The sequence below is a fragment of the Pelobates fuscus genome, chromosome 1 (genome assembly GCF_036172605.1).
Source record: "Pelobates fuscus isolate aPelFus1 chromosome 1, aPelFus1.pri, whole genome shotgun sequence".
Taxonomy (NCBI): Eukaryota; Metazoa; Chordata; class Amphibia; order Anura; family Pelobatidae; genus Pelobates; species Pelobates fuscus.
Genome location: NC_086317.1, coordinates 392,254,910 through 392,399,088, shown reverse-complemented (window position 1 = coordinate 392,399,088; position 144,179 = coordinate 392,254,910). Strand labels below are relative to the sequence as shown.

General features: G+C 41.5%; 2 protein-coding genes and 2 non-coding genes across 6 annotated transcripts; all 4 read left to right on the top strand.

The window, feature by feature from the left end:
• The first annotated feature begins 7,955 nt into the window (after positions 1 to 7,955).
• Positions 7,956 to 13,437, top strand: ATP5F1B (ATP synthase F1 subunit beta). Its single transcript, XM_063427117.1, has 10 exons — positions 7,956 to 8,139; positions 9,062 to 9,244; positions 9,456 to 9,630; positions 11,009 to 11,130; positions 11,397 to 11,581; positions 11,705 to 11,863; positions 12,142 to 12,264; positions 12,529 to 12,741; positions 12,825 to 13,026; positions 13,198 to 13,437. The coding sequence occupies exons 1-10, from the start codon at positions 8,022 to 8,024 to the stop codon at positions 13,293 to 13,295; spliced, it is 1,578 nt and encodes a 525-aa protein (XP_063283187.1). The 5' UTR covers positions 7,956 to 8,021; the 3' UTR covers positions 13,296 to 13,437.
• LOC134576802 (small nucleolar RNA SNORD59) lies at positions 9,315 to 9,386 on the top strand. Its single transcript, XR_010085875.1, has one exon. It is a non-coding gene; the product is annotated as a small nucleolar RNA SNORD59 (small nucleolar RNA).
• On the top strand, positions 12,380 to 12,449 carry LOC134576808 (small nucleolar RNA SNORD59). Its single transcript, XR_010085876.1, has one exon. It is a non-coding gene; the product is annotated as a small nucleolar RNA SNORD59 (small nucleolar RNA).
• Positions 13,438 to 58,994: 45,557 nt separating the features above from the next.
• BAZ2A (bromodomain adjacent to zinc finger domain 2A) lies at positions 58,995 to 133,170 on the top strand. Of its 3 annotated transcripts, none has more exons than XM_063427027.1 (31): positions 58,995 to 59,060; positions 76,298 to 76,466; positions 79,220 to 79,357; positions 80,389 to 80,916; positions 81,784 to 81,966; positions 85,291 to 85,500; positions 88,204 to 88,272; positions 89,600 to 89,758; positions 98,436 to 98,496; positions 101,282 to 101,390; positions 102,044 to 102,145; positions 104,008 to 104,215; positions 105,576 to 105,637; positions 105,774 to 105,818; positions 106,936 to 107,172; positions 108,571 to 108,825; positions 109,076 to 109,290; positions 109,636 to 109,710; positions 110,439 to 110,601; positions 110,706 to 110,765; positions 111,023 to 111,167; positions 114,900 to 115,408; positions 115,658 to 115,871; positions 116,271 to 116,426; positions 116,517 to 116,677; positions 117,030 to 117,307; positions 117,414 to 117,546; positions 117,729 to 117,875; positions 119,908 to 120,110; positions 129,874 to 130,017; positions 131,402 to 133,170. In XM_063427027.1, exons 3-31 carry the CDS (start codon positions 79,222 to 79,224, stop codon positions 131,568 to 131,570), a joined length of 5,136 nt encoding a protein of 1,711 aa, XP_063283097.1. In that variant the 5' UTR covers positions 58,995 to 59,060; positions 76,298 to 76,466; positions 79,220 to 79,221; the 3' UTR covers positions 131,571 to 133,170. The 3 variants fall into 3 exon arrangements, with proteins under 3 accessions (XP_063283097.1, XP_063283083.1, XP_063283090.1); XM_063427013.1 differs by having other exon boundaries at positions 89,600 to 89,770; XM_063427020.1 differs by lacking the exon at positions 58,995 to 59,060 and having other exon boundaries at positions 76,288 to 76,466; positions 89,600 to 89,770.
• Positions 133,171 to 144,179: the final 11,009 nt, after the last annotated feature.

Genomic DNA, 144,179 nt, shown 5'->3' with positions numbered 1-144,179 from the left:
GCAGTGACCGCATTCACCATCCGAGCGGCGAAAGGATCAAAGCAGGACCGCACGGCAAAATCCAAAATGGCCACCGCGCCCATTACAAACCAGAGAAAGAGCTCCCATCCAGCAGAAGCTACAACTCCCTGTGCAATCGGCAAACCAAGGGGTTCTTACCTGGACTCTCACTCTGCTCACACAGAGCTGGCACAGCACGCAGGCTCCCTCAGGTACCCAAGGCTGATGCTGGCAAAGCATAAACGCGAACACACCCAAGGCCAGCAAGTACCGAAACAATCTAGCAACCAGCGGGAAACACAAGCGACCTAGAGATGGCCGAGAAGCCAGCCGACCCAGCGCAGCTGCAGCAGTAATTAAGCGGATGCTAACCATGCAGACTGAATATCCTGCAGAGTACTGTATATACTTTTGTTTTGCATTGACTTTTTAATATCATTTATGCGTGTAATACAGTCAAATTTATCACCGCAGGGAAATCATTTACACCTGTCTATGCATTACCCAGCAAGCTTAGCGGCTCGCTGCCCCCTGGTGGTTAATTTAAAAAGTGCTGAGACATTTACACCTAACGAGGTTTAATATAACCTGCAACTTACTAATCCATGTTATTAAGCATGCCATTAGTTTAACTACTGCTACTATCTTGTGTATTAACCCTTAGTAGTTTATCAAACTCGTTCTGTTTTCTTTTTACTTTGTTTCAACGCACTAAGCCATGTGTCCTCGACTCAATTCTATAAAGCGATGTCTTAGCATGACTTCTACTCCTACCTTTCCCTAAACAACGTTACCAGTCGGTGGGCAAAGCGACGGTTCCTTCTAGGTGGTTAGAAAGAATACAATGTACACCCGTCTGTTTTTTCATTGGAAAAAAAAAAAAAGTGCACTGTTTCTGATGCCATGTAAACATATGTGAATACCAAATCGATCTGCACCAGCTATTGTGGCAGTGCAAATTGTATGTCTTATCCCTGCACGAACAAAATAAAGAATTAAAAAAAAAAAAAAAAAAAAATGATATTAAAACTGACAAGGTGTTAGAAATGGAACATATTGTTTTTCATAACTGTTTCTTTAAGCAATAACCCCAGGTCATTATATGTTTGCGCCATTTTGCCCCAGACGAATTACAGAAACAAGCTTCAAGGCTATCCTATAACTCTTGCAGTACCCAATATACTGTGGTAACCTTAATAGATAAGGATGTCCAGACTTTAAGATGCCATCTTGAACTAAGTCAGGAAAATTTCCATGACGTATACACCCTTTAGTTATGGACTTGTATTTTTGCCAAGTTAAGGGAGGTCCTAAAATGAATAAAGTAAAAAAGTAACTTTTTCATATATGAACGACAGTAGCCCTAAAATGACGACACCTAAGGTATAGGTGTACTTTTAAATGTTAAGAGACAGAGGAGAGACTTGGAGACAGACGCTGCTCCATCTTAAAATGACAGAGAGGCTGACATGATGACATGTTCAGAAGGGTATGTTTACCTATTAATGATATTTGCAAGCATTTAATTTCATCTTATAAACTCTGCTATAATGGATTTTATGTCTATATTTATATTTTTATATAATAAATATCTAAAAGACAAAATCTATTGCTTCCAAGACAATCCTTATTTTATATTGTATTCTCAATTATTTATATATGTTAAATAGAGGATCTCTTACTAACCATATAAAATTATGGCCAAGATATCTGTATGGTTAGCCCTACCAAGTTCTTTGCTTTAAGACATTATAGTGGTAAATAAGGGAACCGCCTGCGGTTACAGTGTAATTCAGGGGTTGGAAATACCTTCCTCTACGGGGTAAGGCCTGGCCTCTTTTCTTACCCCTAAGGCCTCTGTAATACCTTGGAACTTCGTTTGTAAGCCCTGCCCGCATGTCATGTGGCTGCACAGTGAGGTTATGCTTAAGCGGCAACCTTCTGGAGGCAGTCAGTGCATAACAGTTTTCCTTCCACTGTTTTCCCCTCATAACCAGAACCTGGTGTAAATAATAAATAAATAGAAAATAAATATTACCTGTGGCAAAGTACTAAAGTAAAAAAGTGCACTGTTAAATTCTATTAAGAAACCAGTGAAACAGATTTAAAACTAGCTGAAGAAAGCACTTATCCAAGTCTGGAGATACTTACCATGTTTACTGTAAATTTTCCCTTTCTTTTAGGTACTTTCTGGCAATTGCCCTTATCCAAGATGGCTACCACAACGTGTATTCCCACAATGCAAGTCATCTGTATTAGGCCCTTTAAGGCACAAACTGCACACGCGTGGGCCTTTTCCGAGTGTGTTTGCTGTTTAGAGACCTGGGAGAGAACTCTATCTGAAGCATACATGGTCCATGAACACCCAGAGAACCGGGAATAAATCAATGGGACCGAGGGGAAGCAAAATAGATGACGTAAAAGTGCATGCAAGGAAGTTTAAAAGGCATCCAGGAGCAAAAAAGTCAGTCTAAAGGCCTCATAGTATAAAAGGCAACACAGCCTTAAAGGGACTCTATAGTCAACATATAAAAGTAAGAGAGACAGGTCCCCCAGCCTTCCTTCTTGCTTTTATATGAACTTTCATTTATTAAAAATAATTTTCGGAGCGTTTTTATATTAAAAACACAGCTGCATAATGTATCAGTTTTCAAATGCACTGCAGTTTTCAAATGTATCAGTTTTCAGATGCACTGCAGTTTTCAAATGCATCGCGGTTTTACATGCAACAGTTTTAAATGCAACACAGCTTAAATGCTTCCCAGTATAAAAGCACAACTGCATAATGTACCACAATTTAAAGATATTACAGCATAAGGTATAGCTGTATAATGCACTAGTTTAAAGACATCAAAGCTTAAATGCATCTGAGCATAAAAGCACAACTGCATAATGTACCACAGTATAAAGGCAAATAAAGTAATGCAGAGGAAAAAAAAACATACATGTCCGTAAGTAAAGGGAGCAAATTGCTCACATCCTAAGGGCTGTAGGACAGGAAAAAGACTGAGGACCTTAGGAATGGAGCCTCCTTTGGTGTTTTTCCTGTCCTATCGGCTGTAAGGGGCGGAGCTAACTCATGTGCATATGCTGCCATGATTAGCCAGGAAACTTCAATATAAAGTTGACAGAGCAGGTGATTCCTGTTGTACAAAGTAACAGTCTTTTAACTTGAAGAAATAAACTTAATAACGAACAATGTCCTGGTATGAGAGTGGTTGTAGTCAGTTAACTCAAAGAATAATAAATAACATTTGAGTAATTTGGCAAATGACATTCAAAAGAGATAGCAAGGAGAATCCCAGAAGGCAGACTTTAGTATTCCTTATCCTTCTCATATAACTTATGGTAAGAACCAATTAATAATTGCAATCACTTGAGAACTTCTCTTTCCTTTCATGAATGATGGGAGCTGAAGTCCTTTCCAGAGTAGAATGGTTCCCTGTAGTAAGTGAAGAGAGGCAGGAATCCAAAGTGAAGTCTTTTCCTTGGGAGGGAGAGTACAGTAGAGCGAAGTCAGAATCAAAGCCAGAGGTTTGGTACACAGGAAATCAGGTTAGCAGAGCTCTGTAGCAAAGCGGAAACAATGTAGTTGTAGAGAGAGCACATCAAACCACAAAGATTGATTGAGCACTTTAGATGCGGTCGCGGCTCCCTTTTGAAGGGAAGCGCGTGACGTCAGACGCATGGGCGGAGACTGAGCGTGGAAACCCGGAAGCCATATGATTAATGCCGATCGGGAGGAATTCAACATGGAGGAAACCTGACATCACCTGAAAAGTTTCAAAATAACCTTGGGTAAATAGCCTGTGTGTCTTTAACTTTATATAAATATATACTTTTGTGTGGCAATTTTGTTTTCTGTGATGGCTAAACCGACAAGACAAACATGCCAACTTCTAAAATATTTTCACATTAAAAATGTATTTTAGTCCTTGTATTGTGTGACCTGTAACTTTCAAAATAAGCTGAAATCCTATACATATAATGTATTCTATAAATCAAGATACATAAATGAATTTATTTTGAATTACATTTCCTAAGCTGGACATATTATGCACACACTATTATTGCCCAAACTGTTCCCCTCCCCCCCCCCCCCCCATTTTTGGGGCATTTTTTTTACATTTAATGAGAATTTATCTATGTATATGTGACATCGAATTAAAGCCATTTTTTCCCTCTTAAAAAAACGTATATAATATGTGTTGGTGCAATAAATGACAGAGATGCAAATTGCATTTGAACACAAACAGCAAAAAATGCAACTATGGGTTGTGTCCGTCCTTAAGGGTAAGACAAGCTTTTGAAGTCCTGTGTCCTTAACGGGTTAATGTCCAGCCCTGCCCCAATGGGCGGCTGTTGGAGGTTACTAATAAATATACAAAGGATGTGAACATATTCCAAGCCCCTAGCCACACCTCGTTAAAATAAAGTAACTACCAACCACCCTCATCCTAATAATAGTGATGGAGGTGCAATAAAACATATACCTGTAAAAAAACTAAATGATACTTACAGTGAGGGAAAAAAAGTATTTGATCCCCTGCTGATTTTTAACGTTTGTCCACTGACAAAGAAATGATCAGTCCATAGTTTTAATTGTAGGTGTTTTTTTTTGTTTTTTTACAGTGAGAGACAGAATAACAAAAAAAAAATCCAGAAAAATGCATGTCAAAAATTTTATAAATTGATTTGAATGTGTTATGGTACCAGGTCTACGCGTTTCGTCCAAAAGGACTTCCTTAGGGACCTCTGTCCAAAAGGACTACCTCAGGGACCACTGTCTATCAAGATAAGTGTTATATGTTCACCTTTTGTTTTATGGGCAAAGAGTGATTGTTCTTTTGTACTATATACATACCAATGTAAACATTGCCTTTTCCCAGAAAACTTAGCATTTCATAAGGTCACCTTTACTGGCTCTCACTCAAACAGTTTGTAGAGACCCTTCTTAGTGTAGTCATTACTTACATGAAGACAGCAAACACTCCCCACAGAGATGCATAGAGTCTATTCATTTCTATAAAGAGATGCTAATTGATGGCGTGTGGCGATTGCTGTGTATGTGTGATAGCCCCCGCAATGCTTCCCTATGTAGAAGCATTGGTTTGGCTGAGATCACCTGTAATGATGATCTTGGCCTGGGGATTAGTGGCAACTGTGGGGAAACCAATGATCCTGGGAGATAAAATGTAAGTACATTTTCTTTATTTTAGTATTTGAGTGGACCCAATAATCTAAGTAACACTTGAAATAGAGAAATACATGCTTGAGTGTTCAAGTACAAAATAGCCCCATATGAAAAAATGGAGTTACACTATAACACATTCAATAGATGGTGTGGTCTTCCTCGGGAGGTAAAATGGACCATGTAAGATCCCACTAGGTGGGCCTACTCAGCCTATCTGCACAATGCCCCACTCTTTTCTGTGGTGCTGAGAATGCAAATTTGTAATGCAATTATAACACACCAAAAGAATGAGACCTGCGAGACCCTAGAATTAAAGGGACACTATAGTCACCAAAACAATTCAAGCTTAATGAATCTATATTGGTGTATAGACCATGCCCCTACAGTCTCACTTCTTAATTTCTCCCCATATATAGGAGTTAAATCACATTGTTTATGCAGCCCTAGCCACACCTCCCTGAACTTACAGTCTTCTTATCTTCTTAAACACTTCCTGGAAAGAGTCAACTAATGTTTATTGCAAATTTTGTTTACTTTAGCATTTCTTATCTTCTGCACAATTAATAGCTAGACTTTGCAGGAGCCCCCCTGTATGCAATTAAAGTATAACTTACAGAGCAGGAGATACAAACTTTTAAAGTAAGTTACAACTGATTGAAAATGAAACCAGTTTGCTTCAATGCAGGCTGTGTGAATCACAGCCAGGTGAGGTGTGGCTAGTGCTGCATAGACATAAACAAAAATAATATAACTTCTAAATGGCAGTGAATTGAGCAGTATAATTTCAGATGCATAATCTATACACAAAACTACTTCATTAAATGGACACTCTAGGCACCCAGACCACTTCTGCTCATTGGAGTGGTCTGGGTGCCAACTCCCACTACTCTTAACCCTGCAACTGTAATTATTACAGTTTTTTATAAACTGCAATAATTACATTGCAGGGTTAACTCCACCTCTAGTGGCTGTCTATTAGACAGCCACTAGAGGTCACTTCCTGGGTTCTAGCACAGGAAACCTGTGCTAGAGCGTCGCTGGACGTCCTCACGCTGTGTGAGGACCTCCAGCGTCGCTCAAAACCCCATAGGAAAGCATTGAAATGATTTTTCAATGCTTTCCTATGGGGAGACGTAATGCGCATGCGCAGCATTGCCGCGCATGCGCATTAGGTCCCCTCGGCCGGTGGGCGAGATCAGTCTCTCCCACCGGCCGACGCAATGAAGAGGAAGAGCGTCGCGGAGACAGCGACGAGGGACATCGCCGCTGCCTCAGGTGAGTCATTGAAGGGGTTTTCACCCCTTCAGTAACTGGGGATTGGGGGGTGGGAGGGAGAGGGACCCTCCAGTGCCAGGAAAACGGATCGTTTTCCTGGCACTGGAGTTTCCCTTTAAGCTAAAGTTGTTTTAGTGACTATAGTGTTCCTTTAACTCTCACAGAGACAAGCAACTATATCTTCCTCACCAAATAAGAAAGGTGCACATCCCTTGGAAATTAAACAGGGGGCTCTGCCACGGTATCCTTCTCCCTCCATCCTGTATTTGTGGGGTTGGAGGGAAGAAAATCACGAGTAGTGGCCCAGTGAATTGCTCCTTTATTTACCCTTTCCTCAGTTTTTTTTAGGGTTAAAGTCAAAGCACATAATAATTCATTATTTGTGATAACAACTCAGTGAGTTACATTGCTTTCTACAGTGGCAAGTAAATCTATAGTCACATCTCTCTATATATGTAAATGGTAAAAAAACAAAAAAAAACCTTTTTAAAGCATTTTTAAGCTTGCCATATCTGAATATTAAACAACATATCTCTACATAAACAGATGGATATTAGTACGAGAATTAGCAATATGTGAATCTCATAGCTGGATTGCCTATGACATTGAAAAAGTCAAAGGGTCAGTGTGCACTTGTAGCATGAAAAGGAAATTGCAAAGCAAGATGTTAGAGGAGTAAAACTTCAGTCATATATAAATGAACACTGGAAATATATCAAAACAATTGTAAAGCGCTGCGTTACACCTATTCCACCTTGGTGAAATAAACATGGTGAATTAATCAGGGGAGTTCATATTTTAGCCCAAAACTGCTGAATTGCAAAAATAAAATAAAAAAAATCCAGCTCAGTTCAACTTCTGCCTCAGCTGATTTGGTCTGATTTTTTTCAATACCCAATAATCCACAATTTTAGTTGTTATTATTGTGAATTATTCACTAAACAGTTGACTGGTAAACTGGCAAATAAATTGGGAAAGTTTAGGCTAAACTGCAGTTCTGAGAATATTTTCCAAATCAGTTATTTCCCCAAGCTGGCTTTATTTGGTCTATAAAATATGTGTGTCCTTGTGAATGAAACTCACAGGTCACCAGTCCATTTATTGTGAAGCTGAATTCCATGCAGTATTTGATGTATGGGTATATTTAATGTATTATCTATCTATACAGTATAGAGTTCAGTTAGTCTCCATAATGGATCCTATAGCAGTCAGTGATGGCCCATGGTGAGCCTCTTATCACTTCCTGCTGCCAGCATTGCCTGGAAGACAGTGAAGGACATGACCGCACAGGTCACACCGCCTTCCAAGCCACGCCCCTAATGTGACTGACATGGCGACATGTCCCGCTCCCCCCTGTCGTGGTTGACATTAACTCTCGTCGAATCAGATGAAGGCAAATCGTGGAGCGGCGTCAACTTCACCCAATCGCGCTTCGGCCCCGGCCCCGTGACGTCACGCTGCGGGAAGCCTTCTACCCTTCTTGTACCCGCCCCCCAGAGCTGCAGCCTTTGAGAGCTCGCTCTGTGCCGTCTGTCTACTGCTCACCGGCGCCATGTTAGGAGCTGTAGGACGCTGCTCCGCTGGGGCTATCAGGGCCCTGAAACCGGCCTCCAGCCCGATCCAGCTCGGCCAGAACCTGCTCAGGAGCTCCCCGGCGGCACTGCACTCCCGTAAGTGAGCGGACGGCGCGCGCGGTTGCCTGGAGAGCTCGTGACCTATCCATGTCATTGAATGGCGGCTAGGCCGCTGCATGCGCCCGCCAGGCCCCAGCCTGCCTCTTCTATGCCCTCCTTCCCCACACTGCGCCCTGCCTCGCCCCTCACTCCCCGGATAATACACTGTGTGTTATAGGCCGGCAGGGCCAGCCGCCCTACCAGCATGCCGAGCTGGGAGTCTGCGACCTTGTGCTGCCCCAGGGCCATTCTCTGGACAGAGCCTGTCACACTGCTCGAACCCCCTGCTTCCTCTCACCTCAGATATAGGGGTCTACTGCTCACCCTCCACATTATAGACGCTTATTCCTTTATTACCATTACCATGTCCTTTATTACCATGCCAGCAGGAGAGCTGTCTCCTTAATGGGAATCTAATGCTCGCTGCTCAGCCTTAAATTTGTGTACCTTATACCTCCCTCCCCATGTAGGTCAAACACACAGGAAGCTACATAGTAAGCATGTCGACCATTCCTTGCACACGAAGTAGATGCAAGGATGACCTTTCTTTTGAAGGACCAGGTTTTTCTTATGTTAGAACAGCTTGATCACCGTAAAAGCTGTCTAAATAAATATTTTTACAATGTTATATCTCACGTTATCTTCTCAACTTACCTTGACCATTAATATCTGTTTGACTTTTATGTTTAAGTGTCAAATAGAATAAGCCCTCTAGTTCCCATGTCTGCTAAAAATGGGTGGTTTCTGAATTGCATAAATGGTCACATATCGGCAGTTGCATTTTTACTTTACCAGTACTTTGGCATGTAGAAAGTTGAGTGTAACTGCCCTTCTTACACTGTGCTAATTTTTTTTTTTTTGTGCATTTCAAAACCAGAATTGACTATTCACTTTTTCATATTTGACTTTTTATTTTTAGGGAGAGACTATGCAGCACAGACAGCCACAGCAGCCAAACCCGGCGTTGCCACAGGACGCATTGTGGCAGTTATTGGTGCTGTTGTGGACGTTCAGTTTGACGAAGGGCTACCACCCATCCTAAATGCTCTTGAGGTTCAGGGAAGGGACACCAGGCTGGTATTGGAAGTTGCTCAACATTTGGGTAAGCTGCAGTCTCTTAAAAAAAAAAAGTGTTCTGAGACTAGGGAGTGGAATAGTTCTTGTACTCTTTTCCTTCAATGATGATTTAAATCTTGACTTTCGTTCTTCTGAGTATTCTGAAGCCACATATTTGACTGAGAAGGATCTGTCTGCATCAACTAGAGTAGATAATGGTTATTTGCCAGCTTTACCATACCACTTACTAATTTCAGGTGAGAATACTGTACGTACCATTGCTATGGATGGTACAGAAGGCTTGGTGAGAGGGCAGAAGGTCCTTGATGCTGGCACACCAATCAGAATTCCTGTTGGTCCTGAAACACTGGGAAGAATCATGAATGTCATTGGTGAACCAATTGACGAAAGAGGCCCTATTACAACAAAACAGTGAGTATTTGCTGTAACACAAACTGTGTGGTAGGCTTGAGTAATTAGGCATGTCTTTTTGATTTTTTTTGCAATGGTTCCTTTGTCTTGGCAAGGGATAAATTTAGTTCTTAAAGTGACACTCCAGGGTCCTGGAAAATGTTTGGTGGCTCTGTCTCCTTCTGGAGTCTCTGCATATTTTGTAAAGACCCCCAATGGTAACATTGCCGATTGTGATCCAGTGACCCAGGAGTGCACTATGGTGAGTTACAGCTGATGTCTTACATGGGCAATGCCTCCTTCTTTCTTGAGTTCCTGGTGCTTCATCAAAACCGAATCCCACATCAGTGCTGTACTCTAGCACGTGTGCTAGTATAACACTGTCTACAGAGCATCCCAGTGCACAAGCCTTGAACAATATTATCTTGTCATGGGAGAAATAATGTCTTCTTACCACAGCTGCTGTTATTGATGGCTGGGGAAAGTGATCAATTTATGGCGGTAGCTCTGCCTTTTGTCAAGCAGAGGATTGTACCTTAAGACAAAGTAGTCCATAATTTATCTTGTATCTTTTGGCTACATTGGAATTTCCATGAAATGTGTTTGAGCATTACATAAAGACTTTAATTTGTATAACCTGCTCAAATATCTTGTGTCAGAACTGCTTTAATGCACATAAAAGTATACCTTTGTCAGCAAGTGTAATAGATTAAACATTATTCCAGAAATGCAAATTGGTCATTCTTGTATATTTGAATGTAGAATGCATGCAGCACTGCATGTGTGACGTGGTCATATGGTAGTTGCTGAGATCTACTGTGTTTTGGATACGTTTTATTCTTGTGAAATTATACCCCATCCCCTTTAGAACCTGCAGGAACATTCTCACATGTTAGAGACATTATAACTACCAGAACAACTAATTTTTTAATGTTCTGATGTCTATAGCTTGTGCAGTCTTTTCACTGAAAAGGCAGTGTGTAGCTGCCTACTACCAACTCTAGTGGCAGTCATTCAGATGACAACTTGAGGTTGTTCCTAGTCCACTACTGCACTGGCATTTAGCGGCTCCACTCTACATGGAGGTGCTTAACATTCCCCATAGAGATGTATTGATTCAGTGCATCTGAGATGCTGATTGGTGCCGTGTAGCCTATTGCCTACAATGCGCAAAGTTTTCCGATGCTTTCCTATCGAAAAAGCATTGGATTGGCCAAGATTAGAAACATTGGTCTCCACCAGGAAGGTGGCATGGCAGAACAGGTAACGGATTGCATATTTTATTTTGTAAAAAATTTGATCTTTTTGTTCTGAGGAGCTAAACAGTTTAACTCAATTAGAAATACATGTTTCTTTTCTATAGTGTTCCTTTTCACCCAGATAAATCTTGTTTTTACAGATTTGCTGCAATCCACGCAGAGGCACCAGAGTTTGTGGAAATGAGTGTTGAGCAGGAAATTCTGGTTACTGGCATCAAAGTGGTAGACCTGTTGGCTCCATATGCTAAAGGAGGAAAAATTGGTATGCAATTATATTTATTCTCTTACCAGTCAAATGTAATCTTATTTCTGAGCACCATTTACACTTCGTATATACCCTATGCTACTGCATAATCACTGTCTGTATGACAAACATTAAAATGTATATTTATCACTTCTGTTTCAGTGATTTCACTTGACTTTCTTTCGAGCAATCTGAAGCGACTTGTAAAACTTGAGGAAACCGCTTGTAACTTGAAAATGACGTAGTCTGTTGGGGCTGACCTTAAACTAATTCCTTTTTTTCAGGCCTGTTTGGTGGTGCTGGTGTGGGTAAAACTGTACTCATCATGGAACTGATCAACAATGTAGCCAAAGCCCATGGTGGTTATTCTGTGTTTGCTGGAGTGGGAGAACGAACCCGTGAAGGAAATGACTTGTATCATGAAATGATTGAGTCAGGTGTCATCAACCTGAAGGACACAACTTCAAAGGTGCAGTTCTCCTAAATGTTTATAATTTTGAAGGCCTGTCAGTGTCTCAAGATGTGCTAGTAAGATATTTAAAGGTCATGGACTCACTATATGTTCTAAAGTGGTGTTTGCATCCATCTTTAGGTAGCACTGGTATATGGACAGATGAATGAGCCACCAGGTGCCAGAGCCCGTGTAGCTTTGACTGGACTGACTGTTGCTGAATACTTCAGAGACCAAGAGGGACAAGATGTGCTGCTATTCATTGATAACATTTTCAGGTTCACCCAGGCTGGCTCAGAGGTAAGACCAAATGCCTAACCTTTTCCATACAAAGCTCTGGTCTTTAAAGGAACACTTTACTGTTATTCCCAACACTAAAGTGTCCCTCTGCCACTTTTCCACCACCTATGAAAGAATCGTTCAACTTAACACGTAAATACGCATGTTTGTGTTCTTCCTATGCCAATGACATATGTCTTAAACAGCCCTTTTTTAATAAAAATGTAAATGGTTTACAATCATGTATATTGCAATTTATCCTGCATAAAACATGTCACTTTTTTTTTTTTTTTTAACAGGTGTCTGCCTTGCTTGGTCGTATCCCTTCAGCTGTCGGTTATCAACCAACCCTGGCTACTGATATGGGTACCATGCAGGAGAGAATTACTACCACAAAGAAAGGATCTATCACTTCTGTGCAGGTGTGTTACTGGACATATCTTGTATATCCTTGTTCTAATGTGTAATTTTTTTGATACCCACTGGGGTGTTTAATAGAGATGAGGATGTAGGAATACTACTAAAGTTAATTTCTTGCCTACCATGATGAGTAAATTTACTTTCGTTCTTCTGAACTTGCTGAAGCCATTTATTGTTTCTGAGAAGGCAATTCATGAAGCATGCTTAGGTTTGGTTTAGTTTTTATTTAATTTTCTAACGCTATATTTTTTTTTTTTTTTTCATAGGCTATTTATGTGCCTGCTGATGACTTGACTGACCCTGCTCCTGCAACCACCTTTGCTCACTTGGATGCCACTACTGTGTTGTCTCGTGCCATTGCGGAGTTGGGTATCTACCCTGCTGTCGATCCCCTGGATTCTACCTCCCGTATCATGGATCCAAACATTGTAGGAAATGAACATTATGATGTTGCTCGTGGAGTACAAAAGATTCTGCAGGTAGATATGACTAGACAAGCAAAACCGCCCAAGCGTCATACTTTTTAATGAAGTATAACTGGTGTCTTAAAACTTTGTTTCAGGATTACAAGTCCTTACAAGATATTATTGCTATCTTGGGTATGGATGAATTGTCAGAAGAAGACAAATTGACTGTGGCAAGAGCCCGTAAGATTCAACGTTTCCTGTCTCAGCCATTCCAGGTTGCTGAAGTGTTTACAGGGCATGCTGGTAAACTGGTCCCACTGAAGGATACCATCAAGGGATTCCAACAGATTCTTCACGGTAAATTATCTCTGCAAGGAGAGCATGCTGGAGACTTCTGCTTTTTAATGTGAAGTAATAATGTTGATTAGCATATTTAGGTTTTAAAACCTGACTTTGTATTTTATTTGTGTAGTAACTTGCTTGGTTTTGGTTAAGAATAAATGACCTTCAAATTATTCTGTCCTACAGGAGAGTATGATCACCTTCCAGAACAGGCATTCTACATGGTTGGACCTATCGAAGAAGCTGTAATAAAGGCTGAGAAACTTGCAGAAGAGCACTCTTAAAGACTCATTTCCCTGTTCCAAAAGCACTCGCAACACCTCACCTTCGTCATAAAAGTAACGCTTGAAGCCTGCTTCTGTAATGGATCATGATGGCTAAGTGTATTTAAAGTTTTCAATAAAACATCTCTGTAAAAAGACCTGACACATGGTGCGCTTTGTAGTCTCTTTACCATCTCAATTGCTGTACTATTGGTCTCGCTCTAAATACTAAAGGTTATTTGAGATTTTGCGCAGTATTAACTGTTATGCCCAGACAAACTTGGTGTCTCCTGTTTTCTCTGTAGATGGGCACTTAAAATCCTGCACATTTTGGTTTAGTATAAATATGTAAGGGGAAACCTGTTTTGTGTAAAAACTTAGCACAATAAAAAAGGAATGCTGGGATTGTAATGTTGTAAATATTTTGACTGGTTTCGACACATCTCTTGCAGCACTCTACACTTGACTTTTTTTAGGTTGGTTTCAAAACCCTACTCTAATGTGAATTTCATATGCCTTATCAATGCTTTTGTTTGGAAAGTTGTATTTAGCTCTCCCCCTGTAAACAAACATCCCTCTTACACTTGCCAAGTAGAATGAGGCCATCTTTAAATCTAGAACTGAATGCCTGTTTGCTGGAATCATTGGAAGAGCTGAAATAATCCCACCCATTAAACTTTCACTTGTGGGGGTATTCAAACTAGTTTCAAGTGACCACCAACAGCACTGTCATTGCAGGGTTCACTTCTCTTGACAGCCACTAGAGGCACTTTTACAGCTAGAATAGGCAAAGAATACTCTAGTGCCCTTAAGAGCAAAAAAAGCTGAACACTGTTTAGTAGATATTCTCCTTAAGTCCTCCCTCTTTCCCCAAAATGAGGCTTTTAGTCTCTTGACGGGGGAAATAACAGGTTTCTCATTGAATAGGTGCACTTGTGTTTGCGCAAATCTGAACTAGAAATGTAACTAAAGTAGATAAAGATTAGACAATTAAAATTATACACAAAATGGAAACAGCATGAAGGACTGAGTGGTAGAAAGGAAAAATAAAACCAATGGTAAATATTGTACAAAAGACCGTATAGGGCAAATAACACGTTTAAACTTTTTATTAGTGAGCATTCACAATTATTGATGCCTCTTTCTACAGTAGAATCATGGGTGCCACTTTCTCCTGCATTCTACTTCTAAACTATATTGAACTTTTAGCTAGCAGAGTAATGCACAAATGGGCAGCTGTTTTAGCAATCAAATGGTCAAAAATATGCATGGGCTTTGAGTTTTACAAATCCATTCATCCTGAGATTGTATGCTAAATTGGGAGTCGTTTTGCCACACTTATCATCCATGGAGGTATAGCCAGAGACCATCACTGTGGGAGAAATGGTGAGTAAAAGCACCTTTATTGGGTTCAGTTTTGGGCAAATTACCTAAGTTGTTAAACACTAGTGTCAGAAATACATGTTTCTTGTGCAGACACTAGTGTTCCTTTTTAGGAAACTGTCTAGATACCTCCTAACATTTGTACGGTGGGATCGCTGTTTTTAAGGATACCACATTAGGGAGTTCTCTACTAAAACCAAAAGCTCCCTAATTTAATAGCTATAAATGCAGTTGCTATATTAAAGAATACCAGATTAGAGTGCTGTTTAGGTGGCTCGCTCCCTAATTTGGTTCATCTTTGTGGGATTATTTAAGGATTTTCAAATCAGGGCATTTTTTTTAGCAGAACTCCCTTATTTGATATATGTAAATATAGCAAGCAGGCTTTAGGATGGCAAATTAGGGAGTTGTCTACTAAACAGCTCAAAATTAAGGAGAAAAGCCCTTGTATTCATTTTTACTCTGCATATCTTGTTTTAAAGGATCACTACAGTGTCAGGAAAACAAAGCGGTTTTCCTGACACTGTAGATCCCTGAGGTAACCCCCACCCTCAGGGTCCCCCTCCCGTGGCGCTGAAGAGGTTAAAACCCCTTCAGCAGCTTACCTTCCAGCGCCAGGCTCCCTCTCCCGCTGCGTCAGCTCCCTCTGCCGACATCAGCAGAGCCGAATGCGCATGCACAGTAAGTGCCACGCATGCATTCAAAGTGTCCATAGGAAAGCATTTCTCAATGTTTTCCTATGGACGCTCTGCGCGATGGAGGCATAATATGCGGAAGACTGCCACTAGAGGCTGGATTAACCCCAAATGTAAACACAGCAGTTTCTGAAAAACTGCTATGTTTGCATCTGAAGGGGTAAAACCTGAGGGACCTGGCACCCTGACCACTTCATTGAGCTGAAGTGGTCTGGGTGACTATAGTGTCCCTTTAAATTAGATCTTTCAGCTGTGTATAGTATTTTACTATGTGGGTTTGCCGTATTTAAGGAAAATGGGAGGATTATTATGTCTGTTGCCAGCATGCAGTGCGTGCTTACGACAGATGTATTTTATGCACAGAATTGACATTCGGAAGCCTGGAACAGAGACTTCCTAAGTCACGTGTGCTGGGGTGCAACTATGTGCAGTGGTCCAACTTGAAACAGACTGCTACAACCATGACCACTTCAAATAACTGAAGTAGTGGTTGGAGTAACCCTTTAAGAAAAAGTTTAGAAATGTTGATGTTTCAGCAGTGTTTTATCAGCTTCCTAATTTATTACTCTAATGTGCGATACCATTTTCAAAGGTACCACATTAGGTAGCTATCTGCTGAACAGTGCTCTAATTTGGTATCCATGGGCACACACTTTTTTTCTTTCCAAAATTTTTCCCAATTTCATTTAATTTTTTAATCAATCTTTTCTAAATTTCAGACAAATTTAAAAATTTGGTATCCATTGGAATAATGGCTCTCCAATTTTGTTTTGATCATTTCCAAATTTCAGATGAACAGAAATTAAAAAAGCAAATGAAACGAACCAAAACTAATTTTATGCCGGTGCACATCTCTAATTATGATATTCCATTCACCAGCTGCTTTTATAGTAAGGACTAAGCAACAAGTTGAGGTGGACTGAAAACTGAATTGCAAATTTTTGTCTGAAATAACCAAGAGCAAGCTATAGCCAAGTTGGACAATTGTTTTCAAATCCGCAATGGCAGCCAAAATTTTTTATTTTTATAAATTAGTTTTGTTTTTAAATAGATTTATCAGTCATAGCATAGTACAAGTTATGCGTTTTCCATCATGCTAGAGCATAACCTTTGTAGGTGAATATGGAGAACAAGCAATAGTACAAAACATCTGCATAAAATGAAAACATGGCACCGCGTAGAATAGTGAAGGTAAAATTAAATAAGGCCTATTACATGAAGCCCCTCTCTTGGGCACTGATGGCAGAAAGACTAGTGCCCTCAAGGACTTTGATTCTAGTACGTGTGGCCGGGCATGGTAAATTGCCAAAAGAGAGAATAAAATAAACATACTCCCTAAAAAGGCATATGTAACTGTGGAACATTGGTAAAACAGTAAATGCAGTAAGAATATCTGGAGGTATAAGTAGTAGGCCCTCCTAGGCACCAGTCACCCCTCACCCCAGATTCCCAGGTTTTCTCATGCCTCTCCATGGTAGCATAGTGGGCACTCAGAGTTCATGAAACCCTCTCTAATGATGAATATCTAAGGAGAACACGGTGAGAGGAACACAAGAAAAAATAGACTTGGTCCGAGTAACGAGACGCCCAACATCCCTGCCCCTGTCTTCAAGATTGAGGGAGAGCTGTGGGGGACCTGGAGGTGAAGTGAGAAGGTAGTTTAAGGAAGAGAAATGTGAGAGGGACGCAAAGACGGGAGTGATTGAAAGTGGGTGATGGAGAAGTTTATGACAAGACAAAAGGCACTAAAGTAAGCGAAAACCTAATAACTGGAAAAAGAAAATTGAAGGGAACCGTTGAATGTAAAAGCAGTGAGTGGGGGAAAAAAAAAAATCAATTTGTATATAGGATCAGAAAGTTGTGTTTGCCAGACTACATTCATTCTCACTTTAAATCTGTATCGAAGTTTGGTATATCTGTGTTAATTTAAAAAAAAAAACAACAACATTAAGTGAGTTATCCTCTGGGGTGGGGGGAATATATGAAACTCAAATGAAGGTGGTTGCCAGAAAATGTAATAGGAGAAAAAAAAGAAGTAAGGTAAAAAAAAGGGGGTGAACTGCAAAGGGAATGCAACTAACTACGAGTGATAAATAAAAAAAAATTAAAAATTTGTGTCTTGGAAAAAAACAATCTGTATATAAGTCCAGAAAGACTCTGTAATTAGATTATTTCCAATTCCACTTTAAGAGAAGTATCAAAATCCATTGAGAAAGAGGAGATACTGATGCAATTTTTTTGTTTTGTTTTGTAAAAGACCCTTTGGGATATAAGGAAGGGGAGAACCTTGGAAGGTAAACACTAGAGAGAACCACTGAAGAATTAAAATAAATACAAAATACTAAAAAAAACAACCCTGTACATACATACAAAATAGAAGGGGAGAGAAAAGAAAGAACAAGCAAATAATAATAAGTAAATGTTCTACCGGTGATGAAAGTAAAAAGTTATCAAGGAGTCGTAAGATCTTGAAAAAAATGACACAGAAGAAGGGAAGTGATCCCAAAAACTCAAAAAAAAAAAAAAAAAAGTAGAGAGGAGAAAGAGCAGGGATTGAATAAATCTCTGTTATCATATTATCCCTCTCCAAGTTCAGAAGAAAGTTCAATCTCAAGAAGAAGATTAAGCTCTCCGCCGAAGCAAAATAAAAATACCAAAAGAGAAACATTAAAGGACCACTCTAGTGCCAGGCAAACATACTCGTTTTCCTGGCACTAGAGTGCCCTGAGGGTGCCCCCACCCTCAGGGTCCCCCTCCCGCCCAGCTCTGGAAAGGGGAAAAGGGGTAAAACTTACCTTTTTCCAGCGCTGGGCGGGGAGCTCTCCTCTCCGCCTCCGTTCCGCCCCATCGGCTGAATGCGCACGCGCGGCAAGAGCTGCGTGCGCATTCAGCTGGTCGCATAGGAAAGCATTTACAATGCATTTACATTTGCTTTCCTATGGACGCTTGCGTGCTCTCACTGTGATTTTCACAGTGAGAATCACGCAAGCACCTCTAGCGGCTGTCAATGAGACAGCCACTAGAGGATTAGGGGGAAGGCTTAACCAATTTATAAACATAGCAGTTTCTCTGAAACTGCTATGTTTATAAAAAAAAAAATGGGTTAACCCTAGCCGGACCTGGCACCCAGACCACTTCATTAAGCTGAAGTGGTCTGGGTGCCTAGAGTGGTCCTTTAATCCCAAGATGAAACAGAAACATTATACCATGTAAAAGATAGGCAAGAAAAATCCCTAGTTAATGTACAAGAAGAGCAAGTAGAAATTACCAAGGAGTTTTTAACCAATTTCTTAGAAGAAATGGTAACTGTCATAAAAGAAGTAAAAGAGAAATGAAAGAATTTGAATCAAAAAGTCCAAGAGAATACTGAAAAACTAGAGTCCATGAAATTTGATATGGAAAAACAACAAGAACAAAATGAGAACCTATTTAAGAAGGTATCTGAGCTACAAAACAAAATAGCCGAGTTGGAAGACCGTTCAAGAAAAAATAATCTCAGGATAAGAGGTGTCTAAGAAGATGTAAAAAATGAAAGATTACCTCTGAGTTCTTTAAATAAATAGCAGGAGAAGTAGGAGAAAAATAACTACTCCTAGTTAGAGCCCATAGGCTCCCAAAACCATCACAGGCACCAACATATGCCCATAGGGAAATCATAGTCTGTTTTCATAACTACTTATACAAAGAAAAGTCTGGAAAGCGACATACAAAACAGAGATTAAAATTGGAAAATTCAAAGAACTAAGAATCATGACTGATCTATCTATTTTCACACGGCAACAAAGGTTAAAACTAAGACCTATTACGAAAGTCTTATCAAGAGAAAACATAACATTCTCATGGATATATCCAGCAAAAATTCTTCTAACCCATACTGAAGAAATAATTATTATTTCATCTAAAGATCAAAAGATCAAGATCTAAAATTTTGAAAGAACTGGAAAATAGGGGAGAGGGAGAGGAAAGAAGAAAAAAAGGAAAGAGGTAGAGAGAAAAAGAGGAGGGAAAAAAAAGGGGAAACAATTTTGTTAGAGAAACCATCTTTTTTTTTTCCCTGCTCCCCCTCTTTTCTCTTTTTGTTTCTGCCTATCTGCCTTTACTCGTCATGCTGCAATTAGCTTCCTAGTGGAGCTAAATAACCAAAAAAAAAAAATTAAAGCAAAACATAAGCCTCAACATATTTAGGTTGGAGGTTTCATGTTTTTGTTTTGGTATTACTGTGTCGTATGGAAGTGTAAATTAGCAGTAAGATATACAAATGGGGAAAGAAGAGAAAAAGAGAGGATTAGAATTAAAACTAATAATTCTATATGGGTCTACATTTTGTTCTATAAATGCACAGGGTTTAAATTCACCCTTTAAAAAGGCACAAATTAATGGATATGTTAAATACAGAAAACATAGACATTGCACTTATTCAAGAGACACACTAATTCATTAATTTCTGATAAAAAAATATTCAATGCAAATAATGTCGTTATTCTAAAAAAAGTCGAGGCACTTGAGTGGTAATAAGTGATTTGATATCTTTTGAGATAATAAACAAAGAGATTGACAAAGAGGTAAGATACATTATTCTGAAATGTAAAATAGATAATGCACTTTTCACAATCGGAAATGTTTATGCACCTAGTACAAATACAATTTCTTCTTTAAACCTTTTAATGGAAAAGGTAGAAAGATTTGCACAAGGTCAATTAATAATAGGGGTGATTTCAATTTGATTGGTGACACAAATTTGGATAAAAAAATTACAAGAATGGAAAAGTATAAATAAGAAATTGCTATCAGAAGCAAAAATATTTAAAAACTGGTTAAAAAAATATTAATTGGGGGAGGAGCCTAACCTCGAGCCGGAGCGGTCGCCATCTCCCAACGCTCCGTTCCCGACACGGAAAAACTGCCGATTCTCGGGGGAATCACCCCACATTGGAGCATAGAAACACCGGCTCTACCAGAGGAGCCCACCAAGAGGCGTCCTATGCCATTCCTACAAGCCGCCAAACCGAAACGCCAGAAGCGGAGATCTGGGGCCTACAGACCGCACACAGGCCTAGACCTATCGGCGCTGCTCCAGGGCCTTGAACCCCTGGCCGACTCAGACTCTGAAGCTCACCTGCCCTCCCCGCCACCTACCCAGACACCGACTATGGGGCGTCGGACGCAGAGGCAGAATCCGGAGGCACCCACGGGGTCCAGAGACATTGGGTCAATGCTCCAACGGCAGCCACTGACAAAAATGGCGGCAAGGGAGCCTGAAGTCGAGCAGGCCGTAACGGATGGGATACAGGCCGACCTGGCCCCATACCAGGTACTTCACCCAGCAGGGGACGGAGAAGGATCAGCCGCGGTCACACAACGCGACTTTCGTAACCTGGTCGCAGAGATAAAAGGCCTATTAGCAGCCGATGTGGCAGGAATAAAGACCGACTTACAAGCGGTAAATGACAGGGTGGCAGTGTCAGAGGACGACATCACCGACCTCCGTAGGGATTTGTCGGCCCTATCGGACACGGTTTCCAGCATGCACGCGACTCAACAAGCCCTGGCACTCCATTTCACAGCACTAGATGATAGGTCAAGGCGCAATCATCTTAAAATTCGGGGCATACCCGACCCAATCACGCCCGACGAACTCCCACATTATCTCCGGAGGCTGGTGGCCTCGGTGCTTCCACCAAGCCAGGCAAAGAAGTTTTCCCTGGACGGAACCTACCGCCTGACGTTACCGAGCAACGCACGCTTGCCAGGGACGAGAGATGTCATAGTCCGCTGTTCAACCACGCAAGATAAGCAAAGCCTGCTGACAGCACTACGAGGAAAGACACCGCTAGCATTTGAAGGCGCCACACTCTCCTTTTATCAAGACCTTACCAGGTCAACTCTGCAGTGGAGAAGATCTCTGAATCCTGTTACCAGCCAGCTGCGAACAGCCGGGATGGACTATCACTGGAGATCACCTAGGTTCCTGGTGGTATCTCACGAAGGCACGGTACATAAAATATCTACTCTGGCAGAAGCACCACAATTTCTGCGGAAACTGCGCCTAATGGCCCCGAAGACAAATCCTGCTCAACGATCAATCATTCAAGCACGAGACCCACAGAACACCGACCCCTCCACCTCAAGGAGGCCTCAGACCCCCTCATCGGGGACTTGAATACAGTGGACAATGGCAATCACGAAGATGTAGTCTGAACTCTTTGTGATTAGTGCCACAGCGCACACAGTATGTTTCTCATGTTTTTCTAGCAAGTTTTATTGGACTATAGTTTGACCAGAAATAGCTCCATTGGCCACCCCAGTCCAGAACGCTCATAGGAGCCTAACCACCCACCCACCCATAGTGAGAAGCTCCGGCTCCCTGAAGCTAGAGTGCCCACCCGTATGGTGGAGTGCACTCCCACACTAAAAAATCCCCCGCTCTCCCCCCCACTGCCCCCTAGGTTAGGGGTACATTTAGAAGGCAGCTGAACCACTCATTTGATCCTTAATCACAAAACCGTAGACACGGATTATGCCGCTGCTCTCCCTAAGCTATATTACTCTCATGTCAAAATGTCAATGTATGGTTGTTGTTTATTACTCTTTCCACCCAATTGTCTTTTCATGACATATGTTGTCTCATGTAACGTATTATGCACCCTACCCTTCTTTTATTTTTGTATCCAACCAAACGCTGACATAACAAAAAGAAAACCTTCAATAAAAATTGATTGACAAAAAAAAAAATATTAATTAATTCATATATGGAGAACCATAAACCCATAAAAAATGTTTTTTGGTGTTTTATTCTATACCCTTTAATATCTACTCATATATAGATTTATTCTTATCCACAACCTCTATCTTCTATGAAAACTTAAAATGTGAAATTTCAATTCCCACTTGGTCAGCTCATTCGCCATTATTTCTTGAATTAAAACCGAGTAAAAATAAACTTAGACAAGAATGATGACTTAAGGACAACGGGCGTGCTACGTCGTCCTTGGGGACCCCGCTAAACGCCAACGGGCAGCATAGCATGTGGACACCATCCAGGGTACTTACCCGCTGGCAGGGCCGGACTGGGAAAAAAATTAGGCCCGGGCATTTTTCAATCAGAGCGGCCCCCTAAGGGGGCGGGGCCAGAGAGGGTGTGTTTTGTCATCACTAATGACAAGCACGCCCCCTCTCAAAGTGAGCATGTTGGTTCAATGCGCAGAGCCCCGCTGAAGAGCTCTGGCATTAGAAAAAGGCCCTGAATTTGTTCTGCGCAGCGCAAGCAAATTTAATAACATGCTTGCGCTATGTTTGCTTTTAAATTGTCTCTGGTGTCTCCACAAGTGGGATACCAGAGGACAAAAGGGCCAGGAAAGTGTATGGTGCATATGTTTAGAGCGTGCTTGTGGGATTGCGTGTGTGTAGAGTGTGGTGTGGTATTGTGTAAATAGGTACATTTCATTTGTGTTTGTGGTGTAATATGTGTGGCTAGGGGCTGTAGAGAGTGTGTATATAGGGGGCATAGTGTTATAGGGGATGTAGCGAGTGTGTGCATACGGGCTGTAGTGTGTGTGTATAGGTGACGTAGTGTGTGTAGGGGTTGTAGAGAGGGTGTGTTTAGAGAATGTTGTATGTGTTTGCTGACAAGGAATGTAGTGTGTGTGTAGGAGATCTAGTGTGTAAAGGACCCAGTGTGTATAAGAGAGTGTGTGTGTGTGTGTGTGTAGAGGATTAAGAGTGCATATAGGGTAAGGGATCTAGCGTGTATCTGGAGCGTAATGTGTGTAGTGGTGCAGTGTGAGGGGTGCTGTAGTGTGTGTGTGTGTGTGTGTGTGTGTGTGTATATATATATATATATATATATATATTTGGACGTATTGTATGTGTGAGGGGCGCAGTGTGTGTATGTAAGAGGGGTGCCGTCACATTCTAGGTTTCTAATTTTCTTTGTCTGTTAACTCACTGAGGGTTATTTTATATATTATATATATAATATATAAAATAACCCTCAGTGAGTTACAGACAAAGAAAATTAGAAACCTAGAATGTGACGGCACATAAAAACACCCTCAGACACACACAGCACCCTCAGACACACACAGCACCCTCTGACACACACAGCACCCAAACACACACAGCACCCAAACACACACAGCACCCAAACACACACAGCACCCAAACACACACAGCACCCAAACACACACACAGAACCCTGGGGGTGCTTTGTGTGTTTGGGTGCTGTGTGTGTTTGGGTGCTGTGTGTGTCTGGGGGTGCTGTGTGTGTTTGGGGGCTGTGTGTGTTTGTGGGGGCTGTGTGTGTTTGTGGGGGCTGTGTGTGTTTGTGGGGGCTGTGTGTGTCTGGGTGCTGTGTGTGTCTGAGGGTGCTGTGTGTGTCTGAGGGTGCTGTGTGTGTCTGAGGGTGCTGTGTATGTTTGGGTGCTGTGTGTGTCTGAGGGTGCTTTGTATGTCTGGGGGTGCTGTGTGTGTCTGGGGGTGCTGTGTGTGTCTGGGGGTATTGTGTGTGTCTGGGGGTGCTGTGTGTGTCTGGGGGTGCTGTGTGTGTTTGGGTGCTGTGTGTGTGTGTGTGTTGTTTGTGTTTGGGTGCTGTGTGTGTCTGGGGGTGCTGTGTGTGCGAGTGTGAATGTATATTTTATTTAAATATATTTTTGTATTAAGAAAAAAAAAAAAGTTATATCCCCCCCCCTTCTTACCTTTATCCTGGGAGGTCCATTCTGCCTGGGGGGAGGAGGGGGGGTCCATTCTGCCTGGGGGGAGGAGGGGGGGTCCATTCTGCCTGGGGGGAGGAGTGGTGCCGTGCTGCCATTCTTCCCTGGTGGTCCTGTGGTGAGAGTGAACTCTAGCCCCCTGCAGGCTAGAGTTCACTCTCGCGAGATCTGAGCGTTGCCGCGGTTACCGCGGCAACGCTCAGACCTCGCGAGAGGACCCGGCGGAGCTGCTGGCTAGAGCTCCGCCGGTCCTCTCTCCTGCCTCCCTCCCTCCCACACTCCCCAGCCGGCGGCCGCACCTGAGTGTCTCTGGGCCGGTGAGGGAGATCTTTGATCTCCCCACCGGCCCATGGAGGCACTATGCAGGGCTGGCGCTCGGGTAGAGCTGGCCCTGCAGGGGCTGGCAGGGGAGATCCTGTGATCTCCCCTGCCGGCCTCGGCCCCACGGTCATCGCGGCCCACCGGGCATTTGCCCGGTGTGCCCGATGGCTAGTCCGGGCCTGCCCGCTGGCGATCGTGATGGGGAGACCTACCTGGCATCCCAGGGATTCCCCCTGCTGCCGATCCGGCCCTCCTGGGCCATGTGATCGCAAGGTCCTTGTGAGGGCCTCACGATCACATGGACGGAATAGCTGTCCATAGCAGCGCCAGCAGGGGGAGTGCCTGGAATGACAAGTAGTCCCCCTGCTGCCTGTAATAAAGTTTAATAAAGTAAAAAACAATGTAAAATTAAATAATATATACTTAGATCATATATATATATATTATATATATAATCTAAGTGTATATATATAAATATATATATATATATATATATATATATATATATACACTTACACATACATACACATACACTGTCTAGGTGTATTTTTTTTTTTTTAATTCTTTATTTTTATTGTGCACAAGAATTAACAAACAGCCTTGGTTCGCCACAACAGCGGTGTCAAGGTATGAGAAATTACAATTTGCAGTACATGTTGCGACCATATTAATCAGGCACATTTTAAATTTTTGGTAGCTAACAATCGGCAGATACAACCGAGGAGTAAGCATCACATAGTAACAGAGCAAGCCATATGTCTAGTGTTCAACATTTACATTTGCATTACAATGTGTGGCATTATTGAGACTGGCACATTTTTGTTATATAAGAAAGATTAACTGTGTAGTTGACATTAAAAGAGAGGAAAAAGGAACAAGAAATAAAAACAGCTAGGTTATACACAGTAGGCTTTTTTCAGTAAATAATGAAGCAACAGGCGGATCATGTGAGTGATCAGCCAAGGTGAGTATTTTGAAATGTGTATGCAGATTAGGTAGCTTAAAGTCTCACTTTGTGAAGTAGCAAGCATAACAGGCAAAAAGAGCATAGTAAGATACCCTGCTTGGGGGCAGTGTTTTGCGTGCTGGAACCGGGTAGTCTGATAAGGAGGTAAATGTGAATACCATTATGTGGACGTCCAACAGTGTCGGCATACACCCGAAATGAGTCCCGCTCCATCTGCCGGCAGAGGGGTTGGTGAAATAAAATATCAATTTCAGCCGATGCCCAGGGATGGGAGGCCGTTGGCAGGTGATTGCTTGAGGCTATCCGCAGCTCTGATGAGCAGCAGCAGGTACTGGCCCCTCCACCGCCCGCCGATCTGTCTGCCCTCGGCTCGCCTGTGTGTATCTCCAAATGTGGCGTTGTGTAAGCCTTTCTGCAGGAGTGGGAGCCGGCCAGGCCGTGAGTGGTCGAGGTCTGTGAGTGGTCTGTTTGGGTCTGCGGGGTGTCGCAGCTGGGCGCTCAGCGCCGTGAAGTACCCCACGGCCCTTGTGGCTCTGCCGTGGTTTTCTTGAGAGGGCCTTCTCCTGGGTTGTGGTTGCTTGGTGGTGTTAGCGGTTCTCTTTGGGAGCATACCTCTCGGTTCTGTCGCGTGTCGGGCTCTCAGCCGCGGGGAACAGTAGCCGGCGGCGGGCGACACCGGGCCGGCTGCGGCCCCCAGGCCGTCACTCATCTTTCCCTGTTTCTTTAGTTTGGGGGCCGGTCGGGTTCTCCCTGGCTCTCCCGCCTCGTGTATCTCTCCACCATGGTGCAAGTGCCGTCGCTTGTTGGTCGACTCCTTGGGTTCAGCCCCTCCATGCCACAGTTTTCGCCATAGGTCCGCAAACAGTGCGTCCAGCCGCTGCTCATAGTTTTCCAGCAGGCCTCCTGTGGTCGGCATGGCAGTCGCCATTTTGGCTTTGATGCGGTGCGGATCGGGAAGGTTTTGCTTGCCGTCTCAAGGCAAAGCCTGTCAGCTTGTCTGTCGCTAGATTGATTGTGCCGGGATATCCCTCACCGGCGAGGGGGGGTGAACGGGGTCTTAGGCGTTGCAGCATTTTCCCATAGGGTCATTGGCGGGGAGGTCGGCCGCCTCTCCCCCACCTGCACCCGCTGGTAGGCCGCAGCTTCTGTCTTCGCTTCTGATTGCCTCTCCGAACCCGGCGATCCAGCCCTTTGGGTCTCAGGGTAAACTCGTTGCTCTGTTGTGCCAAGCTAGTAATTTTGCTTTGTAATTTTGAGTAAAAGTTTTTTTTTTGCCGGTTCTCGCACGGAGCTCTGGTTTAGTGCGACCAGACTGCTCGGCGGTCAGGCCCCGCCCCCGTCTAGGTGTATTTTAATATTAATATATATATAATTATATATATATATATAAATATAAATATACACGTAGAATGATATTAATTCAATATATATATATATATAAGTATAATCATATATATATATATATATATAATATAAAATAAATAAATATATAAATAAATAAAAAAATTAAAAAATATATATGTGTAATTTCATTCTAATTGTATTTTGATATTAATATATATATTGATATCAAAATACACTTAGAACGAAATAATATATATATTTATATACATAAATATATATGTATATATCACTATATAGATATATACCTATAAATAAAAATAATTTTAAAAAATTATATATATATATATATATATATATATATATATATCCTTTTTTTAAAATTCTTTATTTTTGTTGTGCGTAAGCTTATAACATTCGCTTGTGAGGTACCCCAAAGGCAATCCTCTAGCTCATTAAAACGGTTAAACATAGAGGTACACAATAGAACAAGCACATTTTTGGGTTATAAACAGTATGGCTTTACGTTGCTTAGGTATTGTCACGATATGACATGACATTATTATAAGGTTGACCATCAGATTTGACAACTTGTTGATGTTTGTACAGGTTTACACACTTCAAGGATAAGTTGAGAGTTAAACCAGCTTACACTTGCATTACGTTAGGTGCGCCATCATAGATAATATATAAAATGTATTAATCCAAGCTAACGCTTATATTGTCGCTTAACAAAAAGAATAACCCTTAAGGCTGGCCAAGACATTCTGTATGGATGGACCCTAACTTAGTCGATTATAAAGGTACAAAATAAAGTGACACGCTAAACTGTGATTAAAGTACATGCTAGGCAGATTGTGTGTACAACATAACTATGTGCAGACTTGGCTAGTACATCTTTTATAGAGCGTGTTAGGCAGGGTAGCAATGATTAAGGTTCATGAGGGTTCGTGTGGGGAATGTATGGCTAGTGACAGTGGTTACTATGCCTGGTAATAGGTCTAAGTAACCCGCCAAGTAATCCGACTCCTTTTCGTGACAGAGCGTGTGCCCCTCGTGTGGGTCGATGCTTAAGATGGCTGCTCATTGGTAATACATTTTAAAGGGTCATGAGTATTGCATGAACGAGCAGAGCATTGCATATAAAGGAGTTAAACAAGCTAGGCATGTCACATACAGTCGTCTGAGTATGAGTGAGACATCTACGTTTCTTTAATGGCTTAGCCTTCAGACAGTACTATATGGAGATATGTAAAAGATGCAATGAACAGGATTAATAAACTAGCTTAATCTCACTGATAAATGTGTTTCATGTGTTTGTGCTAGGTAATAAGTGAGACAGAGTGATGATGATATCATATTGTTAAGGTGAGGTCTGGGTGTGAGTTATGTGATGTCGGTTGGTGTTGGTTTGCATAATGTATAGTGATGCATAGGTAGTTCATGGAAAAGGTGATTACCACCAGGAACTAGCTGTGACTAGTGGAGTGTCCATAGAGGTTCAGCCAATGTCCATCGGGTGTAGGTTGCTGTCCAGGTATGAGTGATGGGCAGTGGGAGAGGCCCACAATCCATTTCGCTCATTAGGCGCAGGTCCCCTGGGCATAGTCTCTCCATGATGGGTGCCCGCTCCGATGCCACTCAGAGGGGTATGCAACCGCTCGGTCTCTTGCTTTGTAGCTTTGGCCGCAGAGCGCTGGGTCGTGCTGATCCGGGTGCTGGGAAGTTGGCTTGGTGTGGCTTTTTTCGGTGCCGCTTGTGTGGAGGGCTTACTTTTGCGTGGTCGCCGGCGGGTACCTCCTGTTAGAAAACATGGCGCTTTTTCCCGCCTTAAAGACTGCAGGTATCTGCGCCGTCGGACTGCCGCTTTTGAGTCTCTTGGTGTGTGCCTGTAGTGGCTGCGTCTTTTCGCTGGTCGGATCCACGATGCCACCAGGGTTTCTGCCTGGCGTTAGGTAGCTCCTCTGCTATGCAGTGCGTCCCAGAAACTCTTGCAGAGCCAGTCGAAGGTCTCCTGTGTTGGTGGGGACGGCTTGCTATGGGCGCTCCGCTCTTGAGTTCTGTTTTGGGCTGCCATCTTGGTTGTGCTTTTTAGGCCTGTAGCCCCTGGTTGTTGTGTGGCAGGTTTGTCCGCTGTTCGTCCTGGCCGGCTTGCACAGTGGGGACCGGGATATCCCCCACCGGTCCAGGGGGGGTTAGGCTGAAGTTGCATCGCTGGAGGGCCTCGGCGCCGAGCAGAGCGGCCGTCTCCCCCCTGCCCCAGTAGGTGGCGCCCGGATCTCCGTGCTCCCGGGCCCCAGGGTAATGTCTGTCGGCTTAACGGTGCACCCCCAATGTGGGTGGCGCTCCCGTAAGGAACTTTGGGCCATGTTGCCCCGCTTTTAGCCCCGTTTTTGCCCGTTCGGGCGGAGCTTGTGTTACACACGTCTGCTCCGTTTGGTGTCCAGGCTCCGCACCCATATATATCATCTTTTAATTCTACATATATATTTATGTAATATTATTACATAATTAAGTAATTTTATTCAGTACAATTTGCAGGACCTGCCTGATAACCCAGGCAGAAAGTCCAGAGGATTTAATTTTCTAGCACTATATTTAACCCTGTAACTTTCCAAGACACCATAAAACCTGTACATGGGGGGTACTGTTTTACTCAGGGAAACTTCACTAAACACAAATATTAGTGTTTCAAAACAGTAAAATGTATTACAACGATGATATCATCAGTGAAAGTGATGTTTTGCATTTTTCACACACAAACGGCACTTACACTGACGATATAATTGTTGTGATATATTTTACGGTTTTGAAACACTAATATTTGTGTGCAGCGATGTCCCCTGAGTATAACAGTACCCCGCATGTAAACTTTTTTTTTTTTTTAAATTCTTTATTTTATTTGTACATGAATTGACATTGAGCATGAAGAGCCACGACAGCCGCTGCAAGCAGTTTCATAGTATCACATAACGTGGCAGGTTAAACAGTACAGGTTTTTTTTTTTTCCATCATGAAATTAACAAGCTAAAATACATTTGTGATAAACATGCTAGGCTACTTGTGTACATAGTAAAGTTGGTCTTGCTTGATGTTGCAGTGGGGTATGTTTCTTGGTAGACCTATGCGTCAGGTTGGATTGTAAATGCAAGTGCAAATGTGAAGTTCTAACTGACATGACATAAAATGGTACGGTTGGTTACAAGTTTAGCTAGATCAAGTGTGTATATAAAGTGATGTAACGTAATGTAATGTACCACCAGGCACAGTGTGGCATACTATGTTATCGTCAGCATTGGGCATCTAAACAGGCTAGTAAGTCCTATATTGGTAATTATAACATTAGTGACATTACAGTATGTTTAATTATGAAGGCAGCCGCTGTAATCGCTTTTAAAGGCTGCCGGCAGGTTCCGCGGTGTGTACCTTAGATACTACTCAACGTGGGATTTTAAGATCGCCTCCGGCTCTGGCAGTGTGAGAGATGTAGGCAGGCAGTTTTCCCCATGCGTGGGGATAGTCCCTATAGAGAGGTCCTCTGAGTCCCAAAGTCCAGCTATATGGCACTGTGGTGGCAGATCGCCGTTAACGGGTCTCCTGGTCATCGGGTGGGTATAAACGCAGTGCTATTCAGGTGCGGGCTGTGTAGTATAGGGGTCAAGGCTTAGGTATGCCCTCTCAGGGTACTCCTTCTTGTTGGTGGTAGGGAGCGCCGAGTAAGCATGCCATGTTGAAGCAGGCGCTGAGCTGTCATCTCGAGATTGCCTCTGTCGTGTGAGTAAAGGTACGTAATGCAGGCTGCCATTTTCTTTCCTGTCTGCAGTCGTTGGTCGGGAGTGGTCCCTGCTCTGGCTATATGGCTCACTAGCTCTGCTTCCGAGTGCCTTAGGAGGTCCTCCATGTTTGCGCCATTGGTGTTGGTAGGCCGCCGTCTGCCATTTTAATGAGGCCGCTTGGGAGCTGTTTACTTTCAGCGTTTAGTCGCCCTGTAGAGGTGTATTGATGCCTGGTGGGGACCGGGATAACCCCCGCCGGTCCAGAGGGGGGGTAAACGAGACCGGGAGGGCGCCAGCTATCTTGTCATATTAGCCGGGTTGGATTGCCAGGCAGCGGCCGTCCGCCCCGCTCTCCTCCCGGGTAGGCCTCAGGTCCCAAGCCCCAGAATGTCTCTCCAGGACCCAGATTCACCTGCTATCAGGTGCTCCAGCTACACCGGGACACTCCAGGACTCTGTACCCCGGATTCCTAGGGTTTTCAAGCAGCCTAAGGTGGGTATTTTCGCCTAAGTCACCGAGAATCCTCAGGAGCTCCAGTGACCTGCGGCCTGTCAGCATGGCTGCTCGGCCCCGCCCCATGTAAACTTTTTAAAAAGCTATAGAGTCAAATATAAGGCTTGTGTTTAAGTTTTTTCACATTGAAATTTGTCAGATTGGTTACATTGCCTTTGAGACCATATGGTAGCCAAGGAATGAGATTTACCCCCATGATGGCATACTATTTCCAAAAGTAGACAACCCAAGGTATTGCAAATGGGGTATGTCCAGTCTTTTTTAGTAGCCACTTAGTCAAAAACACTGGCCAAAATTGGCGTTCAAATTAGTTTTTTGCATTTTTCACATACAAAAAAACATTAACGCTAACTTTTGCCAGTGTTTGTTACTAAGTGGCTACCAAAAAAGACTGGACATACCCCATTTGCAATACCTTGGGTTGTCTACTATTGCAAATGGCATGCCATCATGGAGGTAATTCTCATTCCTGGGCTACCATACAGTCTCAAAGGCAACGTAACCAATCTGGTGAATTTCAATGTGAAAAAACTGAAGTGTAACATGCTATATTTGACCCTGTAACTTCCCAAAACAACATAAGACCTGTACATAGGGGGTACTGTTTTACACATGAGACATTGCTGAATACAAATATGTGTATTTTATTGCAGTAAAATCAAACAGTATTATGACATTCACAGTTAAAATGTCATGCAGAACTAAGAAAAATAACATTTCTTAATTTCTACCATTTGTTTTACATTTTATTCGTATTGAATTATGTTTCATAACTAAATATTTGATGTTAAATGAAAGCCATATTTCTCCTGAATAAAATTATATGTAATAAGGGTGGGTGCACTTAATATAAAATAGGTAAATTATGGTTGAACAGACATATAGTCACATGCCAAGTTTTGTTTACGTTTTATTTTGATCAAAACGTGTACATTTGGCTCAGTCCTTAAGGGATTAATGAATCCCTTCTTAAACAAAACTATATCGTGGAAAGCTTGCAAAAAGAAATAAAAAATGATTTCCAAGAAAATGAATCCCTCCAAATTTCAAAGGGAACTACTTGGTGTGCAGAAAATAAAGGGGACATAATCAAATTTGGTTCAAATGAGAAAAAAATAAGTTTTGCCTCTTCAACAATTATATATCCATCGATCGTAATTAGAAAAAACAACAAAGAAAGCCCATCTCCTGAAATTTTTGAAGAAATGTATATAATTAGAGATCAAATAAAACATAAAGGGGGCGGGGCCGGACCACCGAGCTGGACGGTCGCAAGACAGACCAGCTTCAGCAAAAACTAAGACATTCAGCCATTAAACTACGGCTCTTACTAAAAATTCCGGCCAGCAACGGCGGCCCTCGACGGGCAAAGTGCACAGGACCCAGGGTGAGGCTTGCTCGCCGAGTATTAGTCCCCTGGGGGAGAAATCTTCAACGCTGAAGTTTGAGGCCTGTTCCGGCGGTGGGTGGAACGGACGGCCGCCACTCCGCTATCCTGCCGAGCAGTGTCTAACCTGGGGTTTATGCCCTCGAGGAACCGGCTCCGTTCCCCCCCCTCTGGACCGGGGGGGTGATCCCGGTCCCCACCCTGAAGCCTTGACCGCTACCACGACCACGCACCTAACCTCATGACCTAAGCGGGAGATGCTTATCCCACAAACGCTGCATCCAACGTGGCTCAACAGCTCTAACGGATCAGACACCCATACGATCCAGCCGCATAATCGCACTCTGGAACCCTACCAGGACACTTACCCCGGGTGACTCTCTTTAAGCTCTCAGCTCCGGTAAGGGGATGGAACAGCAACCAGCGGCGGGAAAAGGGGCGCAGCGCGCCAAACCTGCACATACCTGACCGGCAGGGAACATCAGCCCCTACTCCACATCACATCACCTTTTGGGATCCTTTTTTTTGGTTCAAGTCCAGCGAGCCGGATGCCGTACATCACCCCAAGCAGCACCTGTTAAACAGCCCACAACAGCCGCAACACGGGCAGACAACCGGACAACAGCGGGAACAAGTGGAATCCACAGAGGGCAGGACTTTACCAGACACAAGGGGACTTTTTAAATGTGACCTAACCAGTCTTTACTCTCCCCAGTATAACAATGTCGAAATTATACCTGTCTTACTGTGCTAATTGCATTAATGCATAGCTGTAGGGGACTAAGGGGTTAAGCTGTATCTCCCATACCTTAATAACTGCATCCATGTATGGCTATAGGGGCCTAAGGGGTGATGTTATCTATCATACCTAAGCATGTACCTAGCTAAACTAAATATACTGCCTGCATCATGTAACCTTATCTTGCAACTAACTACTAGAAAATGTGCAATGCCTAGCAACTACTATGTGTTATATGAAAAGTCTACTTAACCAAAAATGTGCAAGTTACTCTTATGCCACAAACATGTTCACCACGCTACGAATACTGCGCTTGATAGAGCTGTTGTGGCTATTCAGGCAATGTTGTACCTAGCTAAACTAAATATACTGCCTGCATCATGTAACCTTATCTTGCAACTAACTACTAGAAAATGTGCAATGCCTAGCAACTACTATGTGTTATATGAAAAGTCTACTTAACCAAAAATGTGCAAGTTACTCTTATGCCACAAACATGTTCACCACGCTACGAATACTGCGCTTGATAGAGCTGTTGTGGCTATTCAGGCAATGTTGTAATCTCATATGCACAACAAAAATAAAGAATTGAAAAAAACAAAAAAACATAAAGATGTAGAAAGAATACATTTAAATCTCCTTCGTTAAATCTCCTTCGTTAAAATAAAACATAAAGATGTAGAAAGAATACATTTAAATCTCCTTCGTTAAAATAAAAATGGTATAGCAAAGGAAACAGGGCTAATAGAATGATGTCAAACAAGGTAAAACAAATAAAAAAATAAAAATATAAAACAGACAAAGTAATAGAAAACAGGAAGAATATACTAGACCCATCAAAAATAGGTGTTTCTTTTTCAATTTTTTTACAAAAATGATATCACTTAGGGAAAGATTGTTATTTAATAGAAAAATATTTAGAGAAATGTAATCATTTTAATAAATACTCCAAAAAAAATGATCCCCCTACCTACCCCCCTCACCCTAAAAATAATGAGGGGGGGGGGGAACTTTAACTAAGAACCTGTAAAAAAAATAATAACTTACAATTCAATGTTTTCTTTCTTCTAAAATCTTCTTTTTTCAGCCCCCCAAAAAAAGCCAAATAAAAAAACCATAATAACCGACGCAATAAAAAAAAAAAAAAAATCCTTCCTCACCCATGGAGGGCTCCGCGCAGACTGAGCTCTGCATAGCGGGGGAAGGCTTATAAAGCCTTGCCCCGCCCTGCAATTACGCCCAGAGCACTCTGATTTGGTGGGTTTAAGCCATCCAATCAGAGTGCTCTGACAGGTAAATGAAGAGACTGACAGATAAGTCTCTACATTTACCTGTCACAGCACTCTGATTGGTTGGTTTGAAATCCACCAATCAGAGTGCTCTGTGTCATTTTACACAGCGTGGGAAAGTTCTTTGGAATTTTCCCACGCTGTGTAATTTGACTCATAACTCTCTGATTGGTGGATTAAGTAACCAATCAGAGAGTTATGAGTCAAATTACACAGTGTGGGAAAATTCCCATGGGGGCCAGGGGGAAGGACATTAGGTCCCCCCCCTTATTTTACTGTAGGGCCCCCACCCACCGCTCAGGGGTGGGGGACAGGGGGGAGGACATTAGGTCCCCCCCCTTATTAGTATTTAGGGCCCCCACCCACCGCTCAGGGGTGGGGGCCATGGGGGAGGACATTAGGTACCCCCCCTTATTATAATTTAGGGCCCCCACCCACCGCTCAGGGGTCGGGGCCAGGGGGGAGGACATTAGGTCCCCCCCTTATTATAATTTAGGGCCCCCACCCGCCGCTCAGGGGTGGGGGCGCGGGGGGGGGCAATTGGTCTCCCCTTTAGTTTAGAAGCGCGGGTGGGGGCTCGGGAAGGGGAACCTTTTTTTTTTTTTAACAGTAGACATGCCCCTACTCGCGGTATAGCGAGTAGGGGCATAATTTACCAATACTAAGTAATCTTTACTTAGTATTAGTAAATTTGGCTGAAAGACCGATTTAGGTCTTTCAGCCTTTTAGTAGATAACTCCCTAATACCGTGGGAATTAGGGAGTTATCTACTTATTCATTCCTGTCATTACACTGACTGGCTAAGTAACTTACATTATATATGAATGTATGTTACTTGATTGTTGTGTGATTGTAAGTGTTGCAAATGCTTACAGCTGAATCCAGGCAATGTTTGTATACTTTTTATTTAAAATTGTATACAATGTAACATTCTTCTTCTTTCACTGACTCCAGTTAGGCAATACTGTGCTTCAGAACTTCGGCACTTCAGCACTTTGACACTTCGGAACTTCGGCAACTTCGGAACTTCGGCACTTCAGCACTTCGGAACTTCGGCATTTCGACACTTCGGAAATTCGGTAATTTCGGAACTTCGGGACCTCGGCAATTCGGAACTTTGGCAATTCGGCAGTTCGGACATTCGGAAGTACCCGAATGTCCAAATTGCCTGAAATTCGTCCGAATTCATATTCGGACCGAAACGAATTGCACATGTCTATTGTGCTCCTTAAAACAACCCCACTGTCTTTTTCAAAGAGCAGCCTGTATTTCTCCTGAGGTTACCTGTGGGTTTTTCTTTGTAGCCCGAACAATTCTTCTGGCATTTGTGGCTGAAATCTTTCTTGGTCTACCTGACCTTGGCTTGGTACCAAGAGATCCCCGAATTCTCCCCGTCTTTGAAAGTGGAATTATCTAAAAATTTTGTTCTTTGAAAATTGTAATAAAATATTTTATTGCTATGTGAGCTATTTTTTTCCAGAATGTATTGGACTATTTGTAGCATAATGTTTTATTGAAAAAAAAATTTTTTAACCCCTCAAGGACCAAACTTGTGGAATATAAGGGAATCATGACATGTCACACATGTCATGTGTCCTTAACCCCTTAAGGACACATGACGTGTGTGACACGTCATGATTCCCTTTTATTCCAGAAGTTTGGTCCTTAAGGGGTTAAGGGGTTAAATGCCTACATTGAGCAGCCAAGTCATCAAACAATTACAGTATGTTAAATAACAAAACAAGAAAGACAGCATTGTCTAAAAAGATAAGCGATTGAATAGTACTGACTGGCATTTTCAAGGCCATTATCTTGTGACGCAGGTCTTTTGACAGGTTTTTTCTGCTCCCCGTAGTTCAGGGGTGGGGGCCAGGGGGGAGGACATTAGGTCCCCCCCCTTATTAGTATTTAGGGCCCCCACCCACCGCTCAGGGGTGGGGGCCAGGGGGGAGGACATTAGGTACCCCCCCTTATTATAATTTAGGGCCCCCACCCACCGCTCAGGGGTCGGGGCCAGGGGGGAGGACATTAGGTCCCCCCCTTATTATAATTTAGGGCCCCCACCCGCCGCTCAGGGGTGGGGGCGCGGGGGGGCAATTGGTCCCCCCTTTAGTTTAGAAGCGCGGGTGGGGGCTCGGGAAGGGGGACCTTTTTTTTTTTTTTTTTAACAGTGAGCAGCCACAGGCCACAGGCTGCTCACTATTTAATAGACATGCCCCTACTCGCGGTATAGTGAGTAGGGGCATAATTTACTAATACTAAGTAATCTTTACTTAGTATTAGTAAATTTGGCTGAAAGACCGATTTAGGTCTTTCAGCCTTTTAGTAGATAGCTCCCTAATACCGTGGGAATTAGGGATTTATCTACTTATTCATTCTTGTCATTACACTGACTGGCTAAGTAACTTACATTTTATATGAATGTATATTACTTGATTGTTGTAAGTGTTGCAAATGCTTACAGCTGAATCCTGGCTATGTTTGTATACTTTTTATTTAAAATTGTATACAATGTAGCATTCTTCTTCTTTCACTGGGTAGATATATTAGTAGTTAGGCAATACTTCAATACTTTTGACAGTTTTTTTCTGCTCCCCATAGTTCAGTTTCTAGCCTGCTCAGTGCATCCACGTGAGAGCTAACAAATTCATTGACTATTTATACAGATACTAATTGCAATTTAAAAAGCCACAGGTGTGGGAAATTAACCTTTAATTGCCCTTTGAACCTGTTTGTGTCACCTTGTGTGTCTGTAACAAGGCCAAACATTCAATGGTATGTAAACTTTTAATCAGGGCCATTTGGTTGATTTCTTTTATTATTATGATTTAAAAAGGAGCCAAACAACTATGTGATAATAATTGCCTTCATATGATCACTATCCTTTAACCGCTTAAGGACCAAACTTCTGGAACAAAAGGGAATCGTGACATGTCACACATGTCATGTGTCCTTAAGGGGTTAATAAATACATTTTTTTTGCATGATCACTCATATTTTCAAAATCAATGCCAAAATTTCACAATTTCGGCCAGGGTATGCAAACTTTTGAGCACAACTGTACATCTACCATTTCATAAGGAATAATGAATTAAATGTTAACTTCATATTTTTGCTGATAGTCAATATATTACTGAACCAGGCATATCTAATACAATATAAAGAAATTAATGTGAGCATCTAAATAGTAAATTGAGTTTGAGAAAATGTTTACATTAAAATCAGACTCACATGACGGTGTCTGGCATGATCTGAGTAATCATTTTGTATAGGAAAATGTTTAATCTCCGATTCTGTCAGATCTCTTACTGATGAGCAAATTTGCAATTCAGATTTGCTGAAAAGACATTAAAGACATAATGTTCGAGATATGCTTGAAAAGAGGGGGGGGGGGGGGGGGAATCCAAGCACAGACAGACAAGAATTATAATATACAGTATAGGCATAAAGGTCAGAGGATCTGCTCAGCCAATGAATAGTGTTAAAACATGATGGAGGAAATTGAAATTGCTAATGAATGTCAAGGTACAACCCCAACATGCAAGCTAGAGGCAACTAATAAAAAGACATAGTATGTATTACTGGACCTTAGAGTAGCCGGGCTTAACTTAAGGAGCAAAGAAAAAGCTTACAAGAGGAACTTCATGAAATCACCTGTCTTCCCCTCCAATCAATAGTTGGGCTATGATTAAATAACCAAGGAAAACCAACAGCCAGAGAACAAGATGGAGAGGAAATAATCTGGAAATGCAGTTTCCTCTGTATGCAACATGCCTACCGCTAGAATAACTGCTTGAGTTTGTTGGGTTACAAGCAGAACAGTTAATGGTCTAGCATCTATGGCCTTAACGCCAAGGGTGTTTCTTTCTCTTCTAGGGGAAGAGAAATTGATGTAGCATAAGACTGGTCCATAAAGCGGACGGAGAATCAATGACAGCCATAGTTTGATGACTTGAGGTGCCCCAAAATAGAGTTATAGAAAGAAGGGACCAATAAGAAGGTGGTTTAGGTGACAAAGACATTACATCCAAGGCCTGTTCCCTGAACAAACGTAGGTATGGGAATTTTCTGTATAGGTAGTGCAGGCGCAAATGTCCTTTCTTGCCACAATATAAGCATAAGCCCTCCCTCTGCTATAGGTCTTTTCAGCGTTACACTGTTTGGTTGTGTCTAACTGCATATGTTTTGGTGCTGGAGCAGGAAGTTCAATAGTAGAAGAACGAGGGGTAAGTCGTGCTAGGGCCCATCTGTGTCTGTCTAAAGTTGTTTATATGAGACATGTATTTGATTAAATCCTTTAAGGAGTTTAGGGAGTTCCCTAGTGGCTACTTCATCTTGCAAGGATTCAATTAGACTTTCAAAGAGGGTCACTATTGTTCCAGGTTCCTTTGGAATCTAGGGTTCGGAGCTCAATAGCATAGTTAGCAACAGCACTTGAACCTTGTTTACTTCTTAACAAGGCCCTGACAGCAAGTCTCTTTCAACCAACTTTTTTAAAGTCTCATTGAAGCATGTGTAATCAAAAACAAGAGCATCATTACTCTTCCATAATTGATTCATTCATGCCAATGCCTTGCAGTTATTCTAGACCTATCTGTTGGAAAGGAGTTTGGAGCCATCTCAAGGAGCACTCCCACCTGATTCATAGGCATGTGCATTGGGGAAAATTTTTGGTTCGGATCGGCATTCCGAAATTCGGGTCTTCGGCAATTCGGCACATCAACACTTCGGAACTTTGGCAATTTCGGAACTTCGGCACTTTAGCACTTTGGCACTTCGACACTTAGGAACTTCGGCATTTCGGAATTTAGGGACTTTGGCAATTCGTAACTTCTCTTGCAGCCGCTTAGTAGATAACTCCCTAATTCCCAAGGTATTAGGGAGTTATCTACCAAAAGGCTGAAAGACCTAAATTGGTCTTTCAGCCAAATTTACTAATACTAAGTAAAAATTAGCATGTCTATTAAACAGTGAGCAGCCTGTGGCCACCCTCCTGAGCCCCCACCCGCGACGCGTGAGTGGGGGCTTTTAAACTAAAGGTGGGACCTATTGCCCCCCCTGCCCCCATCCCTGAGCGGTGGGTGGGGGCCCTAAATTATAATAAGGGGGGACCTAATGTCCTCTCCCCTGGACCCCACACCTGAGCGGTGGGTGGGGGCCCTAAATACCAATTAGGGAGGACCTAATGTCCTCTCCCCTCGGCCCCCACCACGGAGCGGTGGGTGGGGGCCCTAAATTAGAATAAGGGGGGGGACCTATTGTCCTCCCACCCCGGCCCCCACCCCTGAGTGGTGGGTGGGGGCCCTAATTAAGAATAAGGGCCCACACCTGAGTGGTCACTTCCTCCCAGCTCACTCCGCGCGGGAGGAGCGCCCGCCCGACAATGAAGAGGGAGAGCCAGCCGACTGCCAGTCCCATCAGCCCCAGCCAGCCACCCTCTTGCAAAGACAAGGTAAGAAACAGGAGGGTGGCTGGAAAATGAGCTGTGTGTGTGTGTGTGTGTGTATGTCTGTCTGTCTGTTTGTGTGTATGTATGTCTGTTTGTCTGTCTGTCTGTATGTATGTCTGTGTGTATGTCTGTCTGTGTGTATGTCTGTATGTTTGTGTGTCTGTATGTGTGTATGTATGTCTGTATGTCTGTCTGTGCGTATGTGTGTATGTATGTCTGTCTGTCTGTGTGTATGTCTGCCTGTTTGTGTGTCTGTCTGTATGTGTGTCTGTCTGTCTGTCTGTATGTGTGTATGTATGTCTGTATGTCTGTCTGTGTATGTGTGTATGTATGTCTGTCTGTGTGTATGTCTGTTTGTGTGTATGTATGTCTGTGTATGTATGTCTGTCTGTTTGTGTGTGTATGTCTGTCTGTCTGTGTTTATGTATGTCTGTCTGTCTGTGTGTATGTATGTCTGTATGTATGTCTGTGTATGTGTGTTTGTGTGTCTGTCTGTTTGTGTGTATGTATGTGTGTATGTATGTCTGTATGTCTGTCTGTGTATGTCTGTCTGTGTATGTCTGTCTGTGTATGTCTGTCTGTGTATGTCTGTCTGTATGTCTGCCTGTGTGTGTGTATGTCTGTCTGTCAGTTTGTGTGTGTTTATGTCTGTCTGTCTGTATGAATGTATGTCTGTCTGCATATATGTCTATCTGTATGCATGTCATTATGTGTGTATGAATGTCAGTGTATGTATGTCTGCATGTCATTATGAATGTGTGTATGTCTGTCTGTCTGTATGAATATATGTCTGTATGCATGTATGTCTATCTGTATGCATGTCATTATGTGTGTATGAATGTCAGTGTATGTATGTCTGCATGTCAGTATGAATGTGTGTATGTCAGTATGAATGTCTGTATGTCATTATGAATGTGTCTGTGTCTGTATGTCCTTATGCATGTTAGTATGTGTCTGTCACTATGTACGCCTGTGTGTCTGTATATGTGTGTATGTCTCAGTATGTGTGTGTCAGTATGTATGCCTATATGCGTATCAGTATGTGTGTCTGTTAGTATGTATCAGTGTGTGTGTGTGTGTGTATATCTGTGTCCTTTTGTATCAGTGAATCTGTTTGTGTCTGTGTGTGTTCCTGTGGGCGGGATTTGGAGGCGGTCTCTGTGGGTGGTTTTGGGGCCCAGACCCTGAGCTCAGTTAGGGGCCCCAAAATTTCTGGTGGCGGCCCTGCTCGCGCGGCACGAGTGGGGGCTCGGGAAGGGGGGAAACTGTGTTTTATTTTTGCTAACTGTTTACTAGACATGCCCCTACTCGCGGTATAGCTAGTAGGAACAGAATTTACTAATACTAAGTAATCTTTACTTAGTAATAGTAAATTTGCCTGAAAGACCAATTTAGGTCCTTCAGCCTTTTAGTAAATAACTCCCTAATACCGTGGGAATTAGGGAGTTATCTACTTACTCATTACCATCCATTGACTGGCTAAGTAACTTACATTTTATATGCTTACAGCTGAATCCTGGCTATGTTTGTATACTTTTTTTTTTTTTTAAACGTCTTCATTCTTCCACCTTCAGAACGAAACAAATTGCACATGTCTAATAATCAAGATGAAACACAACACAAATGCATCAAATGCAGTGAGGATGTAATTGCTGTCTTGTGGAATATTGGATGCAACCAAGAAGAGGGGAAAGCCCTCTTGCAATGCATCATGAGGCCCATGGGAACTGTTTTGGGTCTTAAAACCTTAAAAATGGCTGCAACAATTCATCAGTTCAATGTAGAGAAAGATGTTACTTGGTCTTTCTGACAAACTGTAAGAATGAAGAAGAGATGTCAAGATTTCCTCAAGGAACTTTCATAGTACATTGTACATTGTAGATAAACAAAAAATACCTGACAACATCTAGGACAAGGGTAGGCACGTGTGCCATGCACGGCACTCGAGGTGCCTTTACACGGCACTCGAGGTGTCTTTGCACAGCACTCAAAGTTGCCAGAATCAAACAGGGTCTGGCTTATCAGGAGTCCCAGTGAAACTTCAGATATCTGCTAATATGAAAAGGTAGTGAAGGAAAATCCTCAATTTATGCATTGCAGCACGTAGAGGAAGTGATCTCAGAACACTTCCTCCCAGCACTTGTGAATGGGAATCCACACTGGAGTGGAGCAGCCAGCAGCTGCTGTTACAGCTCCTGTCCTCAACCTGTACCTGGCCAGCCTGGTCCCCACCGGACCCCAGGGAAGCCACCAACACTGCCAGATATACACAGAAATGCATAATAACCCTCCCCTCATACAAATAATAACAGCACACATACAAACATACACACAATCTGCACAAACGCAACACCACTAATAAACCACACACATGCACACAACCCCACATGTAGGCTCTTACATACAATACCCCAAACAGCCCCACACATACACACTTTACCAAACACACTTTGTGACATATCTCTCCACACACACAATTCCACAAGCAGCCCCCATACACAGCCCACATTCAAAGGTACACGATAACACAAACTACTCATAAACATATACAATATAATAGCACATATATGCACAAATACAATGATACAAAGCAACTGCAGTATAAAAAACACAAGCAGAATACGGCAACACACACACCTCAATAGAAATTGGACCGGCACGCTACGGGCCATCACAATCTTATTTCGGCACAGTGCTGCTAAAAGTTTACCTACCCCTGATCTAGGACATGCCAGGTCTCAGGAACCAGTTAGAAAGCAGGCTATATTGTTTTTGGCTAAGGTGGAAATCCAAAATTACTAAAAATGACCTGAAGTTGTACTGTATGTAGGAAGAAGACTGTTGGAGTAAGCAGTTCAGATATCCTTACTATTGGAGGAATTTCTAACAGTACCAGAACCAGAAGTAAGCAGAACCATTTTTAAGTTAAGCAGATAGTCAGTTTATTCTTGTAATAGTTCAAAAGGAGAGGAAGTCAAAGCCTTTAGGGCCAGAGGCAAGTGCCTTGGAGGTGACCAAACATCGACCAGAGGATAGATATTAAAGGACCACTATAGTGACAGGAAAACAAACTCTCTGAAACTGCTATGTTTACAGCTGCAGGGTTAACCCTAAATGGACCTGGCACCCAGACCACTTCATTGAGCTGAAGTGGTCTGGGTGCCTATAGTGGTCCTTTAAAGCCTGCAGTCAAAAATGTAGCCAGGTCCAGGTCTGTAAGGGCAAATAAAGCTGAGCCCAAACCATTCTAATGTGCAATCCCTTATCTATGTTACTTTGCAAAAATTCCAGGACGTTGGCTCTAGATAGGGATAAACTCTAAACCCTCCAAGATTTAGAAAAAGGTCAACCATATTCTGTGATGCAAGACTCAGGTTGATTTCTTTATTGTTGCAGCCGAGCAGAGAAAACCTCTTCTGAAACACTCAGGCTGGCTAGAAGTGCTGCTCAATTGTCAAGCCATCAAAAAGAGTTGAGCTAGAACAGCAGGCAAGTACACAGACCCTAGAAGGGTGCTCACCCGTGGCACTGCCCTCCTGCTCTACCCAGAGAAGCTTACCCTGCCCGATGAAGCAGACTTACCAAAGGCGCCACAGACTACGCCGCCACCCACCCGCAAGCAAACGCACGCGTCCATGCAAGGAGACGGCTGGCATCTGACTGAAGCCAACGAAACCCCAGTCCAACCTACAGACACAGCTCCATGTGGGGATCCTGAAGAACCAACACCCCTACCTACACTGGCTTATACAGGCAGCCTGGCCCGGACTGGCCATCGGGCACATCGGGCAAATGCCCGGTGGGCCGCGGTGGCCATGGGCCGAGGCCGGCAGGGGAAGTCCCAGGATCTCCCCTGCCGGTCTATGCGGGGCCGGCACTATCCGAGCGCCGGCCCCGCTGTTTTCAATGAAGGGCCGGGGCCGGTGAGGAGATCAAAGATCTCCCTCACCGGCCCACTTGGACAGACCTGCGGCACATGCGGCTGGGGAGGGAGGTAGAGGACCCGGCGGAGCTCTATCTTGCAGCTCCGCCGGGTTCCTCTCGCGAGATCCGGCGCGTTGCCATGGCAACGACCGGATCTCGCGAGAGTGAACTCTAGCCCGCAGGCTAGAGTTCACTCACCACTGGACCACCAGGGATGCTGTCGGAGTGCGAGTTCCGGTCCCCCCCCTCACTCTCCCAGGTTCCAGCGTGCCGGTCCCCCCCTCCCAGGCTAAAGGTAAGAAGGGAGAGGGGACATTATAACTGCTTAATTTTTATTTTTTTACCCCACACACACACAATCCATTCAAACATTCACACACAGCACTATCACACACAGCACTCTCACTCCCATCACACACAGCACTCTCACTCCCATCACACACAGCACTCTCACACCCATCACAGCACTTTCACACACAGCACTCTCACACCCATCACACACAGCACTCTCACACCCATCACAGCACTTTCACACACAGCACTCTCACACCCATCACACACAGCACTCTCACACCCATCACAGCACTTTCACACACAGCACTCTCACTCCCATCACACACAGCACTCTCACACCCATCACAGTACTTTCACACACAGCACTCTCACACCCATCACACACAGAACTCTCACACACATCACACTCAGCACTCACACACATCATCCACAGCACTATCACACTCGGCACTCTCACACACATCACATTTAGGACTCACACACACATCACACTCAGCACTATCACAAAACACATCATACACAGCACTCTCACACACATCACACTCAGCACTCACGCACATCATCCACAGCACTATCACACTCGGCACTCTCACACACAGCACTCTCACACACATCACATTTAGGACTCACACACACATCACACTCAGCACTATCACAAAACACATCATACACAGCACTCTCACACACATCACACACAGCACTCTCACACATCATCCACAGCACTATCACACTCGGCACCCTCACACACAGCACCCTCAGCACTCACACACATCATCCACAGCACTATCACACTCAGCACTCTCACACACATCACACTCAGCACTATCACAAAACACATCATACACAGCACTCACACACATCATACACAGCACCCTCATACACAGCACCCTCACACACATCACCCATCATACACACATACTGCACCCCTCACATACACACCGAACCTCCCCAACACACTGCACCACACACACACACAATACTTCCAAACATATATATATACACACGCACACACACTACATTCCTGACATACACACTCTGGATACCCTATACACACTAGATTCCTTGTAAGCAAACACATACTACACCCCTAAACACACACTCTCTAAAACACTACATCACATACACACACACACACACACACACACACACTATAGCCTGTATGCACACACTTGCTACATCCCCTATACACACATTCTCTACAGACCCTAGCCACATATGCATTACATTACACCACAAACACAACACGACTAAAACCGACCTTATTACACAATACCAAACCACAATCAGCTCACTCTATACACACACACACACACAATCCCACAAGCAGGCTCCAAACACAGCACAATACTCTTTCCTGGCATTTTTGTCTCCTGGTATCCATTTATAGAGACACCAGAGACAAGTTGCAAGGAAACACAGTGCAAGCATGTTATTAAATTTGCTTGCACTGTGCAGAACAAATACAGGGCTTTTTTGTCATGCTAGAGCTCTTTAGCAGAGCTCTGCGCATGGTCTGCCCTGGCCTGCACTTTGAGAAGGGGGCGTGTTTGTCGTTAGTGACGACAAAACACACCCTCTCTGCCCCGCCCCTTCTTAGTGGGCCGCTGTGATAAAAAAATGCCCGGGCCGAATTTTTATCCCAGTCCGGCCCTGCAGGCAGCGAGAGGGATCCATCAGGCCCCGTCGGGAGGGCACACCTACGATCACTCTTCACAAGCCGGTGAGCAGACAGGTCTAATACCGGAACTCTCTGCACTGCCCACCCGGGGTATTGGCTGAACTTAGCAATGACTGGTATAGGCTATACTCCTGCTATGTTTTTAGCACCTTCTCAGCCCTCCACTTTCCTTCTCCCCTTGTTCGCTTTAAATATTGTGGGGCTTAAGCCTGTCTAATATAGATTCGAATATTACATAGCCTACCACATAAGCCCCCATCGTCAAACTGTGAACAGACCGTAATTCGCCTATGTGGACTGTAAACCCCAATCCATAGCTGCTCACATCCCACTATTGCCTTTAACTTGTCCACGAGAGCGTGGTGGGGCCACCATGATAACATCAATAATGATATATATATATCAACTAAGCTATGCATGTCTACATATTGTCAGTCCAACACAAATTTCCTGTTATGCTTTTCAAGACAATAATGTTCACACTCTTGTTATCTTCTCTACTACAGAAAAAAAAGTGCAGCATATCTTGTCATTTACATGTATACCAACTGTCATGTTATTCACCAATTTTGCCTTGTATCATTAACTCTGCACTTTGAAAATAAAGAATAATAAAAAAAAAAAAAGAGTTGAGCTGAAAACTAATGATAAACTGAAACATGCGATAACAGTGTTAGAGACAGAGGTATCTCCAAGAGAGGATTCCATACTATATGGTAGAAGACGACGGAACCAAGGCCTCTTTGGCATTACAGGATGATTGCTATCACTTCCACTTTTCAAATCTTTTTTTTTTTTTTTGTCAATCTTTCTTTTATTGAAGCATATTAGGTGGGATACAGAAACAAAGAGAGGGAAATGCAAAAACGAATTACATTAAAGGGTACGTACATCGGTAGCTTAAGAAATTACATTTCCTGAGTGATGATGCTTCTTTTTTAATTATGTTAACGTGTCGTGTAACAAAAGCGTGTTGTAGCCAGTATCAGTGTCTATCCTGATAGGCTATAGGAGAGTAACATTAGGCTATGCAAAACTTAGGCACAAAGTAAATAAGGAGTGTGTAAGGTCACAGCAGAAAAAATAATGAGTGGTATTCGCCGGGTACGTGCTAGCATTCCTTGTACTGTGTTATGAGGGATTGCACCATTCCGTACAGTTGTAATAATCCTCAGCCTGGCTAAACAGTGAGGGCTTTCATAAAAAATTAAACATGCTTAATGATAAAACTGACAGCATAAAAGTGTAGTTCAGGCATAGGCAACCTTTGGCACTCCAGATGTTTTGGACTACACCTCCCATGATGCTTTGACAGCATTATGGGTGTAAGAGCATTATGGGGGATGTAGTCCACAACATCTGGAGTGCCGAAGGTTGCCTATCCCTGGTGTAGTTGCTGCACATTCTTAAGTGATTATGGTCAAGCTAAATAAGATATCAGCTTGTAAGAATATAGGTCACCTGCAGTATGGCTGCTCGTTATGTGATACGGTTGCCTATTGCCATATCTGTATAGTGCTCTAGGTGAGATAGCTTATAAAATAAAATAAACAAAAGCAGAACAAAGGAACACAACAAAACAAGCTTAACTGAGGCCCCTAGGGTCTCTCAAGGCGATGCACTCTGCCCCCTCGGCCCTTCTCTCCGCTTGAATTTGGGAAGGCGTTTAAATCAGGATTGCAATGGACTAGTAACATTTAGACATAACGCTCATAACCACAAACGGTAAAAAAGGAGTGCTGGGTCAGATACATTACCCCATATGGGTCAAAGGGTCTAGGGAGAGGAAGGCCTGGATTGAGGGGGGTACATACAGTGTTGGAGAGTTAAACACCTCAGTCCATAAGGCCAAGAGCTGATATGGCCAACCCCCGATATTGGTCGGAGTGTAGAGCAGCTGCAAAAGTTTGGGGGTGTCACGGTCTGGTAGCGTGTCGTCAGTCCTAGATCTGAGGTTCCCTTTTCAGCCCACACCGAGGCTTGGGAGTGGGCGGGGGCAGTACAGAGATGGTGGTGTGTGAGGGTATTGTGTAGCTACCCTGGGGGGATGATCGTAGTAGTGCCGTGGGCCCGGGTCGCATTGGTGAGTAGGCCCGTCCATGCGGTGTGTATAGCTGCTTCGGCCCTTAGTCGGCACTTGAGTTGGGTCTGTCCAGTTATGTACGTAGTGACCGCCTAGCTGGGGATGCATACCGGAATTACAGTCCAATCGTGATGAGACGTGGCGTCTGGGTATCGGGTCTCCTCTCCTGCCCCGGAGCCTTGTGAGAGCTGGTGCCCTCCTGCCACGAGCCTGGGACCCATCTCGGTCCAGGTTCGTCCCTTTCGGGAGGTTGCGGTGAGCCTTGGTAGTGAGGCTGGGGCGTCGTTGTGCTGCTCGCCGCCTGTGTGGCCGGCACCTTTGGGCCTTGTGCCCTGTTGCTCTCGGCCCGGGAAGGCGCGTGGTATAGGGTACATTTGCTTGGGACTTATTGGTGCCCTGAAGAGGAGTTCCAAACCCCCGTTTGCCATCGGTCACATCCCGTTCGGGTAGTACGCGGCGGGGTGTCCTCGGCTGTAAGCATGCCAGCAGCTTGGCCCAGAAGCGGTCGAAGGCTGCTTCCAGGGGGTCCCTTGGATGTCCATCAATACATGTCGTGTCCCTTTGCTGCAGCCGCTTGTTTCGCATCTCCGCGTGTGAGTCCGCCATCTTGGAGGCCCTCAGTTTCCCTTCGTACAGTACAGGCGTTGTGCCCGTCATGAAGCATGGTGTTTGGGGCACTCCGTCTGGCGGAGACCGGGATAACCCCCACCTGTCCACAGGGGGAGGTGAGTCGCAGTCGCTTGAGACGTTCAGCCTCGGGTAGGAAGGCGGCCGCCCTTCCTCTCTGTCTCCTCCGTTAGGCCGCATTCTGCCGCTGCGGTTCCCGGTCATGCCGGTTGTCGAGAGGTATCAGCAGGTTCGTGCCCTCTTCCCCAGTCCAGGGGGTTGATTGGTAGGCAGCTGTCGTTGCTGTATTCCCAGTTTTTGGCAGAATTTGATCCCTGACAGCAGGAGCTCGTGCTGAGTGCGTCTTGTTAGTTTGGCAGTCAGGCCCCGCCCCCCCACTTTTCAAATCTTGAGAAGATGCCAAGTTAGAAGATTTGGAGACAAAAACATAATCTAGGGAGAATCTCTGCGTTAGTTACAAGCCGGGTCTGGTACACAGGAACTACTGAACAATTGTAATGCAGAGTCACGAACAAGCAGGGTCTGGTACGCTGAATTACTGGAATAGCAAACAGGACTAGAATAATACTCTTAAACACTCTTTAATTTTTTAGTATGTCATAAAGATATATTTTTAATGAAATACTGATCAAGACCGAGTTGGAATTAAGTTGAAATACCAGAAAAATCCAAGCATATTATATTAAAAAGTATGGACTACTTTGTCTTCTAGACAAGCCTGGGGTTGACAAAAGGCCAGCTGTCCACTTCTGTCCAATCCCAGCATGCTGTCACAAATGACGGCTGTGGGATTAAATCATGGATATAAGGAGAACCCTGCGGGATCATCCATAAACCTCAGTGTTGTATTAATGCAGCTTCTGGCAACTGAAGCACTAGAAGCTGAAGAGAACCTGTAGGACGATGATGGTGGTGGCCGTGAGAAACAGCCTGAGGTAAGTAAAAATTACATTTACCTACACCCCACGGCCACTGGCACAAACCTGATCTGTTAGATTGTAGGGATGTGCATGGGAAAAATATTCGCTTTGGTTCGGCATTCCGAAATTCAGGACTTCAGTTCGGTTTGACTCTTTGGAACTTTGGGACAGTGTAGGGTTAGGGGTAGGGTAGGGTTAAAGGTAGGGTGAGGGGTAGGGATAGGAGTAGGGTTGGTTTAGGAGTAGGGTTATGGGTAGATTTAGGGGTAGGGTAGGGTTAGATGTAGGGTTAGGTTAGGGTTGGTTTAGGAGTAGGGTTAGGGGTAGGTTTAGGGTAGGGATACCCTACCTCAACCCTGTCCTGTTTTGCCACATTTCAGAAATCCGAAGTACTTCAGCACTTCGGTTCAGTTCGGCATTCCGAAATTCGGCACTTCGGAAGCATCCAAATGCCTGAATTTGCATTCGGAACGAAACGAATTGCACAGGTCTATTTGATTGTGACAGGTACATTTAAGGGCCTAGAGACCACAAAAGGGCACTGTCTATAGGTCTGTGGCATTGTGTGTATATGGCCTGAATGTTGTGTTATGTATGTGTATGGGCCGTCTGGGATTGTGTGTGTGCATGTGGGTTGCTTATAGTATTTTTGTGTGGTAGAGTGCTGTTGTGCAGGCTTGGAAAAGGCTCTATTGTCGAGCTGAAACATTGCCACTTTTAAACCATTGAACCCCTACTGAAGTAAGTTACTAACTGTATACTGCATGTCTGGTCACTAAAGGGTTAAAAACAGTGCCCAAATTATCAGTGCCCAAATTCTGAATGGCAAGGAGTTGACAATTCTTGTTGGAAGTATATATTCAGTGTGTACACAAAAATATATTTTTTAATTCAGTAACGATGCAGACTGCATTTTTGCTTTTTAGGTTCAAATGTTTAGAACTATGCCTAGATTTGTTTAAAAGACAAAACTGATTTGGCTTTCAACATGGCCCCTTCTTCATATTATCTCCTCATAACTTCCCCTAATGCCCAATCATGCCAACAGGTACTATCCATTTATGGATTCTACTATATCATGGTGCCTGTTTGGTCATTATTAGAAGCAGAGCTGCCCAATAAACAATTGTTGGAAGCAGATAGTTGAAAGCTATTGTATATATAAATAATAGATAACAGCAAAAAAGAACACATGCAGCCTTAGGATACATAACAAGAAATATATGGAGTCCAGAATCCACATCTGGTTGCTATAAGATATCACAGAGCCTTGGTTGTATCACTATCTTTATTTCATCCATCCAGCGTTGTCAAGATGTCATCTTTTTAGAGCAGAAGAAAGAAGAGACATGCACAAGTGATTTATACATACTATGGCAGTCTTCAAATGAATACTCTATAGGAAAGCTTGCATTCCCCATTGCACATACTCTGAACAAGACGAAATGCAAAACATCTCCAGAGGCCGAAGTGAGAAGTACATGATAGAATAAGAGGTGTACGTGTTGTACATTTTAAAATGATGTTTCTCAAATATTCATCAGCTTATTAAGAGAAATAGATAGATACATACGTTATATATCCATCAATCCATGGATATGAATCATTATGTCAAATGGTAGATCGTGTTTTTAAACCCCATACAGCATGATGCAGATGCACTATGTGAATAACACTACTGTTCTGTCCAAGATTAGTGGGAGTTATGCTTCTAGACAGCAGCTGCTACTACCATCATCATCTGCTGCCATTTCAATGATATTGCGGGAGTGGAGCAGAGTAAAAACCATGCAATCCTGTCTCTCCAACCCATACCAGTATTGTGAGATAAACTAAATTATTGGTAGTTGCTGCAAATAACAGCAGTTCTACGGAAGTGTAACTTTCACCAACCTTGTGTATGTATGTCCTTGAAGAACCTCAACCTTAACCCTACACCTAACAAATGAAGGGATCTAAAAACACATTGAAGTCAAGCAAGAGACAATAAAGCCATTTCAGCATTCTGGAGACATTTAGAAACCTCTTGACATTCAGTTTTGTAGTTTATTATGTTTACAGAACCCTGTAATGGCATTATTTATCCCATAATACCTTTATCTATGAAGTGAGTTAAAAAGTGGAAGTAAAATATAAGCTCCAAGCACGAGTCATGGATAAATGGCCACAATGTATAAAGAACCGACGTTAGGGTTAAAGGAACACCCCAAACATAGAGGTGTTTTGTGGAATTGCAGTGATGCCCCCAGGGCCGCCACCAGAAATTTTGGGACCCCTAACTCAGCTCAGGGTCTGGGCCCCCTGGGGCCGGCCTCCAATCCCGCCCACAGGGTCCGCCTCCAAATCCCGCCCACAGACACAAACACAAACGACACACAGACACAAACACACACACTGATACAAAAGGACACAGATACACACACACAGATACATACTAACAGACACACATACTGAAACAGACGTACATGCATATAGACATACCTACTGACACACACATACTGAGACATACACACATATACAGACACACAGGCATACATAGTGACAGACAGACACATACTAACATACATACAGACACACATGCATGAGGACATACAGACACATACATTCATACACACTGACATACATACAGACATACATACATACATTCATACAGACATACAGACACTGACATCCATACACACATACATACATTCATAATGGCATACAGACATACGTACATACATTCATACTGACATACATGCATACTGACATCCATACGTTCATAATGACATGCAGACATACATTCATACTGACATACAGACATACATAATGGCATACTGACATTCATTGATACTGGAATACATACATATAGACATACATGCATACATTCATAATGACATACTGACATACATACATACGGATATACATGCATACAGACACTGACATCCATAAACACACACACATATACGTACATACACAGACATACATTCATAATGGCATACAGACATACATACATACATTCATACTGACATCCATCCATACATACATACACACAGACATATGTTCATAATGACATACAGACATACATAATGACATACAGACATACATTGCTACTGGCATACATACATATAGACAGACATACATACTGACAGACATACAGACATAATGACATACAGACATACATTGATACTGGCATACATATATATAGACAAACAAATACTGACAGACATACAGACATAATGACATACAGACATACATTGATACTGGCATACATACATATAGACAGACATACATACTGACAGACATACATACTGACAGACATACAGACATAATGACATACAGACATACATTGATACTGGCATACATATATAGACAGACATACATACTGACAGACATACAGACATAATGACATACAGACATACATTGATACTGGCATACATATATATAGACAGACATACATACTGACAGACATACAGACATAATGACATACATTGATACTGGCATACATATATACATACATACAGACATACACAGTTCATTTTTCAGCCACCCTCCACAAAGAACTACAGTGAGTACCTGAGTACAGGAAGAAGAAGTTCTATAGATTCACTTCCAATTATAAGATGGAGAACTCCAGCTTGCAGTGTTCCTCCTGGGGTCGGTCCATGTCCTCCACCCACTGTGACTGTATGTCTGAGACCATAGGCATGGCAGGAGTCAGGGAGCTCAAGTGATCGCTAGGGAATCCAGGCACAGAATCAACTCTCATAGCTCCTGCAAGGTAACATCCAGAGCAGGTATATGACCAAGGGTTTTAACCCCTTCCATGCCGACAGCCTGGTAAACCTACTGGACAATCTAACAGGCCAACCATCTCCCCCTAGGAGTGTCTCATAAAATAAAAAGGTGTTCAGAGGTTTAAGTGAGGTTAATGCGTGGGTTTGTGGTCACTAATTGTGCATTAACCCTGAGTGTTACTCAGCTTGTCAGAATTTCAGAAGGCATTTAAAAGCTTAATGATTTATCTTTACTATTTAAAATACATTAACCCATGAGTGCCAATGTAGGGGTGGGGGGGGGGGGGGGGATTTCAGAAGGCATATACAGAGTTAATGGTTTAACTTTTCCATAGGAGGAATTATTGCAATTCTAAGCACTGGTTAACTACTAAATAAAGTACTGGCACCTTACATGGGTATTAGAATAGGAAGGGATTACAAACAAGGCATGGACAACTTTTTATCCCATTTTTTTCCAGAAAGCCCAGCATATGGATGTACTTAGAAATGGAGGTTCCAGTTCAGCCCAGAGACTCTGTACAGTGAACATTGAATGCATGTGGCTCCATATAACACCCTTATTCTGATACAGATGGCTCCAAACAACATCATTGTCCTGATTCAGGTGAAGTAGTAGAGTACTTACAGTAACATAGTAACTGCTATTCTGTGTCTGTATGCAGAGAGTGAGGGGTACGGCTCTCCCTCCCTGCCGGGCGCGCGCTCCTCCCCTCCCACGCGGAGTGATCTGGGAGGAAGTGACCACTTCCTCCCAGCAGCACTTGCTGCGGCTGCAATTTATTTTATTTTTTTTAAAGGGGCCCTGTCGCGCTATACCACGGCCACAGCGCTGACCGGGCCCCTGAAGATATAGGGCCCATTTGGTGGCCCTAAGTGTGTGGGCCACCCGATGGGCCCCCTAAGGACCGCCGGGCCCGTGACAACCGTCATGGTTGTCACCCCCTGATGGCGGCCCTGGATGCCCCCATCAAATGTTTTTTTCATAGAGAAGCATTAATTGAATGTTTGATGTCCTCATGCAATGTGTGAGGATGTCTAATGTCATAAACAAAGTCTGACTTGGTTCTCACTGTGAAAGCACCATCTAGTGGCTGTCAGTGCAACAGTCACTAGAGGTGTGTCTATCCCACAATTTAAACATTGCCCTCCGAAATGGCAATGTTTTACACTGTGGGAACAAAAATACCAGGTGGTCTGAGTGTTTAGAGTGGTCTGTTAGAAACAAAAAACACCAATATCTTCATGCCCTCTCCACCAACTGTAGAGATCCTGGGGTAAATAGTTCCACGGTGCTTGGAGTGTTTTGGTAAGAGTTCTTGGTCTAAAAAGTCTCGGAGCCATAGGGGAGGGGGACGAAGCAAGTCCAAATTTGACGCAATTCGCATCCCATAATCGAAGAGAGTTAAGGATGGCCGGGCATGTCGCCCTTATCATGGGCCTATGTTCTTTTGGTACCCATAACGTGAATTGAGGGACATCGAGACCCACCATCAAGGATTCAATTTCCACCCACCTCCGTTCCCCAACAGGGAATGCCACATGGCCACCTGAGACAGTTGGGCCGCTAAGTAGTAATAATACAGGTTTGGTAGACCCAGACCCCCTCTATCTTTACGCCTATACAGAATTTGTCTGGCTATTCTATGTCTCTTATTGTGCCACACAAAGTCACAGATCACTCTCTGTAACGGCATCAGTTGAGATTTCGTGACACGGGCAGGGAGAGCCTGAAATAGAAATAATATGCACGGGAGGATATTCATTTTCACAGAGTGAATACGTCCTAGCCAAGAGATAGGTTTGTCCGACCATTTTTCCAAGTCACCTATCAGGGTCCGCAGCATGGGGTCGTAGTTGCTAGAGTATAATCGACCTGGATCTGCCGTGAGGTGGACGCCTAAGTATTTTAAGGAGTTCGATTCCATCCGTATTTGGTACGTTTCCTTTATCAGAGCTTCATCAGCCGCCGTTAAGCCTATAGGCATCGCGCTGGATTTCTGGATATTTGCCTTGTATCCGGACAGACCCCCGTATTCTTGTATGACTCCCTGCAATGCCGCTATCGACTCAATCGGGTTCGTTACGATGAGGAGGACATCGTCCGCATAGGCAGAGACAGTGAATTCTCCCCCCCCAATCCTAACCCCACTAATGTTTGGATGCCTGCGTATCGCCTGTAGTAAGGGTTCCATAGCCAGTACGAAAACGAGGGGGGCAGAGAGGGCACCCCTGTCTGGTTCCGTTGTGCAGTCTGAAAGGATTCAGTGGGGCCCCTGTTATCTGTATCTGTGCCCTCACATCGTGATACATTGCTCTCGTGACTTGCATGAAGTCTTCCGGAAATCCGAGGTGTTTCAATACCGAGAACAAGAATTGCCACCTAACCCTATCGAAGGGCTTCTCCGCGTCGATAGAGATCACTAGAGAAGGTGTTCCGGTTGCCACTTGTTTCCAGATGAGGTCGACATTCCGTCTGGTGTTTTTGAATAATTGCCGTCCTTGTATGAATCCGACTTGATCAGCGTGGATAAGTGAAGGCAGAAGCGGGTTCAGTCTAACTGCCTGTATCTTAGCCAAGATCTTTAAGTCATGATTAATCAACGATATGGGCCTGTAGTTTTCAGGGTGGAGCAAGTCGTTCTCTGGTTTGGGCAACAGTACGATCGTGGCCAATGCCATCTCTGGGCCTAGGCGTCCCCCTTGCCTTAAGTAGTTGAAGAGTGCCACCAGTTGGGGCGTGAGCTCTTCTCTAAAGGTCTTGTAGTACGTCCCATCGAATCCGTCCGGGTCCGATGTTTTGTTACCCTTCAGATTCAAAATTGCTCTGTCGACCTCTTCCTCACTGATTTTCGCGGCTAGGCTTTCCGCTGCCTCCCCTGTTAGTTTGTTCATACCCAAACCGTCCAGGTACTTCAAGATGTCGTCTTCCCCTTGCCCCTCCCGGGCTTGCCCGTCCGGTGTGTGATTGTACAGTTGTTTGTAGAAATCCTCAAAGACCTTTGCGATATCCGTCGGCTTAGTTTTTTTTGTGTGTTTGGTTATGTCATGTATGTTTGTTTTTTTGGGTTTTTTCACACATTAACTTTGCCGTCCCAGGCCCTCCCCCCGAGTAACGATGGCTCTATGGGTTGGGTTTTTCGTGGTAGCCGTACAGTGGTTACCTTCCTAAACTCACAGGGGAAAGCAGAACACCAACATCAATAGTGGCGTAACAAACTTAATGACTAAAATACACTTACAAGAAGACAGTGGATTCAGGCATATCTCCACCATAAGTGGACCACAGTTCCAATTGGGCAGAAGGTGGAAAAGGACAAAAAAAAACTAAATAGATAAAACCAAGAAATGTATAAAAACAATAACAATAACAAATAAATACCCAAATAAAGTTCATAAAATGCATTTCTTCCACAGAAAGGACTTCTTCAGGGATCATCTTATAATTGGAGATTATAAATTGCATTTTCAGTTAGATTTAGAGAAACAAATTGAAGCATTCATTGTGTTGAGATATTTCAATTGGTTTTATTTCATGTGTTAATTGCAAACAGCTGAACGTCTGTAGATTTTGACAATAAACCTGATTTGCAGTGGGGGTTGAATAATTTTGATTACAACTGTACTATACAGTTGTCCTCCAAAGTTTGTATATCCTTGGACAATTGGTACTACATGTACCAATTTTTTATTTAAAATTCTTTATTTTTCATTCCACATATGAAAAATACATAGACATATATCATAACCATCATATGTGCTTGCACAGGGTCGTCATCTTCAACAAAGTATAAGCGTGTGGAACGTTTTTATGTATTTAAGGTTGTAACGTAATGCAATGCATGTAAGACACTTTAGGGTTTCCCCGTAGGAGAGTCGAGTCACATATATTAATATTTCCTAACAGAGGATACTACTCCCCTGGAGGGATATACTTCTCTCCCAGATTTTCCTGTGTAAGTGGAGGGTACATTGATAATTACTGGGTGAGAGGGGGGGGGCTATATTAAGACAACAGAATTATCGTTAAGTGGCAACTAACTGTATGGAGCTCTAGTTAGAGGTATGTGTAAATCTCTCTGGGCGGTGTGTTAAAGACAGACAACTCCTAACAGTGTAGTTGGGTAGATAGCATAAAATATAAAAAATAAAAACCAAACATAAACATTCTGTAACTTTGCCGCTATGAATAACTGCTATTGAGGGAACTGCAGTCTGAGGTCTTGGTGGCCCCTTGTATGACAGGTAAGTCCTGGGACACTCTCAGCTTGTCAGGTCTTCTCCTGTGGATATGTTGGACGTCGGGATAGTCGAGGAATGAACTCTGGTACCACAGAGGGATCCAGTCGGAAGAGACCCGATGCCGCCATCTGGGGAGATTCTGCAAGTCCCAGTTTGCTTAAGTGCGTCTCCAGCTCGGAGAAGCAGCGAGCTCACTGCTTCACAGTGGGGATGGTATTTTTTTGACTAAAGGCCTTGTTGACCCCTCTCTAAACATAGCGCTTATGGTTATGACCATAAAGCTCTATTTTGGTCTTGTCACTCCAAATTACAGTGTGCCAGAAGCTGTGAGGTGTGTCAAGGTGTTGTTGGGCATATTGTAACTGGACTTTCTTGTGGCATTGGCGCAGTAAAGGCTTCTTTCTGGCAACTCGACCATGCAGCTAATTTTTCTTCAAGTATCCTCTTATTGTGCTCCTTGAAACAACCACACCGTCTTTTTCCAGAGCAGCCTGTATTTCTCCTGAGGTTACCTGTGGGTTTTTCTTTGTAACCCGAACAATTCTTCTGGCATTTGTGGCTGAAATCTTTCTTGGTCTTCCTGACCTTGGCTTGGTATTAACAGATCCCCGACTTATCCACTTCTTAATAAGTGTTTGAACAGTACTGACTGGCATTTTCAAGGCTTTGGATATATTTTTATATCTTTTCCCATCTTTATAAAGTCCCATTATCTTGTTACACAGGTCTTTTGACAGTTCTTTTCTTCTCCCCATGTCTTAGTATCTAGCCTGCTCAGTGCATCTATGTGAGAGCTAACAAAATCATTGACTATTTATACACAGACACTAATTGCAATTTAAAACGCCACAGGTGTGGGAAATTAACCTTTAATTGCCATTTTAACCTGTTTGTGTCACCTTGTGTATCTGTAACAAGGCCAAACATTCAAGGGTATGTAAACTTTTGACAGGGCCATTTGGGTGATTTCTGTTATCATTATGATTTAAAAAGGAGCCAAACAACTATGAGATAATAAATGGCTTCATATGATCACTATCGTTCAATAATATAATATTTTCAGCATGATCACTCATATTTTCAAAATCAATGCCACCATTTCACAATTTTTGCCAGGGTATGCAAACTTTTGAGCACAACTGTATTCTGTGATTTCCTACTAAACAATTGCCCACTACCATGCTGATGGATTGTCCTTTAACTTTATTCTCTCTTTAGATATAAAACTGTTTTGTAACATGATTATTCCTCTACGACCATTACTTGGTTTCATTTTTGTCCCGCTGCAGAATAAAAATAACAAAAAATAAATAAAAAATATTCCAAGTGAGTTCCTTGACAGTAAAAAAGGAGTTAAACACCACACCCCCCTTACACTTAGCTCAAGCTATACTAGCAAATAAATAGCCCTTCTCCCAGCTCTCTAACCCCTCTCTCTAATCATGAAAATAGATCCTGCATCTTTAAATAATTCATGTTAATCTAGCTGCAAGATGGAAATGACGGGCTGTGAATACAGTGACATCAGCAGCAAAGCAATAACAGCCACCTGCTTCCACTGAGACACATCCACAGAGAGAGAGAGAGAGAGAGAGAGAGAGGGAGGGAGGAAGCGACCGAGCAACACTCCTACCTAACCCTTCATTACACTTCTGCTACAGACAGGCTCTCCAGGTGAGTTACCTGCCCCCCATTACACCTCTGCGTCCTCATTCACCCTCCTCCCCCTCTGCTCTCATCCGCCCCCCTCCTCGCCCTTCTAACACAGCACTTTGGAAGCAGCTCCTGTCTATTTCCTGCAGCTGCTCGGCAGTAGTGTTTGTCTGCTGGGTCCTAGAAATATCATCGTGCTTTTCACTACTGCTGAGCATGGCAGGTCCTACGTGTAGTCTTTAAGGGCACCTGGGGAGAGTAGTAAGGGGCATTCAGCAACCATTGGCCAAATCTGAGGCAACTATAGCACACTGTGGGTTAGGTTACCAGCGGAACTTCTGAGTGTTCCAATGGAACCCTCTGCTATGTATTTATAAAATATTTTACCAGAAAGAATACATTGAGATTACTCTCGTTTTCAAGTATGTCCTGGGCCCACAGGGTTATCCAGCAAATAATTAGTCATCAATCTGCTGTCTTAGTCACTAGACTAGGCAGTGATGGGGGTCAATTTGATTATGGAGGGGGGTATAAAACTTAAAGTACATTGTTTACGCACAGCATAGACCTCCTAGAAACAGCCATGGTTAAAAATAAAACAATTTCGTTAAAAGAGCCCAAGATTGTCCATATTTGAGTGAATATTTGACCACCTAACATTTGGAGAAGGCAGGACCAGCTCCTCCATAATCAGTATGCCACTTTGGAATGGTCACAAGGATGACTCTGGATCTGAGATCCCTTTGGCTACCCTAAACGCATCATTAGCTGTAAGAATAACTCCCCTTACAGTAATAGGACTGCCATGTTTCACAGAGTGCAGCAGTTTAGATATTTCATTGTTTAGACATCACTGTGTGCAATAATTAAAATGTCAAAATCATACTAGCTTCCTGTATTTTGAGCTGGTTAGGGTGCTGGTGCCTCAGGGCTGTAAGATAATGATAATGGGCCCAGCCCACTTAGTCTGAGATCTGGCTGTATGGGATTTATCATGACGGGTTTAAAGAAACAGAAATAACAAAACACTGGCAGCTTCTGAATGAAAACAGGCTTGGCCAATTTGAGCTGTTGCCTGAGCTTGTGAGCTTTGCTAAAAAAAAAAAAAAAAGAGGAGGGGGAAGTGGGGGTGTCTGCAAGGAGCCAGGACTGATTCGTGATCCTCTTTGACTGCATGTGATGTAGCGGTGTGTGGGAGGTTTGTGTATTTGTATGTTGTAGAGGGGTGTTAGCAGAATTGCAGTGTGAATGTGTGTGTAGGTGATACCTCTCCATGTGTCCCATCTGCTGAGGTGCGCTATTCCTTTCAGAGTTTACTGTATCTGTCTGTCTCTGATCCTGGAATTGGAAATATAATATATAAGAATATAATAGCAGCTGCAGGGCTGGGCAACATCCTGTGTCCCAGCTGCTATACTCTAAAATCCTCATCTTCCCAAACCTTCTCCATTCCGGAAGTTGACTGTCCTGATCTGGAGGGGATTTTTTAATTTTATTTTTTATTTTTTTGTGGTAAGGATATGACAATTTCATTTCCAATGTTCTTTTTGTTTTGTGCATAGCCTCAAAAGGGTAATTTTGTGGATTATACTATACTGTTTTAACCCCTTAAGGACCAAACTTCTGGAATAAAAGGGAATCATGACATGTCACACATGTCATGTGTCCTTAAGGGGTTAAAGGTATCTTTTTAAATTGTGAATTTAAATTGACATTATTTATAACACACTCTAGGGTAAGTTTAAGGGGTCATTATGGTGAAGTGATGGGTTGGGTTTAGAATTAAGGGGGGCTTGGTCTCAAGGGAGTTATTGCTTTCAAAATGCTGTGGACTGTTACTCCCATGATTCTCAGCTAAACTAACAAATTATAGTTAATTGCTAGAGCTGAGCACCCTTCACATAAAAATAAAATCCACATAAATTACTCATCTCTAAATAGCCATCCATCATGGTTGTGCGGGAGTTTATGGGACAATAGTGTCTTCCTTTGTATTTTTTTATCTTCTGCTAACCATATTAGGTAACCATGGATTATAATGCAGGCAGATTGGAGATCAGTATCATTTTAAAAAGTACATTTAAACTGGGAAAAAAATCCTAGAGTTGCTTAGGGATTGTAGAGAAAAAAAAGTGACATATATTTTGAGCCAATCCACGTCATTCCACTGTTTTCAGAGAAAGCAATGATAGTATATCATAAACATGTTCCCATCATTACTACTGTAATTGTTATCCTGTGGTTCAGATACTGTAAAAACATATTCTGGTGCAACAAGCGCACTGGTCCCATATTCTATTAGTTTTTCTGAGATTAGCAAGAATCCCTAATTATATGATTTTTCACTCTTACTCTTGGCACTTAAAGGGTTAAACCTGTATTACCAATGCCCAATTCAATTTTATAGCACGTAAATACCAGCTGGGCAAGATCTGACTTGGCATGTAGGTTTGAATTTTTATTGAATAAAATGTAGTCTGAAAGTTAGGTCGCCCCCAAGAACTTTGAACCCCAGGGATAACTGGCTGTGGTGCTCTGACGGTGCATTTCTGGGTATGAAAATCCTACCTATACCTACTCCAATGTTCAGTAACGTGACTGGCAGCGATTCTAAAGACTCCCCAACTTATGCTGCTGGAGATTCCATATTCCTTGGCAGCCTGCGAAACATGTTGTGTCAAGGGAGAAATGTTTGGTAATGCTGTTGGAATTTGCAGATACCAAATTTGCTTCAAGATCCAGTACAATCTGACTTCTCCTTGAGGTCATTGATGACTCTACGCTCTAGAATTCAGCAGGGTTTATACTTAACATGACAAAGAGTGAAATTAGCAGAAGAACAGCTGTACGTTCTGTGCCATTTTAGAATTCGGTCTGGGGTGCCTTGCACAACCATTACAATGTGCTGTAGTGGTTATGGTGCTTCAGTGTCCCTTTAATCTCCCAACAAAGCTGAAAGACATACTGTGTATACTTTCGTACTTTTTTTCAGTATAAGCAGCTATTATAGTTATACTGTTCCCCATGAGTTATATCAAATACCCAGTATTCATGCACTAGCCGTTCAGCTATTTGAATTCTATTGTTTCACTGCACTAAACCCGAATCAGACAAATAACCAATATTGGTATTTTATTACCTACTTGTAATGAACAATCTAACATTAAAAATAAGTATATTTATTTTTTTATGTGTTCTTCAGTGTAATAAAACAAAAGATTTAAAAGGATGAAGTGCTGATCCATAAAAAAATAGGTATGTTAAATATTAAATAAGGGAGAAAAAATACAAACGTACATTTAGACACAAGACGCTTAATCTCATATATGTACGTGTGTGTAATTTATACAGTCAGGTCCATAAATATTGGGACATCGACACAATTCTAATCTTTTTGGCTCTATACACCAACACAAAGGGTTTGAAATGAAACAAACAAGATGTGCTTTAACTGCAGACTTTCAGCTTTAATTTGAGGGTATTTACATCCAAATCAGGTGAACGGTGTAGGAATTACAACAGTTTGTATATGTCCAATATTTATGGACCTGACTGTATATATATATATATATATATATATATATATAGCACAAATTCAACGGTAAGCCAGCTCCGGGCAGTATCCTCCCAGCAGTCACCTGTCCTCTTCTGAGATCATCCTTAGAGGTGTTCTCTGATCCAATCAAATTCTTCTCAGAGAGAAGCATACCTATTGAACATGTGCGGCAATCGCCACACTCCACCAATCAGATGCTTCTCAAAACTGTTATACAAACAGGTGAAAAAATATCCAAGCTTCATTGATCAAAGTGGGTTCTGGCTAATGGTATTTTTTTCATAATTCAACTGTGGACAATGCCTTTTATTTAGCTAGATTCATACACTGATGAGCCACAACATTAAAACAACTGACAGGTGAAGTTTATAACATATATTATAACGTTACAATGGCAATTGTCAGGGGGTGGGATGTATTAGGCAGCAAGTGAACAGTCAGTTCTTGAATTTGATGTTTTGTAAGCAGGAAAAAGTGAGAAAGTGAAAAGATCTAAATGACTTTGACAAGGGCCAAATAGTGATGGCTAAACAACATGGTCAGAGCATCTCCAAAATAGCAATTCTTATGGGGTGATTCCGGTATGCAGTGGTTAGTACTTTCCAAAAGTGATGCAAAGAAGGGCAACCGGTTAACCGCCATCAGGGTCATGGGTGCTCTAAGCTCATTGATGCACGTGGATGGCTAAAGCTAGCCCGCCTGGTCCCGTCACACAAAAGAATTACTGTAGCTCAAATTGCTGGAAAACATAATGCAGGCCGTGATTGAGAGGTGTCAACATACAGTACATTGCAATTTGCTGCTTACGAGGCTGCATAAGGGTGCATCATGACAACCACTGTCCACCTCTTAAAGTGCCTTCAGTGGTAACGTGAGCTTCAGCAATGGACCATGGAGCACTGCAGTGGAAGAAGGTTACCTGGTCTCATGAATCACATTTTCTTTTAGATCAGGTGGATAGCTGGTTGTGTGCATCGTTTACCTGGAGAAGAGATGGCACAAGATGAAGAAGGCAGGCCGGCAGAGGCAGTGTTATAATCTGGGCAATGTTCTGCTGGGAAACCTTGCTTCCTGGTATTCAAGTGGATTTTACTTTGATAAGTACCACCTACCTAGAGATTGTTGCAGACCAAGCACACAATGTTGCTCGCTGATGGCAGTGGCCTCTTTCAGCAGGATAATCAACACTGCCACAATGCAAAAATTGTTCAAGAATGGTTTGAGGAACATGACAAAGAGTTCCAGGTGTTGACTTGACCTTCAAATTCCCTAGAACTCAATCCAATTGAGCATCTGTGGGATGTGCTAGAACAAGAATTGTGATCCATGGAGACCCCACCTCAAAACTTGCAGAGCTTTAAGACAAGCTAATGTCTTGGTGCCAGATACCACAGCACGTCCAGAAGTCTTGTGGAGTCCATGCCTAGACGCATCAGAGCTGTTTTGGCAGCACGAGGGGAACCTACATGATATTAGGAGGTGATTTTAATGTAGTGGTTGATCAGGTATAGTAATAACTGATAGACTTGTACAGTGCAGTCTGCCCCCTGTACAAAGAATGCTAAAAAAGGCAATTTTCTTCCTGTTCTACAAACATCAAAATTATCTCAATGGAAAACCAACAGTCAGATTTCTCCTTGGATCAACAAGCTGTTACTCCACCTATCAACTTTTATATTCTTCAATATTATGTTTTTTTTTTTTTTTAAAAAGCATATAGACGTTGTCTAGGAATCTGAACATAATCTAATAAATCAACCTCTTTAGGCAGATTATTCCACATATTTGTTGCCCTTACTGAGTATTCTTACCACTGATATCTACAGATACAGCATACCTGCCAAATGGATTGGATCTGATAGGACTTTCCCATTACTGGACCCCTATTCTGCCATGCAGATTTGCATAAATGACAAAAACAAAAACAGCAAAAATGCTCATCCCAGCACATTTTATTTACTGCGAACACAGTAGTGTCAGAACACCCGTTACTCCCATGTACACTTGAAAGGGTCCCTGTAAGCACCGTGACTGCACCAATTTGAGTCTCTATTAAAAAAAACAGTGTGTGAAATAAACACATATTGTTTTACCTCAGTGTGTTTTTTTTTTTTATTTCAGGGCCCCCTTTTTACTTCAAAAATGATTTAGAAATTAATTCATTATCTACTTATAAACCAGCACAATACCTCTTTTGTGCAGCCAGATCCTCCTCTGCTGATGTCATAAAGCCTGAAAAGATATCTGTCTAAGCAAATGTTTCTCATTGAGAAGCATTGTGGACTTAATGGACGTGTGCAGCAATCATCATGATTCACCAATCATATGCTTCTCAGAGAAGCATTCAATCCATTGCTTCTCCTAGAGAAGCATTGAATGTATGACGTCCTCATGCAATGTGCGACGATGTTGAACGTTGAGAACGGACTCAAACTCAGCTCTGATCGTAAAAGCACCATAAGGTGTTACATTGCGGTGAGATGAAGATGGTCTGGGTGCTATAGTGTCCCTTCAAGCAGCCTAAATGCCCAATGTCAACTTTCTCCAAGTTTTGTGTGCAGTGTTTGCACGCCTCATGTATAACTTGGAATGTATTCTTTTTTTATACAATGAGTGAGAGCCGAGCTGCAGACCGTGCATGTTAAGACTGGACGGTGTGCTAAGAGAAGTGTTACGACTAAGGCTCTGTCGATAGTAGAACATAACTTTGTTCACTAAACAGTGAAGCAGGCTATGTGTAAACTGCTAGCTGTCGCTGTATGGCTGATCTCAGTTTATAGAGCAGCTTCATGTATCCCAATGAATTAGTTCAAATGATCTTGGACAAAAACTACCTATTCTATAAATCATGGGACAATAGTGGTTTCCTTGATGATCTGCCAGTGATCAAGCGAAGCTTTAAATGTCAGTAACTTTTAATTTTTTTCTGCATTCTTTTTCTATAGCATTTTCTATATAATCAGTTAATAATAAGGCTATGTTTTACCCCACAGCTTCCATTTAGGGTATGTTTTATCTTCTGCCAACCATATTGGGGAAACATGAATTATAGAAGGACAAATAATGCACGCAGTTTGGAGATCAGAATGATTAAAGTAAAAAATAAGTAAATTTAAACTGGGAAGAAAATTCATGTTCAGGATGCTAATCTTACCCACTCATGTGTTATGGAGAAATGCCCAATGGACAATATCAGTCTTAATCTGAGTGTCCAGTGGGTTTAGTTTATAACCTTCACTTATAGTAAGTTCTATGAGAATATTCTATATACACATGTAGTAAAACTATTTTTCTCATTAGAGTCCCCCTTTTTAATACTAGTTATAAAATATCTTGTTCATAAAACAAAAGTGAATGTAGGTAATTGGGCAAAAGACACATAACTTGGTTGAAAAAAATAAGCTGAATTACAATATATCCACTACATATTAATGTAGTGGTTTTGGTGAACAGATGTCACCCCTTTTTCTCGGACAGTGTCTAGGGTTGCTGAATCTCTCATGTCGAGGGAACCATTCACAGCATTTCAGATCTGGACTGCCCTTCTTTGAGGGACCAGTTTGATATGCAAATTGTATAGGTTATCTCTGTAATTGCACAACTGAACAAAAAAATCTTTGGGATAGGGGGCCTGAGCAGGGACTAACCAAAGGGCAAGCTACTAAATTTATGCCCATTCTCAGTGTTCCCGTATTCTCTGTTTTTGTAAATATTGCCCTATCTGAGAAACAGCAATCTTTACATTTGTCCAAAAATGTTCCCTTAGTGGCTCTCAGACAGACATATTAAATCTAGGCTAATAACTTGTAATATTTGCATTTGCCCATAACAATGGCTAGACATATGCATTGTTCTCTAGTGTAAACTATAAAGTAAATGTGACATTTATACACTTTTGATAAAGGTAAGAGTGAAAAAAGTAGCATAATTATGCACTAAAGTGAGAATTCAAGATGAATGTTAAATTTAAGGCAAAAGTAGCCAAACTGAAAGCAGCTGACTAAGAGAATTGTTCCAGTTCGGTTATTTCGACCTTAGAGTTGAATTCACCTTGAATTCACGCTGTAGTAAATAACTCTGTATGTATGCCAATTACATTTTTCACTCATTGAAGTGTTCATTGTCCAAAAAAAGGTTGGGAACCACAGCCTTAAGAGAGTCAATCACTAAATTATAGCAGAGCTATATACCGTCTGTGCATTTAATTAGTACCGGTATTTACCCCATTGATTTTGCGTGTCATGTAGCATCACAAAACGGAGTTAATATTGATTTTTACTGGTATTTTTTTTACAAACAGTGATTTACATGGTTACCTAAAACTTTAAAGGTGAAGAATATTTTGATATAGTCATACAGGTGTAAAAACCCAAACACTACCAAATATTTTTTGGTAGTGCATTGTCTCTCTTTGCTATGTGAATCTGTAATAACCTTGGAAACCACGTAGTTAGTTGCATTGAGTCCACGTTTATGAATTTAACATACACTTTTCTATGAACAGAGTTTGTTCGACACGGTATCCACTAAATTTCAAACTGTAAAGAAGTGAAATATTTTCAAACTGTATAGAGGTGAAATTTAAACCGTATATCAACAACAATATAATTACCAAGGGGCTCTCAAACCAAGTCCAGAATAAAGTTCTAGAGGGTAAATATCGGGGTTAAGTTAAAAAATAAACAAATTCATACTTTGGATATCTATTAAATCTATAGTACGAAAGAGAAGAATAAGTCATTACTCTAACTCTACATAGAGAATGCTGTTGACCAAAGCTTAGTGACCAGCTAAGATGGGCATTAGTTAGGCAAGCAACCAAGAAACTAAAGGTTCTGGAGACAACTATGGGGAATGCTCTAAAAATCATGGTCAAGGATATGTGATGAAAAGAAAGCCATTGCTGCAACAACAAAAAAATGTGGCAAATCAAATCCAGTTTGTAGTTTGCCAAAACCCTGCTCCCTTTTCTCACGGGATGGCTGCATTCACTCAGTGTTTACAATTTGCTAGAGGGATTGCAGAGGGAGAGCCACTTTGATTTGGAAAGAGGGAGAGACACTATAGGGCATAGTGGAAGAGGCCCTATTGGGGGGCATGGAGAGAGAGACCATGGAGGGCTGTAGGAGAAACTGTTGGAGGACAGAGAAAGGAACACTATGGTGGGAAACTGTGGGGCAACAGAAGGGGTGAAAAAATGAGGATGGAGGAGGAAACAGTTTGGCACCAGGGACTGATACAGTTGGGGCAGAGCAAGTAACACTATATAGAAGGGGAGGGACAGATACTATGGATGGAAAGAGGAGGGACAGTACGAGGGAGAGACAAGATGGCAGCTGAAGGAGAGACAATATGGAGGCAGAGGGATAATTAGCATGGAGGAAGATGAACAGAGGTAATTAAATATGGGTGATGCAGCTCAGAGCTCTAGACGAGGGCCCTAATCTGAAATTCTGCCTAGGCCCAGGGCATCGCAATCCACTCTGTGTACAGGAAAGATGTGGGCATCAATCTTTCATATTTAGTACCCCATATCATGGTCTGGAACAGTCTTGAGTTGCAACATTGAAGCAAACCTGTAGCAGGTGGAGTTTTAGTTTGATGGTCAACTAATATTTTTAATATAATAATCCTTTCATCAAGTTATGATCGGAAATATATATATATTTTAAAGGAAATATATGTAAAAAACAAACAAAAACTAATCTTTACCTTAAGTATATTACAGGATCCTTCAGACATATACATACACCTTGGGTCAGACAGTGTTTGAAAACCAACAGTTAGTCTCTATGGTCTTCCCTGCTTCTGTGCATGGAGTGAAGCAGGGAAGACCATAGAGACTAACAGTAATTTTTCAAACACTGTCTGCCCCTAGGTACATGCATATAGCTGTAGGATCCTGTCGTATACTAAACTTAGTGATGAGTTTTTCTCATTTTATTTTACATATACTTAATTTTTAAAAACCTATTTACATTCAAAACTTGATTTATGGATTATTACATTAAAAATATAGTTTTGAGATGACAGTTATTCTTTAACGTGTAATAATGTTCAAATACAGAAGAAAGCAGGAATTCCCAACAATAGACATTACATACAATTTTTATTATTAAAAGATAAATGTTATTGATGCTACATAATGCTAAAATGATAATCATAAAACATTTTTGTTTTAATATCACAATTTTTATTGAGTTCCCATAGTTAGACATTGTTAGACATTGTATTCGAATTACAACTTGTAGCTGAGAACCTGGAAAGTCATTGTCCATATTGGAGTTATAAAAGTGCATATGCATTAGCTCCCCCTTTTCACCACAATCTCTGGTGTACATGAGATGAGAGTAGCAAAAGCACCAACCAACTTCTTCACATAGAAAAGCATCAAACTCCGTGCTTTTCTACCTGACGCATTTCATGGTACACTGCCGTATGTTGTGTATGTTCACTGGTGGAGGGAGGGAGTATTCATTCAGAAGAGGACTAACACTACTGGAGGCAGGGCTTATTTTACGATTCAGTAGTAGGCTGACACTGGTAGAGAGAGGGAGTATTGATGCACGCAGTGAGTTTGAGTCTCACATACACAGTCCAGAGGGCTTCACATTGCAGGAGTGTTCACAGCACTGCCTACAAGTGAATGATCTCATTCAGTCTGTTGCCAGCACGCAGAGCGTACTGACGTCAGACATCGTTTTTGCACAGAGTTGACATTAGGCAGTCTGGAACAGAGTGATATGTGCCGGGGTGCAAGACCTTGGCAGAAAAGTTACGATATCTCTGCATAGGCAGTGTTTCAATCAGAAACGCTACACGCACGATTTTCTTGCTCAACTTCTGAAACCAGAAGTGGTCATGGAGGCTGGTCTAACCCTTTAACCCAAGGATATAACCCTACAAAATGTGTTAATGTCCAATCAGGTTGCGACATATCATAGGCATTATATGCACTGTAGCCTGCTGTCTACGATCTCCGTATGTTAGACTAGGCCTTCGTGATGTTACAGCAGCTGTTGGTCACCATATCAGTAAAGTTTTAAAGTTGCATTTTTTTTTTTTATTATTCTGTATTTTTTTTTTTTTTTAATTCTTTATTTTGGTAGTGCATTGTTAAGTACATAGGAAACATAAACATGTCAATAAAGAGCAATATAGAGTGTCACAGGAAGTAATATTATACACGTTGAGATTGCTGCACTTTTTTTTTAAATGGAAAGAAAATATTAATGAATAGTGGTGTTCTGCGCTTTGGGTAGGGGAGAGTGAAAGGTGTATTATCATAGGCTTCGCACCGACTATGGTTATGAGGTATAAGGATTCAGTATTGAGGTGATGAGCCGATTACAGCTTGCTGGTGGGTAGAAAATCTAGACCTATAGATAAGCATGTATTCAGACTGCAGATGCGTGTTAAGTAAGGCCAGTACCTAGGCTGGCATCTGTAAATGAGCCTATCGGGTAGAGCGGTAAACCATGCTATAGCAGATGTTTAGAGGTGGTACCACCGTTATGAGACCTGTTTTTACGTAAAAGCTAGCTTGGGACCAGGTACAGGTCTTAAGTTACATCTAGTGGTTTCCGCGTTAGGGTGTCGGTAGTGTGAGTGGTGCCCTCGTCTTTTCAGGAAGGGGGTGCTGCCTGCTTACGGGCATGGCCGACCTCTCGGTGGAGGTGTTGCCCCTAACCAAGGGGGTAGCGGGGGGGGGGTATTAACGAGTCAGTGACTGAGCCTGTGTGGCTGAAGAGAACCGGACTGGGTCCATGGGAGGCATCACTTTATGGGTGCCTGGTTATGTTATAGTATGTCGAATCTCCCTACTCCTGGGTGGTCAAGGTCATGTGGGAGATTCTGCAGTGATAAACAGAAAAGGAAAAAGAGAGGAAAAAAAAGAAAAATATATAAAGACATTCGGTGAAAACAAGCGAATAAAGTCATATCGTTAAAACTTTGCAACTCTGCAACTGTGCAGCCTAGAGCTGCTGGTGGAGCAAGTCCCTCCATTGGGTTTGGGTCAGGGCTGGTAGAGTCCCTGTCAGTCAGGTGTCCGGCGGGTCGTTGCTTGCAGGTCTTGGCACAAATGGTATCACTTTGGATGGGTCCCATCCGTGGGTGTGCTTTGGGTCCGCCGTGGCTGTCGTCACCTCCTGTACATCCATAGCTGTGAGGAACGCTGGGATATCAGTCCCTGTGGTTATCTTTCGTGTGATCCCCTTGTGTGTAACTAAAAGTGATCGTGGGGGTCCCCACCTGTAGGGCACTCCTGCAGCCCGCAGTCGGGCCGTGACGGGAGCCAGGGTTTTTCGCCACTGCAAAGTGGCTTTGGATAAGTCCTGGTAGTAGGCCCTGAATGTCTTGTAGCATAGTGGATAAGATTAGTAGGTCTTGTTTAGTTGCAGGCTCAGTGTTACCTGCAGATGCTGTGGGCTGTGGCTGTGTGTCCTCTTCTGGGCTCTGTAGCTGGGATGCTGCAGGGGCTGCTGTGTGGGGAGGCCCTGGTGAGGGTGGGTGGTCTGAGGCCGCCATTGTGGCTGAGGTGTGCCGCTGGAGCATAGCTCCGATGTCCCTGTGATCAGGTACATTACCGGGTGTGGGTTTTTGATTTCTGCGCCCCATGGATGTATTGGCAGGTGTTGTTTGGGGCGACCACAGCTCCGCTGCGTTTCCTTCAGGTTCCCCGCCCCAGAGAAACTCGAGGTCGCGGTATGAGGGCTTGTAGTAGGCCCTGGTTTTGCGTTTTGCCTTAAGGTGCTTCGGGGAGTATTGGAAGGGCATCTGTGGATTCAGCGGGGTGTCCCCTGGCTGTGTCTGGTGTTTGCAGGGCCGGATGGTTGCTCGTTTCCGAGATATCGTCGAGATTGTATGTGGATTTGGCGGAGCTGGGAGAGATGGCGTCCGGTCCGGTTCAGTGCCAGGCTCCGCCCCCCTATTATTCTGTATTTTATTGTGCAAATAATATACATAAGAGTCTTGTCACGCCACAACAGCGGACCAAACACATGCAGTATACATATATTGACATCGTCATGGCATTTAGATTTCTTGCACATTTTTTATGTTAAATGCAGTCTCTAACATATTAGTCAAGGATGTCTAGGTTGAGTGAGCCTGAGCAGGTTCATGAGAGATGCTAGACAAAGGAGTTAGTAAACTATAAAGTTGCTTTTTATAGATATTACATTTTGACTGGAGATTGGTTTCTCTTTTATAATACATTAATACTTCAGTATTGTTTCTTGGACATCCCAAGTCATTGTTCAAATCTGTATTTCTTGGTAGAAAATATAATGTATGTGCCGTGGTCTATCTAAATGCTTTGCTTTTCCAAAATAACAGAGTCTGGGGTTCATTTTTGCCTTGCATAAAGAGAGTGGCAAAATTGTTATGTTGAGTCTGTCAGGGTATTCACAAAAGTGAGAATTTACAGTGGAAATGTAAAATCGTGCAAATGTACTTTGAATTCTCAATTTTGTATGTCTTCCTGATAGAGAAGTATCAGCTAGCATGTCTGTTCCATTACGACAAATGAGCCTATAAGGATCCTTGCAGCCCCCCAATCGCCCTTTCATTGGATGGGGTTAAGGGTAGCCAGAATGAAGCAGATTACCCTATGGTGTCTAGACCTTCACTCCAATACTTGAGGAGTGACATTGTCATGTGTAAATAAAATTATATGGCTGAGTGTGCATGTCATTAACAATATCAGCCCTGAAAGTATAACCTCTGCACTCAGCATATTCTTATATGTAAATGTACCTGTAAATGGCCTGTCGAGTTCACTTTACTTGTAACCACTAAGTCGACAACAAACACCTATCTGGTTCTCAGGTCTCCTGACTCTTCCCAGTTATTCTGCATGGCTGTCTGTGGTATGATGCAAGCATATCACCCTCTCCCACACTACCTTGAGATGACATTAATCTCATTAGATTTGTTCATTGCCAAAAGTTGGCAAAAATAGTTCACCAGTAAAAGTAACCCATTAATAATAATTTAAATAAGGCTTACATTTTCTCTGTATCTCTGTAACCATCATATCTACAGCCAAAACTCTGAGAAATGACTTTATCTGATACCATTTAGGCTCAGTTAGAATATGAACGCCTGGGTGCACTTTAGCTATTTGGTTGTTGACAGTCATAGGATCAGTAGTCTTTTGTCTTTGACCACATTGTCCATTCTAAAATTAAAAGGAAGTCCTGCTACTTACTGTCTCCTCCTCCCCATGATTGGGGGTGGTTGAGGAATGTATTTTTTCTTTACTGGAGCACCCTTCTGAGATACTTAGCATATCACTAGGAACAAAGATCAGGCTGGATTAAGATCTTTTTATGTTAAGTAGAAATACTAGAAGTACCTTGTACCAACATGGAGTTCACGCACTGCAAGGATAACAATAGACACCATTCAAATACCTTGGGTATGTGATATAGTTACTTGCTGGGCAAAGCCTACAAGCTTAAAATAGAATTAATAGGAACATAGGCATACTTTTCATGTAGTAGTTAATGGAATAACAAAATAATTATTGCACATTTCAAAGGCAATATGAAAAACCCATATGATAGTTGTTGTAATTCTGCTAATTAAGAAATTTACTAGAGCATTTCTCTTCGGTAGGTGATAATGAAAACAGACTAATATTTTGCAGAACATCAACTTTGAGAATTTCATGCTGCCTCTAGATGCCAAAATAAGCTGAAAAACTAAAGAAATAACTACATAAAATATACTGATTAGCTTGTTTACAGATGAGCTGTTAAAATAAATCTCATTAATAAGGAAAATGAATCAAATTACTTAGCACTTTAACTTATTCAGTTACATATTAACAAAATAACAGAGAACAGAACAAACAATAGTTAGGATTCCTTATAAACCCTTCAGTTACTAATCTCTTCTTCCTTCAAGTTAAATGAACACTCCAGCTTGGACCTCACACCCTTTTTAAAAATAATTTATTTAGATAATGCATTGAAAAAATATTCCAAAAAAACCCTGCTCACTTGAATTCCAACCATGTGTAGACTAGACATGGTTTGTAAATGGTGGGGGATCATACGAGCAAGTTGTATAATTAAGATACACAAAGGAAGCTAAAGGTCTTTATACAAGAGACAATACTATATTTCAGTTACATTGACAGGCTATATATACATTATGTGCATTTTTGCTAAAAAGAAATGAGATTAGGATTTTGGTTAATAAGGCTCACCACAAGGGTTGATATACATTCTGCTCAATAAAAATAATGCCTCTGAAACATATATTTTCTTAAATGTGTGCACCTCCAATGACTCCCTACCTTCCCTACCGCTAGGCCCTATCCAATTTTATTGATACCCATGTCTCTCTGGTGCTCTAATCGTAGGAGTTGACATTAATGCTGCCATTTGTCCAGTCATAGATAGGAGCATGCGGGTTAGGATCCTAAGATCTCCCAATATGGGGTGACAGGGCAAATTGCCAAATCAGTTAGAAAGCAGAAATTATTTTACTTTTGGATGTTGAGATATCCACTAGAACAGGGCTGGTTTTTTTTGTCCTCACCCCCATGTGATTTGTTCCTGCACAGATTTATTCTTACTGTCCAAACAGTCTGTGGCTGAGGTCTCCTGCTTGTCAGTTCACTAGATCAGATGGTCAGATCATGCTGACGTTTCTATCACACTAAACTAAAAACATTGCTGCCCCTTGGAGCTGTAGGCAGAGAAGTATTCAGATGCCCCTAGGCCATTAACTGGTTTGGGCCTCGCTTTTTATTCTTCACATATGGAGGATGAATGGTATCAAGCAAATTCAAGGTTCCATGTCTAACCAGTGGGCCTTAGGCGGCTGCCCAAGGTGACCTTATGAATCGTCCTGCTAAACCCTGTAGGCTTTCCATACTTAAAATGTGCAGGTTTTTGAGCAGACCTCCAAGGAAGCCACATGCTGTTTCCAAAAGAGTTGCACCCTGTGGGTATCTGTTCCATCAGTGTAAGAGGCCCCTAAGGCTGTTATTAGTGGGAATTTACAAGGATATCTTCAATTCTAAAAAAATGCAAAAACAGAAGCCATCATTAGGTTACATAACCTGCTTAGGTTTCTAGAGCTGGAACACAAATTGGACCCTACCTTAGTGGGCTTAGTGAAATTAGATAGAACTAGGGCAGATATTAAGCAAATCTAGAGCCTTATTTGTTCCAAGAGAACCTTCTATGAAGAGATGAATACACACTCTTAGCAGATAAGATAGGGCCGTAGGGCTTCTTTTCGGCTGATCAGCAAACTTAGAACTTGCGAAGGAAATATTACAACTAATTGCACTAACTTGAGGGTTGAGCCGGCAGTGGAGTGAAGGGGAGTAAACTCACCTTTAATAGGCTACAGGCGGCTAAATAGTTAAATTACAGCTATCGTGACAGTAATACATGATTGTATTCCTGTCACTATAGTGTTCCTTTAAGTTTTGTAAGTTCCACAGCCGATACAAACAAACACTATGTGAAGATGAAATGTTAGTGTTGACTAAATTTGTTCCTGTCACATACTAGGGTTGTCCAGCATTTATGTTGGGGATAGTGCCCCCTTAACATTTCAGCAAAACTAAAAGTAGAATACAACTCATAAAGGTGCAGCACTAGACACATTTTAAGACCCACAGCACAAAATTAGAGTGATTGAATAGGAAGAGATTAGACTTGAATAAAAGAGAACGTATTAGTTATTTATTAACCATGGATTTTAACACAATCGATCTATGTAGGTAAATCGGTCTGAACATGTTATCTTAAAAATACAGTGCAAGGTGTTCCTATGAAGAAAAATATTTATTGAAAAAATATATAAACAAATAAAACAAAGTTACAAATCACCAGCTGGTAATTCTGTGATATTTTCTTTGTATGTTATAATTTTTTTAAAGTTTTTGTATTTTATTGCTTTTCCAATTTTATTCATTATGGTAATTTGATTTTGTTGTATTCTGTATACAATTGTTTTACAATATGAAAAAAAAAAAAATACAAGCTGGAAAAAAAGTTCACGTTTTTATTTCTAAACTCCGATTTGTAGCAAAAATGAAATTCAAATGGCACAAAAATAGCTGAACCCATAAAAAATAAAATATAAAAAATGTCCAGTTTCTCTATTTTACAGCAATGGTTTAATCTTGTACATTTTTATTTAAATTTGTGACAGCTCACAGTTTAGTAAATAAACCTTTTAGGTTTATTGACTCAACACTGAATTGTGAAACCAAATTACAAAATTTAGGCAAAAAAAATTGTCTAAAAAGCCCAGTCAGTTGTGATTCTAACCCAGTTGGAGAATTTTAACAAACCATCCAATTTCCCCCTCTAAAATTTTGCTATATAGATTTCAGCCAACTATAATTCGGTGTTTATTGAATAAATCAATTTTAATAGTTACATTTGTTTATTTTATCCAGTCTAGAGGTTTATTGGCCTAAAAAGTGACACTCTCTAATCAGTTCTCTGCAGTCCCCAGTTTAATGAATAAACCCCCATGAAAACCCTTTCTTATTTTGTTTTTGTGTGAACAAAGTGATCCTCTCCCCTAGGCCTCCCAGGACAGCATGCTGTTGTAATAATAATATAAATGCGAGCAGCGCCCGGCAGCCTCCCCCTTTCAGTATCGGAGCACATTTCGTGCTATGTGTAAGTGAATGCGGCTCTGTCTCTCTCGCTCTCTCTAGGACCCGGCGGCTCCCAGCAGCACTTCCTGCCTCGCTCTCACGGTGTGTGTACTTCCAGCCCCCGGAGCCGCTTGCCTCGTCCTGCTACCTCCCACAGGCCAGGCCGGGGACACCATGTGAGGACAGGCCGCAGCGCGCACAGACTCTCCCTCTCCAGCCTGGCTCCCAGGTCAGTCCCAGCCCCCCTTTCCCCCGGGCCGGTGGGTGGGTGATCCAGCCGGGCCCCGTGTAGCACTGTATGTATCCCTGCCCTGGGTATCCCTGAGCCGGGCTCCTGGGAGCTGGAGACTTCTTATAGCAACACTTCCACAACTTCATGAACCAGGACCGGGCTGCTCTCACCCCCTCCTCCCTCCCCCTGTATAGAGCCCAGTGCTGTGTGATGGGATATACTGTGTATATATAGTCCGTATTACACTGTATGGCACTGGGTGACTGCTGTATGGTAACCTGGGATGTTTATAATCACTCTCTGTGTAATAATGATGATAATGCTGTAAGTGCGTGTCTCACTCAGCATCTCATTACTATGTGTACACAAGGCCTAATCAGCCATTTAATGGCCTCCTATTTTATTCCTTGTTAATCTGCATCAACCCACTCATTAATTTCTCCGGCTCAGATCAGCTCCCTTCCTTCCCCCCCCCAATGCTCCCAGTACTGGAGGAGCACTTACCTGCTTTATGGTTTTACCCTAGCTGGGGGAGCCTGTTCTATAAATTGGGATTTGTCAAAAAACAAAACAAAAAAAAAACATTTTATGGAATAAACTTGTGTTGATTGTTAGTGTGATTGGGGCTGGCTGTGTATTGTGTGTAGTGTGGTGTGTGTGACTCTGGCTGAACAGTAGGTGTCCCAGTAAATGGTGTGTTTGTTATATAGCGTCATTCCCCCCTTACAGAGCTTACATCTGGTTTGTCTGATTATCATAATATTTATTTATTTATATATTTTTTGGAGACCATTTTATAACTGGTTAAGCTTCATTTTGTAATAATCAGAATAATAATGTGTCAAGCAATCCCCATCGTGCTCACATTGAAGCAAATGGAGTGTGTACGTTTAGATCAGTTGGAACTTTTTTTTTTTTTGGTCTCTTTGTTAATGAAAGCTGAATTCTAGCTCTTTTTTTTTTTTTTTTTTTTTTTTTTTAGATACATAAACAAGGGTGGGGCACAGTGTAAATTGAGTTTCTTTATGATGTGCTATAGAAGTCAGTTGCTGCTCTTATTAATAGCCATCGTTTCACATAATTTAAAAGGAGTTTGGAAGGAAGGATGCTATGAAATACCTCCTTCTGCCTGCCAGCTCCGTGAAGGAGTGAATACATTAATTTATAGACTGCATCACTCAACTGAAAAGTTGTTTATCATATGCTAGTAGTACATTATACCTAGGATGACCCAATATTTAATTTAGTTAGTATATCTGGGGTCACCCTACAGGATGCTACTTATTTAACCATTATATGATCAATGGTATTCCACAAATCATGATATAACCGGGTTTGTTCACCCCCTTGACACCAAGGGGATATGTATTATTTAATAAAGCACCAGTGTGATCGCCATATGTATACATCTCACATTATTTTGGCTATATCCAAATTAGATATTCTATCAGAATTGCACCTATTATAAAATTATTTTATTTTACAGAGCCTCTGTATTCCTGATAAAAGTATTTTACATATGTGTATCTAATTAAAGCCTGTCTTTAGTAATTATATACTTAGACATTTTATTCTGCCCATATAAAACATTTTGTTAGCATTAGGGGGATGTTTGTTTTATTCATTTATTTTGCTTTCCGAGCTAAACAAACATAACTTTAAAGAGATATTGGTAAACAGATTCGGGATCAACCAATATAATTTTTCCAAAGCCGATGCTGATACAGATTATTCACCTTTCAGACCAATTGCCGACAAGTGGTGCTGATATTCTGTACATTCAATGTTTTGAAAAAGCAACACAATTTCTACACAAATCTGCCAATGACTGAACATTTTGATATCATCCAGACTCCTGTCATTCTCAGGCAGCCAGTACATGCTGGGATAAGTGTGATCCCAGCATGTTTTCGCTGTCTTTTCTTTCCTTTATCAGGCAATGATCCAATATGTGTCAATATATTCCTTTTTTTATCTTCAGATAGCCCTTGTCAATTCTGTACTCTGGCTCATGTGTGAAAGTGCTACATCCTCCATAGAGGCAGCCATCACTGGTGACAGCTGGGGCATTTCTTGAAGGCGGTAGCTCCGCCAAGTTTAGGGCGTAGGAAAAATACTGCGACAAAGTGGTCCCTACTTTGTCTCAGTATATCTGTTGACTGGGCTGGCATTTCAGTGGAATCCCAATACGGTCAATGTAAGTATTTTTTGGTGGTGTTTACATTGATGCTTTAATGTCCCAACGTACCAAACACACAAAATGTAGAGGTTTGACAAAGGTCCCATTTTTTTTTTAACTTTCTCTTTTTAATTTATTCTGGCGTTGTTGTGGGTCAGTAACTTATTTTGTGCGCTAGGGGCTTTGGACTTAAATAGAATCAATTATTGAATCTATTTTACTTCCAGTGTTGGCATTCAAAGTATGAGAAACATTGGACTTGTGAATCGCAGCTGTCACAGTGCATTCACTTTTCTCTCAATGCTTCTTATAGAAGTATGACTAGACAAAAGTTATAAATGTGCTCCTTGCCTCGTTTGCTTTGCAGCCTCTAGACTAGTGACTATCTGACATCCACTACCTGGCCTGGAAATTGCAACATGAAAAACAGTGAACCAAAGGGCATGACGTTGTATGGCATGTTTAGTTTCTGTTTCAAATGCAAATAATATTGAAAGGCTTTTTTTTATGTGACAAATAAACAAATTGTTGTGGCTGAATCTAACATTTAGGTATGTGTTTGAAATTTCAGATATGGAGGCAAACAATTATTTGGATAGCTCTGGCCAACCCACATTACCAAAAACCTCAGGACTGAAACAGCTGCCTCAATCTTCAGAACCAGTTTACATGACCAGTTCTCTTTTAAAACTTCCCCAACAAGCAACGGGTATGTATCCACACGTAAAACATTGAGGCTGAGCAATATTCCTATGAAAACTGCCTCCCCGTCAACCCCGTACATAACCTCTTCTGCAAATGTTGTATCGATGTGTAAATAAATCCTTCCCCTTTCAAATCTTCTTATATTTAAAGGGACACTATATAGTCACCAGAACAACTATAGCTTAAAGTAGTAGTAAGGCTATGTACATTGCCCTACCCACTCCTCAGATGGCCACTGGAGGTGCTTCCTGGGGGCACTGCATGGGGACGCTGAATTCTGCTCATAGAGATGCATTGATTCAATGAATCTCTATGAGAAAGTGCTGATCAGCCAAAACAGTGTTTAGCCCCGCCCCTTACCGATTTTAGCCAATCCAATGCTTTCCCCAATGGAATAAGGTGAGTTTTGCACTATATGGTGGGTTTAGCACTATAGGTCAGGAATACATGTTTGTGTTCCTGACCCTATAGTGTTCCTTTAAATATCTCAACTCTAGCTGATTGTAATTTTCAAGATACTGTTACTGTGATGTATATTTTCTAAAACCAAAATGTGGGCTAAAAAGTCCAGATTGGATTATAGCAAATCGGCTATTGGTGCCTTAATTGTACAACTTGTTTTTCAAATCACTGCAAACTGGTGTTGTAGTGAACAATCCATGTTGTGTATGTGAATTGTTAATAAACAATGAGATCATTGCTGAAACCGTTTCTCTGAAGAAAGTTATTAAATTCACGCCTGAAGGAAAAATAATTTCTATTTAGTGGTTAGTATAATATAAACATACTTTTAATAAAGCTTTTTTTTTTTTTTTACCAAAGAAGATCTCTCTTGCACCAAAAGTCTAGTATCTTGTCCTCCAGTAATGTATTTGTTTTTTCTCCATAGATGTTAATATTAGTCATCCCTTCTTACAGGGCTATTCAATAAAGTGTAATTCATAGTCTGGTGAAATTACTTTTATTTATAAGGGACTGAATTCTGACTTCTACTTTCACTAAATACATCATTAAGGTTTTCTTCTCTTTATTCAGGACTAAGTTGTGAAATGCCAGTCAATGGTCGAATATCTCCCACTGTATCTGCAAATGCCCAGGGAACATTTACATTGGATTCCAACCCCACCTGTCATCCTGCATCTGCAAACTATGACTACCTCTGGAAATACACAAAGTCACCTATCCTCAAAGACTGCCATGGGCTTAGTCAATGTCAAGTGAATGGCTCGTCTTCTCCAGTGACCAATGGCCCTTCATGTAAGGGAAGTGCACGAGAGAACTGGGAAAACCATGTTACGAGCCCAGCTGCATCTCTCAGTTTTGGTGCACAGGACTTGTGCAATTTCAATGAAGCTAAAGTAAAGGTGGCAACAGCAGCTAATGGAACAAACCATGACTTTTTTGAGACTTCGAAACCAGTTCCTGGGTTGGACTCCTGCATACAGACTCTCTGCCCATCCTCCAATGCATGGAAACCAGAACAAATGGAGTCCAATACAACTGAAGAAACAAAGAATGGCAGAGGGTTAGTGGAGTGTCTGGAGCCCTCTCATGAGCAAACAGGTGCTGTATACAAATTAATTATTTATTTGCCTAAAATTATATTCTTAAAATTGCTGATCCACTTTCTGTGCAGTGAACTACTATTTAATTGTAAGCAAAAGTTTATATTGGGTTTAAGTAAAAAAATAGAAATCTTTTATTATTCTTAAATTAATCTTTATTATTATATTTATATATATATATATATATATATATATATATATATATATATATATATAATATTTTTTTATTTTTTTTTTTGGTGATCCCTGATAAGAGACTGTGGTTTCTTAATATCTGGATGAGTTATTTTATGTTTGGTTTTAACAATCCATGCTAGAGTTTACCATTCTCTTTTTCATGCTTTTATTTTTTAATATAGCTAATGCATCAATGTATTAGTTAACGAGGAATGTAAAAGAAATACATTGTAATTATAAAAACAAACAAAACACCAACGCTTCTGTTTGAACTCCCTGAATTTACTGGAAATGTCCAGGATTTGCAGCCTCTGTAGTAGCCTGGCCAGTCTATAGAGTAGCTCAGCCAAGTTTCTTCCCACTTTCAGTGGCAGTGCTGAGTTTATTCAGTACATCACGGCACTACAGGGTATTCTGGAAGGTGTAGTTCAGTTATTGGCCCTTTTATTATAGAAAGTTACAGTTTGTACAGCAAGTATGAAAGACCGTTCTAAACACAATGAAAATAGAAACCGATTAAACAGTGTATGAAATGTGATGTCAATTATTGTTCTAAAATGCTGACCTCAATTTGCACTGTGCTAGAACATTGTAAAAACCTTCACTGTGATGGTGAATGTTACAAGCACCTTATTTAGTTTCCTTATATGTGTATAATTTCCCCCCCCCCCTCCCCCCCACTTTTTAGATAAACGCAATAGTGAGTGCAATGGAACAGAAATGACATTGGCACCTTTTGGTGAAAACATGCCAAGCACACTTCCTCCTCCCCCTGATGTGAGCAATTTGGATGATCCTTCCCAGCTTCCATCCCAACTGGAGATTCATAACTCTGATTCATTGGAGCCTTTTGGAACAGCCTTCAATGAAGGTAAAGTAGATTCATTGTGCATTTAATGCCTTACTTCTATTCCACACCCTGGACCTCCTAAGTTCTTTTGACATCCTTGTAACATAAAGTTTCAAATTCCATCATACTTACCTGAAATGTGTGTCTAAAACTGATCATCTTCTCACCTTTTTCACACGCTTTCTTTACAAATCTCCCCCTACTGTTATTCACTTTACAGTATCATCTATTAAAATCATGCAAGAGATTTGTGTCAAGTACAAACCTGCCTTTTTTTTGTCTTCCTATCCGTCCTGACCCCATATAAACATTGTGTATCACTTCTTTGCACTGTAAGCTCGTGGTTAGGACTCTCCTCTACTTTAAGCAGTGTATAATCTCTGCAAAATATTATATACAAATAATGTGTGTGTGTGTTAGTATGTACTCTGAATTCTAAGCCATTCATTGAGAAATGTGTTGCTGTTGTCTTGTTTATAATGAAATTTTAGCACTTTACATAACTCCAGTGTATTTAGTTAAAACTTTAAAGGCAAAAAGATGTTTATCTTTACAGTAGCTGCTTTTTATTTTACTGGGTGCAGCCGATTGGTCCATTGCCAGGGGAGGTAGTCAAAATTCCAAAAGAGACGCTCCCGTGTTCTGTCCCTCAATAAATTTTCCTTTTAAAATTTTAAGTTCAGGGTAAAATATGGCAATAAAGATACCCCAACCACTAAAAAACAAAGACAGCAAACCTACCAAAAAGTGTGCCCTCTTACAACACCAAAAACAATAATGTAACAAATAAAGAAGTAGGGATGCAAAACCAGAGATACACTTCTAAGGTGCAGGTATAAAAATCTATACAACCTTTCAATAGCGAAGTAGGCGATATCTATATAAAAAAATCGCACATCCTCAGTCAGAAAAATCTTCAGAGATATATGAAACACAATCTTCTATCTTTCCTTGTAAGGTAAAAGAGACCAAATAATAGTGGAGATGTAGATAAAACTTAACAGAATTTATTATACAATGCACTTACAACAGGGTCCAAATAAAAACGCATGAAATCCACTCCGAAGGTGGTAGTGACAGCATACAATGTAAGTCCCCCAAATAGTGTAATCCGACGCGTTTCGTCTAGATGACTTCCTCAGGGATTTTCTGACTGAGGATGATGGGCTTGATTATCACTGCAATCTTGTGAGTTCCACATTATCATCCTGCGTGTCCTCCATGTTTATTCTGTAATACACTATGTGCGATTTTTTTTATATAGATATCGCCTACTTCGCTATTGAAAGGTTGTATAGATTTTTATACCTGCACCTTAGAAGTGTATCTCTGGTTTTGCATCCCTACTTCTTTATTTGTTACATCAGGGTAAAATATGTTAGTGAGTTTTCACTGTATGAAAATGCTACTGAAAGTTTAAAGGAACACATTAAAAAAGGTGAAGTGTTGAAAACAAGTTTTAAGATTAGTGGATCCCCACTACCTTCTAGAAATCTGCACTTTTAGAGAGTGAGATAGATGTGACACTCTGTTAAACATGAAAATGCTTCAGCAAGCTAAAGTGCTTTAGGAGTTTGGGGTGTTCCCTTAAGAGAGTTGTGTGTATTGCATTTTCTCTAACTGAAATCTTCCCGAGCCAGGATAAATTTTCTGCAAAATATATATATATTGTGTGTCTAAACTATCTTGCAGTAGTATGTATCTGTTCTATGATATGGACACTTCATGTCCAAAGTTAAAGGAACACAAACATGTATCACTATCTAGCCCCCTTCAACTCTTCCTCCCCCTCCCTCCTAAATACAGTGAAATCGTTCCTGCCGGTGCTGGCTGACTGCCTCCTTGGCTGACCTCATCAGAAGTGATGATCTTAGCCAATCACAATGCTTTCCCATGGGAAAGCATTGGATTGGCTGAGATCGTCAAGAAGGCAGTCCAGGTGGTGGAGCCAAACACTGCCCTGATCAATCAGCATCTTCTCAGAGATGCATTGAATAAATGCATCTCTATGGGAAATTCAGCTTCTGGTCACTGGAGATGTCCCTAGGTTGTAATGTAAACCCTGCATTTTTATGAAAAGACGGTGTTTACAACAAAAAGTTTGCTTGGACTGTCTATACTCACCAGAACAACTACTTTAAGCTGTTGTTGTTCTGGTGACTAGAGTGTCCCTTTTTAAGAGTTTCTGGAATCCTATGTAAATTTTATTGGTCCTGAGTTAAGACTCATCTAACACCTTTGAGCTATTGTTATTTTTATATTCTTAAATGGATATTCTAAACAACATAACCACTCAGCTCTATCTAGGGTTGTTGCCTAGAGTGTCCACATGCAGTCCACCGGTTTAATGTCAAACCATTTATGACTGTTTTGGGGTTCTTCCCAGCACCTGGAGATCCCCCCCTCCTTAACATAATTTATGATGGTGAAGTTACACGCACTCCCTATCAATGCCATTTTTTTTCCTAAGGTTTTTCACATTTTAGGCCAAAATAGGTGAGCGGGAGATTTCTTTCCAGTTTTTTTTATTTATTATTTATATCTTTTTTTATGTCAAATATCAATTAACAGTTTAGTTAAGAAAACTGTGTTTTTTTTTTTGTTTTTTTTCTTGGTCATGAAACCGCTTAAATAAAAGGGAGGAGCACATGTTTCTAATCCAAATGAGGTTTCCTTAAAGCATAACATGTAAACACCATACACTTTTTCTAGCAGACACATCTGTTATATGTTGCAGAAGTATTTTCTAATGCTGCTCTTTGGAACAGTTTGAGAAAACTCCAAAATTTCCTATTTAAAGAAGCACTCCAAGCACCATATCCATTACAGCCTATTGTAGTGTTTATAGTGCCATGCTGTCCTGGCACCCACTCAGAGTAATCTTGTCAAATTGTTTGAGAATAGCTTGACAATCTAACCTGACCCTAATAAAAAAAAAAAAAAAAATTATATATATATATATATATATATATATACACAAACTAGACTCTCACGGCTGCAACCAGCTGATGCTCTCAGCCTATCACATGTGCCCAAGGAAAAGGTTTCCGCATTGGGGCTGGCGTAGGTAGAGAGGCTGAGCTAATGGGCTCCGTCAAGAGAACTTTAGGGTTAAACCATTCAAAAATTGTTCAACCCTTTAGATAACATTTGGTACTCTTGACCTCCGGGCACCATGATGACTTCATTGAAGATGAAATTGATATGGTGCACTGAATAGTCCTTTAATTCTTTGTGTAATAAATTGCATCTGAGTGATCTTTAATGTTCTTTGAACACAGAGATTTCATTCCCCCTCCCCCCCCCCCCCCCCCACCTCCTTTGTGTTTTCTATGGTACTGATAGATCCAGGAAGCAGCAACTTGTTTGAAATGGAGGAACAGGAGGTGGAGACCCAGCAGGATAACATTCCACTACTTGAACATTCGAGTTTGGACTGTCCATCGTATTCAAATTCTGCCTCCTTTCCACCTTTGACTGAAAATAATATAAATTGCTCTTCCATGTTCAGTGATGTTTCTGCTAGTCCGTCTCTGGGAGATTCTTTAATGCAAGGTATGTTGTCAAGTTATCAAGTCAACACGTTTCTTTAAATTCCTTTAAAAAAAAAAAAAAGCCTTTTTCTTTATCCGAGGTTATAGACTGAGCATGTGTAGCAACATTTAGACTAAAGTAATGACTGTAGCCAAGTTAGAGAATGCTTCCAGATCAACAATTGTGGCCTGCATTTTCCATCTGCCACCATTCAGCGTTGTAGTGACTAAATTCCTATGTTGGAAATTAAGCGAAACTTACTATTTAAAATGGCTAAGCAAATATTTAGGTCCAGATTATTGAAACAAAACGTATGTCTCCTTATTGTTACTTTAATCTTGATCCTGACCCATCCCTCAACCATATAATAACTGTCTTAATTGACGTATATTTGTACAGAAAATAAACTCTTTCCTTGTAAGCAAGCTCGCATAGCATACAAAACCATTTTAATGGCATGGTTTACACTGAGACTTTGCACATATTAACATCTCCGGTTTAATTCATTGAATTGGCTTACACATACTTTTCTAGGAATTTCAAGCAATTATTTTATTACATCTGTTCTGTGGTGTTTGTCATACATACGTAATTTAAAATGCAGAATGCCTTAAATATATATAAATATATATATATATATATATATAATATATATATATAATTTTAAATGCATTAACAAATTATGCAAGGAAGAGGCTCCACCAGTCAGTCTTTAATTCTGTTTATGGGGACTGATTGAATTTCATAAACCCTATCCACTAGTGATTCATGTGATTTTACACGCCCATCATCCATAGTTCCACTGGTCAGATCTGATAAGTGGAATTGCCGAACAAGCTGACAGCAGACACACTACAGCTGCTGTCAGTTTATTATGAACGGGCCTGTGCATAGGGTTCTCCTGATCAGTTACTACTTGTTCTCTGTGAGAGCCAAGAGGAGAGGTAGGAAAAAGGAGATTTCATACACATGTTTGGATGGGAAAGAAGGAGCTAAATATTCCTCATTTCAGGTCAATTACTGAAAAAATGCATAGTGTCACTAATTATAACCGTTTTAATACGTATCTGTTATAACATCCTGATGTTGTTGCTAGAAAATTATTTAAACATACCTAGAAAATTCTTCTTTGCTCACATTGACAGAGGAGGAACACACCGTGAACGCTTCAAATTAAAAAATGCCCTTGTGTGCCTTTTTTTCTTGTGCCCTTGGTGGTCTTGTAATATTTTGCAGTTTGTCGAGCAGGGTGTGTTCTTTCAATGTGGCATTTTGTTATTCATAAACCAAGCATTGAAGGCTCGTGTTATTAAAATAAACCCCTGAAGATCTTGTTTTAAATAAAAATGTAATTTCTTAACATCTATAATCCCTACATGAATAGTCTGACAGTTGGAAATCCTTCTGTCAGATCAGACATTCCACAAGGGGAACAGTTTCTTCTTTAATTTACAAATCTTATACAGAGTGGAGTGGTAAAAGTGACCTCTATTCTTTTACAGTCAAACCATGGTTTTTAGTTTGCACAGGCTCATCGATTTTTCTGATTTAGCAGATGTTTCGTACCTAGCCTTTTATAATCCATAGTCCATAGTAAAGGAAATCTCTCAACATTTTTTGTCACGGAAAATAAAATTAAATGTAACCTTAAAAGGACACTATAGTCACCAAAACAATTTAGCTTAATGAAGCCGTTTTGGTATAGATCATGCCCCTGCAGTGTCACTGCTCAATTCTCTGCCAATTATGTCTTAAATCACTTTGTTAATGCAGCCCTAGGCACACCTCCCTGCATGTGAATTACACAGCCTTCCTAAACACTTCCTGTAAATGGTCATCTAATGTTTACACTTCCTTGATTGCAAAATTTGTTTAATTTAGAATTTCTTATTTCCTGCTCTGTTAATGGCCTGCTAAATCATGCAGGAGCTTCCTGTGTGTGATTAAGGTTCAATTTACAGAGCAGGAGATATAAATGTTTTAAGTAAGTTACATCTGATTGAAAATAAAACCAATTTCTTTTCATGCAGGCTGTGAAAGTCATAGCCACGGGAGGTGTGGCTAGGGCTGCATAAACCGAAACAAAGGTGTTTTAGTTACAAAATGGCAGAGAATTGAGCAGTAAAACTTCAGAAACGTGATCTATACACAAAAAACAGCTTCATGTTGTTTTCATGACTACAGTGTCCCTTTAACTGTGTATTAGTTTGTAATGAATATGTTTCCTGTTTTGTGCATATTTTGCCTTACCCTTACTGTTTGGGGCAGTAAGAAGCATCACTTATCAAAGTATATGCAAACTTTGAAGCCAGATACTACGTTTGACACTGTTGGCAGGCCCTGCAGCTCAAAGACACACTGGTTTCATATTGAGGAGTCTGAATTCCTGTAAATAGTTGCTTAGTTTTCTGTAAATAGTCCTAGTTTTTCCAAAACTAAAGAACATACATTCTAATTACTTAGGCCAAGGGACCATACCCAAGATTGATCAGGTTGCCTTGTGCATGTTATTTGTCCATATTTGTTAATGCAATTAAAATATTTATTGCTCACCTAATAAAATAATCTACATGCCACTCATTGTAAAAATATTTATTAAAATTTTTTTTAGTAGCCAGTTTTTACATATACAAGCGTATCGACATTCAGAATTGTATTTTTAATGTTTTGCTTATATAAGATGGTAATGGCTTCTAAACCACATATTGTGTGTTTTGATAATAGACAAGAAAGCATCAAGTATGAAATCTGTTGTGCGCCGTCACCAGATTGGGCCCTGTTTGGATCATGCATGTATGTAAAATTTTACTATAATTAAAAACTATTTTGTTTAGGAGAGACAGGGCTTTAACCACTTCAGGACTAATTACATATGAGGTAAATCTGTTTATAATGGCAGCTGGTCCTTACAAGGTTAAATGTATGTATTCTGTGTTTTTTTTGTTTTTTTGTTTTTATGGCATATCTTCTTTTGAGACACAATTCCTCCTCTTTCCTGTAAGCAGCCTAATGTTAGTGTTGTTGCACACAGATATCCTTTAATGGCTGTCTCGGCACTCTTCTCGCTACAGCTCAATGTATTGCATGTGGTGCCTGGGGACTAATGGCTCGTTGGTCTAGGGGTATGATTCTCGCTTTGGGTGTGAGAGGTCCCGGGTTCAAATCCCGGACGAGCCCAAGCAATTGGTGTTTTTCTTTTGAGAAGGGCTACTAAACTGGTTCATGGATTGCAGGATAAAACTTACCAGGAAAGGTTAAAGGAACTTAACATGTATAGCTTGGAGGAAAGACGAGACAGGGGGGATATGATAGAAACATTTAAATACATAAAGGGAATCAACACAGTAAAGGAGGAGACTATATTTAAAAGAAGAAAAACTACCATAACAAGAGGACAGTCTTAAATTAGAGGGACAAAGGTTTAAAAATACCAGGAAGTATTACTTTACTGAGAGGGTAGTGGATGCATGGAATAGCCTTCCAGCTGAAGTGGTAGAGGTTAACACAGTAAAGGAGTTTAAGCATGCGTGGGATAGGCATGAGGCTATCCTAACTATAAGATAAGGCCAGGGACTAATGAAAGTATTTAGAAAATTGGGCAGACTAGATGGGCCGACTGGTTCTTATCTGCCGTCACATTCTATGTTTCTATCTCCTGGCTTAGTCATACTGTTTTTGACTGCTTTGACACTTACCTGGGTTCCATTGGCACCTGTGGTTTGGCCACTCAGTGCACGAGCTTGTACGGATATAAGAGCTTACAAGGGAATAAGTTGTAACTAATGAGATTTATAAAAAAAAAAATGTGGCTGATACGCATTTGACTTGCTAAAAGAGAACGTTTTTGTCTGAAAACTTGATAATGAAGAAGAACCCCGTTAAATAAAATCTTTGCTTGTGATGGGCTTACTAGGACCATGGTGGTGATCCATTTTATTCAACACGAGAAGAGAAATCAGACAGTCTTTCTCTTCCCATACCAAGATGGCTGGACTCACAGTGGCTACATTTGTGCATCATGGCAGCAATGTGTTTGTCTATTGAAATGAAAAAAATATATACAATGTTTCATTCTTTCATTATTTGTGGATGTTTCTGATGGTGTTTTCACTCTCTTCAGATAGCGCATCTGATATTGGTGATGAACCAGAGCAACACAAAGCTCAGGAAGCAACCCCTGTAACTGAGAGCATCTCACAGGATGACATAATTCAGGAAAATACAAGTCCTGAGCCCAGCAGTGCTGCCATGGAACTGGAAGAAGAGGACCTGGAGCCCGGTGAGGTTAAGAGTAAGCAAACTGTTTCAATGTTCCAAGAAGGAAATGTTTTCTACTTTGTTGCAAAATTGGAAAGCGCTTCAAACTATGGGTTTTTTTTTTTTTTTTTGCCTTCTTTTGGAACAACAGCAAAAAGAAATGTCAGGCTGAGCTTGATGGACATATGTAACTGATAATAGTAACAATGTATTTCACAAGTTTGAATGTGTGGGTTGATAAGCTTGTGAGTTGTTCTGTTTTGTCGTGTACCTCAGACACAACATCTGAACACAAACAGCCCTGTTCTGCTTGCTCTTTAGATAGCCTGGTATAGGTTAACACTAGCCACTGACGCACCTTAAAGGGACACTATAGTCACGCAGACCACTTCAGCACAATTGCGGAGGCAGCCTCTAGTGGCTGTCAGGTAGATAGCCACTAGAGGCTGGATTAACCCTCAATGTAAACGTAGCCCTTTCTCTGAAACTGCTTTGTTTTCAGCTGCAGGGTTAAAACCAGGGGGACCTGGCACCCAGACCACTTTGTTGAGCTGAAGTGGTCTGGGTGCCTATAGTGGTCCTTTAACCTCTTAAGGACCAAACTTCTGGAATAAAAGGGAATCATGACATGTCACACATGTCATGTGTCCTTAAGGGGTTAAGCTTGGAAATCTTCTCCTTAGCAATCTACATTACAAAGAACTGAATTAAGCGTTATTCCAAAATTCACTACATGTTACTGGACCTACTTACTATATATTATAAACCAAGTGACTTGAATCCTTCTGAATGCATAGACTAATTATACAACTAATGTCCACCTCAGCCATCATTGTTTACCTAGCTAAAATGTATCCAATAAAATAGTGTTCCTATCGTCATTTAAGCCAGTGCCAGCCGAGTAAGACAAATGATAAATAAACCTTAATTACCCATAATCATTTTGTGAATTAAACCTAGAGGAGACAAACCAAAATAGCAAAAGGATGGCAATCAAGAAAACTATCTATTCTACCAAAATGTAACACTTTTTTTATTCTATTTTTTTTTTCCAAACTCACAACCAACAGTTGCAAATGATATAAAACATATTTAAATTTTAAACAATCAGAAATTTGCAACCAGAATCCAAAAACTATGTAATAAAAAATCTTCCAGCCAGCAGAATAAATAAAAACCCCATAACTCTTTGGCTCTATTCAAATTCCTTTTTTTTTCTTTTTTTTTTAATTCTTTATTTTTGTTCGTGCATAAGGGTAACAGGCGAATTTGTACTGCCACAATAGCTGGTACAGTCAAGTTTGCATATTTATTTATTTATTTATTATTGCCATTTATATAGCGCCAACAGATTCCGTAGCGCTTTACAATATTATGAGAGGGGGATTTAACTATAAATAGGAGAATTACAAATAAACTTACAGGAACAATAGGTTGAAGAGGACCCTGCTCAAACGAGCTTACATTCTATAGGAGGTGGGGTGTAAAACACATTAGGACAGCAATTTACAATCAAATAAGGTGGGCTGCCCTTTAGGAGAGGGCAAGAGACAGGTATGTGAGGTAAGGGTTAGTCTTGGAGGCCATAAGCTTTCCTAAAGAGATGGGTTTTAAGGCACTTCTTAAAAGATGCAAGACTAGGGGAGAGTCTGATGGCGGTAGGCAGGCTATTCCATAGGAAGGGAGCCGCCCGTGAGAAGTCCTGCAAGCGCGAGTTGGCCGTACGAGTGCGGACAACGGACAGGAGGTGGTCACGGGCAGAACGGAGAGACCGAGAAGGGACATACCTATGGATCTGTGAGGAGATATAAGAGGGGCTAGAGTTGTTCAGTGCTTTATAGGTGTGAGTTAGTACCTTGAATTGACTCCTATAGCATACAGGAAGCCAATGTAAGGACTGGCAGAGGGGTGAGGTGTGAGAGAAACGACTAGAGAGGAAAATCAATCTAGCAGCAGCATTCATTACGGACTGTAAAGGTGCAGTACGGCTATTGGGAAGACCAATCAGGAGAGGGTTACAATAATCCATGCGGGAAATTACTAGAGCATGGACAAGCTCCTTGGTAGTATCTGATGCAAGAAAGGGGCGGATGCGGGCTATGTTTTTAAGATGGAATCTACAGGATTTGGCAACATGCTGGATGTGAGGCTCAAAGGTGAGACCAGAGTCAAGTATGATGCCAAGACAGCGCGCTTGCAAGGATGGACTGATGTTGGTACCACAAACTTGGAGGGAGAGCGAAAGAGGAGGATCAGTATTAGGAGGAGGAAAGACAAGGAGCTCAGTTTTTGAGAGATTGAGTTTCAGAAAGCGGGAGGACATCCAGTCAGAGATGGAAGAAAGGCAAGCAGTGACACGTTGCAGGACGGCAGGGGAGAGGTCCGGGGATGAGAGATATAGCTGGGTGTCATCAGCGTACAGGTGGTAGTGAAATCCAAAAGAGGTGATAAGTTTGCCAAGAGAGGCAGTATAAAGAGAAAATAGAAGGGGACCAAGGACGGAGCCTTGGGGAACTCCAACCGAGACAGGGCAAGGGGAGGAGGTATCATTAGAAAAGGAGACACTGAATGAGCGTTGGGAGAGATAAGAGGAAAACCATGAGAGGACAGAGTCACAGAGACCAAGTGATTGAAGAGTTTGAAGAAGGAGAGCATGATCAACGGTGTCAAAGGCCGCTGAGAGGTCAAGAAGAATTAGTATGGAGTAGTGGCCTTTGGATTTAGCTGCGATTAGGTCGTTAGTAACTTTGATAAGGGCAGTCTCTGTAGAGTGGAGGGGGCGGAAGCCAGATTGAAGGGGGTCAAGGAGAGAGTTGGAATTGAGGAAATGAGACACACGGGTAAAGACAAGTCTTTCCAGAAGCTTTGAGGAAAAAGGGAGCAGGGATATGGGACGGTAGTTAGAGGGGGTGGATGGGTCGAGGGATGTTTTTTTTAGTATAGGTACTACAGTGGCATGTTTAAGGTCAGCAGGGACGATGCCAGAAGAGAGCAAGCAGTTGAAGATGTGTGTTAGAGAAGGCACGAGACAAGTGGAGAGAGATCTAATAAGGTGAGATGGGACAGGATCGAGCGGGCAAGTGGTGGGGCGAGAGGAGCAAAGAAGAGCAGCCACCTCTTGGTCAGTAGCTGGGGAGAATGTCTGAAGAGTAGGAAAGGCATGATCTATGTGTGATTGAGAAACAGAAAGGCAAGGAGGGGAGAATTCTTTCCTTAGCTGTTCAATCTTGTCAGTGAAGTAACATGCAAAGTTATCAGCAGTAAGGTTAGTTTTGGGGGTGGCCACAGCAGGGCGAAGAAGAGAATTAAAGGTGTGAAAGAGACGCCTGGGGTTGCGGGAACATGAACTAATGAGAGCGGAAAAATAGGACTGTTTGGCAAGGGCAAGGGCTGCACTGTATGAACACAATATGAATCTATAATGGAGAAAGTCTGATTGTGTACGAGACTTCCTCCAGGAGCGTTCAGCACAACGGGAGCATCTTTGCAGGTAGCGCGTTGATTTAGTATGCCATGGTTGGGGGCGGGTCCTCCTCGAGGTGCTTGTTTGGAGTGGCGCTGCAGTGTTCAAGGCAGATGTAAGAGTAGAGTTATATATGGAGATGGCCTGTGAAGGACAGGAGAGGGAAGGGATGGACAGCAGTTGTGAATCAATGTCAGCTGACAACAATTGGAGATCAAGAGAATTAAGGTCCCTCCTGAGTTGAGGGGGGTTAGGCTGAGGTTTTTGGGTGAGGGGGTATGTGAGAGCAAATGATAAGAGGTGGTGATCAGAGAGTGGATATGGAGTGTTGCAGATATTAGATACTGTACATGCATAAGTGAAGATTAGGTCAAGGGTATTGCCAGCTACATGGGTGGGAGAATTTGCCCACTGCGATAGCCCGAGGGAGGAAGTCATTGAAAGTAGTTTAGTGGCTGCAGAGGTCAAAGGTGGGTTTATAGGAATATTGAAGTCCCCGAGAATTAGGGATGGAATGTTAGAAGAGAGGAAATAGGGTAGCCAGGCAGCAAAGTGGTCAAGGAAGAGAAGAGTGGAACCAGGGGGACGGTAAATAACAGCAATGTTAGCAGAGAAGGGTTTGAAAAGGCGAATTGAGTGTATTTCAAATGATGGGAAAGAGAGAGAAGGGGGGGTGGGAAGAGGTTTAAAAGAGCAGTGAGGGGAGAGGAGAAACCCAACACCACCACCTTTACATTCAGAGTTTCTTGGGTTGTGGGTAAGTTGGAGACCACCGAAGGACAAAGATGCAGGGGTGGCAGTGTCAGAGGGGGAGAGCCAGGTTTCTGTTATGGCTAGTAAATCTATAGAACGAGAGATGAAGAAGTCATGGACAGCAGTGGATTTAGTTATATTGCAAACAGAGCGTGCGTTCCAGAGGGCAGTATTGAAGGAGGATTTAGAGGAACATGAGATGGGTATGAGATTAGTGTGTATCCTTGGGTTAGTATGTGCTGAGTTTGTTGCGAGGGGGCCGGGGTTAGGAGAGACATCACCAGCAGCTAGGAGCAGAAGGATAGAAAGGAAGTGAAGGTGGGAGTAGGATTTGAAAGTTTTGTAGGAGGGTATGTATGTAGAGGATTTGGGAGGAGTTGGTGGAGATAGGCTGGAAAGGTATGTGTAGAGTGCATGGGATGAATAGAGAGGGGAGGGGAGTAAGGTGGAAGTAATAATTATGGTGTTGCTAGGGACAGGTGAGTGAAAGGATAGGGATATTTTAGTGATGAGAGAAGTTAGTGTTAAAGTGAAAAATAGAAGGGAGAACATTAGAAAAAATGTGTATTATGTAGATATGTAGATCATATATACAAACACACAAATATCAATGAGTGATTAAACCAATGTAAGGATGCAGTGTGTTAAATAAATTCAGGTGAGGAGAGGTTTAGTGATTTGATTGGTGTGTTAAGGAAACCAGCATACAGTCTTAATCACATGGCATTAATGACATTGCACTTTTTTTTTTAAGTAGTTATGTAAACAAGATGATATCGTAAGCTTAGTAGTGATAGCAAATTAAAGACTTAGACATAGACATAGAGAAACAGTTATGTGTCCTATTAACTTTGCACAGTTTTATGGGTTAATACAGGAATGTAGGAGCATGCCAAGTCTATTGAGGCTATGGAGTGTTATGCAGGCTGAACATTGTTATTATACATAGCCCTATAGAGTGTGTAGAGGTTGTGCTTTGTTAAAAGTTTGGCACATGTTTATACTAGTGTTGTTAGTCGGTGTTATCTAGTCGATACAAGAGAATTGCAGTGGGTTAGCGTGTGAGTTGCAGAGCATAGCATATGAGCATGGGAGTAACACTATATTTCTCAGGGGAACAAGAAAATGTCCTTAGTAGCAGGTAGGGACTTTATGAGGCATAGGGTGAATGACTCATCTGTGTTGTCAAATGTCCCGGTCAGCCAACACCTGCCAGGGGTATGTCACAGCCATATGTTTTGCCGCCTCTCGGGGGAGCGAGTGGACCAAACACTCCCGTTTGTTGGGCAGTAAGTTGGCTCCGTGCTGCCTCTAGGTTTCCTGGTGGCTTGGAGTGGTGAGTGTTTGGGAGTCCTGTGTGTGCCTTTTAGACCCGGAGGGTTGCTGTTCTGAGACGGAACCTGCCTGAGTGTGCTAGGCCGGTTCTTAGAGAGGACTTTTTGCGGGTGAGAGGGGTGGTGATGGGGCAGCCCTGGAGATCTTCTCCGTTGAGGCTTTGGGCAACTCACCAGCGGTCTAAGAGTCGGGCGCTGGGGCTTTCGGCGTTTCTTCCGCCTCTCACTCCCTGCTGTCTCGATCTTTCTCGGGTCTTTCTGTGTAATGTCCTTTGTGGCTAATGCCGGTGGGACTTGTGTCCGGGTGTCTCTGCGGCTGGTGAGTTTGGCCCAAAAATCGCTGAATAGGCGGTCTAGCCGCTCCGACAGTGGAGGCAATCTGGGCTTGGATGCTGAGATCCACGTGGTCTCCGCCATGTCGTGAGTCGGCGGTCCGGCGGTGCAAGGTGGCTGAGCTCGGTTTCTCCGTCCTGATCCACATGCTCTGGTTGCCGGGATATCCCTCACCGGCGGGGCGGGCGGGGGGGGGGGGGGGGGGAGGAGAGAGAGAGAGTGTTCCGGGGAGACCTCCTTTGTTACAGGCTGCAGGCGGCTGAGGGATCGGCCGTCTCCCCCATGCTTCCTGAGTAGGCCGCAGGTAGGCCTCAAGTCCATCCCCTGGAATCGGTCGCATTTTGTGGTCCCAGGCTCGGTTATGCATTGTCTGGATATTAAGCCCCAGTGTCTGGGGTGTAAAGGCATTGAATTTGCAGGTTTTGCAGCGATTTTGCTCGTTTTTCAGGCTATTTAGACAGCTCTGCTGAGGTGGGACCACTCAGCTTGGCTGTCAAGCTCTGCCCCATCAAATTCCTTTTTAATTGGATCCAAGTTTACACGAACTGAGCTATATTCAATAACCTTCATGAAAAAGCCAACATAGTGTATTTTTTTAAATTTTATTTTATTTATAACACATACACAGATTCGTTCCCACTATGCTAGAAATGTTGGCATTAGCAGCGGGTCTGACTGCCAACCTCTAAGGCAAGATCAGATTCAACCAACCTCCTTATAACCATTCTAAAGAAACATTCTTATAACCCATCTAAAAGAAGATTGAACCCCATGGTTTTGTTTTAAAATCTAATTGAAGGTAACCATACTAAACCTCCCTATTAATATGCTTCAAGCATATATTCTAAATCAGTGGCTCCCAAACAAAACCCCATGACCCAGTAACAGTCTGCTCGCCTGCATCCCCATTGAAATAAATCCTGGACTGCCTTTGGGCCACAAGGACCGTCCAGGAACCAGTGCTCTAAATGTTGAAGAAATTGACTACATAAGCTCAACTTCTTTAGAACCCGAAAACTTTGAAATATCAAGCAATGAAAATAATTTAACTCTACCTAGATCAGCTTGACATCTGTTTTTTCACTTTAAATATATATTATGGCAGAGCTTTCTTTTTTTTTTAACGGCTATTCACACTACCCCAAGCCTGTACTGGACTATATTTTCTTTAAAATGTCATTTTATTTATTTATTTTAACAATTGTTTTGCTAAAACTTACTAAACCTTTTCTACTTCCGCAAATTTCTATTCATACTCACCGCCTGAAGTACCTGCTCTGCCTTGTACCTACATTTTTTTGGGACTTGCATATCATCCAGATGACAATCATTCCTGTCATCCGATTTGTCTTTTATTCTCCAAAGGATTTCTTCAGCCAAGCCCTCAACTCTACCCTAACCTATAACAGGTCCAAGGGGAGAAGGGCATGCTTCTTTACACCTGTTCTTCTTTACTGGTGCTGTTCCTTTAAATTCTGCAGCTTTTGCCTGCATAGCTGTGTATTTCTTCTTTGCATTAGGGCACTTCTTAACTTCTGAAGCCGTCAAGCGGCCAGCCAGAAACTCCAGTCGTCTGGAACACTCCTCAGGGGAAGATACTGCTACTGGAGTCTCTGTCATGTTTGAAGTCTCTGGCAGAAAATTTAAACAGGCTCTGCACCAGTGATTCAAGTCTAAACGGACACTCCACTGCTGTCTGCTCTTCATACACAAAATGCTTTTCAGCAATCTAAAGTTGCTTAGGGGTCTGGAGTGACCCTTTAACATTAATTCTCCTTAAAAGCCATGACGTTTCCAAGAGTCTGTTCCTGGTTCAGTCCACTCTGACGGGATTAAACTTGTGCTGCTTCCTTTTATACTGTCCCAGTTTCTGCTTGCAACTTTCAACCAATCCCATGCCAGCTCCAGCCCCCAGAAACGGCTGTTTCATCAATTCTGCCGAGATGCCTGTTTAACTGACCAACTACCACAAGATGTACAATTCCTCACATTCAAATCCTAGACACAACAGATTAACTCCTTCATTGCCACCATCCATATATGGCACAGTGCTTAGTGCCTGTGGCTTCTTGTTTCTAAATATGTGACTTTGGAGACAAATATGTGAACCTGACTGCAAGCAGGCCGTCTTAACTGTGGCATGGCAGTTTATTCAGCACTTCCACTGAGCTTACATGATGTGTGAAACTGTGGCCGAGGCACTTTATTGGTGAATTTCTTTGAGGAGTTGTTTTGTACCAAGACCAGCTTTGGCAAGTGTTTAAAAATGTTGGGAATTTTAAAGGCAAGGTGTACAATGCAGGAAGTTTGCCTTTGTAGCTGGTGATGACATATTATATTTTATATAGGGCCTACATTTTCTACAGTGTTTGCAATTGTAGAAAGGAAAGAGATGACCATGCTCAAATAAGCACACAATCTATGACGATTTGATGTGTGTGTGTGTGTGTGTATGTGTGTGTATATATATATATGTATGTGTGTGTGTGTGTGTGTGTGTATATATGTGTGTATATATATATATATATATATATATATATATATATATATATATATATATATATATATATATATATATATATATATATATATATATATATATATATATATATATATATATATATAATCTCAATTAGTATGTTGCCCAAGGACACTTTCTGGGGTGGTAGTATGACCTGGTTTTTGACCTGTGTTTCCTGGCAGTGTTATTATCTCTGCTCTAGATGGGGAACGTCGGCTGATGTTCTAAAACTACCAATGGCTGCCAATTGGCTAGTAATAGTGCATAAAATTAAGACATTCTATGTTTGTTTTAGGTAATGTATCGCGTCGCAGGATGGCTTCTGCAGAAGAGGTCCGACTTCCCCTCCTGCATGGGTAAGTCATCTCATTAACCTGTTTTGTGACTTTGTGCTTCTTATATTGAGTAACTTGCTAGTTTGAAAACTTTTTTTTTTTTTTTTTATTAGTTGTGAACAAATTATCCCTATTCTGTTACAGCCAACATTACTGTATTTCTTACTGAGGTACTCTAATTTAATTAAACCTAGTGTACAATAAAGTTTAAGCATTAGGTCTCTCTTTGCAGGAAGTGTTTAGGCTGTTCAAGTCACATGCAGGGAGTTGTGGCTAGGGATGTATAAACAAAATTATTTAACTCATGATTTAATGACAGAGAATGGAGTAGTGAATCTGCAAGGACATGATCTACACACCAAAACCACTTAATCTTAAGTTGACCTGGTGCCTATACGGGTGTGCTGTGCCGTCCTTGGGGACCCGGCTCTAAATGCCGGCGGGCGGCATAGCATGTCCACGCCGTCCTGGCCACTTACCTGCTCACCGGCGATCGCGATGGGGAGACTTACCTGGCATCCAAGGGAGTCCCGATCTGGCCCTCCTGGGCCATGTGACTGCGAGGTCCTTGGGAGGACCTCACGATCACATGGATGGAATAGTTGTCCATAGCAGTGCCAGCAGGGGGAGTGCCTGGAATGACCGGTACTCCCCCTGCTGCCTGTAAAAAGTTAAATAAAAGTTTAAAATAATGTTTATTTATTATATCCGCGAATAAATGCATGTTTAGGTGAGTGCAGCCCTCCTGACCTTGTTTATATATATATATATATATATATATATATATATATATATATATATATATTTACACTAAGTGTATTTTACTATATATATTCAAAATACACGTAGAATGATAGTAAATATATATATATATATATATATTTACTTATATATGAAAAATAAATAATTATACGAAATACACTTAGAACGAAATAATATATCTATATACATATTTATATATGCCTATAAATAAAAATAATTAAAATATATTTATGTAATATTTTTTACATAATTAAGTCATTTTATTACAATTTGCGGGACCTGCCTAATAACCCAGGCAGAGAGTCCAGAGAATTTAATTTGCTAGCACTATATTTAGCCCTGTAGCTTTCCAAGACACCATAAAACCTGTACATGGCAGGTACTGTTTTACCCGGGAGACTTCGCTGATCACAAATATTAGTGTTTCAAAACAGTAAAATGTTTTACAACGATGATATCAGTGAAATTGAAATTTTTCACATTTTTCAAACACAAACTAGATAATAATGGTAGCCCAGGAATGAGAATTACCCAGATGATGGCATACTATTTGCAAAAGTAGACAACCCAAGGTATTGCAAATGGGGTATGTCCAGTCTTTTTTTTAGTAGCCACTTGATCACAAACACTGGCCAAAATTGGTGTTCAAATTTAGGTTGTTTTTTTTTTTCATTTTTCCCCGCACAAACAAATATTAACGCTAATTTTGGCCAGTGTTTGTGACCAAGTGGCTACTAAAAATGAATGGACTTACCCCATTTGCAATACCTTGGGTTGTCTACTATTGCAAATGGTATGCCATCATTCCTGGGATACCATACGGTTTCAAAGGCAACTTAACCAATCTGGCGACTTTCAATGTGAAAACTGAAAAATGTAAAATGCTATATTTGACCTTGCAATGTCCCAAAACACCATATAACCTGTACATAGGGGTACTGTTTTACATGTGAGACATCGCTGAATACACATGTGTATTTTATTGCAGTAAAAACAAAACCATATTATGACATTCACAGTTAAAATGTCATGCAGAACAAAAAAATAAAATTTCTTAATTTCTCCCTTTTTTAAATTTAATTTTTTATTTTTAAATTTTATTCATATTAAATGTTTCAAAGCTAAATATTTGATGTTAAATGAAAGCCCTATATCCCAATTTCTCCTGAATAAAATTATATATAATAAGTGTGGGTGCACTTAAAGGGACACTCCAGGCACCCAGACCACTTCTGCTCATTGGAGTGGTCTGGGTGCCAACTCCCACTACCCTTAACCCTGCAAGTGTAATTATTGCAGTTTTTCATAAACTGCAATATTTACATTGCAGGGTTAACTCCACCTCTAGTGGCTGTCTATTAGACAGCCACTAGAGGTCACTTCCTGGGTTCTAGCACAGGTTTCCTGTGCTAGAGCGTCGCTGGACGTCCTCACGCTGTGTGAGGACCTCCAGCGTCGCTCAAAACCCCATAGGAAAGCATTGAAATGATTTTTCAATGCTTTCCTATGGGGAGACGTAATGCGCATGCGCGGCATTTCCGCGCATGCGCATTAGGTCTCCTCGGCCGGTGAGCGAGATTAGTCTCGCCCACCGGCCGACGTAATCACTGGGAGGAGCGTCGCGGAGGCGGAGACAGCGGCGAGGGACATCGCCGCTGTCCCAGGTAAGTGACTGAAGGGGTTTTCACCCCTTCAGTAACCGGGGATTGGTGGGTGGGAGGGAGAGGGACCCTCCAGTGCCAGAAAAACGGATCGTTTTTCTGGCACTGGAGTTTCCCTTTAAAATGTTAGAGGTGAATTACGGTTGAACAGACCTATTGTCGAATTCCAAGTTTTGATTAAGTTTTATTTTGATAAAATGTGTACATTTGGCCCAGTCCTTAAGGTGTTAAGGTGTTAAAAAAAAAAAAAAGCAATATTGATTTCCAGAACTGCTCATGCAAGGTACAATTCAGTTACCAGTTGACAATGATCATGTTAACTCCAAGTAAATATACAAAACTGATATTTGGAGTGAAAAATGTGCATACTTTTCTTAACACAGTTGGAAGAGAGAAGTTCGTATAAAAAAAGGCAGCCATCGTTGGCAAGGAGAGACTTGGTACTATGCTCCTTGTGGGAAGCGGATGAAGCAGTTCCCTGAAGTTATTAAGGTAATGTAACTTTCATGCTTCAGCTATGGCAGATGTCCATTACAAATGTTGAATAGTATCTAATCTAAGGTGCTATCCTGACTTGGTCTTCATTTTACTTATCACTTACTTAAGGGTATTTTTTGTTTAGGGTTTATTTTTCAATATCTGTTTATACCTACAGCAGGGATTTTCCTTAATCCATAATCCATCTCAGAAAAGCAGCAGTCTAAAACATTTAAAAAAATAAGATTAGTACCTCCGTAAACTCCTTTACAACCCAGACCAAAGCATAGAACCCCAGTATTCCGCTTGTCCCTCCAGGGAACAGGTCTTAGGTGGCATTTGTCTCTTTTGCCATGTTTCTTACCTGCAGTAGACGAGGCTGCAGTACAGGTGAGATGCTTGCTGGAGAGCCATCTCAGCTGTGGTGTAGTCACCAGATGGGTAAATCAGTATTATATTCATCTTGAATAATAAGGTAAACAATTGGGTAATATACAAAATAATTTAAGTAAGGAAAATAAATATATAAATAAATACCCAGTTATATATATATATATATATATATCTCAAGGTAAACAATTGGGTAGTATACAAAATAATTTTAAGTAAGAAAAAAATAAATATATATATTTTGCAACTTCTTAGACACTTCTGTTTTTATTATCTAGTATCTCTCTAAGAACTCTGGTCCCATTATCCGAAGAGAACATTTCAGTTTCAGTCCCAGAATGCCTGTTGGAGACTTCTATGAGGAACGGGACACGGCAGCAGTAAGTTTCTTAGTAATTTTAATGAAAAGAATACTGTTATGTTTGTATGTATTACCGGATTATCTGCTCTTCTCCTTTGAGCGAGAATTATAACTTGGTAAACTAGGTATACTAGTGCTTTACCCCTGTGACATATTAGACAATTGAGAGACATGACATTAGGCTGACCAAGCACAGGGCACTTGTCAAGACTATCATCTATTGTAAAAGATCTAGATTTCTCAAGTGTTAACTATGCTAGTATATGCATTTTTGCATCTGTTGTTGCTGATACTGGGAACTCAGTATCACAGGTACTGATAGTCCTGACAGCAGTTGCTTGGTGTATGTGGGCACCCCAACGCCTCGGCAGAATGCAGCTAAACAGTCCTCTTCCAAGCTTTCAACGCTCTACTGGGGAGTTTAAACCCTGGATCAGTCCATGCTACTTGAGCTCTGTCCTTCTCTTTTTGTTGAATCTTGCTGTCTTGGGTCGAGGTTAGTGCCTCACTGTCGTGCGGCTGCCGGTGCGCTCAGTGTGTTGGTGCTTAGTGCTGGAGGGAGTGAGTATGATTTCTCTCTGCCGCTTGTTGTGGGGCATTCTCCACTGCTGTTGACACTGACCTCCTCGGCTTCCGCTGCTCCGTCGCTGCACAGATCTTGTTAGCCGCCTGCTGCTTTGGCGTGTGGGACCGCTTGTTGGTTGAGGTAGCGTGGTGAGAATTGCCGCCATCTTGGATGTGTGGGGCGTTGTGGCAGTCTCCCGCCCGCATCTCCCCAGCGCGGGTCGGCTTGTGTAGTAACAGGCTTGTGGGGGTGGTCAGGGGGGGGGGGGGAGTAGAGGTCTGCGTCTGGGACTTCGGGGCTGGATGACCGGCCGCGTCCTCTGCCCCGCATCAACTGCTAGGCTGCAAGTCGGACCTGCCTCGGGTAGTGCATCCTGAGACTCCATGTTGTCCCAAACCGGTCCTGCCGTTGGTTCCGTGATGCGGGTAAACATATAGCCCGGTTCGGGTGTTTAAATTGCAGTCCAGATAGCTGAAAGTCTGCTTTTTTGCAGGAGCTCCGGTTCTAAGCGTCTTCTCCGCATGGCGGTCAAGCTCCGCCCCCAGTGATCTTATTTTTAAGTGGTCAGTTACTCTTTATGTAGTCACTCTGTTGGGTGGATAACTACATTATATGTAATATTATAAGTATTGATTTTTATATTTACATTTTAGTCAAAAACAGTGTGTTTTATCCTCCTTACTGTGTTTTCAGATACTGAGTAGAAGGGCTCTCTAAATGATCAGAATTTTAACGTTGGGGGTTTTGTATCTCCATAGAATATGAAAATGATGTCTGTTCCTTGAATGAACGTTCAATGAAGTTATTGGGCTTGAGGTCCCCAGGCACTGTCTTAACTTATAGTTTGAAACCCTGTAACATAAGACTGGGGACTCCAGTCTCTCTAATAATTGAATTAAAATTAAGTTGTTATGGGTGAGGGGTGACCCCTCTAAACAGGAACACAAGTGTTTCTATTTTTGATATTTTTATAGTGCATTCATCCTAGTAAACTTTTGTTGTTTTTTGTTGTTTTTATTTTTTGTCAAGTAGCAAGTAGACATTTATGTAGAATAAAACTATTGAACTGCATTGTAGGTACTGTCACGAGAAATGTCCATTGCATTGGATTAACTCTCCTGGTGGATCTTTTTCAGAAGCCATGTATGATAATTGTACGTTTGGTGTTTTAATTTTACTTTATTTTTCCTGGACAAAAAAAACAAAACAAAAAAAACTACATTTATTGGAATAGTATTTTGCCTAGGTTGTGTAGTTAATTATTCTTCTATATCTATTTATCTCGGATTTCCTATTTTTGTTCTTCATTGTCCTAGGGCAAACAGTGGGTAATGCTTTGCTCTGAAGAAATTCCCTCCAGGATTTTGGCCATCACAGGAAAAAGGGGACGTCCTCGCAATATGGAAAAAGCTAAACTAAGAGAAAATAAGGTGAAAAGAGGAAGAGGACGGCCTCCCAAAGTAAAGATGATTGATTTGCTAAGCAAGCCTGATGCTAAACTCCTACGGAAGTTGGAAAATCAAGGTATGGACTACAATCTGAACATTCTTTTTGTGAACACTACACTTGTTTATTTTTACATTTTGTGATGATTTACTTACCCCCCGCCTCCCCCCAAATAAAAGCCAGAATCAAAGGGGGGCTGTCCATTGATTTTTAAAGTTATATTTACCTATTCCATATATTGAAGGGGGAAAAAAATGAGCTGTAAAAACAAATGTCAAAAGCGACACTCTTTATCCCACAACTGTGAGTCCTCCATCTTATCTCCCTGTCAAACATTGTCATAAGCTCTGTCCTTTGCACCTGACAGTCAGCATAGAGAAAGCATTCAGAGAAGAGGAGAAATGGAACAATGTTCCATCTATAATAGTGCCCTGCCCTTGCCTTGTCCGAACTGGGATAGTATATATTTTGCTAAATCTTTAAAGGGACATTACAGCCTAGGAACACCTTCAGTGGTTACTTCTCAGATGGCTATTAGAGGTACTTCCTGGGGCAGTGCTGCACAGTGTGCAGTATTGACATTCAGTGTCTCCACCCTCTGCATGGAGACACTGAACTTTCCTTATAGAAATGCATTGAATCAATGCATCTCTATGAAGAGATACTGGTTGGCCAAGGTGGCGTTTCCCCCCGCCCACCCCTCTGGACGGAGATAGTCAGAATTGATTATTCTCATCGGAAAGTACTGTGATTGGCATTGTTCTAACGATGTCAGCCAAGGAGGCAGAACCAGCACCAGCAGACTGAAATAGTGTTAAGATTTTACTATATTTATGGAGGCAAGGTGGGGTTTAGATAGTGATGAACCTTATAATATTCCTATGTAATATAAACTATGAATTTAAACAGAATATTTCATAAAAAAGCGGTTAATACAAGTTGTAAATGAATTTCAATGTTTAATTCAATGGTGTACAATTTAGAAGAGTGACCGTCCCCCTTGGACAAGACAGTGTTTCCTTATTTGGGTTTCTAACTATGGAAAATAATTTTACAAGCACCAGTGGGCTTTCTCTTTGTTTTTATGTACCCACCCCCGTCTTTTTTCGTTTTCTATCTGAATCTTGAAATATGTCTGGTGACATACCCAAAGAAAGACTCCATGGTAACCTAGTAACAGAGTACGGTTCTCGCAACCTACACCGGCTGTTGCAATTCTTCCACCTACATCTTTGTTTCTCACTGCTCCCTTTTTCCTGAGTTCTTACAAAATATTATTCCTTTATCATCTACCTCTGTTTACTACCACCAGCAGTGCAATACTCTGTGTTGTTTGCGCTTTATACACATATGGCTGTAATATTGGTCCTTCATAAATGTATTTTTTAATGTTTAATTAGAAGTTGTAACTTGTCTCTTCTTTCTGAAAATTACGCAGATATTCTCAGTGACGTAGAAAAAGTTCAGCTCAGCAAGTTAAAGAAGAAAATGAGAAGAAAGGTCTGTTTCTTTTTTTTTAATTTTTTTTTTTTTAAACTCTATACATAAAAATAATTTTCCTAGCTTGTGTTATAAACTCGTGGGGAGACGCAATAATATTTTTTTTTACTTATTTAGCATTTTGTTTCCCTTTAAGGCCAGAAATCAAGAAGCTAAGCTTGAGGCTGTAAAGAGATTGAAAGTAAGCACTTGCTATAACTTCTCTACAATTTACATTGATTCATTGACGTGAGCTGGGTTAGGCTCCTAGATGCTGCAGTCAGATATACACACTCCTGCTTTGGAGACCAGCTTGCCCATTCATAATACATATAATCTAGTAATGCACATCAGTGCTTCTTTGGCACTCTTAAAGGGACACTATAGTCACCTGAACAACTTTAGCTTAATGAAGCAGTTTTGGTGTATAGAACATGCCCCTGCAGCCTCACTGCTCATTCCTCTGCCATTTAGGAGTTAAATCTCTTTGTTTATGAACCCTAGTCACACCTCCCTGCATGTGATTTGCACAGCCTTCCATAAACACTTCCTGTAAAGAGAGCCCTATTTAGGCTTTCTTTATTGCAAGTTCTGTTTAATTAAGATTTTCTTATCCCCTGCTATGTCAATAGCTTGCTAGACCCTGCAAGAGCCTCCTGTATGTGATTTAAAGTTCAATTTAGAGATTGAGATACAATTATTTAAGGTAAATTACATCTGTGAAAGTGAAACCAGTTTGTTTTTTTTCATGCAGGCTCTGTCAATCATAGCCAGGGGAGGTGTGGCTAGGGCTGCATAAACAGAAACAAAGTGATTTAACTCCTAAATGACAGTGAATTGAGTAGTGAAATTGCAGGGGAATGATCTATACACTAAAACTGCTTTATTTAGCTAAAGTAATTTAGGTGACTATAGCGTTCCTTTAAGTTCAAAGCACCAAGACTATGCTTGATACAGCGTCTGCATGTTCTATTATGTGGGCATAAAGTGATCTGACTTCATTTGGGGCATAACCCAGCATGGTTGGCTTTCTCTGAGCATGCTTCATTTCAGTACTGTTATTGGAGGTTAGTCAATGTTTTAAACTATGGTTTTTGAACTGTAGCTTTTCGAAATCTATTTTCTATTTAGGAAGTTATAATTGATCTGTAGTCCTATCTGAGCCATGCTAAACCATTTATTTAACACCTACTATCTCTTTCGCCACAATAAACGTGGATGTCATACTATGCGTTAGGTCATGGGTAAATGATGATTGGTGATTTGATGCACCACACATTCTATTTTTATTGATTTATATATTTATTTTGAATGTAAAGGAACAGAGAGACAAAGAAGAGGAAAAGGAAAAACAGCAAAAAGCTAAGGAGGTGGCACAAAAGCAAGTAAAAAAGAAAGTGAGGAGAAAAACTAAGGAAAAACCACCTCCTCCTATACATAAACCCGATAGAAAACAGCTTGCTCAACAGCGCCGGCAGGAGCAACGCAAGCGGCAGCAGTTTATGCTGGAAGAACTGAAGAAACCCACAGAAGACATGTGCTTGTCTGATCATCAGGTGAGAATGTGGGCGGGGATATTTGCTTCATTGTGGGACAAAATGGAATGCCGACTGGTTGTGTAGGAGGCTATATGTCTGCAGTTAGGATTACTGAGCCAATTACTGTTCTTGTAGGAAAGTGTATGAACAAATTACAAAGCGATCATGGGAAACTTTAAATTGTGCCAGTGTCTGACTTGGTATCAGATAGTAACAATGAAAACTACTCTGTAGCTAGAAATTTTTTGGGGGGAATTCATAAAGGTAGAATTGTTCTAAAATGCTCATAAACACTATGTTGGAATTTCAGTGCAGTCAAGAGATATCATAAGATGCAGTAGGGGCTACTTTTGTCTTATGGTAAATCTCTACCTTGACAAAAAGGGGACCAAATTCCTACTGGAAGGGGCTCCTGATTCACCTGTGGGCCAACATACATCTGGTTCTGAGCAAGACAGATTGCGTTGAGCTTTGACAGGCAGTTAGCTGGGATAAGAAAAGCATTCACGTGGACAGAATTAATTTAACACTTAAAGGATCACTATAGTGTCAGGAAAATCAAGCTGTTTTCCTGACACAATAGTGTCCTTAGGTTGCCCCCACCCTCAAGGTCCCCCTCCCGCTGGGCTGAAGGGGTTAAAACTCTTTCAGCAGCTTACCTTTTTCCAGCGCTGGGCTCCCTCTGCGCTGGTGATCTCTTCTCCCCCACCGACGTCAGCGGAGCCGCATGCGCGGCAAGGGCAGCGTGCGTATTCAAGCTGTCAATAGGAAAGCATTTTTCAATGCTTTCCTATGGACGCTCTGCGTGATGGAGGCATAATATGCCTCCAGCGTTGCATATGCGCCTCTAGTGGCTGTCCGGAAGACAGCCACTAGAGGCTGGCTTAACCCTGCAATGCAAACATAGCAGTTTCTCTGAAACTGCTATGTTTGCATCTGCAGGGTTAAAACCTGAGGGACCTGGCACCCAGACCACTTCATTGAGCTGAAGTGGTCTGCGTGACTATAGTGTCCCTTTAATTGTTTGTCGTCTATCTTGTGTGAAGATAATTTGTTTTAAACATCTTTAATTTAAGTTATTCACTTCAAACTTATACACTTCCCTGCACACCTTAGTATATACTTATATATGCCTGTTGGGTATTATCACTTAATATTTAGTAATAAGCATATTTGTCATAAACGCCATGCCTACAAGCTCCATGTTTTCTTTTGCTCCAGCTGAATGACCACAACCACCATCAGGTTTTGTCACTTCCATCTGCCGTCACTAGTGACATCTATACAATTAAGGCGTTATTTAGCATATTTCAAAATCTGGTCGTCCACCCTCCCCCAGATAGAGAGAGAGAGATTTATTTTTTTTCCTTGGTGTATTATTGTAAATTGGGTTGAAAAAATGTATGTTCTTTTCAGCCGTTACCAGATTTTCCACGTGTGCCAGGAGTGGTGCTGCCCAGTCGTGCCTTCTCGGATTGCTTAACCACGGTGGAATTCTTACAAACCTACGCCAAAGTGCTTGGCTTCGATGGAAACAAGGATGTGCCAAGCTTGTGCACCCTGCAAAGTGGCCTGTTTAATGTGGGTGACAGTGTAGGAGAGGTTCAAGATCTGTTGGTTAAACTCTTGCAGACGGCAATGATTGATCCTGGGCTACCTCACTATTGGCAGGTATGTTATAAAGTTGTTGTGATATTTTCAGGATTGTTCATTTAACTTGGAATAGCTGGAAATTTACCGAATAATTACACATTTTAGTTCAACTTCTCCGTGTTAAATCATTCCAGATGTTTTAAATAAACCTTGCTTAAGTTAGCTTGTTGGTCTAGTTCTTTAAAATTGTATTTATTTATTTTTTGAGTTGATGTCTTTTGTATGGTCCTATAAAATATGGAATCTAACTTTTTTTTTTTTTATTCAGTCTATCAAGATTTTAGGTGAGAGGATTTCTGAGATATCTCCAAACCGAGACAATGTGTCAGAGATTCTGCGGCTATTCTTGGAGGCATATGGTGGGGACTATGCAGTGTGTGACAGTCTCCGCACTCATCCATTCCAGGCACTCCCGCCTCACACCAAAGCTGCAGTTCTTGCTTTTCTTGTGAATGAACTGAATGGCAGTAACTGTATTATTACGTAAGTTTGTGACCAATGACAACATGCAAGTCATGATGCAAAGAGATAAAGGAAAGCTTAAAAATCCAATGTTTGTGTGTGTTTGTGTTTTTACTCAAAAGCAACATTGTTTCTCCCACAACGCCACTTTTTTTTTAGGCATAATTAAAGTGCAAAAAGACACAATACAAGCCCTCAAATCTTTTTTATTTGTCCATCAACTATAGTCTGTTAAAAGTTTATCTGTTGTCTGAAAATGTTTTTTGATGGATGAAAGTTCTGCAGTGTTGCAATAATAATGAGTGTGTTAAGATGTTTCTCCGTATCCCCTTGGATTCCTCTGATTGCCTACCTTGTTTTATGCAGTGACATTGACAAAACACTGGAGAACATTTCTAATTACAGAAAAAACAAGTGGATTATTGAAGGCAAACTCCGCAGGTCAGTTTTTTCTCTTTACTGGTAAAATCAGATTATAGCTGTTAGAATTTCCCATGTGAAACATTTTGTTGAACGTGAAGGACAATTAAATTAGGATGGTGCAGAAACAAATGCAGTTCTTCAGTACTGATCTTGCCATCATCTCAGCAGGAAAAAAAAATGTAATGTTGCATAGAATGCCAATGTAGTTGGACTTCTACTACTTTAATTATTTATATTGTATATTGTAATATTTTCATAGAATAATTATGGAACCAAGTCACCATGTGGTAGCTTACAACAAAGTTTGGGGGAAAACCAAACACAAACTTAAGAAAAAAAAAAACTTGCCTGCCCTAAAGCAGTATATATGAGTGATAAATGGCATCAAGGAGTGAGAGGGGAAGTAAGAGGATGCGACACTGGCTTACAAAAAGACTTTCTGACTCTTTAGAAGATCTGGACATTGTCCGCTTATGGTGCAAAAATAGCAAAACTTTATTTTGTTTATTTGTAACGTCAGGTAGGCTTTAGTAAGGGGGTGATTGGGACCGCAGTAGACCAGGTAATTTTCCATCAAATAAAGATTTAATTTATGGTTGTATAGGTAATCGTTAACACAATTCCTCTTGCTTTATGGCAAAATAACTAAAAGGAAAAATGTCTGGTTTATCATGTAGTTAAACTTGTAATTCTGGCCTATTACTAAAATACTGTTCTTTTGAACACAATGTTTGTTATTATTACAGATTGAAGTTTGCACTGGGTAAGCGAGCATCCAGACCTGAGCCTCCGGTTACCACGGTAGTAGAAAGTCGCAGGAGGAGCAGCACTCAAGTAGCTAATGAGAATGATGCTTTAGAGGATGATGATCTCTTGCAGCAATCCTATATGGGTGAAGAAAGTGAAGAGGTAATTTAAGACTTGGTTTTTAATGAGCAGTCTTTTTATTTTTTTTTATTTTTTTAATATAACATAGTAGATGTATTGATTATTTTATGCTCTTTGCTTTGCAGAAAGAATCAATATCTGCGAACCTTGTGGATCTGGAAAGACAGATCGATAAGCTCACAAAGGTACCATTTTTGTTTTTAATCGGGAACTAATAGAATGTTTTACTGTATTGTTTTCTTGAATCTTTTCGAAATTAAAATGAATATTCTTAGCGAAAGTTATTAATTAGGCTCAGGTGGGATTCTTAAATTATTGGAAACCTAAGTTGAAGGTTCTTAAACTTTAGACATAAGAAGTTTGTAACTTTAGCTTATTTCCCCTGTATTCTGAATGCAATTTTCTGTCACACACTCTCTGATCTTGTTGTTTTCGGCTGCAGCGGCAGGTATTTTTTAGGAAGAAAATACTTGCTTCCTCACAGAGGCTCCGTTGTGTGTCTCTTGGGCAAGACCGGTACCGCAGGTTCTACTGGATGCTGCCTCACTTGGGTGGTATCTTTGTGGAAGGGTGTGAGGAAATTACTGGTAAGTTCTTGGTTAACCATTTATTAAAATTTATATGAAAAAAATATAAATAAATTTAAAAAGGAAAGCAGGCAGTCATGGTAAAATGTTATAGCAATGTATAGTGCTTTTGTGGATTTATTTCTCTCTAATAGTTAGGTGTGTAGTGATTTTTACGGTGAGCTTTTAAGAAGTGCTGTAACAGTACTTTATACGGATATGTACTCTTCCTTCTAAAATTTATTTGTTCAAAAGCATCTGTGCATTTATAACACATTTAGGTAGTTGGCCACTATCTCTTCAATTTATTTTGATTCCCTCTCCAAAGCTGTATATCCTGCGTAATCACAGAAGGCTTTACAGTTTGCTTGTTTTTTGTTTTTTTTTTGTGTTTTTTTTGTTTTTATATCTTTAGTGTCAGGTCAAAGTTCATATAACACAGGTGCACAAGTATATCATCTTAACAACACGATTTTGTCATTATAACAAATACAAATTTAAAAGAAGGAATACAAAGGAAATGTGGAAAGTTAAAAAACCTGTGGGGGAAGGGGAAAGCCACTGCTAGAGTTTTCCCTCATCTATAATAGTCTAAGGCAGTGATGGTGAACATTTTTGAGTCAGAGTGCTCAAACCACAATACAACCAAACTTTTTTTTTCCTCAAAGTGCCAATACTGCAATTAAACCTGAATACTGAGGTTTAAGTTTAGAAAAAACAACTCTGTTGTCCGAACTAGGGGTGTAGTGTATACATGGGGGTGCAGTGGAAACCCTGTGTGTATGGGGCCAGTGTGTGTATGAGGGTTTAGTGGGGGCAGTGTTTGTATCGGAGTGCAGTGGGAACACACTGGGTGTAAGAGGTTGGGGGTGCAGTGGGGGAAGTGTGTGTGTTATGGTGGTGCGGGGGGGGGGGGGGGGGGGGAGAGAGAGAAGTGTGTGTTTTTATTTTTTTATTATTAAAACAATATGCTTTAACCCAGGAGCTGCAGACTAGAATTCACTCTCCACCGGACCAACAGGGCATCACAATCGATATCGCCCCTCCATGGGCAAAGGTAAGAAGGGAGGGGGGATATCGATTGTGATGCCCTGGTGGTCCGGTGGAGAATCCGTGGTGGTTCTATTGGGAGTGAATTCTAGCCTGCAGCTCCTGGGCTAGAGTTCACTCTTGCGAGAACGGAGCGTTCCTATGGTAATTGTGGCAGCGCTTCATGCTCAGAAAGGAGACCCGGCGGAGCTGCAAGCTAGCGCTCCCTGGTCTCCTCTCCCTCCCCTGCTGGCAATGTGCCTGCGGACAGGTGAGGGAGAGATCTCTGATCTCCGGTCCGCGAAGGCACCCAGCAAGGCCGGCGCTTGGATAGCTCCGGCCCTGCAGGAGAGAGCACCGCTCCCCCCCCTCCTCCCTGGTGACCTATGGCTGCGTGCCCACAGAGGGCTCGGCGTGCCATAGGTTCACCAATGCTGGTCTAAGGAATACTATATATATTCTACGTATTCTACCTGTACAAGTCCTATCTATGGTATGATGAAAACAAAGTGTTCTTGCCAAAAGCAATCAGGTGATCCACTAATTAGTTTTTTTTTTTTATTATTTATTTATTTTTCTGTATAAAATTATGACTTCCTTAATGGATGGGGGATAAGTCCAACAGCCAGTGTCTGGGTATGGCTCTGTGGGCGGCTAGTGTGATGTTGTAGTGTTTTTGGGAGTGAGTGGGGAGATGCAAGACCTCTGCAAGACCGCAACACTTACAATCTCTGTTCAGAATATGTAGATTTGAGGGCAGAACCACAACATATGAATATAGGAGTCTGTAAGCCCACCATTTCTCCAGCAAAGATGATTAGCTGGTTACTTATCCTAAATAATTTTATGGGAGTGATGTACTGTCTAAACAGTAATATAATTATTTATTTTTATTTATTTTATAGGTTTATTTTTTTGTACCATTTTTGCAAGGGGACATAGACTGAAACCCTAGATGTATCCTCCCAGGTTTCTTCCTCTCTAATCTCACCCAGGTCCAACTCCTCTTGAGGCATTTATGTTAACCTCTTAAGGACCAAACTTCTGGAATAAAAGGGAATCATGACATGTCACACATGTCATGTGTCCTTAAGGGGTTAAATCACCCGAGGCCTTAAAGCAGCTCTGCCACGTGTCTCCCATTCCAAAAAAATAATAATTTTGTAAATATGACATCTTTATGAAATACAGTCAAGAGATATCATATGACAAAGTAAAGACTGCTTTGTCTTCTATACTCTCATGTCAAATGATAGCTTTAAGGAAAAAGTCATTGTCTGTGGTGGCTCCTGTCGTAATGTGCAAGAGTACAGTACTGACACGGGCTCCTGGCAGATAAAGCACTAGTGTCTGAAAAGGGTCCCCTGGATGTGCTTGGCGGCAGCCACCAGTGACCGCTTCAGATAAGAAAAACCCTGCCTTCTTTTGTTATGATTCCACAGAAAAGATAATGTCTGTTTTTGTACTTCACTATTCCTGATTGCCTGTTTCAATGGTACACAAACCTACTGATTGAGATCCAATGTATGTTTTGCATTTATATTTGTATGACACTCTCAATAACAAATGCATTAAATATATATATTTTAAAAAACCTCTACCTTCTCCTGCATCCCCAGGTCACCTCACACAGAGTGGCAATGTCACCAATGGGGACCTTTGCAATTTATGCAAAGACCCCAAAACTTGGCAAGGTAGAAAGAGTGTGTGTGTGTGTGTGTGTGTGTGTTTAACCCTTTCTGAACAATAAATGGCCCATTCACATAGTTTCCCTACTTTGAGCTGTTTGTATAAAGTAAGATCAAGCAAAATCCCAAATATTCATGTTAACAAATTAAACTCCAGTAAAGAGTCAGAAGACTTAATGTCTTAGAAGGTGAACATTTTTTTTACAAACCTCCTTTTAAAAAAAAAAAAAAAAATGCTGTACATTGCAATAGCTTCACAAAGATGTTGCTTTGCTAATGTGGGATGGATAGTTTTAGTGGCCAAATGTTGAACGTTTATTAAAATCTGTTTCACCATGGTGCTAATGGTGGTCATACTGTGAGAGCAGGCTCTGTGTTACCCACTCAAGTATTGCAGTAATAGACTTCTTTGAGTGATTATTTTAAATATTTCTGACACAGTACGTTGGATCTCCCTACAGAAAAGCTAATGTTAGACAATGTAATTTGTTTATCTTGCCTGAGGATATACTTGGTCCTGGAGTATGTTTCTCAGTAAATATTATCCTCCACTCCTCCCCACCAACTGCAGGGGAGATGGACAAACCAAATATGCTTATTACTCTATGTAGATGAACTAGTCTCATTTTATCTAGCTTGTTATATAAACAGACGTGAGGTAATACTGGACTCTGGATGTTTCTCCATGAATAGCTAAATCTTTAACTATTGTAGTGGTGTAATGGGAGCCACAACTGACTTAATCCAACAGTAAGAGGTACATACAGTTTGTGCCTAAAATACTCAGGCTTGTATTCAGTACGAGTTCTGACTCTCTGGATTCCAATGATTTCGCAATGTGGTCAGAGCACATCAAACTATCTGAGATTTTCTACCCATCTGCTCTATGTCTCCGTTGTGAAGATGGTTCTGGTGACTTAAGTAATAGTTTAAAATTTACCTACACTTCAGTTCTAATGAATGCAATATAAGTTTTGAAAATTTACAACATTTTCTTTGTGTGTATTTCTTTTTTTTTTTTTTCTTTTTTTTTTAGGGGAGGCTCCAGAACCTGAAAGGGCAGAAGAGACCCCAGTTCCTATACAGTTTGAAGCCTCAGAAGTGACGGAAACATCTTTCAACTCTGCTACTCGCTCCCGAGGTCGTCCACGGAAACCCAAGACTGAATCTGAGTATCCATGCAAGTCATGTCAGTGTAAAGGATCGTCAAATGGCATTTTAGAACCAAAATTACCCCTTTCTTTAGTTACTGAGTACAAGCAGAACCAAAACCAGTCAGCGTTTCATTCCTGGCTGGCTAGGAATCAAACCTCTATAATAGATAGCACTGTTCTAACCCCTGAGAGTAGTCCTTCTTATAGTGACACTGCTGCAACTGTCCCCGGTGCACCCCATGCTGGAGATAAGAATGCAACAGTGAAGCAAAATCAGTGGGTTCACCAACCTTCAAGGACTCCTTTCATTGACACTTCCCATGATCCTTCGCCTCAGCCAAATGAACATTTACCCCTACAATACCATGCTGCAATTCCTTCTCTCACACAGGTCAGCAATTGTTTTAAATGTATTTTTTCTGTTGTCTCCCCCATCCCCCTTTATACTATAATTTGCTGTAATTTTTATAAGATGCTGTTATAATGTTATTGTTTCATTTACAGGCAGTTGCTTTCATGTGGTAATCCACCTTTACCATTGTTTAAGATTGTTTTTTGATTTTTATAGTTTGTGGGTTTTTTTGTTTTTGTTTTATTAGGCTTATGCCATGCTGAATAGTTGCTTTTTATCTTTTTACAGGTTAATGGCTTAAAAGAGGAGAAGGAAGAACCATTAGACAGCACATTGTTGCTTCCAACTCCTATCCCCTGCTGTACATGTAGTAATCTTCAAAGAAATGAGAGAGCATTAATCTCCAGTCGAGAGAGGCGCAGGGGACGCCCACCCAGCAATTTCTTCAAACAGATTGAGCAGAAATACCACAACCAACTCACAGAGAGGCCTATTCCGTCTGGTGCGTTTTGGAATCAAAATGGTCTTTAATCTGTTTGGTGAATCAAATATGTAAAGCTGTTGGTTCTACATCTATTTTTATAGTTTAGTTTATTGCTTAAAAAACATATATAAAATAAATATATCTTTAACTATATCATAACCTAGCAAGTTGGAGTTCCCTTAGTCGAAAGAGTGAGGAATCTGCTTCTCCACACACCCACATTTAGCATAAAGTGACTGAAATGATGTGTTAATGATGTGTGACAGAGTAGGTCCTATTGGTATAGCTGCTGCAGAATCCATATTATCCTAACTGTTTTTATATCTATAGGCATTATCTAGTTTATTTATTATTTACTTTTAGATACTACACTAACATCTATTTGCTAAGCATGTGTTGTATTTTTGTTGTATGCAGACATGAGACAAATGTGGTGGTGGATAAAGGACCCGGTGATGCTGGAATCTCTTGTAAAAGCTCTGCACCCAAGGGGCATACGAGAAAAAGTTTTGCTGAAGCATATCACAAAACATTTAGAGCACTTCAAAGAACTCTGCGCTCGGCCAGCAATTGGTGAGAAACGTTTTGCAATATGCTTAATCAATATTCTTTTGATTATCATGAGCAATGTCCTAATCATTATTCTACTATATCTATATCTAGATTCCCTCTTTAACTTCGTGCCAACAGAGGGACATCCTGTGAGCCAGGAGACACTGGACAAGTGGTCAATGGCAGATTGGACTTTCCAAGTGGACATGTCGATCCTGCAGTGGGTGGAGGATTTGGAACAAAGAGTTTTGAGCTTCGATCTTCAGCAAAGGGTTAGTCCAACTTCAGTTTTGTGATTTCATTGCAGTAAAAATAAACACAAGTTTATAGGATCTGAGAATACACAAGTTAGAAAAGCTTGCTGAATCCTATGTAAACTCCAGGCATATTGGAGTACACTCCTCAATATTTTATGAAAGCTGATGCATAAAGATAATGGGATATTTTTTCCTTTTTTGCTCTGTAGAACTATACTAGAATATAGAAATACAGAAGGCCTTAGTAAAGCTATGTCAAAAGTGTAACAAGCCACAATGAGGTAGTTACTTTATTGACTAAAGTGTCTGAAGAAATGTATACTTGACAATGCCCTTAATTTTCTTTTATGACTCTTCTCCGTCACAGGGCTGGACACCTACAAGTTTAGACTCTGTTCGAAGTGATCTCAAGTATTTTGAGCACCACCTAGAGGCAACTGATGATATTACGGTGAAAGTAAAAAAAGAGGAAGGACTATATAGAGAGCCGTCTAACCCACTGGATCTTGCAGTACTCAGACTTTTGGACCTTGAGCAAAATGTAGAGAGAAGATACCTGAAGGAACCACTGTGGGTGCTGAGCGAAGTGCAGCATGAAATGTTGGTGTTCACTGACCCAGAGAATCCACTCTCTACCACTGAGATGTAAGGGCTTGTTGTGTACTGAACAATCACCAATTTGTGGCTCACTTATTTTCCGTCTTCAGAAAACCGTTTATAATATATTCCTTTCCCCCTTGGTTTTTCACAGTCAGTATAGCATTACATCTCGCTTAAGGCTGTGGCGCCAGACGCTTGACAGATGTCGAAGTGCTGCCCAGGTGTCCCTCTGTCTACAACAACTGGAGAAATCTTTAGCCTGGGAGAGGTCGGTTATTAAAGTGGTAAGTGTCAGTTCTTCTAATGACTGTAAGATAACCCAATGCCTTTTCCAAGCACTGTTGTGGTGTGTGTGTGTGTGTATCTGTTTGTATTTTTTCCTTCTCCATCTACAAGTTCAATATGTGTAATGACTTGTATTCATAAAATGATGTATGACTTTACAATACTGTTTTGTTTGTTACAGATTTGCTTATTTTGTCGGAAAGGTGACAATGATGAGTGTCTGTTGTTGTGTGATAGTTGCGATCGTGGCTGTCATACATATTGTCACCGTCCACGGATGGCAGAGATTCCAGAAGGCGATTGGTTCTGTCCTACCTGCATAGCATTGGTAAGCACAAATGCAGTTGCATTCAATTCATGTAAGCACAGTATAATTCTTTCTTTTTTTTGTTTTCTTTTTTAATTCTTTTTATTAAATTGTTTTCTTTATATGACGTTTACAAAATAACATACAATTCAGTTCATTTAAATTAGATTGTCTAAAAGTTAAACATATATCAGACCTATAAATACAAACATTTGTCAAACAACATATATCGCATTGTGTGTCTCACAGTGGATCGGCGGATTCTAATTGCTATTATCCTTTACTCTATCTAAACTATATCAATTTCTTGTGATATCCAGTGATATTAATTTCTTAATCAGATCTTTCATCTCTACATTGTGTTGTTCATGAATTGCCGGCTCCATTCGTAGTTGAAAAAATAATTGATTTATTATATTTTTTCCATACTGGGACGTTTTTTGGGTTTTCCAGTTTCTGGCTATTAGAATTTTAGAAGCTACAAAACAATGTATAATGAAATTTCTTTCCATCTTTTTTAACTTGGGCCATCTAAAATTTAATAAAGCTGCCTCCGGCACAATCCTAAGTCTATATCTATCATTTTATATACTTTTCCCATTGCATCTTTATTTCAGTAAAGCTTCACCAGATATGTATTTATGTATGTATGTATATATATATATGTATATGTATGTATGTATGAACCTCTGCTCTTTTCACACCCGCAACAGAAATCACTTGACAAAGTAAACATTCTAGCTATCCTTGAAGGTACAAGATACTAGTGATTAACCGATTATCGGTCTGGTCGATATTCGGTATTTTCGGCAATATCGGTATTGGTCAATAGAGATACCAGGACTGCTGGGCCCATTACAAGTCCGGCGGCCCGCAGCAAGCGCTTACTTACCTTCCCAGCAGCTCCCTTTAGCTCCCCTGTGTAAATCTTGCGAGTCCCTTGCGGGTTACCATGGCAACGCTCTGCGCGGCATGCTGGCCGCGAGATTTACACAGGGGAGCTGAAGGTAGCTGCTGAGAAGTTATGGAACTTATGGAGAGCAAAAAACAGGTTGCAAGAGTATTCTGAGAACGGACAGCAACTGAAACAGCCTGCCCTTCGGTGGGTCCCCGCTCAGACTCAAGCTCGTTTTAGCTCATCTTTTTTAGTTGCTGTCAGTTCTCAGAATACTCTTGCATCCCGTTTTTTTGCTCTCCATAAGTTTAAAGGGTAATCCAGACGTGGACCCCCTTGCTCACGGTGCCTAGAGAGATATCAGGAATGCCTCACTGATGCCTAACAAGGCTGAAACTATTGTCTGGGGTTTCTGTGTCACTCGTGCTGAGGGAACTTGCTGGCATTTCGGATCTGGACTTCCTGTATGGGTGGGACCAGTCTGATATGCTTCAGATATGTTCTCTCTGTAATGGCACAAGATGAGCTAAAACCAGCTTGAGTTCTGAGCGGGGACCCACCGAAGGGCAGGCTATTTCAGTTGCTGTCCGAGCTCAGAATACTCTTGCGCCCCGTTTTTTGCTCTACAGGGAGAATAATAGTTGTTTTCTTCCCAAGCAAATAATGGGATAGGAGGGCAATAGAAGTGTTTCGTACAATAGCAGGGAGATGCTGCATCAATTTGATACTTCTAAAAATTACGATTTCTGTCGTATGTTTTTTTTTTTTTTTTATCAGACATTTACAATCTAGTTACAATATTGTTCTTAATGATTCTTACTACACTTTCTTGTCCGTTTTTTTGTGTTGGATAACCATATTATTTTAAAGAGACACTTAACATTCTTTAACATTTTGCTTACTTTTAAATGTAATTGTTTAGTGTGAGTCAGATGAATTGGTATTGACTGCAGAAAGTATTGATTGTGTATCCTCAGTGCAGCATATATGTTTTACATATGCAGTGCCCTGGATATAGTAGAAATAAGGTTTTAGCTTTTAATAATATATTCCATTTGATTTCAACGTGAAGTACGCTGCAATTTATTTTGCTAATTGGACCTCTTCGTTACATCTTTAATACGGACTATTTTAATGTTCTGGATTTTCTTTCTGCAGCAAGGTGAAAGCGAGTTTCTAAGATCCTGTGGATCTTCTAAACGCAACAAAAGGAGTAGGTTATCATTGCAAGACAGTGACAGTCCTTCAAAATCATCTCGACGACGGGAACAGACTGCAGTTTCACCATACCAATCTCCTGAAGCATCAAAGCGAAGACGCATCGGTACACGAAGCCAGAGTCCCGACTTAACGTTCTGCGAGTAAGTAACTGGAATTGTCTGTGTTCATTGTCTGATACTAAGTTACTACATTTCAGATGCCTTTTAATGTTTTGGTTACATTCTGTACGGATTCCAGTTTTAATCAATATGAATGGCAGGATATCTCTGATTTTAAAAGTCAAATAAAAGCAACAAAAACAAATGGTGTACTTAGTACGTCCGCAGCAAATATGAGCACTGGAAGCGATCTTGATCGCTTCCAGCTGCTCTAATGGTATTGCAGCAATGCCTCGATGTCGAGGCATCCTGCAATACCTTTCCTGACTGCCGGGCCGCTGAGTGATTGCTTGGCAGTGTAGCAGAGCATCGGAAACCATCGGGCATGCTTCTAATGCTCTGCCTGTGTGCTGAGGGGTCGAGGCACTCAGTGAACACTTAAATAAAATCAATAAAATAAATCTTCCACCCCACCCCCAGCCATGTGGATTCCAATATGGCGCTGCCTTTCTCAGTGCATCATGGGGCTTCTCAGGGTGTCCCTAACCTGCCTCATCATAGAGGCAGGCTAGGGTCATCCAATCAGAGCTTCCCCCTATAATAATATTTATTACTATGATCCCCATTTGTCTGGTCAGGTCAATATTGGTAAATATTGACTTTGATCAGTGTGGATCTCCCTCCCTCTCTTCACTTGTGTTTTTGTTTTGTTTTTTAAATTCAAGGTTTTATTGTTTTTCAATTATTTAAGAAGGGAGGTAGGGGTATAGAAAAAAAGAAGGGGAGGGGGAGGGGGAAGGGGGAGAGGGGGGGGGGGGAGGAGGAGATAACAGGGTCTGAAGGCACCAGGCATTTAGATCATCCTTATTATTTCAGAAATAGTATCGTTCTTTGGCTTGGTATAACATTACATTCATATTGTACATTTCAAATAGTAGGCAGGACATATCGTTTTATAGTGTGTGTGCCTAGCAGTGCTGCGTTGCTGGTCTCGTTTTCATAGAGCTTCTCGACTTCTAAATCGGGGCGGGGTACAGAGAGGGGAACTTGGATATAGGTTTGGGTTCACAGAGTACATCTTTCTTGCGTACATTGTTTTTGTCTCCTGTGGTGCCTGGGCCATGCTGTAGTGGCATTCTATGTGTTTCGTTGGTTCTGATTGCTGCAGTTGTTCGTAGCTGCTTTTGTTCTACTCTGTTTCTGGTGGGTAGGGGATTCCAGGGTGTTACTCCTGGGGGGTGAACTATATTACAATGCATAACTATTTACAGTGTCTTCCCTCCAGTTACTGTAGGGTTGTGTTCCGTGTCTTTGTGTACGTGTTGTGTTCGTTGTTTCGTATGGCGGGTGGTGTGTATTTGTGAGTCTCCATCCGGAGTGTTGTGGGGGGGGGGTCGTATAGTTGGCCGTTATGTTTGCCGTTATGTCCTGTTCGTGGGCTTGAGGGAGTGTAATGTCCTCCTTCTGGTTTTGGGTGTTCCCCATGATTGTGTTGTCTGGGGTTGGGTGGTGATGGGTTTGAGTTGGCTATTGCCCTATCTGTAGGTTCCTCTTGTGTTCTAGTGTGGGCTGCTTTTTATAAGGTGGGATGTAATGGTCGTAGTTGCTTTGTATATGTCGGATACCTCCTGACGTGGCTAGGGGTCTACCTCTGTCAGATCCCTGGTGTGTGGTCAGTTCGGTTTGTTCCTATGGCCTTGTCCGTACCCAGGGTGTTGTGAGGTTGCGTCCTGTTTACTAGATGCTCTGATTGCCACCCCTATGAGGTGTGTGCTCTTGGGTCTGCCTGGAGTCATGGACTGGGGTGTCTTTGCTCGGGTTCAAGCCTCTTTGTGAGTTGTTGGGTCCGTAGGTGTGTGGTGGCGTGGGTGTTGTAGTTCAGCGTTGTTGCCTTGAGAGTCGGAGATGACTCTTTTCAGGGGTGTGGAGGAGGTGAGTATCTGGTGGCCCAGTTGGTTTGATGATAGGACTGGGTGTTGCCTCTATGCGGTTACTCCCTAGGGGCTCCCACCCGCCTGGTCATATCCTCTTTGTGGGGCGTTAGGTAGGGTTGGGAATTCGAAGATCCATATTTTGTCAAAATGTTTGGTGGTGTCATGTAACATGGCTGTCAGTTTATCCATTTGCATGGCTTCGTTAATTTTCTGTTTTATAGTGTTGATTGACGGGGTGTCTGGGCTTCCCCATTTCTCTGCGATTGCTCGCCTGGTAGCTAGCGCTAATTTGGCTAGGAGTTTGTTTTGTGCCCTTGGGGTGTTTTTGAGGGGTCTGGATAGGAGCCACAGCCAGGGGTCAAGTGGGATTGTGGTGTGTAGTGCCTGTGTCGCTAGTTGAGCTATGTGTCGCCAAAGTGTGGTTACCCGGGGGCACTCCCACCACATATGTGTATATGTTCCTCTGTGCCCGCACCCCTTCCAGCAGAGATCGTTATCTGATTGTTTCATTTGTTTCAGGCGTAGTGGAGTAATGTACCATCTGAGGAGGGTCTTATAGGCTTGCTCTTTGTGGTTGACACATATCGATACTGTTGCCGTGGCTTCCCAGATGTCTGCCCAGTCGCCTTGGTCCTCTATGGGGCCTAGGTCTCTCTCCCAGGCGGCTACGTAGGGCATAGATCCGTCCCGTGAGTTTGCGCTCAGTAGGGTGTATATTATTGATATTTGGCCCCTGCAGAGTGGGTGTTTCCTGCATGCTCTTTCTATCTGTGTGAGGGGGGTTGTGCATGCTTTCTGTAGGGTTGGGTTATCTACATAGCTACGGATCTGTAGGTACCGAAAGAAGTCGCGGGTCGTGAACGGGGTCTGTTGGGGAAGTTCCGCGAAGGGTATAATGCTTTGATTTTTATAGAAGTGGTAGATACGGGTCAGATCGTTGTCTTCGTAGCGGGTGAAATCTTTTGGGGACATTCCTGGTGTGAATTTGGTATTCCGTAGGATGGGCATTAGCGGGGAGGGGTGGGAAATGAGATTGTGTTTGTTCATGAGTTTGTCCCAAATTTTGATCGTGGTGAGGAGTGCCGGGGAGATGGTAGAAGTTGGTGGCCTGGCGTCTTTTGGGAGCCAGATGAAGAGGGAGGGGAAGTCTGCTCCGAAGATGTCGTGCTCTAGGTCTACCCATCTTTTCATGCCGGGGTCAGCGTGGAGTTGTATTGTTTGCGTTATTTGTGCTGCGTGGAAGTATTGGGTGAAGTTGGGAAGTCCCAGACCACCCCGTCTGTTTGGTATGTATAGTGTTCGTCGGGCAATACGTGCTCTTTTCCCAGCCCATATAAACTTATCTATTTTGGTCTGTAGTTTTTTAAAGTCGGAGGCCATTATCGGGATTGGTAGGGTTTGGAAAAGGTATAGGAACCTCGGAAGGAGGTTCATTTTTATCGAGGTCGTTCGGCCTATCCATGAAATTGACATGTCTTTCCATTTTTCTAGGTCTTGTGTAGCTGTTGCAAGTAGAGGTGTGTAATTTAATCTGTATGTTTGTGTCAGGTCCGCTGGGAGAGTGATACCCAGATATTTAATAGCTTCAGTCTGGTACGTGAACGGGTGTCTTGTTTGGAGAGTTTGGAGATTTAGTTGATCCACTTGGATCGGGAGTGCCTCGGTTTTTCCTAGGTTAAGTTTGTAGCCTGAGATATGTGCGTATTTCTGTAATTCCGCAGTTAAAGGTGGTAGGGAGTTCAGTGGATCTACGATTGTTAAAAGGACGTCATCTGCATACGCCGCGATCTTATATGTGTCGTCCCGAATGCGAATTCCCTGTATGCCATCGTGGTTTCGTAGGACTTGAAGTAGTGGTTCCAGGGAAAGGGCAAATAAAATGGGGGAGAGTGGGCATCCCTGTCGTTCACTTGTGTTTTAGTAAGAGAGAGATCTGTGTTTAGGTAGAGCGTTTTAGGTAGGGATTTGTAAAAGCCATTCAGAGCCATTAACCCCTATCTTGCCAGTGATCACTATAAATCACTGGCTCTTGCACAGTAGCGCTTACTGCTGGAGCAGTAGCCCCATCTGCTCTACCCCCATTTACTCCCAGTGTATGTCACGAAGGAAATGATTCTACATTTTATTCACTTCAGCGATAACAGCCTGTGTCCCCCTATGGAGCATACCCAGTTTGACAGGCTGTATAAAATCCACCCCCTGATTACCCACTTCACTGCCAGGTGTGCAGAGGCTTATACACCTGGAAGGAATATATGCCTGGATGAATCCCTGATGAAGTATAAGGGAAGGCTGGGATTTTCAGCAGTATATGCCTTCCAATCGCTACAGGTATGGTGTAAAGATGTATAAGCTCTGTGAGAGCGAGACTGGGTATACTCAGGCCTTCTTGGGTGTACGAGGGAAAGGCTAGCCACCTTGACCCTCCAGGTTGTCCAGAACATATGGGAACCAGTGGCAATATTGTCTGGGACCTGATATTCCCCTTGATCAACAACTTGTACATAGACAATTTTTATTTTTTTATACAAGCGTCCCTTTGTTCAAGCTACTGTATTGTTTTGATACAGTAGCTTGCGGTACAATCAGAAAGAACCGCGCAGGTTTTCCAGAACAATTTGAACGCACCCAGGGGGAGGGGGCAGACCTCAGCTCTGCGCCAAGAGTAGCTGTTGGCAGTTAAGTACAGAGACAAGAAGGATGTGTACCTTCTTACCACACTGAGAGGACTGTGGAGGTCTCTGTACGTGGCAGAGCTGAGAGCACAAGATAGCCAGTGTGCATCAAGGCCTATAACCGGCATATAGGTGGGGTTGATCTGGCAGATCAGCTGCTGCAGCCCTACCTTTTTACATTGAAGACAACGGTCTGGTGCAAAAAGGTTGCAATTTACTTAATGCAGATAGCAACCCACAACGCTATTTTGTTTGTTCCAAAAAAGCAAACCTCCAGATCATTTTGTGGATTTTGTACCAAGATGCACCTGCTCCCCTGGCGGTGATGGGAGAGAGCAGAGTTGGGGCTACACATTTTATTTTTAAAAGCCCCCAATTCTCCCCCCCCCCCCCTACTGCGGCAAAGCAGAATCCTCAAAAAAGATGCAGAGTCTGTGTCCTTTCTCTGCCTTCTCTTGAAACAGTCTTTTACTGTCCTGATTGCCCTGGATATGCTAGACTCTGCATTGGGGACTGCTTCAAGCGATATCACACACTGGTCCGTTTATACGTTTGTTTGTTTTTTATTTTATTTTTTTACTTTTACTGTGCCAGACTACTTTTATGATCAAGTTCAACCTATACATGAGTGTACTCAGGAGGCCTTGCAGAAAACAACCTGGAGTGTTTTCTTGCAATAACCAACAACAGGCTCCTCTAAATCACACACAAATGTGTGTGTAAAAATGAAAATTTAAAATTACCACCACACATTTTCTCCAATTTCTTTGAGCTAAAACTGTTACATCAAAGGCATCAAAACACTCCATATACAATACCTTGTCAATTTTTCAAATATATGCAATTTTTCAAAATACCTTAGGTTGTCTTCTTTTTAAAAAAATATATATACATGTGAAAGGGTTATTCAGAGATTCCTGACAGATATCAGTGTTACAATGTAACTTTTGTTAATTTTGAAATAAATTGGTTTGGAAATAGCAAAGTGCTACTTATTGCCCTGTAACTTGCAAAAAGAAAGCTAAGAACATTGTAACACTGAGTATTTCTAAACTCAGGACAACATTTTGAAACTATTTAGCACGGGTGTCTTTTGGCGGTTGTAGATGCATAAGATTTAAGGGGTCAAAGTTAGAAAAGGTGTGTTTACATTTTTTATTGTAAATTATATGATATGATGAAAATAATGGTATCTTTAGAAAGACCATTTAATAGCGAGAAAAACTGGATATAATATGTGTGGGTAATGTAAATGAGTTAGAGGAAAATTACAGCTAAACACAAACACCGCAGAAATGTAAAAACAGCCCTGGTCCTTAATGGTAAGAAAATTGAAAAAATGGTCTGGTCACTAAGGGGTTAAAGGAAAACTCAACACACACACACACACACTACTTTATGGGGGATGGGGGGGAGTGGGGAGGAGGAGAAGAGAGAGAGAGGTCGCATGCAGGAGAGGCTCCAGAGAAATCTGGCCTCTTAAGCAACAAAAAGCAGACTTTGCACAAAAGAAAAAGAGCCCACAAACTACCCAAGGCTGTGGGAGAGGCAGCAGACCCCGAGATCGGGAGTTTTGAACCCCCAGGGGGAATGTGAAGCTTCGAGGGCTGCGGCCTACCCGGGAGGGGAGCGAGGTGGATGGCCGCTGCCAGGTCTCCCTACCCGGCTACCACATCCGGACTGTTTGAGTCGCTAGCCAGTCCCGTTCCCCCCCTCCCCCCCCTTTGGACCGGGGGGGGGGGTCATCCTGGTCTCCACTGATGAGGGCTTGTGAAGTAAGGCAACTGAGACGCACAGAACATCCGAGGCCTACCTTGCAAAATGGCGGTTTACGGCACAGCGCCATCTTTTCCCGCGCCACAGAGCAAGCAGCAGTTACGCCGTCCCTTCTGATGGAAGGCCCCAAAGCAGGGTATCAGAAACACCGACTCACAACTCCTCTGTCTGGGAGAGTGAGAGACCCTCTACCCGACAAGCGCGGGCAGGGTGCAGTAGGTGCCGACCCACAGCGGAATCCTGCCTTAGTGAACATACCCAAACAGCGAAGTGCTGAACAAGCCTGGCAATGAAGACCTACCGAGGACAGAGGAGTGTATGCGACTTCTGAAATGACCAGAGGGTCCCCACAACACTTAGAGGGCGCAGACCTGCTGTGTTAACAGATAAGTGTCTAAGGGGATCGAGTAAGACTTGCAGGCATAGAGACGCCCACAGAACATGGGCTATATAAGGGACAGCAGCTCCAAATGCATTGCTTACCGCCTAAGACCCAATGCACTCTAAAGTACACCATGGCCATACTCTCCCTTCGCTAACGGTCCTCTTCACCCACCTCACGCAGAATCGTGTAATACAACTTGGGTTTACCCAGCTCTAGTGGTCACCTGCATGCTTGTTTGTTAACCATCTTGCTAAATGTCTAATGTTAAATGTTTGTGAATATCGCCTAGCCTTACATGCAGTCATGTATGTTTCAGCTAGTCTAAGCGAGCACAAAAAAGAAAAAAGCATTGATTTATAACTACGTTATACTCTCGCAACAAAAAAACATCCTAAAGTCCAAAGCAGTAACCTGTCAGTTGTGTAAAGCCTGTATTTAATACGCTTGTTAATGTTAAATCTACAAAATGTGCAAACACTCATGCCAATGTTAAATTTGTTCTTCTATGTGATTCTTTTGATGAATTATGAATAAATGAGAAAAAAGTAGTCTGTACATGTTCATATTTATATGTAAATAAAAAACAAGGACTAGTTTAACCCCTTAAGAACCGTCCTAACGGTGCAATGTACTTACCCGATCGCCGTTGTTACCCCGGCGGCGATCGGCGTTGGTCCCGGTGTGGTGGAGACTGCCTGCAGCCCAGAGAGTCTCCCCATGGCGGATTAGGACCCCTGTGGCCATGTGATCGCCCAACAGGGCGACCACATGGTCACAATAGGTGTCCATGTGTCTGCCTGCAGGGGGACTGTCTGTGCTGACAGGCAGTCCCCCTGCTAGTGTAAAATCAGAAAAAAAAATGTAAGTTAAAGTTAATAAAAAAAAAATAATAATAATTATATATATATATATGTGTGTGTGTGTATATATATATATATATATATATATATATGTATATATATATATGATATATAGACCTATATTATACCTATATAATATACGTCTATATATCATATATATAACGTCATGCTAAGTGTATTTTTATATTAATATGTACATATATTAATATAAAAATACACTTATAATGTGTACACATGTGTGTATATATATATATATATATATATATATATATATATATATAATAACTATATATAGATTATAAAATACAAATAATAAGTAAATTACATTAAAAAATGTAAAAATAAAAAAATATATCTATGAAATTTTATTCTAACTGTATTTTGATATTAATATATATATTTATATCAAAATACACTTAGAATGAAATTGTATATATAAATAAATAAAAAGAATACGAACTATACATATGTCCACATACAAAATTACATAAATAATTATATAAATATACACGTAGACTTCAAATATATAAATAAGCATATATATTTAAATTCTACGTGTGTATTTATGTAATATTTTTACATAATTAAGTAATTTTATTGATTGCAATTTAAGGGACCTGCCTGCCAACCCAGGTCGAAAGTCCAGATAATTTAATTTGTTAGCACTGTATTTTACCCTGTAACGTTCTACGACACCCTAAAACCTGTACATGGGGGGGTACTGTTTTACTCGGGAGACTTCGCTGAACACAAATATTAGTGATTCAAAACAGTAAATCATATCACAGCGATATTGTCAGTGAAAGTGACTTTTTTTTTAATTTTTCACACAAACAGCACTTTTACTGATGATATAATTGTTGTGATACATTTTCCAGTTTTGAAACACTAATATTTGTGTTCAGCAAAGTCTCCTGAGTATAACAGTACCCCCCATGTGCAGGTTTTATAGCGTTTTTGAAAGTTACAGGGTCAAATATATGGGTCAAATATTTTTACATTTAAATGGCCAGGTTGGTTACGTTGCGTTTGAGAGCGTGTATGGTAGCCGAGGAATGAGAATTACCCCCATGATGGTATACCATTTGCAAAAGAAGACAACCCAATGTATTGCAAATGGTGTATGTCCAGTCTTTTTTAGTAACCACTTAGTCACAAACACTGGCCAAAATTAGCGTTCAATTTAGTTTTGTACTTTTTTCACACACAAACAAATATGAACGCTAACTTTGGCCAGTGTTTGCGACTAAGTGGCTATTAAAGTCTGGACATACCTCATATTGAATACCCTGGGTTGTCTACTTTAACAAAAATATGTACATGTGGGGTGTTATTCAGCGATTTATGACAGATAATAGTGTTACAATGTCACTATTGATACATTTTAAAAATGTATGTTTTGAAACCGCAATATCCTACTTGTACTTATAGCCCTATAACATGCCAAAAAAATAGCAAAAAGCATGTAAACACTGGGTATTTTTAAACTCAGGACAACATTTTGAATCTATTTAGCAGTTTTTTTCATTCGCTTTTGTAGATGAGTAAAAGATTTTTCACATAAAAGTAAAAAAACATGTATTTTTTTCAATTTTTCATCATATTTTTTTCAATTTTTCATCATATTTTTTCATTTTTTTTTAAATTAAATTACATGAGATTATATAAATAATGGTATGTAAAGAAAGCCCCTTTTGTCCTGAAAAAAACAATATATAATTTGTATGGGAACCGTAAATGAGAGAGCGGAAAATTACAGCTAAACACAAACACCACAAAAGTGTAAAAAGATGCCTGGTCGCAAATGTACAACATCGCAAAAAAAGTCCGGTCCTTAAGGGGATAAAAATCTAAACACCGAGAAATAGAGGAACAAAAAAAGGGTAAACCTAAAAGCAAAACCTGCAGAGTGACAATGCCCCCCCCCCCCCCCCCTTTTTTTTTTTTAACATGCTCTACCTATAATTTTAAACTCACCATCTCTAAACAAACCTTTTGCAGCATCTTCTTGCAGGTGATAAGGCTTCCAATTGCTTTCTACAAATACCTAATGTTTAGGGTATTGGTGTTCCTGTACACTTGCTGGCTACAGTGTACGATTCTTCTGCACTATGGGTTATGCAGAGTTAACACAATGCAGTTCTTTGGATAACAATCTTTTCTTTGGGTCTCCAGGATCATCCTTATGGAATTGGAGTCCCATGAGGATGCATGGCCATTTCTAGAACCTGTGAACCCACGGATTGTGCCTGGCTATAGGAAAATAATAAAAAACCCCATGGACTTCTCTACAATGAGGCACAAACTGCTGTATGGCAAGTAAGTTTTTGGGGGATGTGTGTGTGTGTGTGTGTGTGTGTGTTTCCATAGCGGTTACACTAGAAGGACTAATTTATTTTGTGTATACATTTTACCATTTGTGATCTCTCATGGTCAATGGCCATTTGAGTTTTAAAGTTAAAATAGTAAACATTGGGATTTTCTTTGGTAGTCTTATTGTAAATTCTTTGTGCAATTCAAATAAATGTGAGGTAGTCTTAGCTTTTTGTGTGTATGTATACACACCTATACTAGAACTTTGTTTCCGTACTTACTGTAATTTTATTTTTCTAATGTAAGCCATGGCGTCACTGACTTATGCGTTAGCTCCTCCCCTTACAGCAAAAAGGACAGTAAGCAAAACTGTGAAATTAGTATGAATAGTCCGCTCCACACCCCATCAGGCTGTTTGTATAACAAGCTTCACATCTCTCATAGAAGAAGGGGGAGCATTTAATGTCGCCGTGGCTTTAATCATGGAAAGAACATTTTTGTATAGGAACGTTTTTCCAATTAAACCATAGCACCAGTGACTTATAAATAAGTGAAATGCGCAATATACGTTACTGAGCTGCATAGATGACAAATGTCATGTTCTCAAAGAGCAAAATCCCTAAATAGGAAGCCCAACTGTTTAATTTATGGGAACCCTCCACTATGTCTGCCCAGACATTCAGTAATTTGCATATCCTGGATAACTCCTACAATACTATGTCTGGGAGACAGATATCCAAAAGAACACCATAGTAATACAATAAATCTTGAATAATCACAAGCTAAAATCCTGTGACGAGAAACTCCTCCAGTAATAACCCCACCAAAAATGTTGAATGGAAGCCACTATATTGTCATATTTTCTCCCTGTTGTCTTCCATCATGTGTAGGCTAGGACGTCCGTATAAAAGGTCTTCTAGATCTCAGAAAATAGACAAAATATATAATCAAACCTGGGTTCTATTTGTCTGATTAAGATCCAGTTATTGGCAGTAGAGCCCTCATCCCGGGGGGAGGGGAGGGGCCGCCTACTCAGCATGACATTATTTCCAAATAAATACAACAAGCTCCAACAAGGGAGTAAAGCCATAAGCTACTATGGATAATAGGAAGGACAAGAGAGTTCTGGGAGGTTTGTCAGACCCTTGTTCAAAAGAGTATACCCAAACGTGTTTCCGGTCATTTTTCCTGTATGGTGCGTGCATTATCAGAAGTAAGTCAATGCTTTGATGGTGTGATTGGGAAATATAGCTTTTAATTTTGAAAATCGTACGTCCCTAAACTAATTTTAAGATCACACTACTTCTGACATTTACCCTCTTACACTTTTCACATGCTTGATAACGTGAATTCATTCTTAGTTCTAATCCATCTCCTGTCTAACCCCCAGGTACTCCAGCTGTGAAGAATTTGCAGAGGATGCAGAGCTAGTGTTCAGTAACTGCCAACTATTTAATGAGGATGAATCTGAAGTGGGCAGGGCTGGCCTGGCCCTAAAGAAGTTTTACGATAGCCGCTGGGAGGAGTTCATTCAGGGGCGCAACCAAGTTGCACTATGAGTGAGACTGGAATCTGTTGATCTGTAAACGAACAGCTATATTTGACTATCTCTCCGACAATGAAAACGGGTTCAGCTCCCTTGGGTGTGAGCTTTTTAAGGTGCTGCTTTTCACATTGAGGGCAGCTACATGGCAACTCAGATGTTAATAAACACAAATACAGGACATTTCCTCCAGAACAGAATTATCAATATTGATCTGGATTAGTTTCAGGTCCCCAACACTTCCATATGTCTGATACAGTGATCGAGAGAAAATCTTGCAGATAACCCTGCTATTTGTACCCTCCTATCCTTATTTTTGTTAGGGAAATTAATCTGCAAATGCAGTGTTTTCTACTCTACTTCGTACACCAAACCATACCCTCCACCAATTCCGGAACATTATTTCATACATGCAATTTAGTAGACAATTGCACCAGCACTTCAGTGCACAGTCTAGCAACCTCCGGTATCTGTTAATCGTAATTGACTCATGTGTACATGCTTTGCATTCCTGCACATGTCATGGAGTAAAAACCTGATATGGCCAATGCTATTATGTACAGATCTACATACTTACTATACACATGGGCACATGAAGTCACAAAATGAATATACGCAAATGTCTCACATGACTTCTAAATGTTTTACATGTACGTACAGAAGTCACTCACTCCTTACCCACTGTCTTTATTTATATTGGCAGAGTAATATTTAATAGCAATAGCGTATCGTTAATGTGTGTGTTTGGGGTTTTACTGATCTTTTCTTGAGATGGGGGCATAGAAAATGCAACTTCTGCATAGCATTTAAAAAAAAACAAAAAAAAAACACAATTGTAGTTGTATGGCCAGTATGCTGGGTGGCAGCCCTGAAAGGGTTAACAAAAGTCAAGCGTACCCTGGGCTGAACTTGTCCACAAGCCTCTCTTCAAGCTGCTTCCACTGGTTATTACTGTTCATTGTAGGACTTTCATTTCCCCCAAGTTTCTCTGGCACTACCTCCTTCCTATACCCTTATTCACCTGATATCTTCAATATAATTTTATTCCCAACTCCCTTTTGGCCAAGAGATGCCATCGAGTACATGGTATTGTGCCTTTTGGCCTTCAGGCTTTTAGCACTACAAATATCCCAGGGGTAATCACTGCCAGTCTTTTCTTCCTTAACTCTATATGGAGTGGCAGGGAATTTATAGTCTCCTGTGTTATATGTACATTTTATATTTATTTGAAGTTGTCTCGACTGTGTAGGCTTTTGGTATTTAATATCATGTCCTTGCTGCTTGTTTTCAGAGAGGTTCACAAGTTTGACTGTCTTTATAGGAATGGGCTTCTTTGCTTTTTCATCCCTTAATTCACTCCAGTTCTACAGACCTCCATTTTTTGTTAATGGACATCTCTACTAAGGGACCAATCTGTGATATAGCAGTGCTATTTCTTTATCCCTGGCTTGAAAATGGTGGAACCCCATATTATATGATTATAATGCACTAAATACTGATGTGAGGAAGGGCTACACAACCATGTATGTTTTCATGGAAAGACTGTTACCGATTCTAGCACACAATCTTCCATCTCTTGTAATATGGGGTCATGCAACATAAGGTCAAAAACAAATTTTTCCTTTAAAAGACACAAAATGTTTTTTTGGGGTGGGGTGGGGGGTTCTGAAAGCTAGAACCAGTTGAATCTTTGACTACAAAAGTGGTGTATGCAGTGTTCCAAAGCAGTTATTAGATCCTCTTTCTACACCTCAAAGGGTTGAAGTAATCTTTCATTCCCTTGCCCAATTCCCTAATACGTCTTTTTTTTTTTTTATATAATTCTTATTTTATCAAAACTGCAGAACCAACACACCTGGTATCTGCCCAGTTCTGCCTGGCACAGATTCTGACAGCTGTAGGGGTGGCAGTCTACTAGAGCTGTAAATAACAATTAATGCATCATTTCTCAATAGCAGTGCTGTGTTCCAGTGGGGGTCATCTATAAAAAATCTTAATCAGTGGTGATCCTTGAGGGCTGGATTGAGAAGCAATAATGTAGACGCAAACACTTTTCACAAAGAGCTGCAGCAGACTCTTTTTCAAACTTTGACATCATTCTTTGAATGTGCTCTAAATGTGGCCATTGTCCAGTAAATCCATGTCTGAGGCCAATAACCATCTCTACCGATGTTGCAAGCATGCAACTTTATGGACTATGGTCTCACTGAAAGCCAAGGAATGGAAAATAGATACCTAGTTGTAGCATGTGTGCCTCTACTTGTGCAGTCGATACCCATGTTGTCCCTCGGTAAATTAGTTGATTTGAAATGAAGTTGGAGATAGTAGTAGTTTTTATATCATAAATTGTTTATATGAGTCTAATGTGTTGCTTTTTTTTTTTTCGGGGGGTAGGGGACAGACAGTTCAGATATTACACAAAGCAATATTAGATGTGCAGCTGCGGACTCCGCATGCTGACTTGAATAGCAATAAACCATGTCCTACCCACTCCCCACGCAACTCATTCCAGTAGGGTACAAGCCTTGTCATGCTAATGTAAATTTCACTAGACCAAGAATGGCTGCCATTAAAAAAAAAAAAACCTGCCATCATGAAACATACTCCTCGTTAATCTGTGCCGGGATTAAGAACTTCTTCATTGAGGTCATGGCAGTGAGCAGGTGTCCATGTAAATGATGGAGGCAGAACTGGGTATGGGATGTGTTGTGGAAAACATGCCCGCAAGCCTGTAGAAATCTATTTTTGTATCCTGAAACCTCATTTTTTTTTCTTTGATTAATAGACTGTAGGATTTTTAATATGCATAAATATTTATATTTTATCTAAATGACAGCACTGTAACTTTGTTTTTGGTTTATTGTTTTGTTCTGTATTCATAGAGCCCATATTGTTTTTGTTTTACGGTAGAAGTAAGATCACTTTCAGTCAGTTCGCTCTGGAAAAATGTTTATTATTTAAGGCCTGTATGGTGACTAAATATGTAATTTCTTAGTTCTTCATTCTTTAATTTTATAGGAGGGTAACAATGGGTTCAATTTGTGTAAATTGTTTTGTTAGTATGTCAGGCAGAGCCTAGAACCTTAATATCTTCTTTGCAAATAAGTAATTTTTATGGTGTGCATGTTTTTTTTTTTTTTTTTGTTTTTTTTTTTTTTTTACCAGCAGTCCAATTTGTAGAATAAAATAGGCCACCAGGGAGCTTAGTCCTTCATGAGATTAGATGTTGAGATGGAATTTAGAGGTTTCCATTAGATATCTGTGACACCAAATTGACTGGGCTACTTTTATTTACTTTAACTGTTAGCATTCCTATTTATTTATTTTTTTTTATGTATGTTATTCATTGTATTTTTTTTTTTTTTTTTTATGCCATCTATTTTCCCCTTGTGACCTATTTTTTTGGAATAACAATGGGGCCTCTATGCATTTCAATACCATGTATTAAAAGCCTTGCGGGCTTGATGAGGGTTTATTTAAAATGGTGTATTTACGTTCATTCTGAGTTTACTTCCATTGAAGGTATCCTTGTACAGTGATACCACTTATCCTCCTGATCTATCCTTAAAAAAAAATGGAAACACAGGTTTTAGTCTTGGCAACACTGAATGAGAGTAAGAGTGATTTTGAAACTCTGTGCAAAGCAGCTTTCTGGTGCAAAATTATGTTACATCTCACGTTTTGTTTCTCTTTTTTTTATTTTTTTATTTTATTTTATTTGTTTGCAGCTTTGCAAGTTGTTGGTATGAGTTTTCAAATAACATACACTGGCTCTCACGTTCTCCTCTATTATTTTTATATATGTGTAACCAAACTGTGTTATAGTGACCTTTTTGATAAATGTACAGTTTTTTTCTGTGAATTTAAATTTATTTCTTTCTATATTTTTAGGACCAATCTTGTTTTTCAGAAATAAAAAAAAAAAAAAAAAAGTTTAGAAATCCACATTGTTGCACATGTGCTGTAGTGTGCCCTTTAGCCGCTGAAGTATAATAATAATAATAATAAAAAATATAAAATTAAAGTGTGTGACGTCTTCCCTGATATGTGCGTTAGAGTGTGTGCATTGTTAAATCTAATTGCTGGATGCCATGTTTAGCAGATTTTGATATGGGCAGTAGACCTATGTTTCAGTGACTGCAAAAATAGTCAATGGTGACCAGGGCCACGATGGGGAAAAAATTTGGGCCGGCATTTTTGTTTTAAATCATTTTTATTTCAAGCACAAAATAAGTCGGGCACAGTTCCACAATGATGAGAACTTACAGTTGCCTACGCAGAGGCCTGTTATTTCGTGACAGTATGGCAAATTATTGTCATCAGGCATTAAATCTTCTGTAATTACAAGTCTTATAACTCTATAAATTCACCCGTGTCAAATGAAGCCTGTAAGTAATCTGGTGTCGGCATGTGCCCAGCAAGTACCTTGGTAATAGGCAGGCCTTTTGGCTCGTATACTGTGTATGGTAGCGGGGCTTAATGATCATGTGATTCCAATTGCCAATATATGCGACCATGTAAACGTGTTGCAGGCATTTAATTTAATGCAGCATAAGATATATAATATAGTTTGACTCTACAGATTTTAGGGATGTGCTGTAGGTAATGGGTATTAAGGCGCGACGTTCTGAAATTAATGTGCATGAAGGGTTAACATTCAAGTAAGCCTGCTGCCTTCACGGTGTATAGATGACCCTTGTTATTACAACTTTTTTAAACTCTTGCGCATTGCAACATCAGGGAACCCAGCGCATTATGTCGCAGTATCTCAGTTGTGCAGTGATTTTAAGTAAATCTGCGGCCCATGCACAGGACGCTGATAAGCGTGGTAAGATATAGCCTGAGTATGTAGGTTTAAGATTTACACTGGGGTAAATGATGTGCGTCACATTATGGTTCCAGTCCGCATAGGGCTAATGTGTGTCAAACTTTATGCTTAAAAAAATAAATAAAAATAAAATACTAAGTGCTATAATAATTATCAGAGCGTCTGAAGCAAGAGCTCTGTATATATGAAACAAAACGGAGGTAATAACATCCTATAATAATATAATAAACTGTAGCTGATCATGCAATACATGTAATGAAGTATATAGGCTAACTAATGCAGTGTTAAAAGAAATGACCATCCTATAATACAAGGGCTGATGTATGCCTTAGCTATTGATGCGATACTGGTAAAGGAATGCATAAACAGACAAATTATATTAAGTGTACATGGGTTCCCATAATATCGAGAAGTGGCATGTTTAGCCTATTTAAAACATCCTTAACAGAAAAATAAATGAAGGAAAAAATAAATTGTGAGTCACTTCACTGGAGGGGGCAATATGGCGCCCGGTGTGAGGAGACTGTCCAGCGTGGAGTTCCCAGCCTCCCTGGTGGTATGTCCACGAGCTTCCCTCCGGTATAGCTGTACCGTAAGTTGTCACAGGGTTAATATGCGTTCAGTGAGTCAGCTGTTCCCATCTGAGTCCCCCTGGCATCCCCGATCACAAATTGATTAACTTGCTTGTGACTTTTCTCTGTCTCCATAAGTGGGATACCAGATGACAAAAGGGACAGGAACGTGTACTATGTATGTGTTTGAAGCCTGTTTGTTGGATTGCATGTGTGCTTAGTCAGGGACGTATTTGCTGTGAGGCAAACAAGGCATTTGCCTTGGGCAGCACTTTCCAGGGAGTGGCAAAAAATGCCGCCCCCAAATGCCCAGGCAAATACCTTGACAGCCTGGCTGCATTCGGCTAACTAAAAATCCAGGTGCCGGCGAGGGAGCACTGATTGGTGAGCTGTCTCTGCTCAGCTCCCTCGCGCGCCGCAGAGTGATGCCAGGAGCCGGAATATGACGTCATATTCCGGCTCCTGGCAACACTCTGCGGCGCGCGAGGGAGCTGAGCAGAGACGGCTCACCAATCAGTGCTCCCTCGCCAGCACCGCGCGCCTGGATTACAATTAGCCGCCCGAGTGCCTGCATGCCTGCCTCCCTCCCTGCAAGAAGACCCACTGGACCCCAGGTAAAAAAAAAAAAAACACCCAGCTCTTCCAAAGGTAGGGAGACTGGGTGGATTTAAACTAAAATAGAAAAAGTAATCTTTATTTATTAATGTTTGGGGGAATTGCGTGTCTGGCTGTCAGTGTGTGTGTCATTGAGTGAGTGAATGTCAGTGATTGGGTGTGTCAGTGAGTGAGTGAATGTCAAATCAGTGTGTGTATGTTAGTGTATCAGAGTGTGTGTCAGTCAAAGTGTGTTAGTTGTTTAACAGGAAGAGGTGTGGCATTGACAGGAAGGGGTGGGGCAAATGTAAATTAGGGGGTGCCCAAGTTCCGTCATGCCTAGGGCAGCACAGATACTAAATACTGTGCTGAGTGAGTTGATTGTGGTGAATAGGTTGGTTTCAGTTGGGTTTGTGGTGTGATGTCTGCTATGGGCTGAACCTAACTTGTGAATTAGGACAAAAGTGTAGTAACTACCATAAGTGATTTGCCTTAAAATATGAAATACTGATGATATGACAGGTAATTGTAACAGTGGACATAGTGGGCACATTAGCAGCAGAACCTCATATAGAGAAAAGAAAAATAACTAATTAGCAAGTCACTATGTCCCAAAATGAGAAGGTCTATGCTTCATTCTTGGGAAATCTGCCAAGGTATTCTGTATTCCTGGAAGGTACACTGCTTTCAGATAAGTCATGGCCACTTACATAATTGGTTGCATTCGATTAAGTAACCAGCTTGCTCTTTGGACCTCCTTGGTGATTGAAGCATGCAGCAACTAACCTTGTTGTCTGTTTGTATCAACAACCACTTCCTCTTCAAGGGGATAGAGAATTACATCATTACCGTGAATACTGCATGCATTTTGAGAATGTTGGAATGGAGAATACTGAGTTAACTTTTCCATAAGCCTTGTGCAAAGAGGTTCCTGTAGTGGTTCCCCATGTACTTGCATCTGTTATCACTTCCCAGTATGGTTCTTCTAAGGAAACCCCTTATTTAGATTGGACTTTATACACAATTGTAATTTGAGATTTGGGGGAATTACTAACCACTGATTCCAATTCATGGATGATTTGTTGGTCTGCATGAGGAAGTTCATCTGTACAGATCTTATCTTCCAATGTGCCCATCTGACCAAACATATTGTCGATGTGAGAGATCCCAATGCACTCATGTATTGTCGTGCTTGATTTGTTATTTGTAGAAGTAATACGGTAGGTCATGAGATTGTGGAAGTCACAGTATTTATTTTCTTCTAGTAATGTTTTATTTCTGGATGGAGTTGGGTAGCTCTTGTCTTGGTTTATCAACCAATCAAAAGTCTTCAGAGTACAAATAACCTCTACTGTGTGTTGAAAAGTTATGTGATAGTCTTGTGCCACTACTAGGATAATGTCCAAGTAGTGAAAAATTTAAATACCTCTCTTCCTCAGAACTGCAATGACTGTAATAATTATTTTTGAGAATGTTCTTGGTGCCAAACTTAGTCCAAATGTGGCATGCCCCAAAATCCAGAAACTCCGGAATCTTTGAGGGTATTGGTGGATTGGAATTTGATAGTAGGCATCTTTTATGTCTATTGGAGTTAACCAGCCCCAAAAAAAGGCCAAATAAAAATCCATAATAATTGTCAAACTTAAAAAAAAAAAAAGCAAAAAAATGATCCATCTTCACCCATGGAGGGCTCCATGCAGACTGAGCTCTGCAGGGTGGGTGAAGGCTTTATAAACCTTCCCCTCCCTGCAGAGCAATAGGTGTCCAGTCCCCCCTTTTATTTTACTTTAGGGCCCCCCCACTCGCCGGTCAGGGGGAGGATAATAGGTGTGTGTCCCCTTTGAAGTACTTTAGGGCACCAACCCAACGATCAGGGGTGGGGGCCGGGGGGAAGGACGACAATAGGTCCCACCCCTTATTTTACTTTAGGGCCCCCACCTGCCGCTCAGGGGTGGGAGCCGGGGGAGGCAATAGGTAGGTTTTTTTTTGGGGGGGGGGGTGTTTAACAGTGAGCAGTCTACTGTTTATTAGACATGCCCCTACTCGCGGTATAGCGAATAGGGGCAGATTATTTACTTATACTAAGTAATTTTTACTTAGTATTAGTAAATTTGTCTGAAAGACCAATTAAGGTCTTTCAGCCTTTTGATAGATAACTCCCTAATTGCCATGGTATTAGGGAGCTATCTACTTACTCATCCCCATCCAACTTACATTTTATATGAATGTGTGTTACTTGATTGTTGTGTTGCAAATGCTTACAGCTGAATCCTGGCTATGTTTGTATACTTTTTATTTAAACTGGCATAAAGTGTAACATTCTTCATTCTTCCACTTCGACAATTTCCGAACTTCAGCAATTCAGCAATTCAGCTATTCGGACATTCGGAAGTCTCTGTTTGTCTGAATTGACATTCGGAACAAAACTAATTGCACGTCTAGCTAATATCTCCTGCCACCCTCCTGTTAGCATACCTTGTGTGTCCAGGAGGATGGCTAAGAGTCCTGCTGCTGGTGAGAGTGGGGGGGCTGGAGCTCTTCGTGCTTGTGACAGACCGCCTGGCACCCCAACCAGGTGCTTCTGTCAATCGATGCTCCTAGTGCTCGCCGAGGACTCCAAGCACTCTACCAGACACCATAAGCAACGTAGACCCCACAAACCGTGCAGCTTGATTGGGGTCTCGCCTTCCTCCACCTACCCTGAACCCAAGTTTAGCAGGAGATGAGGCTCTATGTTGAGGGTGAAGAGGAACTGATTTTAATGGTGCCACACTTTGCGTTATATGACAATCCCTATGCAAGGGGTACGCCCACATGGACCTGATGGTAGACGGATTTAAAACGTCACAGACCAATAACCATAAGGTTATAAGGCAAGACACTCCCACACACAGCACACAATCCCTCCCCTCTGCCTGGGAGATAATTGAGTCAGATTCTGTATTAACTCCATTATCTCCAGGCAGAAAAAACACATTTTTATAAAGCCCCAAAAGTACCCCAAAACACATAACATCCCCACAAATGTTACATCCCCTGATAGCCCTGATCTGGGTGACCAACATATCCAAAAATCACCCTGATCACAATTTCCTTGAAGTCATAGCTTTTACCGACCGCCTTCATGTTCCTAAGCCCAAAATGGTTCCATAGAATCGCTGTTAAGTGCCGCTGGCGACAGACCGTGAACCGCCAAGTCTTCTTGCCGAAAACAGTTTCATAGAATTGCGGCTAAGTGCCGCTGGGGGACCGACTGGGAACCGCAAAGTCTTCATGACGAAAATAGTTCCAGGGTATTCGCGTCTAAGTCCCCCTGAAGTCTATTCATGGTTTTGATTCATGCGAATGGCCGCCAGGGAGCTAGCGTTCGGTTCTATGGAAAATACCAAACCAGGGCGAATAAAATATGGGCCTGTAGTCTTTTGGCAAGAGGCTGGCCAGCACCCCCCTCCAAGCACCCGTGACCAGGCCGTCTGTAACGTGGGGCACATGGGGCAGTTGCCCCAGGCCCAGTTACTTCTGGGGGGCCCAAAGCAGCTGCCCTGTGGCCCTGCTGCCCATAGACTGCATAAAAAAAATCCCCCACCCATTGGCCCGCGGTGCTGGTATTGCGGCTGTTCCGGGGCCCATACTTTAAGGGGGCTCACCGGGTGTCCAATAGACTTAGGGCCACCCAGTGAGCACGTTTCAGCAGGGGCCCGGTCAGGTGCTGTGGCCCTTTAACAGCATGACCAGGCCCCCTGCTTAACAGCAGCCTGGGAGGAAGTGACGTCCGCGAGTCACTTCCTCCCTTAGAGATGATGATCTACGAGGCAGCAAAGAGGGGGACTTGGCAAAGAGAGCCAGTCCCCAACTCCCAACCACCACACTGGACCCTAGGATGGTACGAAACTGGAGGGGGGCTTCAAAGTGTAACGTTTGCATATGTGTGTGTAAGTATGTCTCTGTGTGTGTGTCAGTGTGTCTGTGTCAGTATGTAGGGGCATAGGTGTGTGTGTGTCAGAATGTCTGTCTGTGTGTGTGCGTGCCACTATGTCTGTCTGTGTAAGTATGTCTGTCAGTTTGTCTGTCTCTATATATCTGTATGAAGTCTGTGTGTGTGTATATGCTGTCTTTGTGTGTTCCTGCATATCTGTGTGTGTCTTTGTATCTACATGTGTGCCAGTGTGTATATCTGTGTGTCTGGATGTGTTTCAATGTGTGTGTATATATATATATATATATATATATGTGTGTGTGTGTGAATGCTGAGATGTCTGCACATATATACACAAACACTACATACAAATACACCCCTGCCCCTGCAACTCAAACACAGACATGTGTTTGTACGTAGTGTTGCACACCAAATTTATATGTAAACACACCCCTGCATTCAAAAACCAACACTACACATAAATACATGCTTTCAAGTATGCCAACATATCATACAAACATATTCCATACAAAAACCTGTTTACATTCAGAGAAACAAAAACAGCTTAGTGCTAAATACAAACCTTCAAACATGGGTAAATGGTAGAGCCCCAGCTGTCAATGCATTGCTGGAGTTGCACAACAGATGGGGATCTACCTTTTAATCACCCGTGCGATAGGAAGGCCCAAAAAAAAATCTTTCACATCTCTACTTTAGGTCTGCCACTTTGTTTGGGTGGAGGACATGATTACACACCTGGGAGGGGAGACAGGTTCCAGGGGGCCCAAGCAAATGCTTTGCCCAAGGTCCAATCAATATTAAAGAAGGCCCTGTCCGTAACTAGGTTCAGTTCGTCACAGTGCTCCTCTCCCCTCATGCTGCAGCTGCCTCCTCTCCCTCGTGCGCAGTCTCCCTGCATGATGCTGGGAAGAAGTGACAGGTTGTCACTTCCTCCCAGCCGGCTGACATTACAGTTGCCCCGTCGCAGTCTTTAAAAACCGTGGCACCCTACCAGGCCCCTGTCCAGCAGTAAGGTTTCCCTGTACAATAATCATAGCACCGGGGAAGCATTCCGAAGCACCCCTGTGTGCTTGTTGTCGCCGTGGCACACCGTTTGGGAACCGCTGGTTTAACTATAGCCTGTTTTTACTTTTATTGTTTTTGTTTATTTTAGCTTCATGACCTGGCTGTAGAATCTCACACTACTATAATAACATGATACTGCATAACACATAGATCAAGACAGGTGTGGTTTAATGGGCCCATAGCCTACTTTATGCAGTCTCTTTCCTATGACGTTCTTATTGTTTTAATACCCCGCTCATGTATTTAAAGCAATATCTCGACTATACTGTTTTTCTCCATGCTAGTACTGTTCCTGTTGGGGTATACTAGTGATTCTCTATTGACACCATGTTGGCTCTATCTTATTTCATTCACTTTTACAACCTGGCATTAGTATCTCATTATAGCAACATAACGTGTACATAGCCTAATTTGTGTACTCTCTTACTAATGTCGCACTTTTGGTGCCTCTGGAGTCCCACAGACATCAAGGTGTAGAGTCCTCCAGAGTCTTGCAACTGTGCATAAACCTTCTATTCAGCCACCACTAACCAATGCTCACAAGCAGAAACGGCTGCATTGGGCAGAAAATTACATGGACTACTTTTCAAACAATCCTGTTCACTGATGAGTGCCGTGCAACCCTGGATGGTCCAGATGGATGGAGTAGTGGATGGTTGGTGGACGGCCACCCTGTTCCAAACAGAGTCATGTTTTGGGCCGGAATCATGAGAAGAGAGCTGGTCGGCCCCTTCAGGGTCCTCGAAGGTGTAAAGATGACCTCTGCAAAGAATGTGGAGTTTCTGACTGACTACCTTCTTCCCTGGTACAGAAGGAAGAACTATGCTCTCTGTAATAAAATCATCTTCATGCATGACAATGCACCATCTCATGCTCTAAAGAATACCTCTGCATCAATGGCTGCTATGGGGATAAAAGGAGAGAAAGTCATGGTGTGGCCTCCTTACTCCTGTGACCTCAATCCTATTGAGAACCTTTGGAGCATCCTCAAGCAAAAGATCTATGAGGGTGGGAGGCAGTTTACATCCAAACAGCAGCTCTGGGAGGCATCTGACATCTTGCAAACAAATTCAAGCAGAAGCTGTCTAAAAACTCAAGTTCAATGGATGCAAGACTTGTGAAGCTGCTATCAAATAAGGGGTCCTATGTTAAAATGTAACACGACTTGTTAAAATGTTTAAAAAGTTAAAATGTTGTTATAAGTTTGATTGAAATAGCTTTTGATTTCAGTAAATATGCTGCAAACACAACAAATGACAATTTTCAGTTCTTTACAACCTATAAAGTGTTTTGAAACTTACTGTGCGTAATAATTTGGAACGGTGCATTGTAAGTTTTTTATGTTTAAAAAATACTGTTATCATTAGGAGGTTTGTTCAATAAAATTTGAATTAATAGTTGATAACATGAGAATTATGCTGACTGTTATTTACATCAATTATTTAGGTAAATGATAAAAATATCATTTGCATAATAATTTGGAACAGGGTGTAGTTTCTAAAAATTGCAATTTCCTATCTTGTAACATTGTATACTGTTATCTTGCTGAAATGTCAATACCAGCGTGTATTCTTCACTATGTTCTGCAAAAATAAAGAATGTAAAAAAATAAATAAAATAAAAAACCCA

Coding starts and splice junctions, on each gene's coding strand:
- ATP5F1B (XM_063427117.1), top strand. CDS start 8,022: ATGTTAGGAGCTGTAGGACGCTGCTCCGCTGGGGCTATCAGGGCCCTG. Junction 9,631..11,008: donor GGCCCTATTACAACAAAACA/GTGAGTATTTGC, acceptor TTGTTTTTACAG/ATTTGCTGCAATCCACGCAG. Junction 11,582..11,704: donor TGAAGGACACAACTTCAAAG/GTGCAGTTCTCC, acceptor ATCCATCTTTAG/GTAGCACTGGTATATGGACA.
- BAZ2A (XM_063427013.1), top strand. CDS start 79,222: ATGGAGGCAAACAATTATTTGGATAGCTCTGGCCAACCCACATTACCA. Junction 105,638..105,773: donor AGAAGAAAATGAGAAGAAAG/GTCTGTTTCTTT, acceptor TTTCCCTTTAAG/GCCAGAAATCAAGAAGCTAA. Junction 116,678..117,029: donor GCTTCGATCTTCAGCAAAGG/GTTAGTCCAACT, acceptor TCTCCGTCACAG/GGCTGGACACCTACAAGTTT.